Raw genomic sequence first — 118,920 nt, forward strand, 5'->3', positions numbered from 1 at the left:
GCTGCGCTCTCCTCCATTGTTTGGAAAATACAGTACACTTTGGGCTTTTTTTTTTTGCGCGCCAGAGCTGAGTGCACTTGGGCTCCTGGTGGAAGAGGAATCAGATGTTCCTGGTGCTCCAGGTCTGGCTTCCCTCGGACTCTTTGGATCTGTGTGGGCCGGAGAGGAAGAGTGGGCTGGGGGGGAGGGGGGGCAGAGTGCAGACCAGGTGAGAGCTCTGTCTGCTTGGGGGGGTAAAGGCTTCACGGTGGTGGCGGTTGTGTTTGATGGTTGTCCGTCGTGGGTCATGCCCTGGGACTTGCGTGCTTCTAGGCAGTTGGAGTTGGAGACCCTCTCCCTTTTTTGCCCCCCTTGTGGGGCAGCATTGATCCTGGTCCCGGGCACCAGTGGCTGCACCGTGAAGAGGGGGAACCATGAACCAGCTGGATGCACCACGGCCACTCAACTGGACCATCAGAAAACTGTGCCACGCAGCCTTCCTGCCATCTGTACGCCTGCTCAAGGTAAAGGAACACAGGGGAAGGGAGAGTGGGGGAAAAAAATGTTACCCATGGAGTTGTATCGTAAAATGTGTCAGGCAGCTCTCCCTCTATTCACTTTACAAAAAAATGAGTGGAACGAGGGGTGAGGATACAAAATGAATGCTGGAAAAGCTGCTGTGCAACATCCCTGGCTTCCTTTGGATTTAAGGCAGGCTCTAACAGGGGACAGAGGGAAGGATGTGCGGTGGTAAGTGTGGCAAAACTGCCTTAGCATAACACCAAGCTCTGGAAGTATGGGGATGCGCAAAGAGGGGGGGATGGAAATGGAGATGGGAAAAGCTGGAGCACGATGTTAGAGAGGAGCACAGAGCGTGAGACAGAAGCTGTGACAAAGAAAGTGTGTTGCAAGAGAACAAGGTTGGATTTATAAATGGTTGAGAGCATGGGGCGAAGGGTTGGGAAAGGGACAAGATATGGGAATAAAATCTGAGGGGGGACAGTGAATAAAAGGGGTCCAGGGTGGGAAATAGCAGGAGGGTTGCACATAGGGTGAAGGTGAAGAGACCAAGTAGAGGGGATGTGAGAGAGAAAAATGTAGATGGTGAATGGGAGAGGCAGAATATAAACCAAGAGAGGCTTTGTAGGGATGGGTGAGCAGGAATGTGGAATTGGAGCTGACAGACATGGACTGAGTAGATTTAGGAAGGAAGTGAATGTGCAAAATCAAATTCCAGCAGACAGGTGAATCCAACAATGCAGCTCACTGTGATGCTGTGTTGTTGTTCAGTATTCTGTTGGAATTTGACAGGTGTAAACCAGTCCTTATCACCTGAGCAGAGATGTGTTATATAAGGTGTGTGTGAGCCTGCATTTGTGTGTTGTATGTCCTGTTAGGTGCATCATTTATAGGGCTTGTTTAGAGACATGTGTAGCCTCATCTTTATTCAGTCACGTGATCTCAAAGCCAAATTACAGGGGCTGTTTAAGGAGTGCTATTGTGGGAGGTCTTAAATGCTTCTTCTCCACTCTCCTTCGATCTGATTTATTAAAGTGTCTCACAGAACTGATGCTGGGGTGTCAAAGCACACACAAGTGCCCGGGGCTCACGTGTGTGTAGCGTGATTAATGAAGGTAATCCTTGATTGAATGTGCATAGGCTCTGTTTCAGTGCGAGGGTCTTCTTTTTATGCCATTTTACACAATGATATAGTATAAGTGATGTCTCTAAACGTGTGTGTGTGTGTGGCACCAGTGGACATTTGTGAATACTAGGTGGTTTTATTCCCAGGAATACACATTTGTCTATTGCTGGCGCCACACAAGAGGATAATTGGGCGAATGTATTTCTTATTCAGGGCTGATCTGCTCACATTATCCTTCAGTATGAGGGGATAAAAGACATAATGTTAATGTTATCAACTGGATATTGAATACTGAGCAGGAACCTGGAAAAGCCTACCTTCATGACTCCAACTGGATGCTGTGTAGTTGTGTTAATTAGTCTCCTGAGCTCCGAAAACACAAATACACTTGAGTATTACAATATTTTTGCTACTGTCTCATTCAAAAACCCATATACTGCAACGTTGGATGCTACATAGTGAATAATTGATTAAAAATTCAATATATTGACGTGCTTACGGTGTTGCAATACATCACAATATATTTAATTGTCACACCTGTATCTTGATGAATGTTGTACTAGGTGACTGAGCAAATACACAGCGTTACGAGCCAAGTGGACACTGGAAAAGAAGAACCGAGGCTTGTTGAAATATTACAACAGTATGACTTTTTTGCATAGCACACAAGTCCAACCTTTTGTCGACAACATAATGTGGTTGTGCGTCTTGACTGAATCATCTAAGGGTGCTTTCTCACAAATGTGATATCAAAAATCTGTCTGTGGATTTGAAAGTCCTCTAGTGTGCGCCACGCCAATCACCCTCAAAACTTCAAATGAACTTAAACAAATGTTACTACAATGATTGATATATCCACCTCGTTAAGCAAGCCTCTCATAGAGCGTGTCATGGAGTAAGCCATTTTGAATTTAGTGTATTTTCACTGACTAAGGGGTTCCCTCTGCGGGACTACTCTAAAATAATTTGGATTTGGATTAAGGACTCCCTGCTGTAAAACAGAAAAGTTCCCATCCCAAATACTTAAAAAAAGTTTCCAGGGAGAGCTTATGAAGCAGCTCCAGAATACACACCATCATTACCAAAGTGTTGTCTTCGCAGTTTGGCTCGGGGAACGCTTGTTCAAGTGAAATACAAACAATGCCCTTTCATTAAGGGTGAACGAAGAAACCTGTAACCATTGTTGTGTCAGCACTCTGTGAAGCCTGAAACTGTGCTAACTATGTGTTTCCTCTCATGGAGACGCCAGGCTATCAGTGTGAAAATTAACAGACCTGTCATCATTGTGGGTAATTTCTGCACGACAAGCACTTTCCTCCCATGTCCCTTTAGCTTATCACCAGATCGCTGCCGCCGACTGCGCGCTTACGCTCGTGTGTGCCCCGGAGTTAGGCAACAATTTATAGGCGTTCAGTGATGTTTTGTGTCTTTGTTCGGCAGGAAAATATGTCAGACAGATTGTGTGTGTGTGTGTGTGTGTGTGTTTGTGCGTGGGTGTGTGCAAAAAATGGTTTTCTATGTTTGAGTATGGGCATTTATTATGCCGCGCTACAGGCACTGTTGCAGAAAATAGGTACCTTTCAAACGGCTTGAAGCTTGCAGACAAGAGAGGAGATAAAGTTGCAAAAAGTACATTCACTAAAAAGCTTTTATAATGCATTAAATTGACGTTGCAAAACACACCAAGAAATGTTACTGTACACATCAGCACTACCACCAATTGTGTCTCCTACCATGTTCTGCTTTCTAATCTCAAGCACACACAACGTAAACCAGTGTATCTCTGTTGAATCAATGCAGTTAATCAAAAACCTATCACCTTCACCATCTTCTTCACCCACCTCTATTATCTTTAAGATAACTACGTGGCGAGCAAACGTGTGCGCGTGTACGTGTGTGTGCGGGAGCACGACCTGAAGCATGCACAGAAATTGATCATTTGAAGATATAATTTTCACCGTGGCTAGGCACAGAAGTTAATAGCATCGATTTTAGAAACCACACTGACGTCTTATCCATTACTGCCGTTGGTAAAAACTGTGTGTGTGTGTGTGTGCGCGCGTGTGTGCGTGTGCGAATGTCCTTGAGCGGTGTACAGTAAGAATGCCTCGGTGAACGGACAAGTTACAAAGGCTAAAATCCCTCTCCCACACAATCCCCCAGAAAATAGAGACATCACTATGTAACACTTCTATCGGCTAGTGCTTCAACACATTGTACGTGATTGGCTGAGGGGCGGGACATCTCTTAGTGGTTGACCAATCACAGCAGAGCCGACCTAGCTAAAGACCTTTTTGAACATTAAAGCATGTAAACATGTCCCAGTACAGGCACTAACATGACCCTGAAAATGTGCATATGAGGGTCCCTTTAAGAAAGATAAAGTGGGAGTGGTGAGCAATAATGTTATTAGTGTATGCCCAAAAACACACAAGTGGACTTCTGTGGGAACCGACTTTAGTCCTAGTGGATTTACGAGTAAAGTTAAATATAAGGACAAATGACTTGTTTTTGTCTGCATGGGCGGTAGCGCTGTTAACTCAGTTTTTGAAATGACCCCCAAATGACAATGAATCCGATTTGTACTGATATAAATGTTCAACAAGTAATTGGATTCATTACAGCAGCTTCCTTTTGACCTTTTAAAATGGCAAGCGATTGTCCAAGTGCCACTCCAAAGAAGGCTGATGCACCTATTAGACAAGGGTCTCTGAACTGGGACACCTAGGAGAGGAAGGGAAAGCTCTCCCAGAGTGTCAATCTGATCCATGTGTTCCCATCCTGTGCGTCTGTCCACTCAGCCACAGAGTCATACCGTTTGTAGTTCTTGGTCCCTTTGTAATCTTGGGCCCTTTTATCGGGTCCTTTACCAAAGAGCTCTCGGCTGGAAATGGTTGACAGTGTGGATTTAATCAAAATGTTTCCAGTGTCAGGGCTTCTGCTGAAATAATTATATTTTTAGCCGAAGCATTGACAGCTGAGGATTTTGTGTAGAACTCAGCGGGATGAAGTGTGAACCAGGGAAATAAAATGGATCCCTCTTTGCGACCTTAAAACGTCTGTCATGTATAAGTATTTAAACGTACATCTCAGTCTTTTCTCCTGCCTTATGTGCCTACATTTAATTATCACACTGCTAAAAAGTTGTCTGAACTAGGTCTTCTCTTCCATTTTCCGGGGGATTTTTCTTACACAACTCCTCTCTGTTTTAGGAAGGTGTTAATGCCTCTGCAGTGCTGTGCAGGAACGTGTAAAGAAAATGCTGCATACAGTGAACACAGTAATAATCCTCTCTTCATGAAGTCGTCTAGTTTCTGCTTTCCTTCTGTCTGTCTTCCTGTCTTTCTTTCAGTAATCCTTTGCCTTTTAGCCTTTCTGTTATTGATACCCTGTCCTTTCCCCCATTGCTTTTGATAATCATAAGGCATAGATAACACTCCATCTTATTCAAAAACCATTGAGGAGACGGGATGTTGCTGCTAAGGAAATAATAACATATCTCCTTAATGCCAAAAATAAAAATCTGTTACATAAAATCACAAACTGTTGCAGTGTTGGCAAGTTAGGCTGCGAGGGGAGGATAAGCACGGGAGTTCATCTTACACAGCAATCAAGACATAATGATATAAAAACTGCCTGTTCTCTTAATGTGAATTATAACACCTATAATAACCAGGAGGAGCAAACTACAACCGGTCACCCATAGGTGGCACCACCCATATACCTTACTGTACAGAGTAGGCTCTACTAAACTAACAGAAAAAGCTTTGCCAGATAGAGTTTGATTTGAGTGGGTCCCTTGTTCCCGTACATGTCTATCTATAAGTGTATCTTTATCAAATCTGATCTGTTCTTTCTCTCTGTCTGATCTTTATGAGAGAGTGGGGGTTGGGTATTACAGATGTTGCATGATGCATGCAGCTCAGCCTATCTTGACTGACTTAAGAGTGTGAAACATTCCTATGCTTTCATCCCTGCGTTGATAACAAGTGATTGATATGCAGAAAATGTGCTACTGTTTTGAACTGATACTAGGATGTGATGTCATGTGTTGGAGCTGCTACAGTGTCGCTCAGAGTGCGCTTTGTATTACACTCCTATGTTGTGCATCATTTTTGAGAAATGATCAGCAGGGATTCTTGTAATTACCAAGTTCTCAGAAACCTTTGATTATCTGATTATGTTTGCCATATTGCACAACAATAACACTTATAATACGCATGTTTAATACTGTAAGGACCTTGTGTGCATTTAGATTTTGAGTTTATTTGAGCATGGAAAGAGCAAATCCCACAAACTACACATGATCGGTTACTTTTATTCTGTTGTGAGGATAATAAAAGGCACTATACTATATGTAGTCCGCGGACATTGACTTAAAAGCGTTGTTAAAATACATTCCACTAACATTACAAGAAACAAAGATCACATATAAGCCACAAATAAAACAATTAAGTACGTTATGACTTAGGCATGTGTACAGTTCAAGCACACATACAACTAGCTGCTTCTCCTTCTGGCTTTCACAGAGAACAGGCTGACCGTCCCATATCCCCCCAAATCCTCACACCCTCTCCGTCTCTTTCTTGCACATTTACCGACACATCCTAAGGTGTGGAAAACAAATGCTACTTGAGTGATAAATGAAACTGGACATGACACACACGACTAGGGGAGGGTCCTTTTTTCTTTCCTTAAATTCACAGGACGTTACAAGGCTTGCTGGTTTAGTCTCAATTAACCAGCAAATACCACGTTTATGACATCGAAATGCACACATTATCTCAGTAATGAGCCAAAACGAGAAAATAAGCTGCCAATTAACACCTCATTCCTTCCGTTCAGGCACACAAAGACTTTATATTTCTTATTTGTCATGCTGCCACTAAACACCATGGGAAGTGAGACATGCTGTTTTTCAAATGTGTCTTCTATGATTTCTAAAATATCTGGATGTTTAAACAAGCGACCAGGTCGCTGAAACAGTGTGTCATCATGCTGTTTGCGCCCTTTGTTTCCCATTGTTTTTGTCCTAAATTAATACAACAGATTGTACAGAATTGACTCTACCTACCTACCGGCACAGCTGCTGAATCATTTATGAGAAGCGAGGCTGAAAGGACCTGCAGTTTTAGAATAAATGTGAAGATCGGGGAACCACTTTTAGCTTTCACTGTGGACATTTCTCACATATAGTGGTATAAGATCAGTGACACACACACACACACACACACACACACACACACACACACACACACACACACACACACACACACACACACACATACAGAAATGGAAAATCTCAATCCACCCACATATTCCACCTTGTAGCAGCATACATGACATTTACAGTAGAGTTATGGACTCTCTGTGTTGACCTTTGACCTGAGAACTGTCAAAGAAAATGATATGCAGGTGATGGAGGGCAATTTAAACATGTCCAAGGACAGCCATGAATCCTCCCGAAGCGCTTTATGAGCATTATATAGCGGTGTAATAAGTGTGTCACGGGTATTGGGATCATTTATAGTGTGCATCTGTGTGTTTGTAGCTTGGGTTGTTTGTATGCGCAGGCAGTTTGTAGCTGTTGGATTATATTTCCATCTTTATGCCAATGCATGTGTCTTTAAACCCACATGATTCATTTGGGTTGAGTACTGCATTTTCCTTTTTCCTCAGCATTCAGATATAGTTTGTGAAAACATGAAGAATTTCAGACCCACATTAATGAAAACACGGCAATGTTTCTATCTGTGAGAATTTGTATTCAGTGAAGGTAAGTAGCACATCATGAGGAAACCATTAAAATAATAAAAAGCATAATTAAAAATAGACTTTTATTGCTTTCTTGCCAAGAGTTACATAACAGGATCAATCCTACTCAATTCTGTCAGTTCAATATCGAGCTGGAGTCTTGTGCAGGTTAGCTTAGCTTAGCTTAGCATAAAGACTGGAATTGATAGGAAACAGCTAGCCTGGCTTTGCACAAATGTACATAACGTACCCTGCAATGCATCGATTTTACACTTGGAAGATCCCATTAGGTTGAGTTACTCCTTAAAGCTCCATGTTTTAGTTTTAAGTGTTAGGATTTAGTCTTTAAATCAAAGTAATTACACAAATCAAAGTTCAGACTTGGTGTAGCTGCAGGACCAACGCAGTAAATAATTCAAATGATCAGCTAAGTGATTCTCTAGTGTTGGACTGTGTGTGTGTGTGTGTGTGTGTGTGTGTGTGTGTGTGTGTGTGTGTGTGTGTGTGTGTGTGTGTGTGTGTGTGTGTGTGTGTGTGTGTGTGTGTGTGTGTGTGTGTGTGTGTGTGTGTGTGTGTGTGTGTGTGTGTGTGTGTGTGTCTGTGGTTGTTTAATGTGCATTATGGCGTATTCATATATGCATTGATCCTGGAAAAGTAGCCTCAAACTAATCAATACTGTAGGCAGACAAATAATCAATAAATCCACCAAGCGATGCACTTCCATTTAATCCCCCTAACATTTCATTGGCTACGCTGGTAAGCTAATTAAATGGCATGCTGAGGTGTGAGTGGACAAATGGAGGATAGGACAAGTATTGAAATTGAATCCAAAAATGGGAGGCTCTCTAATAATCTGAAATCTACAGCCATATTGTCTGACGTGTAATCAATGTAGCTGCTCTTGATGTCGAACTGAAGCCAGGAAATCAGCGCTACTTCACTGTGTGAAGAAATGCAGCCAGATTAGGTGACTCAAAATCAGCACCACGGACAGCGACTGCCCAGCATCACGGACTCAAAGGGGATTCATTTAATCTTTTTTATTCACTACAATCAGTGGTATTTATGAGAGCTACAACCAGCAATTATCTCCGTTATCAATCAATCCACCAATCATTTTCCCCGTTTGATTGTTGTGTTTATAAAATGTTTGAAAAAGGATGAAATCGCACCGAACGGTCTCCTCAAACGTTTGGTCGAGACAGAGAAAAGATGCTATTCTCCTTTTTTTTACAACTAAATGTTTAAGTTTTACATAAAAAAGTTAATTTCGTTGGTCAATCAATTCATCAATTTACTAATGATGATAATGTTTAATTGATTATTGAAGTAACAAAAGTCATTATATGGCATAATTTAAAGCAGTGATTTATCATTATTATTATTGCTTTATTCCCAATGTGTAGGTTTATATTTAGTGGTTTGGTTCCATTTTTTCATTCCATTTGTTGTTCTTTAATTACTATTAATTAAATCACTTTTTTATGTATTTTTTTATGTTTGTTAATTTTTGGTGATTAAACCTCTACTCATTCAGTCAAATAAAATCATATATACATTAAAAAAAAGCTATAAAACAGTAACCTTAGTATAAAAATATAATGGCACACCCTTCCTAGAAGTGAGTTCTGACTTTGACTGTCAATAACAGAACGTGTGTGTGTGTGTTGAGGTGTGTGTGACAGTAAATTACAGACTGGACTCTGTACTGACGGACTCTCACCTGTTCAAACCTCAGAACGGCTCCTGGCACCCCAATTGATGCGTAGGCACGCCCGTCTGTCTGAGCATGTGGTAGTCTGTGAATAATTGATACGGCCTTGGTGTGTGTGTGTGTGTGTGTGTGTGTGTGTGTGTGTGTGTGTGTGTGTGTGTGTGTGTGTGTGTGTGTGTGTGTGTGTGTGTGTGTGTGTGTGTGTGTGTGTGTGTGTGTGTGTGTGTGTGTGTGTGTGTGTGTGTGTGTGTGTGTGTGTGTGTGTGTGTGTGTGTGTGTGTGTGTGTGTGTGTGTGTGTGTGTGTGTGTGTGTGTGTGTGTGTGTGTGTGTGTGTGTGTGTGTGTGTGTGTGTGTGTGTGTGTGTGTGTGTGTGTGCGTGTGTGTGTAAGCCTGAGGTATGATATAACTTCTCCAGATTCCAACGTTTTCTGAAAGCCATGCTAGCTTCCTGTTGACTGCGTGCGTCAGCCTGTTTGATGACCCAGTTCAACGCCCCAAAAACTTGTCAGGGAACTTTTTATTTGTCACGCCCGACCTGCCTGCTTCGTTAAATTGAGGTGCTGTTTATCTTGAAAGGAGAATATTGAAGAGTGTTTTTTACTCTTTGCATATTGCTGATTTAATATTTTCCTCCTCCCTGGAGGAGATCAGATGTGTGGAGCTGCACGCAGTGGAATCTGTTGTATAATCACTTACTGCACTCTGGCTCTTATCATTGTAAGAGATCAAATAAAAACAAAGTGTTTTTTATTCGTTTTTAATGCCTTCATTTTCGGGGTTGCCTGCAGATATGGATGTTTCTCTCTCACGGTTTTGTAGAGTATGCATTTATCATTGTTAAGGTTTTTATTGAATTCCTAAAATACAATGAAAAAGTTTCTTTGCAATAACATGCGAGTGAGTTCGTGTTTGGTGCTGATGTATTCTCCTTTAAAAGATCTCACACCTTTTCCTTTGTGTTGGAAGCCGATGCTGCATTGTCACAGCCAAACGAAGAGGAGTGAATTAAATATATTTTATAATAACTGAGTTGAAAGAGAAAAGGACTCTTTGTGACAGGAAGAGTCCTTTAACAAAACGCTTTGATCAGAGAGAGCGTTGAAACTGAGCGCTCTCTCTGTGCCGCGCCTGCCTTTAGTCTCATTTCATCATCTCTCCATCCGTACCTTTGTGCCTGTCCTTTCAATATTTCTCTCCCTGCTTTGGCACCTGTGACTATCAATAGCACTTACCCTTTTCAACTCTGACCTTTTTTCTCAGTATTGATCAGGAAAACGGCACTCTGCACACAACACCATCATAATAAAATATCATATTTATAGGAATAGTTTGACTTCTTAGAAAATACATTTGATAATGTCACTCAAATGTCTGTCCGTAAAGACATGAACAAAGCAAGAGCCAGATGTTTAGCTTAGCATCACAATTTGAGGTGTTTGCTAGTAATCTGAAGTAGATGACAGCGATTGTCCAATCCAGTTTCAGCACGAACATCCCCTGGAAATGAGCCGAGCGCCTAAGTACACTTTAGTGAATGAACTGGACTGCCTTTTTTATGTAGCGCTTTATCCAGTCTTTACGACTCCTCAAAGCGCTCTTGCATATTCAGTATAAGTCATCATTCACACCCATTTAAAAAGAGGCAGAGGCTACTAATGCAAGGTACCTGCCTCTTAGGGAAGGTAACATCCACACATGTTGTCCATGCCATCGGGAGCAACTTGGGTTTTTTCCCAAGGACACCTTGCATATCATTACATTACATGTCGCTTGTTAGACGCTTTTATCCAAAGCGACTTGCATACATTCGATACTGTGGGCAATCCCCACAGGGGCAATTTGGGGTGAAGTGTCTTGCACAGGGACCCATCGACATGGAGACCGCAGTGCTGATGGAACCAGTGCTCCCATGATCCGAAGATCAGCTCACTAATGCACTGGGCCACAGCCTTCCTATGTTGACGGCGATGGTTGCGCTACCATAGGGCCGTAGTCGCCTAACAGTGGTACTAGAACTTCTGTGTGCTCTGACACCATTGGGCCCCAAAACACGTTTTCTCTTTGACTTAAGTTGGGAAATAGATATCTGTAACTCAGTGGATGTTTTTATTAGATTTATAATAAAGCAACGTACCAAGACATAGACTTGAACAGGCCTTGATCCGCCCTTATACCTTATTTATTGGATGTTTGTTCTTGTCTAACACATTGAAAGCGGGCAAAGAGCAAAATCGACGTCACAATGTTCCTACAGATGGAGAGGTCAATGGTCTTGTGTTTATCTAACACACTCTCAAACAAACCCACACACTTTTTAAGCTCAATACCCTAATGATCCCCTCTTACACTACATTCACTGCTTCATTTAAGGCCATAGCAAGAATGGCCATCAATAAATAGAAATATGGAAACGTTTCAACCCTTCAAAACTTCTTTTAGGAATGAGAGCATGTTCACTCTGCTCTGTTCATCTTTATTATGCATGCTCAGGAATTTATGTTTCCACATTTTCAAGTTTTCCTCCATCCCTTCCGCCGTCTCTGTACAGAAATGGATCTCTCTACTCCCCTCAGTTGTTCGCTCTTTGTCAACATCTGTCTCTCACTCCGTTTCCAGCTCCCACTGTTGGCTGCGGCTCATACAGGGTATTGTTGCACTGTCACTGATCTCATTCAGGTCATTAACTGTGAGTGCTGCTATCCTGAATCATGCATGGGCAGCTTTAGCTCCCCCACTTGCCTCCTCTAAAATGCTTCCATGTCCTTTCACTCACAGCACAGAGACACAGAAGACCCCCAAAATAAATATCAAACATTCAGCCAAATACCAGGCACACATACATCACAGAGAGATATGTTTTTTTATACATTTTATATATATAGATGTGTGTGTGTGGGGGTGATAAGCCTGCTTCCTCTCTGGCTTGGAGTTGTAATGACACTTTTAATAGAAATGAATTCCCTTGCCTGCAAAATGGATAAGTAGTCAGTTCCCAGGAGGCATCTGAGTTTCTTCCTCAGCTGAAATGAAACCGGCATGTGAGCGCACTACTCTCTCACACACACACACACACACACACACACACACACACACACACACACACACACACACACACACACACACACACACACACACACACACACACACACACACACACACACACACACACACACACTTACATGCATGTGCTCTATGAAGAACATGAAGGGTCTTTGAAGATCAGCTGTTACATTAAGCTTCAATTTTTAAATCTGGCACAAAAAAAAGCGTGGACTCCTATGAGTCGCTCCTCACAGGAATTAGCATAATGAATGAAAATTCTCTTCCACTGCTGTTCCCTTTCCCATCTTTCCTCTCCTGCATTTCCAGGCTTCTGTCTCTTTTACTCCCTATAACTCCTCCCGGCTTCCCACCATCCATCCAATCTCCATCACACAGCTGTAGGACAGCACCCCGGGGAGCTGTTGCCTACCAGCTGAAGTCATTGTGTATGCATTATTCCACCTCTGTTTCAGCAGGAATGTAGTCACAATGCATGGGCAGGAACAATTTAAGCTCTGGAAATTCATGGTATAGAGGTTAAAAAAAGGAAATGAGTGAGTGTAGCCTTGTAACAATGTGTAAATGTGCATTGAATTGTGTGTTTGTACGAGTGTGTGTCTGTTTCAAGGGTTTAAAATGTTGAAGCGTTGAGTATTTGAGAGACTTTGTATTGAGATGGGTGCATATGTGTGTGTTAGTGTGTGTGTGGCTGTAAATTGGATATTGGGGCATGGCTAAAATGAAAGTGAACAGCATTGGCCACACAGGGCTATTTCTGTCCTTCAATCCATCTCTCAGTCTTTCTCACGCTCTCCTAGTTCCTCTCTCCCTCCGTCTTTCCTTTTCTCCACGTGTGTAATATATCTGATATAACACAAACCAGTCCCCACCTCCCAATATCCCATCTCTTATAGTCCAGTCACACTTCAATTTCACACTTGTGGGTGCATCCGTTTTACCCATAAGGGATAATATGTCATTTTACAGTTTAGAGGTTATTACAGCTTGCTGTACTTTGGCTCCCAACAGCCAGTCTAAAATTACACCTGCAATCCCCTCATAAATCATCTCCACACACAGCCTTTAAAATGCTTCATCCAATAGTCAGTCTTCGTCATAATATGTATTGCATAATATTGAGTTCTGTAGGCTTTTGTTTTTAGGAGTAAGATCTAGCCCTGTTGTTAAACCCCTGAAGACAAGTCACTCCCTGCAATGGTTATGCAAGATTTCCATCCACTGCTTTTCATCTTTTCCTCCCCCAGTTTTAAAGTAGAAAGCTCAACCACGGTACATTATTGTGTCTATAAAAATGTAATTTCTGCCTCGGCTACAGTACGAGATAATTCCCCTCGTAGGTGGAAATGAGTGTCGCTGGCTGACCAGAGTTTTATGGACATGGATCAAATAGTCAGAAGCTGGTGATTTGTAGAAGCTAACTGTATGAAGTGTGGTAACTAAAGGGCAAATGAGTGTTTCACAGAACAGCTTGTTGACATTTCAGCATGACTTTCTGTGAATCATTCCCACATGCACGCAGGAGGCAGAGACACTGTGATACAGATTACGGTTTGCCATTTCTACAAACACTTTTCGTGCAAACGCTTCAACGGCCCAGAACACTATCAGGAGAAACACGATGCACTTTCAATAACGGTGTGAATATGAAAACACAAATGTGCCACATGCAAATGAAGGGGAACATCTTTAACAACTTGACAAAACATGTGCAGGCTGCGTTAACGAAAAGCTACAAATACAAAAGGCTCAAATGCAACGGAAACAGGGACACAAAATGATGCACACAGCTGGGACCGGAGCGCTCGTTGACATTTGAGGATTATAAAGTTGGCCATTTGTCACTCTGGCAGCGTTTGTCTGTTTCATAATTGTACATTTTCTGTGTCAATATTTGAAATGACTAGGTCAGCCACGTCAGCTAGTTAGCTTACAGACGATCTGCAGTAACGTCCCATCCAAATGGACCATCATTTTTAAAACACGTTTTTTTTACTGTAAGTGTTTTTGACTGCTTTTGTGTCGGCCACCATACTCATCTGTGACCCAAACATCCATTTGTTAACCTTTACATTTATTTTTGAAGACACACACGCTGCTTCTGTGTGTTCTTCGACACTTTGCGCAGCTTATACTATACACTCAGTACATATGTTCTAACAGTGTGCCTCGGGCTGCAGCGTGCAGCAGAAGTGGCAGAAGATCAAGAGGATTATACACTCTGTGAGGACAACCCGAGACTTAGACAGCGCTGCTCTCTTTTTCCCGCTTTTCAGCCTGATCCCGAAAGGCAGGAGGAAAGTAGGGATGCATCAATTCCCCGAAGAGGGACAGAGAGAGAGATGGAGGAATGAAGGAAGAAAAGGGAAACGCATTTTAAGTGAGGAGAAATGAATTAATGAGCACAGGGAGAGAGGAAGAGAAAATAGGATGCAGAAAGTGTGTGTAATGATGAATGTTTGCCCGGTGCGCTGCGGGAGTTTTGGCAGGTTTTCTGCTACTGAGCATCAGCTCCAGGGCTGCCAGCAACCTTATGTAATGACGCTTTATCCCCCGTCACTCTGAGGGTGAGAGGTACAGCGGCACGTTGCCTTCCTCCTGTAAGAGGAACCGAGAGCAGAAAGGGGGCTTGATTACTCAGCTCCTTTTTTTTTATTACTCTTTGTAGATCACATCTTTAGCTGTGACTCAATCGATTGTGTTAAAATGAGTTTAATTAAAAGGAAAACCGAAATCGTGTTTAAATGTCACATTGGTCTTGTGCGTTGGACTTAAAAGGTCGCTTCAGTTTCACTTTCAAACGGGTCGGTTGCTGAATCATTAAAATGCTAATGAGTGGGAAAGCAGCGACTCCTGGGAGTTACAGCAGATTAGATATGGAATTACACTTTTCATATATTTTATCAAGTAATTGGGTGTCCTTGACTCCCACTTAGAGAGTCAAATGACCCTCCTCACAGCCTTTACAGCCACCAAGAGCACCCAAATAATTCATGTGAAATCTTCTATTTATTATTTGGAACTTTCCATTAAAAGCATTCAGTGTTAATAAGAGACAAAGATTCAAGCTGTTGTAAACGTAGTTGGTGAAGGATCTTGATCCAAGCTGACAAAATCCATTTACTGTACTAATTAACTATAAATCTAATAAGACCTCGACTTGTGTTCAGTGCAAAAAAAAGCACCAAGCAGTTCGAGATGACAGCGTTACGTACCCAGATTGTGTACAGCAACGACTGAATGGCGTATCATCTCCAAATTTCTGCATGCTCCGTCTTCGAAGCTGCTGTTATTTTTTCATCCTCTTTGTTTCTGTAGAAGCAGGATCACCACAAGGTCACAGGTTCAGGGTCAGAAGGACAGGGACACGCTGCATGCCTGAGTGAGGTTGAGTTGAAACAGAATACACAACCCTAGTGTGAGCAGTTGATCAGCAGAGGTTGAGTGTACCTCAGCAGTGTGTATCACATGTGTAAAGCCTGCTGGTGGTCTATTTGCCATCCCATAAGACATTTCTCTTACGCTTTTATCTTGGGCTATTCATTGCCCCATGAGACCATATCCATATTGCATGTTTTCATGAAATCGTCAAATGTACTAGCTGTGCTGCGGCACCAGTCCTTAAGTGTTTTAGATATGTGTGTGTTTGTGAGTGTGTGTCTGGTAAAGAGGGTCATGTTCTTCACAGTAGCTGCTGCCAAGGAAAGGCAGACAAAGAGAGCCCAGACCACAGAGAGGTTGTAAATGAGACAAGCTATTTGGGGAAGCCTCACTCTCCACAGCTCTGCGCCACAGGTGAGGAGAGAAACACGTATGAGTCATTTTCACGGGCCGACGGCAGCCTATGGGTACGCATCAGGATGCAAAGGATGCCTCCACCGGGACACGTGCTACATTAATACATGTAAGTGTGTGGTAGTGTACCAGAAAGTAAGAAATGTGTGCAATGGTGGACACACAATCCATCCCTTATTTGCATGTTTGTACGCTGGCATTTCCCCCTGTGGAATTGAATAGATTGATAGAACGGGGCAGGCTTGCGGTGGGGGAATAAGGGGAAGAAAAGCAATTAAATTGGTAGTCAAATGTAGCGGTGCAGCAGAGATTCGGATGGAGTCGGTCCCCGGCTTAATTACACTTAGCCCTCAGCGCGAGATGGGTCACTACGACACATCACAGGAGAGGGGACCATGTGGTTAGGGTCCATCGTGATGTACGATCGTCCATCTGAAATTGGAAGGATGACGATCAGGATTAAAAATAGTTGCTGTAATGAATAGAATGAGGCTTAAAAACACACTGAGATGCTGACTGACAGAAATGAGGAGGAACAGCTGGCTGAAAGAGGAGCATGCTCACTATGAATATGTTATTTCTCCTTAAAGGTCCCCTATTATGCAAAATGCACTTTTTAATGTCTAAATAAATAAATATGTGTCCCCGGTGTGTAAGGACACTTACAAAGCGTCAGAAAATAAAACCCTATCTCTTTTCCTCCTTACCCACATCTCTAAAAACAAGGTGTGATGTCCTGAGAGGACTGGGATCTTCAGCTGGAGGTGTGGGTGAGATGAACAAAAGACAGCAGGCAGCGATTTCCAACCTAATTCAGTGTGTTTTTGTGTTCTTACGGTCTTAACAAACTCAAATAGTCACTTGTAAACAAAACAGAAGGATTAAACTAACTAAATACTTTTGGTAACTACAATAGAAATTAAATAACACCACTTCTTCAAAGTCTGCAACTCAACCATGGACACTGTTTCCCTCCCCCCTTTGTGTTCTCTCCCAAGAGCAATCAGCGCAACCAACTTCAGTTAGACGGCAGCCATTTTGCCAATGCCCCACTGATTATGGGAATTGTAGTTCTTGCTGCATCCACCGAGAGGGAATGTATCTGCCCACTACGATGCACCCTCTCATGACATCACGGAGGGTACAAACGAGCTGATCCAGATTTGCTTCGGTTAGGACGAAATGTGGGCTGGCTTTGCAATATACCGTTTTGGAAGTAATATGGTCTGCGTTTTCATTAGCAAGCATCGCCAACACGCAGAGCTTACGCTGTACTGGAGAGAATATGTGTAAAGAAGCTGGATATAAAAGTTGCTGTCCTTGTGGTAAACCCCGCGAGAGAGAAACGCTCCCTGTTTCAGAAATAATGCTTGATGTGGTTTGGAACATAATATGGCGTTTAATCACGGCAGTGTTTCGTTTTCTGTCGGTGGAAAACTGTCACAGAGGAGAGAGAGCTGCATGATGCTCCAAAGGGGCGTGGCCAGCACTTCAGGAACAGGGCTGAAATAGAGGAGTATGAAGCATGCTGCAATGGGTGATCTGTTCGGTATTTTGAGCAAAACACTTCACAGACAGGTTTTGTAAAGATAAGGCCCTACAATATGTTGTTTAAATATAGCATGATAGGAAACCTTTAATTCAAGTCACTTCTTTTGCCCTTATCTCATCTTCACACGTGAGAAAGATGTTTGATCAGTGGAAACAGTGTGGAACCGCCTGGATGTGTAAATTGAATACATTCCCCAGACGATGGATATGAGATTTACTCACCTTTATCTGACCAATACCCTTTACAGCTCACTGTATACTGCAGAGAAATGTCAGGGAGAGAGACGCGCTACAGTAAGCAACATGCGCCATGCCGTTTCTCTCTTTTTTTTTCAGGAGAACCAAATGCAAAATCACATGCAGCGCTTATTGGAGCTCGTTGAGTTTTACAATTAATGGAAGCTATGAGGAGTCGCTCATGCATGTAATGTCAACCTAAGCATAGTTGACATACTCCTGTAATGATGATGAATGGCAACGGGGAAAAATAATAGACGGGTTAATAGTGGAAGTTAATGATTCCTTCAAACATGTCCCAGAGATATATACAGCCTTAGTTCATTCTCTCCATCCCGTTCAATTGCCACCACCCACGAGTCCTCCAGTTTCCTCCCATGTTCCTACTTCTTAGTGTTTGTGTTGCAGGAATATGTCTTTGGGCTGACAGCCTGAGAGCAACAGAGCCGGGGAAAAAGAGAGGGAAAGGGAAGCGTTGAGAGCTGGGATGTGATGAGGTGTTTCAACAGTGGAAAGAGAGGGGAATGAATCCTATTCTCAGGGAGAGAGAAAAACGGTGAGAGGTTGAAGACGGGAGTGAATTGCTGAGGGACAATAAGTCAGGAGAAAGGAAGAGCAATTGAAAAAGGTCCAATGTGAAGCAGAGAAAAACTGAAATAGAACAGAGTGTGATTAGAGCGGGAGAGGACACAGGATGTGAGAGGGAGACAGGTCAGGAATAGAGAGTGAGAACCTGATAATGAATGAGGGTGTGAAGAAGAGAGAGGGAAAGACAGAGTTTTTTTTACTCATCCTGATCCTTAGCCAGCTTTTCCCCCCCCTTATCAGGTTAGTCCAGACATGGGGGAAAAAAAACATTTACCCATAATGCCCTGTGGCTATTGCCCATCCTAACCCCGTCCTATCAGCTCAGAGGTCGCCTGCCAGCGCCAGTGGCTCTTCATTTCTGGATTTAGAGAACGGTTTGTGTGCAGCGCTCTGCAGAACACACAAACATGCAAAAACACATATGGCCCAGATTCCAGGTCACATCACACACTCTGTCTGAGTTGGCAAATTTGACAAGCGGCTGGAACAAACGAAGCAAATACATGCATCAACAAAACAACAACATGCAGGCCAGGCATACAGATGATGTCTGTGTCTGTGAGTCCTCACTGTTTCACTGTAATAATAACTCCCTTTAATAGATTTCACGCCAATGCGTCCACAGAGAAGGAATTGGTTGTTTTCATTACGTTTCTACCCAACTGACGCCAATGTGCAATAAATCAGAACAAACTCCAATTCGGGAGCCATTTATGCTTTTTCTGGAAAATATGTCTGAGGACTACATGTTACTTGTTAAACGCTTTTATCCAAAGCGACTTCCATACACTTAGTACTGCGGACAATCCCCACAGGAGCAATTTGGGGTGAAGTGTCTTAACCAAGGACACAACGAACGACTCAAAACTACTCTCCCCTGAACCGAAGATTGGCCTATACCACTGTGCCACAGCCTCCCTCAGATATATGTCCAAGTCACTGAACACAGAGGAAGAGTAACACAGTTTAAAACTTTTATATATTTTTATTTTTATGAAAAACCCCAAAATGGTATTTATTGTTTCTTAAAAATGGACTTTTTATGTATAATTTATTGCTGTTATCTTTGAATGAATGTATTAGTATTAACCCTACTTATATTAATTTAAGTGCTGTCTCGTAAGCTGATGTCCTTGGTAGTTAATTCTCTTATCTTAAGCAGTGATTTTTTTGTACGGTTTGTGTTTTCTTTATTATCTGTGGGTTTGTAGATGTAGAACAATTAAAGAAAGACAAAGTAAAATAGCACAAAATCAAGAATCAAGTACATTTTGTACATTGTGCTGGTTCATTGGTTTCAAATGAGCTAAACGCCTTTAAATACATGTTTATTGGGGGGTTAAAGTGCCATAGTGCAGGCAGAACAGGTGTGTTTTCTGACCTCCAGCAGTCCTAATATTAATGTGGAGCTCTATCCGCCATTTTGGATGTATTCATTGAGCCAAACTTGATTTTGGAAACCTTGTGACTGTTCTCGCCTGAATGGACACTTATGGAAATGGGTACATGTGTAGCAATCAGCCAACAACAGAACTCAGCTGCACTGAGCCACGACCTCCAGCAGTATTGAGTGGAGCTGATGAGCGCACTGCCTTGTGGCACACACAACTTAGTGCCACTACATTTATCACAAGGCTTGTTTGGTGACATGTACTCTACATTGAAATGTCCACACTTACCTTTGTGTGCATTAAGAGACAGGTCAGGCGTGCCGTTTGTGGTTCAGGTCACTTTTGATGGCTGTGTTAGTGTTTGTGTGAGCAGGTGTTTTTACTTCCCTTTGTGTAGATCGATGTAGGTCTTACTCAGTGTGACTCGCACTGATAGGCATCGATGAGGTGCCTGATGAGCTCGTGAAGCCTTCGTCCAATGACTGTGTGATGTCATTTCAACTTCACACAGGTGTGAGAAGTCAACATAACACCCTTTTGAATCCGTCTTCTTCGATGTGAAATTGTCTCAAAACTCCCCGTGGAAATAACGTTAAGATGAGATTCTCCATCTGCAAGTCGCAAAACAAGTTTCAGGCAAAAGTTCAAAATCTCGGCAGATAATAAGAGTTCTGCAGTTTCATTATCTATTGATTTATTCCTTTTTTTACATTTAAATGATGAACTTTAAGGACAGATCTCTGTAGGATACGACTGTTTGTTCTGGGTGACATTGTGTGCGCTTTCCGTGTCCTGTTGCTGTTGTCCATCTGTTGTAAATTAACCTTCCTGTGTCATTCAACCACACATGTTCCCAAGCAGCGAACAGCAGAGTGCATCCTAACATGACAAACAAAATAGTAAAGTTGTTGAGAAATAGAAAAAGATAATAATAATATTCATGCTTAAAGCTTTGCCTAATCCAACAAGACAACAGGGCAAAATGCCAATCGCTTTGGAATAGGGACAAATCACAGGCTTTGATGATTTGATTATTACATGTTTATGCATGGTATACATTAGCATTCATTTCTGAAACAAAGGAGGATTTGACATTTTATAAATTACTGCTTTTAACTTCAGAGGCAATCAGTCAGAAATGTAACAGGTATTACAGCAGTAAGAAATACAGTATAATCCTAATAACTCCTCTCCTATATGTTTAAATTGAACCAATCATGGCTTATCTTCCCTTAACTTTCAGAAATTAGAACAGAGAACGTTTTTTTTTGTTCACGTTGTATTACAGATTGTGTAGATCTTGATGTGAGAGACCTATGTCACGAGTGGGAGTGAAGGTATTATGATGAAAACAAGATGAAAAAGAGACACCTGCTCTCAGTAAAATACATATTTAGATGAGATACGTGATCGGCAGAAAGATTCTTTGTTGATGTATCTCGAATCACGGACGTCCTTACTTTGCACCCAATCATTGGTTTCCTGTTTCCTATGTGATGAGTGAATGCACCGATGTAGCTGGCATTGTGAGCCAGACTACAGAAAATGGGAAAAGTTGTGGATTCATCGGCACTCAGGACGTCCCACAGGCTGACACGCTTTATACCGAAACTAACAAGAGTTTTCTGTTGTCGCCCGGACTAGATAAGGAACGTTAGACTGGATGTAAGAGTGTGTTGAGGGTGAGTGGTGCTATGGAGCTCAGCTGATAAGCAGGTAAACTCTGCTGACATTAAGCTACCACTGCGTGTGTGAGCACTTCAATGAAACCGCTGACCTACAATACAGAGCAGAGATATTTCATGTGCAAACACACTGCCCTATGACACAGACTAGCTGAGGCTCACTGAAAAAAGCAAGAGGGCTCCTGTGATTGCTATGCTGTGTGTGTGTGTGTGTGTGTGTCTCTGTGTGTGTTTTGATTGTGGGCAGTGCTGATTGGGTGATTATGAAGGTAATGGTGCTGTCCTGCAGGCCCCTGCTGGTCTGACACTTCATTTCACAGGGCACATTGTTAACGTGACACCATTAATCTCAGCAAAACACTTTAATGTGACGTGAATGGATGCCTCTTTAGCCTCCTCTTCCTTTACAAATACTGAAACAACAGCCTGCTGCTGTCCATGTTAAAAAGGTGATGGGTGGACTGGTTTTTTAAAATCTGAATGTTAAATGATTTCTGTTTGCTCGTGCCTTCAGATTATTTAAGTGAGGCACCCATGTAATTACCCACTGATGAAATGGGGAGTAGTAGTAGTGGTTCTCTACCACAAATGTATAAAGTATCTCGTCTGAACTATCCATTAAAGAGGCCCTGTTATACTTTTTTGGGGTGGTCCCTTTCCTGTAGTGTGTTATGTTTTTGTGCATGTAAATGGTCTGCAAAGGCTAAAATCCCAAAGTTTCCCCCCCAGGATGTTACTCTCCCACAACCCCATCCCCGCCTGCCTAAAACGCCTGGTAATATCACATAGTGCACATACATAGTGACATCACAAGCCGTTTCTCATTTCTCCGGTAAAGAAAATCAAATGGAAAAAAACATTGTGAGACAAAAACTAAGATGATTAGGGCCACATGAATATGGAGTTAGAATGATGAGAAAATAGTGGGACATTTTTAAAAGTCGAAATTTAATAGAGTGAGAAATTTGAAAACAATGCAGATTTTTTAGGAAAAAAATGATAGTTTTGAAGAAATAGTCGGAAATTCAAAAAAGTCCAAATTTGGAAAAACGTTGGTTCTGCTCTTGTATATTTAATCACTAGAACTTGATCCAAGCGATGACAAAAGGGCAATCGTGGCTGTATAATCAACAACAAGTCTTGTAGGTACTAAAGTAATGACAGTTATTCCTGCTTAATTTGTAACTGCATGCCATCCTTCTTGTTAATGCTGCACCTCTGGAGAGCCAGAACCCTTCTCGGTATTATATAACTGATTACATAATGCAACCTTATAATGATCCATCATTACGCTGCTAACTCCCTGTTCAAAACTTCATCCACCTGACAGCGCTGATACTCATTTCAGTTCCCCGAGATCATTATGTTGCAGCTACAGATTGATCTGGGTGAGAGTGTGTGTGGATCAAAGTACTAATTATATTCAGCTGTCCTTGTCTTAACCATGTGTTATCTCTTCCTTTCTCTCTCTCCTCCTCTCTTCCTTCTTGTCCCACTAATTAAAAGGCGTTTGTATGTTTTCACTGCAGGAGATTTTGCTTGCCCAAGTAATGATGTGTAAATACAGGCCATTTACTGTACAATTCACTTCCTCTTTGTGCAATTAGAAGACATGACACAAATCCCTGCTGAGCAACGACAAACAGCATACACACTGGAAATGATCTGCAAAAGCAGGCAAGATGCTCCCGGCTCAGAAATCGTGATTGTTTGAAGGAAATGGAGATGGACGGCAGATGTGAAAACCATACCTCACCGCCTCTTCTTACCACACACATACAGATGTTATGAATAGCATTTCATGTATTTTATGCGTCCTTTATTTAGCCAGGAAGTTCTGGAATATCAACTTAATCAATATTCTGTCTGACGGTCCGTACATTCAAATCTGGAAAGCGATATATCAGACAAACACTAAATCTCGACTTGTAGACGCCAAACTGATTTCATTTTAGGAGTCAAGGTCACAGTGACCTTACATTTTACCTGTGTTTTGAACTTGATATCTCAGGAACGCGGGTAGGGGATCTCCTCGGTTCTGTCAGTGTGAGCGAAGCAGGTAGGACCCAGTTGCAGGACAGACGATAGTTTAACTGAAAATACCTTTAGGCCCCAAAGATAACAAGACATACAGATCACAACTCTTTCCCTCTTGAACGCAAGAATCTCACAACCAGAAAAAAACAGAACTTAAATACATGCAGAACTGTGCACCAGGTCAGAATCACACAGGAGGGAAACACAGAGACAGGAAGCAACCACAGACAAGACAGGGGTTTGAACACCTTTCAAAATAAAACAGGAACAACAGATCGTGACGCTCCAAAATAAAACTCCAGAAAGACAAGGACAGATCGTGACAGCTACAGCACAAACAACCCTTTTCAGTCAGCTGATGAGATACTGCTGGTCATAGTGACCTCACGGAACACATTTTGGTCCGTAATGCAAAAATGAATTCTCTCATTTTGACAATCTCCCACAGTGTCGTACGGGATAAAATGATGTACTGACGTAGACTTCGATTTGACTCGTTGGCAGAGGCATATTACCGCGAGGCAATATTTCCAGTTGCTTTTTATCTTTTGCAATGTCACGCTTGAGTAAGTAAATTAAAGAGTCAGAGATAAAGAGTGAGGGTGTGTAGGATGAGCATTTTCTTCCACACAGCAGATCCTTGTATGTCTCACTGTTTATCTTTATCTGGTTTTGACTCGAGCATGACATCTTATCATTGTTTGTGGGACGTCAGTTTAGGCTAATATTGAGTGGAGCATTTGCAGGAGTGTGCCGGTGTTTGTGGGTTTATTAAAGACTCTAAAATTAGAAATAATGAGGCTTGAGTGGTAAAAAAAAATAGGCACAAATGTATCTGTGTCTCATGACAAATTACAGTCTGTAAGCAATTTTGTGCCAGGGTTTTACTCCTCATTATTCTATCATGTCTGTGGTTAAACAAACCATTGCCCCTGCACATCCAATTAGATTCAGTTTACGACAGCACACCACAAATGACACGTGAACAGACACTCCATTAACAATATTAGAGTCGAGGGAGGGAGGAAGGAGGCGGGGAGAGACGTTAGTCCTTCCTCTAGGTTTTTACTCAAGCTCCTTTGAAGGCATCATTAGCTGACACAAAGTTTATCAAGTCGTGAACTCGCCCGCAGCCGACATCTGAAAAATCAGCACCAGGATTTGGCTTGCCCAGGGCTTAAGATAATATCTTCCTTGATTGGTTTTCATGTTTGCTTATGATAAATAGCCTTCCGGAGCTGCAGAGCAATAATACGAACACACAAACAAGCTCTCACTTTCACAGCCTCTCTTTAACACACACTAAAAAGCCAATAATGATTCCTACTGGAGGTAATTAATTCCATCTCGGAGCAATTATAATTCTGTCGTGTGATTAGATGCCACTGATACTGGAGATGTTGTGACACGTCTGATGGTTGGTGTCCGCTGCTGTCTGTTAACCTTTTCCGTCAATTGAGAATATTCCAATTAGCATTTCAAGCACACTGGCATTCATGGATAAACACATGGCATATGCTTTATAGGATTACCCATCAGTATGTAGATCGCGGGTCTGATGAGTCGGCTGCACAATTTAATAAAGCACGGTTTTTATTATAGGTTTAATATGTGATAAAATACCAATCTAAATACAATATTATGAAGCTGCAGGGATAACCGTGCTTACAAATGGTGTTTTGCAAGCTTTAAAAAACGCATTTGTTTGATATTTTTATTAGATGTTTTTTAGATAATGCAAAAGGATCGATCCATCCAGTATTGCCGATCATATCGCAATTGAAATATTTGCCGAAAATGTTTTTTATTTCCAAATTGTGCAGCCTTCTTTGGGTTTTGTTTGTATCGTGTGTGTGTGACACATCTTTTGCACATTTTGAGGACGTTCTTTTTGTTTTTCCGCAAAACAAATGAGGAGGGAGCTTCGCTTTGAGCTATTAATAGACTCTTTTAATAGGAGTGAGATCAATGCTGAGTGATTTATTTCCAGATGGGCTTTGATTGCTCATCCGAGTGACTGCTGTGCTGCGCTTCTGAATGTTTTTTTTGTCAAGATTCAAATGTCTTACTTCGCTGAAGGGATAACATTTTGGACGTCGCCACTCTTGACACGGCTAAAGGGGAGTGCACCATAACTTGGTTTCGCCCTTTGGTTTTTATTTAGAGTTGAGCTTTGACCTTAACTGCTGAAAGGATAACGTGCAGAACATCCAAACACTTCTGCCACGAAGGAGATCAAGTAAAATCATTCTAGATAACTTGTTTCTTTATGTAATTTCCGAACATATTGCATCCCAACATCCTTGCATGCTTTTGTGCTGAACGTGTAGGCAGGACAATCCTTTTAATGAGCCTTGCTGTTATCCTCCTCCCACCTGTATGCCTGTCTTTAAGGCCAGGGTTCATCTTGATTTAGCTGACAGGCTGTTGTCGTGAGTGTGTGTGGGAAAGGCTATGCACAATGTGATTGGTTCACTGATTCACACAGAAAGAGGAAATCCGCCCACAGATTGTACAGTGAACGCTGGACTGAGCGGGTGGACCTGCTAATAGAGTCTCCGACTGCTGACGCTTTTTAATACAACCTGTCACAGCGACGCAGAGAAGAAGGGATCTCAAATAACCCTGGAAAAACACACACACACACACACACACACACACACACACACACACACACACACACACACACACACACACACACACACACACACACACAAACCTTCCTGTGAAAAAGTTGTGTTGTAATTGTATTTATTATTCCAATACCTCCTTGCCTGGGTATTGAAGTTGTGTGTCTTCAGTCCATATTTATGTATCTCTTCAGCTTTTTTTCTGGACACTGAATTTGTGTATCCTTGTTTTTATCAAAGAAATATCGTCAATAGATACATTTCAATCTCGCTTATACCCCCCAAAAATGTGTAAATGAGACGATTACAACCCTTCCTATTGAAGAAATGTATCAAATCGATGGTGTGGTTGTCGCAAATTAGATCCAACTTGCTCACGTCAGAACTTTTCTTAATGAATACTACAGACAGTAGCCGTGTGCAGCCATTAAAGTCCACCATGTCTTTGTTTTAGAAAGCTATCAGAGGGTTAAGTATCACCTACAAAGCAAGCAACAGTCATTCATTATCTGCACTCTCTCTCTCTGTATGACAGCTGTGAGAAAAGACATTTCTACTTAGAGTCTGACAACATATCCAAAGATATATCCTAGAGACCCATATCTCTGAACTCAAGTATAACCCCATCAATCCAAACCTGGCCAAAGCTGCACTTATCCCCTGCAGCGGTGACAGGGGAGGAAGGTTGGCCTCAAAGTGGGCATCTCTAACGGCCCGTTCCCTGCAATCATGTCTTCCAGCTTGTGTTGTCCCAATATGAGACCATTTTTATGCAGCATTTGAACAGATTACATTAAAGTCATGGGTGTATAACAACATAGCAACTGGGCTATGACAAATCAGATGCTGGAGGGTCAGAACACAAATCCAATCTTTGTGCTTCACCAGTCGCAATTTACCAAATCTGTGTTTGAAGCACATTTTAAACAGATTTCCCTAATGTCACCAAAAACATTGAACACTGATCTTGTGTGTGTTTTCTTTGCATCTCCATTTTTATCCTCAGCATCTCTGGCCTCAGAAAGCCAAGGTCCTTGCCATCCACTCTTTTGAGAGAAAAAAATCAACCCCTTGCCCATCTCTTTCATCGACCTGCTGCCCTGTCTCTTTGAAGTTGAAGTTATACTCCTGTATTAAAGGCTTGAACTGCACCTTCAGTGGACATGTGTGTGTAGGCTTTCAACATGTGTAGCTGAGGTTTGAGGGTGTAGATGAGGTTTTCTGAGTCTGTTCATCTTTTCTTTTCCGTTACCCAGTCTTCAAACACGTACATAGCATGGACGTATAATAACTGGACGCAGCGTTGGAGGCGGGACCTTGTTCATTCCTATGCTCATTAGGGCATGAAGACAAAATGTCCTAAGATTCTCGAGAGCAAAACCTCACAAATTACCCATCATGCCTGGCTGTCGAGAGCATAGATAGAGCATGCGCAGTGGAGTTTTCCCTTAAGCCCCGCCCCCAATCTCCCGCTTCGGCTCAGCAGAATGAATGGAGAGAGAAAATACATCTGCATTCAGCTTTTAGTGCATTTAACAACTTTAAGAACCGTTTTTAATAAGGGCTATAAAAGGGTTCATACTGGCTGGTTTATTTGGTTTGGTATCCACCGATTTACAGACGTCTCTTTCCCAATGTAAGTCAATGGGAAAAAGTCTTTCTGGGCCGGGTGACGTCACGGACTGATATGGAAGTTGTAGTACCCGCTGTTTGACCACTAGGAATATTTTCTCAAAGTCCGGAGCACTTCCTGGGAGCTTGGTCCAGACCCCAAACTGTGTTAGTGTTTACTTCCTGTCTGTCTTCTTCTGTTGATGTTTCTGACGTCCAGTCTTCTCTCTTTGAACCACATTCCTTCTCATGTGCACTTTATCTTCTCTACTGAGGACCGTTAAGCCATCATGGATCCAACGTTTTGTGCATTCCACAAAAATATATTCCATGGTGTTTTCTGTGGTGAAAACACATTTTTGTTGTCCACAGCTGACGATAGATTTACTGTACTTCATATTTGCGCTTTGATATGACTGCACAGTCCGACCCTACTTAGCTATTAGCGAGAATTAACAACCTCTGAAACGTCCAAATGAACCAATCAGAAGACACACTGTCACTCGTATCATTGTTATACAGTGCAGATTTCCTTGGCAGCGTTCTGTTAACCTTTTGCACTCAGTTGGCCTCCAGCTGTAGACTGCCTCCCTTTTCCCCTTATTTTTCACTCCAAAATCCCTCCTTACTTGTCAGAGGTTTGGTGCTTTGTTTGTTTTAATGTGTGTGAGTGTCAGCCTCTGCCTCTGTATGTGTGTAAATGGGTCAATGATGACTTGTATATAAGTGCCTTTAGGGGCGTAAAGTGCTATATAAATGCAGCCCATTTATCATTTACCATAACTTCTCCCGCCCATGCTAGATATTCTTCCTCCCCTTCCTCTGCCCCTCAAACTTCCACATGTTCCTTTTGGCCCCCGAGGTGGTCTTACTTTTGCAAACTACTTAATCATTTGCTCCTGTGTCCTTCTCAGTGATATCTCTCCTTGTAATCCCTCAGTTGTTACCTCGCTATCCCTTTTCAGCTTGAGACCATCTGCTTTACAGTAAAACCCCCTCAGGGCCTCTCTTCCCTCTGCCTGCTATCAAGGCTGAGGAGAAAACTTCTAACGTCCAGAATTCCTCCAAAACAGTGCAAGTTGTCAGCGTTGGAAAGAATTGTCAGGAGCTGCAGCCAGATGTCCAGCTCCTGCCATGTACTGTAGCTCTCTACAGTATGACACACTTTTAACTTCAACTCTTTGCAAAAGACTGCCACAGTCAGAAACCAAAGAGCAGCAGTACAGCTGGAAAATCACATTTTAGGGCTGAGGAATATGTGAAACTCTGGTCACGGTAGGTAATGGTGAAACAGAACCCCTTACACCAAGACCAGAGATACCAATTCGCCCTGGGAAGCATAGCCACAGTTTTCACAACCTACCTGCTGGCAGAAGATCCAAACCAGCCTCCAATGTGGCCTTGCTGCAAGGCACACTACAGCTCAGAGTAGCTTCTCAAACCCTCCAACATAAAGGGTCATACTGTCCCGCCAAGTCAGACCCAGACCTGCTGATAAAGATGTAGGAGGACAGAGTGAAAAATATGGGTATTCAAGTACATTTTGGGCAGAAGTAACTTGAAAGCTGTTTTGCTGCTAGAATAGTATTCCTCTGTTTGGACTTTATGTCCTTCTGCCGAAAGAAAGGAGACATTCACTTAGAGAAGCGGATGAACAGAAACTCGTTGTGTTTGTTTGTTTTGTAATGTTTGCGTAACGCCCTTTTTTTGACTTCCTGAGCAAACTTATCAAAAGTTGTGTGAGGGCATAAAAGTTTACTAAGTTCTTTCCGTATGTTGTTCATTTTGTGCACGTTGTACCCGATTTCTTGCCATTGAATTGAACAAGGCTTTCTCTACTGAACGTTGGTTTAAGAGTTTATACGGTCCTGTACTGTTTCACTGCCTCAGAGTAGCATGAACTCTTTCAGATCTGTCTTTGTATCTCACCTCTTAGGGAAACCTTTGCTGCATACATATTTTGAAATGAAAACACAGTTAATATAAGTGCTGAATGGTTAATCCAATTCACATTGACATTGCTACAGTATGTGATATAATGAAACTTCAAATCCCAGAGGATGAGATTTAATACAAACAAATGAGCCTGAGGAGAACTAATGGTGATGGGTTTCTCATGCACACACACTGTCTTGTGCTTGATGTGGCTTAAAAGGCCACTCTTAAGCTTTGATGCGAGCAGTATCACCAGGGTTTTTCTAAAATATAGTATGAGGGCGCTAACGTCACTTCCGGCAAAAGTTAGGGCCCCGCCTACTTTCCAGTGAAAATAATAGTTTGTTCATGTGTCTTATAGCTACTGCGTCATATATTGCACCTCAAACATCCAGAGTTAAGTTTTGTTTACTTCCTCTACAGAAAAAAAGGAGAGTAAAAGAAACTATTCAGAAATCCCAGTTTCAGTGTCAAAAATAAAGATGTTATTCAAATCAATGTTAATGTATTCATAACATGTTGGCCTGGCCTCCATGAAGGATCAGTTTATATATTAGGTGTATCCAGTGTTGTGTTTGCCGTACGTAAGACTGATGTATTGCTTGTGTAAAGTGAATAACACAGAAGATAAGAAACACAACAAAAATCACAAACTCAGTATTGGTCTAAAGAAACTGTAATTGGATTATTTTCCCATATTCTTCAGCCCCAGTATACTGTATCTGCCTTCCTAACCAGAAACACTCCCATTCAGAAAACAAGAGGCAGGGTTAGACCAGGGCTAATGTACACTCAGGGAGACATTGAGAGAGATTGGGAGAGGGACAATCGGATTAAGGCGCAGGTCTCTGTAACAAGCTTTACTACCTTTAATACATTACTGAATCTCTGCAAACATTGACTAAGCAGATCTGATTGCAAAAAGTAAGTAAAAAGGTTGTTTGTAAATCATCCTTGTGTGTTTTAGGGACTCTCCTGAGCCGCTCAAGATGATATTCTGTTCCCAGCATGTGGACCGAACAAACAGAAACAACTGTGTTTAATCATTTGAAAGGTCTTAGTAAATATCATCTCCCGTGAGATCTGTGACGTCAAACACATTTCGTTATAAATTGTGCAAATTGAAATAGCATTTGTCACAGGCAGCTGATACAGCAAAGATACAGCCAGATCTACTGTGAACCGTTGGCTCGTGACAGACAGCTCAACCCACAGGCAGATAACAGATCTCCGTACTGTGCCACTTCTGTGGATAAACACATGTCCCAGAAATGTCAACATGACAAATTGTGAAGCAAATATAGGTTATCTTCACATTCATAAAACATATGTTGAGCTGCACTTTTAAGGTGGTGCTGTTGTCAAAACATGCTTCCCACCGGTGCGTAAATTCCTCTAAAGTTTGTACATTTAGGGAGAAGAATTTCAGGCCTGCAAAGTTTTTGAAACAACCATTTAAAATGTTTGTATGTTTAAGAAAATAAAGTCATTTTGATATTTTGAGTGTCAGTAATAGGCTACGTTTGGCTCCCAAATGTGTGTGTCTGCGGCCATTGACTCATCGTTTCACGCACCAGCTGCCTTGTGAAATGAAGTCGCTAATTAACCTTGATCCATGTATTCCGCTGTGCCTTGTTAGGTCCTTGCATCGGAGGGAATTGTGCCTGGAAAAAGTCCTTGAAATGTCCTTGAATTTTATAGAAATATGACGATGCTTGGTATAATTCAGTATTTTTTGTTTCGGAGGGATGTTCGATCATTGGGGTCGTTGGTTTCGGAGATATCAACTGTGGGATAAATGTTTTAACCTTTACTTTTAGCGCCGCTTGCTTTGATAGCAATCAGTCATTTTATAGATGCGGGATGTGTGATGGCCCCCGCCCCCCGCCAGGCCTTTCAAACATCACCTGACACACAGAGTCACGTTTGATTGATGGAGGAACAGATAAATAGCAACCACGCGATCCATTGTCCTCATTTCCTTTCATTAATATTCACGCTTTCCCGATGTGTTTCCTCCTCTGTGAGGGAGATATTGTTAGCCAAATGTGTGTGTGTGTGTGTGTGTGTGTGTGTGTGTGTGTGTGTGTGTGTGTGTGGGTGTGGGTGCCTGTGTGTGGGTGCTGGTCTGTGTGGGTGTGGGTGTGTGTGTGACACGCACAGGGGCATGCTCCAGAGATCACCACTCCAGTTCGTAGGTTTGCCTGAGGGGCTACGGGAGGGGGGCTTAGTAAGCAAGGAGGGGAGGGGGGGTTCCTCCTCGTTTTTAGTATCCATGGTAACACCATCCTGCCCTGCCAGGATCTGTGTCAGTGGAGCTGCAGAGTGGCAGCAGGGGGAAAAAAAGTGGGAGAATTTACAGAAAATAATGGACGATGAGGAGGCCTGAAAAATTCTGTGTGAAAATGAGGGCTGGAAATAATAATAATTAATACATGTATTTTGTAAGCGCTTTTACAGATGCTCAAAGTCACTTTCCAGAGGTAGTAATAAAAACACAATAATAGATAAAGTAAAACTCTGATTAAAATCAAGCAATAAAGCAACAATAGCACATTAAAAGCCAGTCTGAAGAGGTGAGTTAACACACGAAATGAATCCATTAAAGGGATACATTAAACCAAATGAATGCAAATTAGTCATATTACCAAGTTCGCCTTCCGTAATTCCAGAGTGGATGTTTACCATTAATTGCATGGCAGAGAAAAGGCAAAGAAAGCAGAGAAGTTACCACATGTATTGCCCTGACTGGAGACCACTGTAACTACCTTGCACCTAATCCATGACAAATGGAAACTGCATTTGTTCCCTTTAGGCAAGGAAAAGGCATTTTGCTGAAGTATGTGCTATCCAGTTTCTTGAAGTTGCACAGCAGTGGGAGTAGATAAGGTCACCACTGTAGGAACCGATACTAGTCGAAGTATGAATACTACCCTACTAGCATGTGCCCTCTGTTGCGCACATTATACAGAGGGTGACCCCCGCTGCTTACCAAGACAGCGGCTAGGTCAATCCTTTAACTAAGTGACGGATAAATAATCGGACTCACTGCAAATAACCTAGAAATCATCAAACTAATCTGAGATGATAGATGTACTTTATCGATTGTGACATTTCTGTAGTGAAGCAGCATAAAGACAAGGCTTTGTACATTAGGGAACATCTCAATAGAAATAGAAATATAAAGCAGGATATTATACATACATTAAGTGTGTAAGGAATGGAATATTAAATAGAATATAAATGTAAATTGTACAGTGTGTGTGAGTTTGAGTCCAGTTATCCAAGAGAAGCCATGGAGAAGAGATTTAGATGTTAGAAAAAAGTGAAAACATGCTCTAATTTCTCTCATCAGTTTGTCATTAATGTCTTTGTTACAACACTATGCATGTATTTGTGTTAACTCCCCCCTAAAATGAAGAAAAAACTCTTATATTAAATGATCAATCACATGATTAATAACTACAGATTATTATTGGGATTAGTGCAATTCCATTTTTGTACTGAGTGACAGCACTAGTACAAGAAGGAAGAGGTTATGTGACTGATACATTAACAAATAACTGGAGAGAGGTGGGAGCAAGGTTCAGCGGCTTTTGGTTTTTACCCACCATCTTATTTCACATGATGTAATGCCTCCTACATCCTGGCATCTTTCACCCGCGTGCTTCCCTATCTGTGGCAGACGGGCCAACTGTGGCACGTTGCATTTTGGCTGGAGCGAGAGGAGATGAGCTGTGACTTCCTTCCTCTCCCCACCTCTCTTCCTGTCTACCTATGAGTGGAGCCAGGCCCTCTGTCTCTCCTCATTTGTGGGAGCAAGATGGAGTTTACCGAGCTGCCAAACCGCTTATGGATCGAGGACAGGGACGTAGTTGAAGGAGCAGATCTACAATTCAATACAGGTGTCATAATCTGGTTCTAACTGGTGTTAGGGTAAGGGGTTTTCTTTCTGTGTAGGTCGTGTGTGTGTGTGTGTGATGTGAAATGATACTGATGGTGTGCCAGAGAAGGGAAGCAGGAGTCAGCTGTTCCCGCTGTGATGGGAACAACAGAGAGAGAGAGAAATAGAGACAGATAATGTGTGTGTGTGTGTGTGTGTGTGTGTGTGTGTGTGTGTGTGGGTCTTGTATATGTGTGTGACCGCACTGAGAGAACGCCTCTCTGTGATTTTGATAAATGGATTTAGCTGCTCATTTCTGCTTCAGCTCAGTAACCATAAATAAAAGCTCTGTTATGTTCGGATTCATATTGCACTTCTGTCGCCAAAACGAAATGGAGAAAATAATGTGTCACTTTGTTCTGGGATGGTTGGACACAGACACACTCTGCTGCTCTTTAAAAGAAGTCATTTCGACTAAAACATTTTCAGAACAGAACATTTTTTCCTCCTCTCTTGTGCATAATTTGTTCTCATTAAGGCAAGTTAAAATCCTTCATCAGATCTATTGATCACAACCGTTAGATCTTAACAACTTACACACCCTGATACTTTTCACATGACAAAGAACAAATGACAACACATAGAAGAGATGCAAAAACTGAAAATAAATCAATTAAAGTGGCCAACTGATTAGAGGTCAAAATACTACAGTCTTACGGTCCACCAGATATTGCAAAAGAGGGGAAATGTTTTACTTTATCTTTAATATTTTAGACATGGTGTCAAAATAGCCCTGCAGAAAAATGGATTAACTTTGGGCATGTGAAGAACGTGTGACATGGAGATGTATGACATCTGACACACTTGTCCTCAACCCCTGGAAACATTTCAGACAGGCGGGTTTTAGAAAAATGAACTGTGCTTCACATTTTTAAGAGATTTCAAAAATCCATTTGACATATCTGGCTATTGGAACTCCATCTAAATCTGTGTGACCACTGTGACATGAATTATTGACTTGCACTTGACCTGAGAAACGCATCCATCATACAGGGATGAAAGAGAGAGGATGTGGAAGAGTCGAAGCCAGTCGATTTGAGCCTTTATGACACTGATCATCTTTTTTTGCAGCTTTGCAAAATGTCCTTTGTCTTTTCTCTCATTTTCTCTTCCTATCATCTCAACATAAACGCACACATTCAAACTCTCCATCAGCCAGAGTGTGGTGGTTGCATGAGAAGCAATTTCACAGCCCTTGGCCCGAAACACCTCAGCACCTGCAACTCCATTACAGGAAGACTGGCACTGGTCTGCTGCACACACATACTCACACAACTCAGCTCCAGTTGTGGCCGGGGGTAACATCATATTTTAGGGATCAACAGCAGCAGACAGCTGGAGATACAGGTAGAAGCTAATATAGAATAACCCAAAATATACCTGCTCTTCTTGTGACAATATGATAGGTTAGACAGCCTGGCTCCAGCTGTCTGAATTGTCACACACATCTGTATTTCTTCAGCAATTTATTTGGCACATTGGCTTGTTTCCACTGGTTGGAAAAGTGGTCCTCGAATCATATGTTAGGCAGGTTTAATAATGCTAGCTCCAAGAAAGACGTGACATAAATGACCTCAACATGAAGGTAACATTTTCCAAGGTATCCCATTTCACACATCTCCTGTAATATTGCAGGGTTTTTTCTCTGAAAATATAGTATGAGGGCGCTAACGTAACTTCCAGTCAAATTTACGGCCATCCATCCCCTATTTATTCCGATCTGCGTAAAGACAAAGCTCTCTCTGCCGTCTGATGCTCTTTTTGACACAAATTACATATTTTTTGAGTTTTTAAAGAACAGAATTATTGTTTTCTGGCATCACTTTAACATTTTACCGGGAAGATTGGCATTTTGGTATGAGTCACATGCCGAAAGTAAGATGGTGCCTGTGATTGTATTGTATTTTTAACAGTTTGTAATTAAAATTAAGTGAATTGGATTGTTGTATCTTAGCTATTATAACACAGCTTAGTTGAATACTCAGTTCTGATTGGTCCAATTGGACATTCCAGATGTGGTTAGTTCTCGCTAACAGAACGTTGCTGAGGAAAAAACTGTCAGTTGCTATGGTAGGATCAAGGGACTACGATATTAGCAGTCAAATCAATCCACAGAAAGAAGTCCGGTTAATATAACGTCAGCTGTGGACGACAAACATTACGCTTCTCCATCAGGAAACACCATGGAGTACATTTTAGAAACTTTGGAGTAAAGAAATAGATCGCAAGAGAAAGAACGAGGTTAAAAGGAGCACTTGAAGTCAATCTGAATTGATCCTAAGGTAAACTACAGTGCGTTTGTCTGGTTGTTGATGACACACAATGCACACACGGACATTCAACACAACAAAACAACAAGTCACGCTCCATCACAAATCAATAAGACACAACAGAAAACACACACGATGCAAAATGACACGCCAACATAACAACTAAGCTCAGGTCAGTGTCAACACACCCAACAACACTTCCACTACAAACACTAGTCTCTTTTTCTCCATTTTTCCTTCCCATCTGTTTCAAAGTCCACCTTCACTACCTGCAGAACAGGACAGGTGTCAATCCAGCCGTGTTAAACTCCAGCGCCCTGTGATCATTAGACTCTTCAGCGGCTGGTCGCTCCTCCTGTCAGTCACTCCTCTCTTCACGGCTGCCTTCTGATTCCCTCTGATGTAAGGGTTCTCAGCTATATGCCCTCATCTTGACACAGACAAAATGGGTACTCCTTATCTCATCTCACTGTCAGTTTATCTTTCTCTCTCAATGCTTCCTCTTTTCCTGCTTCTTAATCCTTTTGGACCCGCTCCCTGATTTACAACAGATAGCTTCTTCAGTTGAGTCCACTTCATTTTGACTTGAGATTCGGCTTCTATTCTCCGTCTTTTCCCCCTGATACTCTTTGACAATGCACACCTTCATGCTTTCTGTCTCGTATGGCATTTTGACCTCATTTTCTCCCATAAATCCGCTGATAAAACACACATTTTCCCTCTCTAATCTTTGTCCCTCAAGGTCTTTGCTCACCCAGCATCACCTCTGCTTCACCTGTTTTTCTCTCCCACAACCTACCTCTGCCTCTTTCTTCTCCCCTTTCTACCTTACCTCCACATTTCCATTCACTAGCCCCTCAAAGTGAGAACCCCCCCCCCCCCTCCCTCTGTCACAGACAGAATGGCCATGCCAGTCTTGATTAGAGCCTGCATGGTCAGACGCTCAGCTAGGCTTAGCGGAGGCCTGTGGGAAAGAGAGCTGCTTATTCTAGCCTCAGGAGATGGATTGAAAACGACGGGAGCTAAAACAAGCAAGCATTCTCTCATTACACTCACACATTGAACACAGCCGCACATGCGCACCAGGACACAAATAGGCGCGGAAAACACACAGCAGTCTACTCAAGAAGAAAACAGATGCATGCACAAGCACACTTGGGGAAAAAGCACTTAAGTTATTCCTGTCCTCATGCATTTTGCATCTGATGTGGTGCGCTGAATTACTGTATAAGGGAACCAATGTTGCTGATAGATTTTTGTCCAACAATACCATTTACATGCATGAATTTACATGCCCACTTTAATGCAATGAAATTCAATATCCTTTAGAGCTGCATAATTCATCAGAATGTAATTTAAATCGCATTGTGTAATAATATAGCGCAGTATTCAAATAGCAGGAAGCTAAATATGTGTTAAAGTATCATTTTGAATGACATACTGTGGAGCTGCAGATACTGTATTTCCAAGCTTACAAACAGTATTCCACAGACATATTAATAAAAGAAATACATGTTTGGTAGCGATCCTCTTAGGAAATCAGTGCCAAAATATGTGTTATTTAAAAGGAGGATTTGGATTAAAATATGATAATTCCCTCCAATATTGGGAAGCAAATCACAATCGCAATATCAGTGAAAATAGAGAGTGCCATTTTTTGCAGATCTAACAGAAAATGAACAAAGAAATAAATGTTTTTGCTATTTCTCCACTTCAGTTTAGTAGTATTCCACCTTAATGTCTAACAATAAATACATGTCATGGATCATATTTGTTAAAATGTAGCTTAATAAATCCCTATCCACAGCTCATACAAGCATATACAGAGCAACAGAGATCAGTGTGTTGTTTTTTATTTCCTTAATGCATTTCTATCCCCCATTCTCTCGTGACTCCAACACAGGTTTTCTGCCAGTCTCTATTTATCCTTTTTATATTGCGCTCTGATTTACAATTTCTTCCCTCTGACGTGACTCACAGTGACAAAAAGCACTTCGGTGTATTTCATAGAAAAGCCATCAATATATGACAAGTTGAAGAGGAGGCTTCATTTAAGGGGGGTATATAGTATTATTATAAATCATACATACATAGCTGGGTTGAGTAGAAGTGCTGCTCCAGGGATTTGACTCTACACTTTGTCAAAGGACATTTAATGGCTGCAGTGGAAATCATAAATCATATATAGGAAAGTCCATAAACCTGCAACCTACCGCAGAGGACCGCAGGAATCCCATTCCAGATCATCTCAGTGAAGGTCGGCTCAAGGTCGTTGAGTCAAAGGGTCAGACACAGTTCACCATGGGTCTGCTTATTGATGCTGTCCATGATTCGAATCATCAAGTGTGTTATGTTAACCAACATGAAAGTAAGTCTATCCAGCAGCCTTACAAAGCCTACTTAAGATCTAGAAGCAGATCAAAGCGTCTGGTGTTTCCCAGTTTTTATCAAAAATTGTTGTAAAGCTATTCAAATGTATGTAAATTGTGCCCCTTCGTTGGGAGTAGCCGCTACGGATCCAATGTTGTCAGTATAAAGCCTTTTGTTTGGGTTTTTTGGCAGGTGGATGACAGGAAAAGTGATGTTAAATGCTGGAAACACACATTGCTTGATATTCAGTTTGCATACGGGTTAAACGTTGTGTTTTTGTGTGAGGTTAAAACATGAAGTCTCATGGCAATTAGCAAATTACATGATCTGAATAAATGTTTTCCTGAGTATCTTTGAGCGTATTAATGTTTGGAATTGAGATGTGTTTAATGGCGTAGTTGTTACATGGTTTTAATTGGACGGCATAGGGAGCATGATGAAATTGTAGGCAATTGCCTCAGGAGTCCTCCCACTAAATCTTTTCATGAGTTGACTTCGTGCAGGCATTTTCCGTTGTAACCCACCAGAGGAAACCCCCATTCTACACTTTGCTGTCTTGTGTATTTGCCATTTTTGTGCAACAGAGTGATGAAAATGATTCATTTGGACTGAGGAAGTCTACCAGCTGCCCGATTTGCTAGTTTCCTCCAGTCTATCAGACCGGAGAAAAGCTGCTGAGTCAAGGTGGGAAGTGTTTGTTTAACAGGGGCTTATTTTGGGTCCATGGTTTTTACCTTTCCTGTAGTGTTGTGTAGGTTTTGGTGCCTCTAAATGGTCTTCCACTCTCCCCCCTCTGCCTTAAACGCCTCCACTGGACTCCTTTGTTCACTTCCGAAACATACTAACATCATTATGTAACACTTGCGCTTCTATTGGCTAGCGCTACAACACATTGTACGTGATGAGCTAAGGGGAAAGCCTTCTCTAAGTGGTTGACCAGTCACAACTGAGCCGGCCAGCTGACCAATCAGAGCAGCCTGGGCTCTGGTTTCAGGCAGAGGGGGAAAAGAGTTGCTGCAGTGCAGGCAGTATGAGAAACATAAAGAGCTTCTTAAACATTAAGGCATGGAGACATGTCACAGTAGAGACACAAAATACAAATATGAACCTGGACTAACCTCTGAAAACTGCTGACTGATGGGGTCAAAATAAGAACAAGTAAATCACAAAAAACGTTCAGCTCTGTTACGCCATTTTTTGGTTTATACTATAATCCCTCTTGTGTGTGTGTGTGTGTGTGTGTGTTTGTGTGTGTGTGTGTGTGTGGGCCATAATCATGCATGCCAGTTGCCCCTCCGGGAAGATAGACCCAGTGTTTGCGTGTGCTCAGTTCGGCGAATGCTATTTCACTTCCTCTCCTTGACAAGATTGCATTGCATGTCCTCATGCTTAACGCAGGCGGCAGCTGCATGGCGCTGGCATTGGCCTCTGCAGGTCTGGATCAAGCAGTGAGTCACGATCGAGTGTTGTTTACCGATGCACTGACTCAAGGTGGCTATCTCCTGAAGGTCATTGTGTATAACATCGGCCATCTACAGTATGAGGCTACTCATGTTGTGAGGGTACAAAGGGACATGATCGGGGAGAGTAGAAAAAAAGAGAAAGGACAGACAGAGGTAGACGGAGGCACTCAGAGGGACATTAGGAGAAGATGAGTGTGATGGAGATGGAAGGTGAAATGGCTGAGCTGAATGTATTCTACCTTTGCAATTCAGTTCAAGTCTGCTCTGGCCAACCTGGATCTAAGAGCAAGACCCAAACAAAAGCTACTTCTTTTTTTAACTAATGGTAGAAATACAATGGCTGCTGGGTTGAACACTGGTCAGTAAGATAAGATGACCTCTACTGGGAAGCTCACATTATCCATTCAAGGTACATTTCCTTGTATCAAGGCACAGAGGGCATTTACCACATGTCAGCAAATAGAGCTCAGAACCCAAGGATCTTTTCTTTGCCAAAAATATTCATACTGTTACCAAAATGCACCTACTCTGCAAACTGTTCCTCAATATACTTTGATTTTCTGCGCTTATAGCTCATATGTTTTCATATTCAACCCATCTGTAAACACTACTAGATGTTTCAGTCTCAATAAGACATTTAGACTAACTGTAAAGCAGTGAAGAATATTCTACACAACATCTCTATAACATTGAACTCTATTTAAGAGCGTGTTTTCCGCTTGCACACGCAGAAATGTCTTTTCTACCAGTGATTGTACATATACAGTTGATTGCACGGGACTTCCCTGATCTGCTTTAGCTATTAAAATACTGTCAAAAATGTCTGATCTGTTATTAGGAGGACTTATCGAGGTATGCAGCAGACGCATTCAAAATATGTTACTGTTAAAAAAACAAACATAAAGCCTCGACATGCTTATGTTCTTGCATGGTTTCAATGTTCCTTGACAGTTAAAATAGTAGACCATGATAGAATAAATATATGAAACAAAAAAGTCTTCTCCAAGTGAGGGCATTGGTATGTTTGTGTGTAAAAGTTAGGCCTGAAGCTACAGTTTGTAGGCATGTAACGTGCGTGTGTGTCCTTTCTTAGCAACATTGGAATAAAAAATTAGACATTTCTTGCACACACACACACACACACACACACACACACACACACACACACACACACACACACACACACACACACACACACACACACACACACACACACACACACAAACTCACGCAGATATATCTGGCTTTGGTGCCTGGTAGTAGCTGGACGGTCTGGGCTCAGGTGCAGAATACATTACGTTTTCGTCTTCACCACATTTGGGGCATTTCTGCCTCAGATTTCGCTCTCATTCACATTTTTGTTGCTGGTGCGTTTGTGTTTAACATCAGGAAGGATTACAGTTTCTGAAAAGTGCTTTCTCTTTCCTTTATGTGTTTTTGCTGCTATTGTTAGACTTGATTTAGTTAAGATTACCATCTTATTTTCCTCAGTTCCCCCCCACTGCTCCTGCTAATTAAACCTGGGCGGTGTTTTGTACAGGTCCGTTAATCCGTTGATGAAAACAGGTAGGGAACTACTACTGTGATAAAAAAACAGCAGGAAAACTGCAGATTCAACGGCAAAAACTCACGTACACAAGTGTGTGTGCGTGTGTGTGTGCTGGTGTTTGCATGTGTGTGTGCTGGTGTTTGCATGTGTGTGTAATTGAGGACAACATGAGGATTGTTAGCAGGCGATGTCATGTTGGTCCACCTAATATGCTCTCCGTTGGCATTTAAAACTCCACCTTTGGGATGATCTCTGACTGCAAAAGGTCTGAGGGGATAAAGTGCTCTCTTTGTCTTTTTTCAAGACACACACACACACACACACACACACACACACACACACACACACACACACACACACACACACACACACACACACACACACACACACACACACACACACACACACACACACACACACACACACAGCCTGACAGTCCAGATTTAATTTGAATCTAAATCAGGTGAGGTGCTTGTAAGAGAAGGGGGACAGCAGGTAGTTTTCGGAGCACACTGTATCTGGAAAATGCTCCTGAGTTTTAAAATATTTGGGGTCAAACATCATTGTCAGATAAGCTTTAGATAGTTAAATCGTCTGTGCAGAACTTCTTCTTTTTTTAACTTCTTGGCTGGGAGGAGACTGTGACATGGGTAGCGATTATTTTAGAGGTGTTTCAGGGCTTTACCCTCAGCATCATGAACACACACACACACACACACACACACACACACACATACACACACACACACACACACACACACACACACACACACACGTTAACTAACACCCACACATACCAGCAGAGCTAATAGCCCCAGAGCAGTCCAGTCCCCAGTGAACTGAGAGGCGGTCTGATCAGTAGTGTTCAGGGATCTCAGGTTGAAGGTAGGATCATGCCTCTGCCTCTTTTCAAGGGAAAGCCAGAACCGTGCAGACCGTCAGATAATAACACAGGTGAGTCCTGAAAACAAGACGCGTTTCTCACAGTTTTGCTTTGATAAACATTTTTAACAGCCTCTGATCATTTATAGCAAAGCCGATTGCTTAAAGGACGTTTAGTCGGATAAAGTATCACTACTTTTTCTCTAAATTCTACTCAATATCTCTTCTGTTTGTGAATCAATTTCTTTATTTGCTTTTTCTTTCCCGCTACTGTTGCCAATAGTATCTGTGGTACTTTATTCAGAGTCTCATGAGGGATGAGGTTGTTAGTGCTTAGATGATGTCTATTTTCTCAGATATCAAACTCAGGCCTTTGTGTTTGAAAGACGGGTGAGAAATTGCACGACTTCTTGGAACAGACAGAAAATATCACAATTTGGAGTATGTCTGTCAACTTTACCATCTTTTTCCTGAAGGTGCATTTAATGTAGTAAAAATACTGTATCTTTAATTACATTCCCCAAAAGATGGTCTCATAATTGAATCTTCTGTCTGCTAAACATTATTCGATGAATATCGTTCTTTATGCATGGTTCAATTAAACCAAAAGAAGGGGGAAAAGGAAGCAGTAATGTCTCCTTTTTTTGCTTTTATCTCTGTCCCGTAAAACCAAATGCAATTTAAGAGACGGATGGATAAAGACTTAATGGCACAATAGAAAAATAAACCAGTTTGGCTTTAACGACTTTTTGGAATAGATGTACTGCACTACTTTGTGTATCTTGTATGTTAATAGCTTCTGTTACATGTCAAGGAAAGTAATGTTGAATTGTAAAACATGCTTTTTAGTAAAAGTGCTGCAGGCTACCTGTATGCCCACCTTTATACCCATATAAAAAGCTGAGTCATTCAAGTTTGTGAAGAGGAAAAGAGACAAGATAGGATAGGAAAAGCCAGAGAGCAAAGGGATTAAGCTGTTGATTGGATATGGTTCCCAATTCAGCTCCCTGCCAGTGCCAATAAGAAAGAGGAGACACAATAGTAAAGGAGGGGGGAGAGAGATGGGGGGGGAGGGGGCAGAGTTTGATTATAATAGAGTCAAGACCCCTAACAAGCTGCTCACTCGCTGCACAGTCACTCCTGCCACACAGGCTGGTGTGTGTGTGTGTGTGTGTGTGTGTGTGTGTGTGTGTGTGTGTGTGTGTGTGTGTGTGTGTGTGTGTGTGTGTGTGTGTGTGTGTGTGTGTGTGTGTGTGTGTGTGTGTGTGTGTGTGTGTGTGTGTGTGTGTGTGTGTGTGTGTGTGTGTGTGTGTGCGCGTGCCCAGGTGATAAATCTTAATTACACAATGGAGTGCAGGCCATGTGCCATCTCATCATAGCATGTCAAATCTCATAAGCAGCGCCAGAGAGCGTGAGAGGAAGAGCGAGCGAGAAAATGTGCGCGACGTAGATACAGAAAAGAAGGAAAGGCAGAATTGGAACGGACGGGGGAAAGATGGGGGTGCAACACAGAATTCAATCTTAGACCGGGTTCCTCTGAGGTGAGACTACTGTGGTCTCTTTTTTAAGGGTTCACTGAGAGAACATAAAAGGCTTTTTGTGGTGTGTGATTCTGCCTTGAACCCCGGCTGATCAAATTGAAAATAAAAATCTGCTGTTGCTACCGTCGAGTGGATCTAGTTTTGTCCCAGGATGAGCGGGCGGATGAATACACAGTTCTAGCGTGTCAGGGAAAGAATGGGGCTGGGGGCGTTGTTGTGGCCTGCTGAGTCATCGTGGCCAGGGTGAGCTCTAAAAGAGCCCCCCCAGCCCCCCAGAGTAATGGTTAATCGTGGAAAGTCTGGTGTTAGGGTAAGTGTGCCTGTGTGTAGGCCCAGCCTGTTTGTGGCCGGTTGCGTTGGGTTTTGGCGTGCCGTGGTGTGACGGGGCCAGTCAGGCGGATGGGGCGTGTGTTATTGTAGCCGTGGCGATGGGGAAAGCCCTGAACAAGCAGCTCTCAGCTCTGCTGGCTGGGAGAAGAGCCGGGGCAGCTCTCCCAGAATATACAAAGAAAGAAGCTCCGTCCTTTTTGTTTTCACGGCTGTTGTGTTCCCTCTGCTGTGGGTTTGGGAGTCTGGTCTGTGTGTCCTCCTCGTTGTCTTTTACTGTTCACTGTTCGCTCCTATTCGTGAGCTCTTGTGTTGTGCTCCGTCGCTACAAAACCTGCCGCAGACATAGTCCACTTCCTGGTGGTGGGGTCTACACAGGAAGTGCTCCCTTTGAACCACAAAGCGCTGAGCAGAAAGTCACACATGGCAGAGGGTAACATTCTCAGAATCACAGAAAAAGGACTTTACAGTATGCAATACACATGAGATGAACTGGATTTCATTTCCACAATCGGCATTCAATAACAACTCAAATAATTTATAACACAGATGCACAAGGCCAATGTAATCTGAGCCTGTAAGAGAGATGAAGTGCTGCAGCTCCAACCCATATTTTGTCCAAATGTAGATCTATTTCCCCTTTCAAACACTGATTGCAGCATTAATGACCAAAGCATATCCCCCTTTAGATAAACCTTTCTATATTAGCAGATTAATACATGAAAATGTGTCCTCCAGGATTTGGGTCGTTGCCAGTAACCAGTGTGTTGTCTCTTGATTCACTCAGTCTTTTAGTTCTGCAAATGCTCTTTTCTGGCTTCCAATAAACAGACTAATCTATGTATGTAGTTGGAAACATTGACATTTTTAAGTATAGCAGCACAAGTGCATTTGTGATCTGCAAACGTTACGATCAAAGCAGTTTAAAGTAATCTCTCATGTGGAACCTCAAGGAACGACGCCATAGGCGACATTAATTGTCTTTGTGCAGCACTGTAATTACAACCTGTGCATTTTCCCGCCCTTAAGGGTACTCACTTTTTTAACAGCATAGTAAAAGAGAAAATTTAGCATGCTGCTGATACTTATAAAACATATCCAACAAGCCAAAAAAAGAAAAGCACTTCAGCTGCCAGGTGCGCTGCCAGTTGGGGCTATCTTAAAGCTCTGGATACAGTTTCCATTCGCTCTAAGAAGGGTTTACATACATGAAGCCGCCTCTTATCGTACAGTAATCCTTGTTGATTTGCATGGAAACACATTTACAGATGTGTAATATTTTAAAATCCTATCCATGTTGCATTTCAGGCTACATTAGCTCAGTGGCGCTAAGTGTCTTTCTCCCTGTGTGTGTCGCTGGATAATTGGCAGTCTCTCTGTCACTCAGACGCTCGGCAGCTGTGGCCTGCAGTGTCACAAACACACCATTACCCCCGCTGCATTACGCTGAGGAAGCCTTTCTGTACTGTATATAATATAGGAACCAAGAAAGGCACACACATACACACACATTCCCTCATTTAAAACACACACACACACACACACACACACACACACACACACACACACACACACACTCACACACACACACACACACACACACACACACACACACACACACACACACACACACACACACACACACACACACACACACACACACACACACACACACACACACACACACACTGCTGCACAGGAGAGGATCTAAGAACTGGAACTCTGACATAGTTTACTGCCTCACTGCGTCTCACATCCGCTCTCTCTTTCCCAGCTCTTCATCTCATCCAGTTTTGGCAAGAGTCACTGAGTAGCATAAAATATTTCTGTCAGAGTGTCTTCAGTGTTTGAATTATGCGTGAGGGGCTGGGCTTCAACCGAGTGTGTGTATGCATGCCTTTCCAAAAGTGTTTATGTCCCTGAACTAGGTTTGGAAGTGTATTTGTAGATTTGTCCTACATTTTTAATAACCACCCTTTAAAAAGAATGTTTTGATGGTATGCAATTTCTCTATAACTGCACTGTTGCTTGCAAAGAAATAGTCAGTGAGCGATAACTGTGACATTTAACGCAACCATCAGAAGCCTTCCTGTTTCTGAAAGGACAGGTAAACACTTTGTTTTACAGGTGAACCCGTCAGTCAAACACAGAAATGCTCATGATTTCTCCCGTCTGTCTGCTGTCCGTCCTGCCGGCTCGAATCACAGCTCAAACGCTGACCGAGTTCTTCTGTCTTCCTTTCTGCAGGCACAGAAATCGTGGATAGAAAGAGCGTTCAGCAAGAGAGAATGTGTTCATATCATAGTGAGCGCCAAAGACCCCCATAGGTGAGTAAATATGTGTGTAGAAGTGTGTGTACATTACATTATTCCTAATTCCAGCTTTTAATTTTGGTTTTGAATTGTGGAAGAAACAAGGCAAAGAGAAAGTGTATTTATTCTCTGAAAACTTTATATTTAGGATTCAGTTTCTTTGTTAGTGCTTTAGAAGCTGCACTACCTTTAAGGGTAACTTTGCTTTTTTTCAAACTGGATCCAGTTTTCCAATGTGACTGAAGGGGACAAGTATTTTTTAAATTGGTCCATCAGTGAGCGAGAGCTGAAATGCAATCCTTTGGGCAGATTCGCACCGCTACTGTACATCCAGTAAAGTAGCTGTCTTTGTCCCTGACAGGCTCAGGTTGTTATGCAAATCTCTATAGAAAAAACCCTGTGGAGAAAAATGGTGTTTTGTCTTATTTTGCACATTTGTTTTTGTGCAAATCTTGCTCAAGGAGAAGTCTGGAAGGTATCATCCTCTTTGTTCAAATCAGTTATTCATAATCTTTTAGATAAGACTATGCAACCCATTCTTGACTCTTTCCAACACTTCTCCTAGCAACTCGTTCAGCAATGACTCAACTTGCGCAAGACTTGTCCTTGAGACATACTTTATTCAAAACCTGAGAAAATACAGACCGGTTTGCAAAATCGCCACGTTAGCCTTCACTGTGGGGTCACGTAATGCGAAACCCCACCCTCCATTAAAGCCCTGTTTCACCGCTGACCTTTAGAAACATGCCTTCGAGTGATATCACGCTGGCCTCTATTTGCATGAAAGCTGCATGCTCCATATAAATGAGCTTAAAATAGTGTAATTATACTTAAAAACCTCAAAAGGGAAACTCAGGGCCGGGCAGGTTCATGAAAGGCGAAATTATTTTATAAGATTGGGCCCACAGGCGCTTCAGGATATGAAGGTGTGACTGTGAAGTAGTAAGGGCCTTGTGTTATAATAATAATACTATAATATGATTGAAATGATAAGAGCACTTCAACAAAATGATATGTAGTTTTGAGAGGGACGTTTTACACTCGTTATCTCAACAACCCTCTTCTACCGCTCTGTTAAGTCAGTGATGTTATCGTTAAAAAAAAGTCGGATAAGCAACTTTATTTCCTGCACTACTGGGCTTTATACACACACACGCCCAAACACAGGAAGTGGCTGTGTTTGTTAGGTAAACAGAATTAGCACTACTTGAGGAAAGTGGGTAGAAGCCAGGAGGCAGGAGTAACGGAAAGAGATGTTCCTCAAAATCGAATCAACTTTTCTCTTTTCAGTCAAAAACATTTGTGTTGATGCGTAAGGCAAAAGCAGGCAAAGTACCTTCGGTAAGAGATGACGGAAACATGAAGTGATAATCAAAGCTTCCTGACTTCCTTCTCCTCCCAGGGCTCCCACTCCATCCTGCTAGGTTAAAACAGCGAATATGAAAGCTGCATTCAGCACATCTGAATGAGCACGCACTTGTGTAGGAATACTACAATTCAGCTGTCATGCTGCTCACTCTGTAGTTACTGAGAGGGAGAGGATGAGGAGAGCATAAGGGAGCAGAAAACAAAAAGAGAGGGAGCCAATAAAAGATTGCAGGGGCCTTCAGATCCTTCTCCTCCTCTCCTCCCAATCAGGAGATGAAAGTCAGATGACAAGCTGTCACTTCAGCCGTGCCCACTTCCTACTGCTCGGCACACAACTATGGCAGCTTTCACATATTCTCCCCAATCTCAGCCACACACAATGTATTATTTTCCATGGGATGGTACAGTGGCTTCTCCAGGGGTTCTACCTGTAGGTGTAATATAATAATCTTACATTCACTCTCACTGTCTCCTCTCACCCAGGTGCTGTTGTGGTCGTCTGATAGGTCAGCACGTTGGCTTGCCCCCGGGCATCTCTAGTCAGAATGATAAGGCAGAGCGTTTGGGCAAGAATGACAGCCTGTCAGAGAAGTGGTCCATCAGCAAACACACACAGCTCAGCCCCACCGATGCCTTCGGCACCATCGAGTTCCAGGGAGGAGGACACTCCAACAAAGCCATGGTGAATCTACTGTGTTGCACTTTGTCAAATCTTGCTTCTCGAGATAGCGTAGACAGAGAAGAACTAGCTTTCGGTATACCAGGTCCTTAAATACAGCAGTACAGTACATTGGATGTGATACCTTCTGTCCAAAAGTGTGATTTGGGGAAAAAGGTAGGATTTAAAGGTGAGACGCATCAGCTTTTATGGATAGCTAAACAATATGTGTTCTTGCTGTAAGTCTCACAGGTTATTAATATAATAATAATAATGATGATCAATCTTTTTTATATAGCGCTTTTTTTTACACAAAGTCGCTTTACAATATAAGAGAAAGTCGGGGTGGAGGGTGTACAAACAAACAAAGACCATTGATGGTGGGGGGGGGGGCTATGGGTAGGCAGAGGAGATGTGTCTTGAGGTGGGACTGGAAGAGTGTGAGGGACTCAGAGTCATGGAGATCTTGGGGGAGGGAATTCCAGAGCCTGGGAGCTGCCACAGAAAAGGCTCTCTGCCCCTGAAGCTGCGGAGACTGGACTTAGAGATGGATAGGAAACCGGCTGAGGTTGTCCGTTGGGGTTGGTAGGGAGTGAGGAGGTTAGTGTGGTAGGGAGGAAAATGTAGTTACGGTAGAAGTAAATCCTGAAAGTGCATACTATACAAATGCAGTAAATGGATGCAGTTTGACAGCAAACAGGAATATTTTAGATGGTTGACTGACTGAAATGATTCGCACAGTAATACCAGCTGTGTGCAGCATTTTTTATTTGTCCAAAAAGTGAGTCAAATGTTTACGTTAATGCCATGTAAAGAAGATTCCTTTTCCAGTGACACTCGCTGGATAATCACAGTTAAAAGCATCATACATATGCAACAACATCTATCCTGCCATGATGGTGTGAAATCAATCCAATGAGAGTAATTATTACATACTTACATCTAATTATACATTTAGAAAAAATGTGTCTAGAGACTGCAGCCCATAACATTTCACCTGATTAATCGAGCCATCCTAAAAGCATTGGTAATGATACTCTCACAATCACTTTTCTATGATAGTGACAGATCACACATGTGTTAGCATTCAGGGAGTTCAGAAGATTAAGGCTGAGTGCTGTTTGATTTATTCCCAGTGTTAAATAATTCATCCAGACACATGTCAGGTTGAGAGTCTGAGGGTGAAAGAAAAACAGATGCTCTATAATGCATACGGTTCTTCAATCATACCAAACATCTGTTCAATACTGCTGAAAATGTAACGCCATACACTCGGGCAGGACTGCTTCACTGATCTATGCGATGTATATCCATTTCATCATTTTTCCTCCACAGATTTGTTTCATGTTGACTGGTTTTACTTAATGTATGTGAATTCCCATTTGAGGTTACGTGCCTTATGCTGATGACACCCCACTGTACGCCACTGACTCACGCCTCACTGTTTCCAGTACGTGCGAGTGTCTTATGACACTAAGCCTGACCTGCTGCTCCACCTGATGACCAAGGAGTGGCAGCTGGATCTGCCCAAGCTGCTCATCTCAGTCCACGGGGGCCTGCAGAATTTTGAACTCCAGCCCAAACTCAAACAGGTCTTTGGCAAAGGGCTCATCAAGGCTGCCATGACGACAGGAGCCTGGATCTTCACTGGCGGGGTCAACACAGGTACAGTACACCAAATGCAGGCAGCTTAGTTTGAAAAATAATGTCAAACTATCTTTGCTATCCTGGAAACATGAAATGATGTGCTATGTTTGATGAATATTTTGTATTTTTCGGGCTAGAGTGTAGCTTTATTTTCGATTGAAAGGGGGAGGTCATTGCCTATTACATCCACGGTTCGGAGTTGAACTGCAGTGGAGACCACACATGGCCCAGCAGCTCTAACCACTGAGATATCCAGTGACCCATTCAACCTTCTTTTTTTGTCTTTATAGATAATGGTACAGGAATGAGTCCTAAAACCCGGGTTAGCATTATCCACTTCCAGTTCCGTTGTCTCGGAAGTCAACTGCTTTTAGACCGTCTTTTTTGTTAGTAGCCTGAAATAATAAGATAAATAAGATAAGATTCAACTTTATTGTCATTGCATAGAGTACAAGTACTAGGACAACGAAATGCGGTCTCTGCATTTGACCCATCCTAGTGTTAGGAGCAGTGGGCTGCCATTATGTACGGCGCCCGGGGAGCAGTGTAGGTAACCAGTGTCTTGCTCAGGGACACCACGGTGGCACTTGGTCTTTCGGGGACCTTCCAGTTCCCAGGCCAAGCCCCTATGGACTTTGCCACCACCGCCCTACTAAATAATGTCTGTGGATAACAAAAGCTTTAGGGATGTTCCTCTTTTGTTCTATGACATGAAGCAGGTCAGTAGATACCCCACCCACAAATGTTTGTAGCTTCTGTGTCATAAAAACGGCCTTTGCCAATATGTGACTAAATGAGCCGTCATCACACCATACCGAAGTCTGTCTTTAGCTTAGCGTTGGTGGCATAAAATCATGCAACCGTGCTGTAGTTCGTTAGCTTTTTAGTTCTGGCAATTCCATTTATGCTTTAAAAAAACATTAATATGTGGAGAGGATCCTGCTGAATAAAACGTGTAAGTATCATAAAGGTGTGTTTGCCGCAGAGCTTATCTTTTGCAATATCCAATATACTTTTTGTCGAGGGACTCCTTGTGATGTGATGCACACACTGCACCACTTTAGCTAAAGATAGTTAGCAATGAGGGTGAGAGAGGCAGGATGAAATGCAGCAAAGGGCCAGTAAAGACTCACGGTGCACCGGCTCTACCATGTGAGCTTTGGGGGTGCCCCACATTTGCTTTAATCATGGTGCAAATACTTCTGAGTAGTGTAAAACATCTATCATTAGGATGCTTTATCAGCAATAGGCGGGCGGCCTCCCTTTTTACACTAAATGAATGGCCATGCACTTGTGCTAGGAGTTATGGTGAGGGTGTTCAAATGTTCTCAATGTGTTATTAGCTATTTAATAAGTATTCATCAAGTCCTTAAGGGCTGTTAAGATGTTGAACCACTGGATCATTGCAAATAGATTCTTTTTATGAGCCCTCCACTATACTTACAGACACTCAGAGTTAGACCAGACAAGTGAAGGGCAATTCTCTGGGATTTTCTCCGGAGTCTAGACTGCTTATATTGTATTGCCCTCAATAAAAAAGGTAACATTTAGAAAAAGTTATGTACCGTATGAAAAATGATCGTTATGATTATCTTATTTGAAAGACATTTCTCTGTGGAAATGAGTGTCTATCATCTTTCACTGTCGGACGTATGGGTGTCTCTCTGTTAGAGTCTCTACGAAACATGGAGAAGATGGGATTAAGACTTTGATGACTAAGGGGATTTCTTTTCAGAGATACTGAGCAGCTGGATGAAATTGGCCCGGAGCAGGATTTACGAGGAGCTCTGTGGATTGGATATTGAGCATAGGATGGGTGGGAAGTGTTAAAGCTGTCCAGAGAAAAACAGTGTTAAATCTGACAGAAACAAGGGTAGCAGCGTTTGTGTTTCCATACATGAATGTACGATAAGGACAGCTGACAGATTGACAGATCATGGGCCATGCAAGAATATAGCGTTATCATGCACATTTCAAGTAAAGCCTGCAAGGTAAATTAATCTCTGCCATGTTTATATTCTTACTAAGCTAGGGATAGTGACGTAAAGCCTTGAAATGGGTGAGATTGAATTATTTGCTGCACTTATTACCATGCATTAACAATACTATCCATAATGCTCACGCACCGGTCATCGTTGCTTCGTTGTTCACTGTTTGTATTGCATTTTTGGCTACTCATAATCCATTTTGCAGGCTTTAAATAAGAACAAAGAAGGTGTTCTCTGAGAGATAAGAACATTTGGAAAGAAATCGTACAGCGCTGGAGGATGTAGCGGGCTTACACTGGGAAATAATACAACACTTGAAGAGACAATAGGTGCAAAGGCAAGACAGAGGAAGAGAGAGAGGCCTGAAAAGTGGATGGAGGGATGGCTTGGAGGGATAGTTCAGGATGGAAGTAGAAAAAAAGGATGAGTGTCAGCAAGAGAGATGGGAAAAGATGGCCTCAAAGTCTGACTGCTGCTCCCTTGAGGACAACTATTAGAGGCCTGGAGCTGTGTGTGTGTGTGTGTGAGTGTGTGTGTGTGTGTTTGTGTGTGCGCGTGCGTGCGTGTGTGTGCGCGCACTCACATTCGCTGCCCTCTCCCTGCACCTCCATAAAAGTTGTTTATCTTCCACAGCAGAGAGGGTGTAATTATCCAAGTTTACACGGTGTATTGATTGTGACAAAACTCATTTCGCTATGTCTTTCTCTGCCCTTCTGTCAACTTCTTATGCAAACACCCCCACCTACCAACACACAGGAGTGATCCGCCACGTGGGTGATGCATTGAAAGACCACGCCTCCAAGTCAAGAGGGAAGATCTGCACCATTGGCATCGCGCCTTGGGGCATTGTGGAAAACCAAGAGGATCTTGTTGGCAAAGATGTAAGTCTCTTGGAACAATATGGAGCGGTTTCAGAGTGGGTGCTCGCATGCTCTGCCCTCATTTGCATATACGATTTGCATATCTATATGTTGAAGACGTTGCATGCGATCCGTAGTCGCCAAAGCCTGTAAATAGCAGACCACAGTTTATTACCAGAAATGCTGAGTTAGGTAATCCGATCCGGGAGTCCTCTAATTGATTCGGACAGTTGGCGGAACCACATGAGACGGCGGAGCAGATGCTGACTCGGTGAAATATCTGGAATCAATGTTATGTTATAGTTAAATTTTGATATGCAGCTCCGTCCTACAGAACCAGTCGAGCAGAGCAGATTAATGTTGGTAGCTGAAATGAGATAATTAAGAAGTGGAGCTCTTTTTCCATGCTTGGTTTGTCTCAACAGTACGCCTAATGGCCAGTTAAGTAAACCTCAGATTGTCTTGCGCTTCTCCACGAGACCAAATCCAATCTTCTGGGAAACTGTCATTAATGTTCGATAAAGAGTAATCCAGTTTGAGGTGTCATTTAACTTTAATAGCAGTACAATAAACTGAGTGTGTGTGAGTGAACACACAGATGTTTGTAATTTTGTGGACCAAAGAAACATCTTTCATTACCCTGACCCTGGTTCCGTACCTTCCTAAAGTTTGAGGATTCACAACAGACAGATTTTAAAAGCAGTTTTCAAAATCAGTACTTTTTGTCCTGCTTGTGCCCCAAATGATGGCTACTACATCTCCCATGATGCGACAAGTGCTTTCTCTTTGTTATGTTCTCTCTGATTAGTAAATGCTTATGCCTTTTGTCGGGTTTTTACAACCTACAAGGAGCAGCAGCCAAAAATAATTTGGGTAGTTAAGTTAAGTTAAGTTAAGTTAAGTTAAGATATGATCAGTCTACAAAGGAACTCGGCCGAGGTCCTCTCCTGTTTCATTGATCAACAGTCCACCTTCCACTAGTTATGTTTCACAGAGATAAGATGCCCCGATTTCTCGTTTAGAAAACATTTTGATGTCTCTCTAGATTGAGTAAAGTCTTCTCCCATTGGTTGGCGGCGACGGGGGCGGGTCCTCTGCGCATTTTGCTTTGTCGCGACGGTCGCCCTCTAGTGACGTAGCCAAATAACATTCCTTTCATGATTTTTTGTGACACAATTCTACTGATGTTTGTTTGGAAAATGATATTGTAGTGTCGATGAGTGGGAGTTAGAGACGGTGTGTTTAGTATGGAATTCCATGCGTCATTATCCAGATACTCTCAAACACGACAACCTATTAGCTACTGTGAAGCTAAAAACAACCAGAAACCGGATGGTGGGCGGAGGTGTTGCCCACCATCCGGTCCATGAGGCAACACTACATCAGTGAATTGTGTCCCTTTAAAGTTCCGGCACAATATATTGATTTATTCTCACACTTTACAACTCTGTGCCTCACTTTTCAACAAAAAATTGCCATTAAAAAGGTTTAGTGGCAAGCCAAGTATGTTTAGCCCACAAGCAAAAGCAAATTGTAATGTTTGCCAAGTACAACTGTACCAAGTCAGCCAAGGGCTTCTCAGATGTTTGTGTAACTGTTGTCCTCTCTCGTGGACAGGTGGTGCGTCCATACCAGACCATGTCCAACCCCATGAGCAAGCTGACGGTCCTGAACAGTCTCCACTCCCACTTCATCCTGGCTGACAACGGCACCACGGGAAAGTACGGTGCTGAGGTCAAACTGCGGCGCCAGCTAGAGAAACACATCTCCCTGCAGAAAATCAACACCCGTGAGTGGAATGCACTGATCTACTTAAATACCCTAAAAATGACACAGGGAATGATAAGGAAACTATTATCTACCACACCACTGAGGGTTAATTGGGTTCAAACTCTATTTTATAGCTTCAACCGGGCTAAAATTATCATTACTTGCTTTATACAGGACACATGCTGCCAGACGGCGTATTTTTAGCGCTCTGTGATCCAACTCGATGAGCCTTTGAAACTGTGCCTCCCTCAAGGAGGGGGTTTATTTTTTCTTTCAAAGCTTCCTGACTGTTAAGATGAACTCTTTCCCTCAAATAAACCCTCTTGATAATCCTTGTCTCCCCTGCAAAACAAGATAACAAGCTCATAGTGACCAGCACAAGATCTCTGTGCATACGTATATACAGTATTCTAGTGCAGAGAATATCATTCAAACACGTGAAAGGTGTGTCTTGTTTCTTTATTTGGAACTGGTTGAATGTACTACTTAGGCGTTTTTTTGTGCATTTTTTGACAGAAATAACAGGGTATTGTCAAACACTGCTAATAAACTCAACACAATATTGCATAATTCTGTTTAAGCTGTACATAAGCTCAGCTCTACATAGCTTGTGGCGCATCAAAGGTATATTAAGCTCATAAGGGGGCAGCGAGAGCACATTTGAATTCTTACTTTCCGTGAGACGCAGGTGTTAATAACCAACGTGTGCATGCATCTCCACGTGCACGTAATATGCCTTTGATGGATTGTTCATCCACCGCTGAGCCCCTTGTCACATTGCATTTCTCCGTTTTCAATTTCCACACAATACCTCAGCTACAAACCAAATGGATTTGCATGAATATAAAATACACTTCTGTCTTTTTTCTCTCTCATTCTCTTATTCTCTCTCTCTCACACGCGGTCACACACAAACCTCCCTGATACCCTTTAAATAGAGCTCACAATAGCCCCGGAAAGCATTGTGCAGAACATGTCAGGGCCGGATATAAATCTGAGTCGGAGGAATTCTGTTAGCACCCGTGATTCATTTGTTATAACCTTATTTCTGGTGTCAGCGTAAAGCCGTTTTATAATAATTTCCTCAGGGTTAGGGTGACATGAATACTCACATTAATTCCCTTTTTTAAAAGCAGAGGGTCTAAGGAGATAGATGTAACCAAATGAAAACATGGTTACAGTGTCAATAGCAGCATCTTTGCCTCGGTTTGTCTATATCACCATTTTTATTCACATCCAGACTTTTTAACCAAAGTTCCCTTCACAAGGTTTGAATAATGACACTTTTTCCTCTCATACCCCTTCCTAATGACTCCGAGTAAATGTCTTCTTGGTTATCGTCGAGTCATGTGACCTATGGACTTCCCTTTGTCATCCTATGCCTGGACTCATACAAAAGGGGCTGGGAAGGCAAAGGGACGCCCAGTCGTCATACAAGCATCTGACCATCATGAGAATATTCACTGCCATGCCTTTATATTCATCATAAAACCAGCTTCAACATATACCTGGATCTGGCGCTAATGCTGCCTAGGAACTACTTACACACAATGAGATTGGTGGCCGTGTGTGAGGTTTATCTCCTGTTCATAACACAGAGCTTAACACAGTCGTTGTGGGACTCTCTCTCCCCGGGATTTCTTCCACTTTTTCTCCCATAAAAATGTTACTTTAGGACTTTTTCCTTGTACTATGCGAGGGGCCTAAGGACAGATGGTGTCGTATGCTGTACAAACTGTAAAGCCTCCTGTGATATTAGGCTATAAAAATGAAATTTGATTGATTCATTTGAGAGCTATAACTCTGACACTAGCCTTACCTCAGCCGTGTCTGAAGGAACACCCATAACTAGATTCTATTTTATGACCCGCCTCTCAGGCTGACAACAGTTTCCTCTCGAGGTGAAGTGCAGTATCAGCCCTAATTAAAAGTGTTGTAATCATATTTTGTATGACATGCTGTGGTATTGCACTCATCTGAAGTGCAGTGTTTGCAAAGCAAGGTCATGTTGTTATTGAGAACATGTGATAAATCAAGCATGAGTTGTTGGGAGTTTTAGAATATTGTAGGCGGTAGATTTACAAAATGATCACAAGGCTAATTTGGTTATAACCAAGTGCAGAGTTTAGCCAAGGCAGAACATTGAGGAGTGTTGCAGGATATGTGATGTGCATCTGTATAATGTGCTTTACCTTGTTATCCGTGTGTATCCTTCACTTCCTCATTCAACCTGTGAATGGTTGCCACACAAGGACCAATCCTTGATTTGATTACCGGTCCACGGTCAACCGAGGACCGCAAGCATTTTCCTCACAGCCCCCCCACCCCCCCCCCCCGTTGGATCCAAGTGTAGCCTGAGGTCCTGTTAAAGAATAAAGAAAATAGTTGACTTTGAATGTCCCCACACATGGGTTTGCTTACCACACGTCACCACACGCTCTTTTTTCTCTTCACACACACTGCACACAAGATGAAAGAAGTGCGGTGGATAGATATGCGTAATCTCCCCCTGTGGTGTTTTTCTGATGTCTGGGCAATCCTGTAGCTAATCCTACTGTGCCACCATGCGAGTGTTGGAAATGCTGTAGCAATCAAATTGGCTCCACGATATTATAACACAGTTTATATATATATGACAAATGTGGGTTTTTTTCTTCTACGCTCTGGATATAGCTTTGATATTCCTGACAATGCTTTTACAAATCTTCTAGGTCGTGATGAAACCTTTTCGGTTTCCTATTGCCAAAATGCATTTGTGTTCATTTTGCACATCGCACACTTCCATTGCAAGTTATGGCAGCTCCGATGGCACCTGTCAGGACTCATCATTGGAACACAGTTGGGCACTTCCTGAACCGCTAACGCCCCCCATGGTGACAAAACATGTGTAGTCCCTCTGCATGCTTCCTCAAGTGTCTACTGTATAATTGATGATGTGGAAGGTGTCGGCCTCATGTGGTTTCGTGCCCTCTTCAGTGGACAAGTGTATCTAACGGACAGCTCTGGCTCAGGGTAAACAGAGTAAATGAATTAAGACAGGACACTTGGGTTGGGAGGCTGTAAATATGGTGGATGGACTGCAGCCAGGGCATTCACACGGTAGAATAAATGCTCAGTGGCTGTGCCCTGCTTTACAGCACTTGCACGGCTCAATCGTGCCGCGTTCGGCCAGGCGTGGTCTAACTTGATGGAACATGGCAACAGATGCAGATGCAAATGAGCCTGCAAATCTGTGACAAGGATTCAGCTTAGGCAGAACAGGTTGCTTCATAAACAAAGGAGATTTAAAACGTGTGATCACGAACATTACACATTATTGATTCAGCATTTATTGTCTTTGAGGGACACACCGGGATCTCTTTGCTGTATAATTTCTACTTACCAGCTCCTGAAGCTAGCAGACGTTGTCAAACTGAGAGATGAAGAGAATCAATGAAATGATTGGCACCCTTCAGCACAGATCACTCAGCCTCTGCACAGATCTTTTGACATGTCTCTGTGTCGCTATAATGCCTTTTTAATCACACGCCTTTCTCAGAGAGAGATGGTAAGTAGAAGAGGGAGAAAAAAGAGTGAGAAAATGAGGACAGAGAAAAAAAGGGATTGAGGGAAGAGAATTATATAAAACACCAAGAAAGTGTGATGCAGCTGTGGAGGATGCAGGCAGTCAGACGAGACATTACCTTGAGGTGTTTGTGCTGAAAAAGCATGATGAAATAATGGAGAGGCAACAAGAGAGAGGACAGACATGCAGTAAGCTCCATTCATGTTTCTCTCTTAACATGAAAAAATGGCATCTCATTGTTCTTGCACATGTGGAAACCTTAAATTAGATGCCAAAAATGAATACAAGTACTTAATTTGTTGAGATAAGGTCTGCGAGAATGAATAAGGCACCTTGAATGTGCCCTCTTTCATTTTACCTAAATTACTCGGCTTATTAAATTGGGTGCACTTGTGCTTTGTACATTGAAAGTGCGTTTAGATGTGGGCATTTCAACACTGTCCACTGTGTAACCTTCACTGACCCTCTTCCAGCAGTGCTTTCATTAATCACAGCATAGGTAAAAGATGAAGTACCTGTGGTAATTGAATCCAGGAGCCATAAGGCCTTGTGTTGCAGATTAGCCGTGACATGGTGACCTCCACTGTGGAGCAGCCCATACAGAGGAGATTATTGCTAAGCTATGGTACATGGGAAGTCAAGAGGGGGGATAATACTCTTCTGTCAAGCACTACGAGTGCCCGAAAAACTCCTGATTTTTCTTGAAAATAGATTTCAAATACCCTTTTTTCGACAACGCTGCCCAACTGTGTGACTAAAGGAATTACTTGGTGGATCTTTTTTCTTTGACACATTTCTCACAGCTGCATGCTCACTGTGTGAAACCGGCTTAGAAATGTCACCCTCTACTGATTGAACGCAATTAAAGATAAATAGCAAGGACATTTTATTTAGCAAAGCCTGTTAATCGTGTGCAAGAATGTATATTCAAAGGTAATGTTTACAAGTTCTCTTTGACGTATACATTTATTCATGAGCCCCATTGTCGGAGTGGATCAGTAAATAACATATTTCCGAGCACGTGAGAATAACTGCAACGACACGAGGGGACAGTGGAAGTCCTCAGGTGTAAGGTGTGCACGAATGGATACAGAAAAACATGTCGAAAAGATAACCGTGAACCGCCAGAGTGTTCAACCCTGTGGTGGAGAGATAACAGAGCCACTAGTGAGCATGGTTTCATACAAGACTTGCTGCAGGTATGGCTCCAGGTGGAGGATGTGCGTGGATGACAACATGTTTCCTGGTGTGGAAAGCATTTGAGTGCATGATCAGTAGTGTGAACTGCGGGTTAATGTCCTTTGGAAAAGTGGGAGGGGTGGAGATGCTCTGGTAGATGACCTGTAGCGATGTTATAGAGGACATATTCTGCTCATTCTCAGGTTCATTTGTATTTTATTCCTCTCCTGGGACATGTCTCTATGATTTAACGGTCAGAAAGCTCTTTATTGTTCTCATACTGCCTGTGCCGCAGCACCTCTTTTCACCCTCTGTCTGAAACCAGAGCCCAGTCTTCTCCAATTGGTGAGCTGGCCGGCTCTGTTTTGATTGGTCAACCGCTTAGAGATGTCCCGCCCCTTAGCCTATCACTACAATGTGTTGGAGCACTAACCAAGAGAAGTGGGGATGTTACAAAGTGATGTTGTGGAAGTAAACAAAGGAGTCCAATGAAGGCCAATACAAAAACAAAATGGCAAATTTAGTAGGGAGGGGGGGCTGTAGATTCTTTGATGTACTGACATTTTTAACGGTCGCTTTAATAGATCATTTAAAGTCAGTGCAGACTAGCGGTATCCCCTTAGTTGATGATGGTTAAATGAGTCGAATACACAGTGTTTTGGCAAGGACAAGTCAAAGTAAGACACGGTTTTATTAAAGAATTCCTCATTCAAAGCGTCTCGTATCAGAATGAAATCCAGACGACCTTTGACACACTTTCATTTACAATTTATTTGACTTTGTGGGATCTCACATTGATGGAGAGTGCTCGCCAACACACAAATCAGCGGAGTTAAAAATCCTTTAACCTCAATTTCCAAGTTGTAAATGTATTTTTCCCGATCAATAACGCCCTTTATGATTGATTCTCTGTGGCGGCCGGCCTTGGTAACACTTCAACTCGACTAGAATTACTGAGTAAAAGATGGCACATACTGTATATCGGATTCAATTTCCTTTGCAGTAAAAAAGGACAGGATGGGTTGATGTAACAACACACATGTCCAATTTACCCCTGCTCTCTGACCTTTTGTTCTGTTGCTTGTTGATTCATGTTACCCTCACATATCTGCTGTTTCCCGTCTCCTTTAATTGCTGCTAGAGTTTTTTTTATGGTGTGGTGGAATAGTGAAGACAACGACCCACATACAGTAGCACACCTCCTCCAGTCATGCTGATACTAATTTGACACATGCAAGGACAAATTCGCAGCCACTCGCACACACCCACGCACACACAGACACACACACACACACACACGCAGAGGATGAGTCATAGCTGGTTCCTTAATTAGGACCATTTAAGCATGTTATGTATGCCCTGCTTACACGCAAACCTTTTCCCTCCCTAAATCCCTCTCCTCCTCGTTACTTCCTCGTCTTCCAGGCTGGATAAATTTAGAAAAATTGTGGCCGCGGAGTCTCCTCCAACACCTCTCTCCATTTCTTCTTCAATCTGCTTTTTTTCACACAGCTTCACAGTAGTTTTACCTCCGGAGAGAGAAGTTGTGGGCACTGGGTTAAAACTATGTATAAGATAAAGAGAGACTGGGGAGAGAGTAGGGGGTTTCTGATTGGGTTAACTGATGCGTTGGAGTGTGTGAATGTATCACAGATACAGTAAATTATAAGAATAGGAGCTGGAAAAACTGAATATGTCGAGAGAGACAGTATAGAGTAAGGAAATAGTTTTTAGAGTGTGTATTTAAGGAATCAGCAGAATAAACTGCATTGTCACTGTTATTTCCCAACTCCAACTTTGGGACTCAATTGTTTTTTGACTATTGAAAACAGTTAAAGATCCTATTATATCTTTATATACTGCCTGGCCAAGCCTGTGGGGGCAGTGCTATGATCTGGGGTTGCTGCAGTTGATCTGGTCTAGGTTCAGCAACGTTATGCGCCCAAAGAAAGAGGTCAGCTGACTCCCTGAATATACTGAAGGACCAGGTTATTCCATCAATGGATTCTTTCTTCCCTGATGGCACGGTTATGTTCCAAGATGACAATGCCAGGATCCATCGGGCTCAAATTGTGAAAGAGTGGTTCAGGGAGCATGAGACATCATTTTCACACATGGATCGGCCCCCACAGAGTCCAGACCTGAACCCGATTGAGAATCTTTGGGATGTGCTGTAAGACTTTGCGCAGTGGTCCGAATCTCCCGTCATCAATACAAGATCTTGGCGAAAAATTAACGCAAGACAGAAATAAGTGTAGTGACGTTGCAGAAGCTTGTGGAAACGATGCCACAGCGAATGCGTGCCGTACTCAAAGCTAAAGGCGGTCCAACGAAATATTAGAGTGTGTGACCTTTTTTTTGGCCAGGCAGTGTATCTAATAAACAGCAATTTGATAGCAACCCAAGTGATAGCATATTGACAGAAGTAAAACCATTTTCTACTAAAATATAACTGGCTTTGCATCTACGGCCTGCTTGTGCCTCTCTTTCTGCCAAAATATGGAGAAGGTCAGGAAACAGAAAAGGAACCTGCAAAATGATGTGAGATTGCAGTATTATTTTCAATTTGTTTCTATTTATATTATATAGCTGCGGAAAAAATTAAGAGACCACTCCAATATTTTTTTAATTCTTTATCACTACATGTATGGCAGCCATTCCAGTGTGTGTTGAATTCCAAAACAGAGTCAAATTGCCAGTAGTTTATAGAATACAATAAAAAATTAAAATCATGTAACTCAAAAGACGTAACTATAAAAAATAAAACTAGAGAAACCGATAAGTGGTCTCTTGATTTTTTCCGGGGGTGTATATTAACAGCAAAGAGGAATATAATAGACATAATAAATAGGAGTACAAATAAATGTATCTGAAACGTTCAGTAAGTATCACTGCTACGGTGTACTCAGCACTGGGTTACACCTCTACTTTTTTAGATAGAAAAACAGTGTTTCCACTTTAATGAAGTGCATGTGCATTACAGATGTTCCTCCTTTATATATGGAGTCCCACCTCAATGTTTGGACATACAGTAGAAGTATTGTGAGAAATAAGCAGGAGTAAAACACAGAAATGTTTGAATAGCAACTTCAATCAGTTCTCCAACAGATTATCTCTCCAGCTGTGAGTTTACATTTCCTCTATTTGTAGAACAAAAGATTCTGTTCTGAAAGTGCCGTCTTGTGTAACCACTCAGTGTTTTATTCAATATAAAGAGAGAATTCACACCACAGAATCCGCCTCCACAAATGAAATAACTCAAAGGGCTCTCAGATGTTGAACAATCACCGGATTACATTTGAAAGAATAATAAATTGTAGGTTCGGTAGCAGCAGTAGTTGGCCGATCGGTAGCACTGCCAATTCTAGGACTTTAAATCGAGTCTTTGGTCACAGCAGCAGACTGAGGGCAGTTTTTAGTGGTCATATCCTGGGATTAAGAAAACTTCCAATAAAAACATTATTCTACAACTAAAAAAAGAGCCTTTCCTCAGCCTCAAACACTGAGATTACTTATTGATGTTTTTACACAGATAATGATTTGATCCACTTAAATGTTCTGCAAGGACAATTATGTAAAACAGCAGGAAATAAAGACTTAGATTTTTATATGTTTGCCTTTTAATGTTAGTGCTATAATGGTTCATGTTTTATGTTTTTTAAATCTCTTTCCGTTTTGTTTTTACAACTTATTTTAGTTGTGTTTTTCTCTCGTTGTCATTGTTTTTATGTGTCCTATCTTGCTCTGAAAAGCACTCATCTTGCATGACAGGTGCTATAAAAATAAAGTTACAATTAGTAATATTTTAACATTTTTGGGGCCATTGACTGTAAGTCTGTTGACGGAGGAAACAGTAAAAACCTTTTGGGCGTCTGCGCTTTTATCCGAATGAATGGTCCGCCCTGTTTCCAGACATCAAAGTCAACTGTCTCTCATCGTGAGTGTGAAGCAGAGGTCAAAAAGCCATCCTAATATGTCTCCACGGTATTTCTGGCAACAGAGAACTTTTCTCTCGTTTGTGGTGTGTGTGTGTGTGTGTGTGTGTGTGTGTATCATTATTTGTGTGTGTTTGGGTATGCTACCAATTAGCCACGACACAGCTGTGCTTTCCCCTCCTCAACTGCCTCTTGTGGGTCTCATTTGTGCGTTAATCTGCATTAGATGCTGCCACTCTGCATCCAAAGCTCCCCAGTCATCAATATATCGAGGCTTGATCAGACTAAAACTGCACAGATGCAGATAAAGCAAAAAATAGACATCCGAAGGCAAATTAAATATCAGAAAGCAAATGTTATTAATCTGCTTCCCTCTCACTTCCTGCTCTGTTGATCTCCGGTTGTGTGATGTGTTGTGGCACAGAGACGTTGTACCTCTCCGAAGTAGTCAAAGCCCCGAAAATATTCCACTTATGTAACTGTCCCTGTTACAAGGCCGCATGAGGCTGTGCGAGGGAAAGCGTAATGGTGGTGCGCTTGTGAAATTGTGAAAGTTCTTGTGTTTGTGTGTGCGTACGTACAAGCGATACAGTATGTAGGCACGCATCTGTATGTGCTCGTCTGCCTGCGTGTTTGAGAGACAGGCTTTCTCTTCTGTGAATTATGCAGACCAGGATGAGGTGCCTACAGAGCAAACAGGTCCACGGATGATGCCATCTCCCTCACCCTCCACACTGCCCTCTCCCACCTGGACCAGAGGAACACTTATGTGAGAATGCTGTTCATTGACTACAGTTCAGCATTCAACACCATTGTGCCCTCCAAGCTCATCATTAAGCTCAGGGACCTTGGGCTCAACAGCGCCCTCTGTGACTGGATCATGAGCTTCCTGACGGGCAGATCCCAGGCAGTGCGGATGGGGAACATCACATCCTCCACCTTGACCCTCAACACCGGAGCCCCTCAGGGTTGTGTGCTCAGCCCTCTCCTCTACTCCCTGTTCACGCACGACTGCGTGGCCACACACAGCTCCAACGCCATCATCAAGTTTGCTGACGACACGACCGTCATCGGCCTGATCACAGACGGCGACGAGACAGCGTACAGAGAGGAGGTCAGAGCCCTGACATCTTGGTGCCAGGACAACAACCTCCATCTCAACGTCAGCAAAACAAAGGAGCTGATTGTGGACTACAGGAAGAGGCAGAGAGAGGCACACACACCCATCACCATCGACGGGAATCCTGTGGAGAGAGTCAGCAGCTTCAGGTTCCTCGGGGTAAACATCAGTGAGGACCTGACATGGACACATCACACCAGGGTCATATCCAAGACGGCTCGACAGCGGCTCTTCTTCCTCCGCAGGCTGCGGAAGTTCAACATGGACTCCAGGATACTCTGCAACTTCTACAGGTGCACCATCGAGAGTATCCTGACTGGCTGCATCACCGCCTGGTATGGCAGTTGCACCGCCCTCAACCGTAAGACTCTACAGAGGGTGGTGAAAACTGCTCAGCACATCACCAGGACGGAGCTGCCATCCATGGAGGACCTCTACACCCAGCGGTGTAGGAAGAAGGCCGGTAGGATATTAAAGGACCCCCATCACCCCAGCAACAATCTGTTCTGTCTGCTGCCGTCTGGCAGACGGTACCGCAGCATCCGGACCAAGACCACCAGACTCAGAGACAGTTTTATACCACAGGCTATAAGACTACTGAACTCCTGAGCTGTGTGAATGTCTACTCACATCTGTTTATAGTACACACATACATATATATATATATTATACACATCTGCCATACATATCTGTTTATAGTACACATATCTATATATTATACATATCATATACATCTGCTATACATAATATATGCATCTGTCCATACCTCCTCATTCAACAGTGTAAAGTGTTTAAATACTTTCAATGTATTCCACATATGTATATATTTCACATCCTCAAATCTTTATTGTTGTTATTGTAAATATTCTTCTCTCTTTTTGCACTATTTTATTTATGTTATTTGCACCATGTATGTTGAGTTGTTGGAGGAGCACGCGACATAAGATTTTCATTGCCAACATATACGCTGTATCTGCTGTGCATATGACAAATAAAACCTTGAAACCTTGAAACCTTGAAACCTTGAATGGCGGGGAACATGCAGCACTTACACAGCTTTTGAATTAGATGACTCAAAACAGCAGGTAGAAGACACAACCTAATGAAACAGAAGGGAAGGCAGAGTAAAGTGAGGAAGTATTAGGAAATGGATTGGACTGAGACCACAATAAAGGGGGCTAAGAAAGAATGAGACTCTGGGGTCAACAGGGTGTGCGCTTTCTTAAAGAGTCCCTCTTGTGCTTTAGGGGCTTTAACCTTTTCCTGTAGTGTGTTATATAGGTTTTTGGGCATTTCAATGTTCTGCAAAGGCTTACATCCCAAAGTTCTCACCAGAGGGAATTTCTCTCCCCGCCTGAAACCCTCCATTGGACTCCTTTGTTTACTTCTGTAACATAGTGACATCACTATGTAACACTTGTGCTTCTTTTGGCTAGCGCTCCGACACATTGTACGTGATAGGCTAAAGGGGCGGGACATCTCTGAGCTATTGACCAATTACAACAGAGCCAGTCAGCTAACCAATCAGAGCAATCTGGGCTCTGGTTTCAGACAGAGGGTGAAAAGAGGTGCTGCAGCACATGGAAATATATCATACAGGCACAGAATACAAATATGAACCTGGAAATGAGCATGATAGATGTTCAGTGTAAGAACTATTGAAATAAAGCGAGAAGCAGCAGATTCCTCCGAGAGTTTTGCAATTACTTTCTTACCTTCAGTTTAGTTCACTAGTGCAGAGTCAGTCACACCATGAAAAGAAACAATCAGCTAATTATTTATAATTACCCTAAATAGCATGTGATTATCAGGCAAGGCGCCATTTTGTGTTATCGTCATTGAAACTTACTCTCCCACACACATACACACACACACACACACACACACACACACACACACACACACACACACACACACACACACACACACACACACACACACACACACACACACACACACACACACACACACACACACACACACACCCATGCCACAGGAACAAAGCAGGGTGGGTATTTTTGGTACAGGTGCTTTTAAAAAAAAACCTCTCTGCTATAATTAGAAAGTGTTTTGACAGTTCTGTCATGAGACATCACAGGTGTTATATTTGGCCCTCGTTATCACTTTTAGATTTAGCTTTTTGTATTTATAGATCAGTGACCGCTGATGAAATGAAGCCTTTTAATTGACTATCCCCCTTCTGTTTTTTCTCCTATCCTTAAATGCCTTCTTTCTTCCTCACATTTAAATCTCTTCCTCTGTGTTTTTTAACCCTTGTTTTGTTTTCATGTGCAGGTATCGGTCAGGGTGTGCCGGTGGTGGCTCTTATCGTGGAAGGAGGCCCTAATGTGATCTCCATAGTGCTGGAGTACCTCAGGGACACACCTCCCGTCCCCGTGGTGGTGTGTGATGGCAGCGGCAGGGCCTCGGACATCTTGGCCTTCGGACACAAATATTCTGAAGAGGGGGGGTATGCATTCACCCATGACATGATGCTGTAATCAGATGAAAGATGCTTATTGATACACTTGTTAGCCAATAAGTGAAGAGTGTTTGTATCAGAATTTCAAAGATGTTGGTTGTTTTAGAGTATTTTCACCAACAAAATAGCCTTAGATCAGGTTTAACATACAGTATACGGCTCATAACTTAGAGATTGGCCCCTGTTGTAAAAGGAGTTTGTTACCTTAAAGCAGGTGAGAACTTGCAAAATGTCTTCTGAAACGTGTGAGGAGCAAACATTTGGGACACACTATAAGTAAATGATAGTTTTTACAGCTTCAAATATCTAGTTACAGATGAAGGTAAACCTGCACAATCACATTTCAAGGAATCAGTCAACCTTGGTTTCCCTTACTGCCAAGCAAATCTAATTTTCCTGCTTCCCCCTCACTGTTTTATTCACCTTCCCACGATCTGACCCCCCACCTGACACACCCTTTTTCCTCCACACCTCTGCAGCATAATTAACGAGTCTCTGAGAGACCAGTTACTGGTGACCATCCAGAAGACTTTCACCTACAGCCGCACACAGGCGCAGCATCTGTTCATCATTCTCATGGAGTGCATGAAGAAGAAGGAACTGGTGAGTGTCACGTTCACACACACACACACACACACACACACACACACACACACACACACACACACACACACACACACACACACACACACACACACACACACACACACACACACACACACACACACACACACACACACACACACACATGCCAGTGGAAACATGTGCATATTTGCATGAGTATATTTGCAGAAGCAGAAAAGCCCAACATACACGCAGTATGTTCATAAGATGTTGATATTCTGACAGATTCACAGACCGTCGTGCGCCACTAATAACACTGGATAAACATTTATTCAATCTTTGACGTGTCGGCTGTTTAAAGAAGAAGCATTAAATGTATGAAAGAGGAACAGATGGATTAGTCAAATGAAGCTTGCTCATCTTAACATTTTATTGTACCAATTATTGAAGCATCTTTTATTCATGACATGTAATGTTAAGTGGATGTAAATGAATTCAGAGGACGTCGGGGACCAAAGGGCCTCCACCTTGAGATGCTGCACCCTTTCGGCACGGTGTGTGTGTGTGTGTGTGTGTGTGTGTGTGTGTGTGTGTGTGTGTGTGTGTGTGTGTGTGTGTGTGTGTGTGTGTGTGTGTGTGTGTGTGTGTGTGTGTGTGTGTGTGTGTGTGTGTGTGTGTGTGTGTGTGTGTGTGTGTGTTAGCAAACATTTGTCATGGTACATTTATGAGAATTCCAGTGTGTTATGGCCTAAACGGCCCCTCATATACATTTGATATACAGTAGCAGGGGGCATGACGCTTGCTGCCACAGTCATAGTGTGATATGTCACCCACATTGTGATTGAAATTCAGTGGCAGTGCATGCAAGCACACACACACACACACACACACACACACACACACACACACACACACACACACACACACACACACACACACACACACACACACACACACACACACACACACACACACACACACACAAACTTATAAGTGCAACACTCACTCTATGACGCAGACAAACAGCTAGCAGCTTTTACTGTATCTTAGTTTTGCAGCAACTATTTGCTACTTGGTTGCTCCTGCCTCAACTCATTTTGAACAAAGTGTACACTGTATTTTCTATGGATCAGTGACTGTTTATAGTCCCGGCTGCGAGCAGCATTGTTCTTATGAATTTATAATAACACTTTATAGTATCACTTTAAGTAAAAATGCTGGGCTACAATACAGTTCAGCATCTTGAAACGGGGAAGTTTAAAATGACTCAACCAGGTATTTATGATGCTACAGCCTTCCAGTATCAGTTATTATGACTAGGCCGGTTCATTTAAAATGATATAACTATAAATACAGATGTTTAAGTTGTGATGTGATATTTGGGGGTAATATCATTTCCTCTCTGGCCCAAAAAATATTTTGAAATGATGGTGGTGTGAATCTTTCTTTGATCCAGGAGTGATTTCTCATGATTTACGCTGAATTGTGCAGCCGTTATTCTAACAATAGTAGCACACTTAGCATGTGCACAAATGAAACAACCACACACACATTAGCAAAGATACTGTAGTATTTTGTAGGCAATACAGCATTGGTCATGGTTGAGCAGCGTGAAAGTGGATTGATTGTGTTGTCAGTGGGGTTCCAGCGGCTGACTGATGCTCCGGCTGATGTTTCTCCTGAATACAATACACCCGAGCAGAACATTGTGTGAATCATTCAGCGGGAGCAGCTGTACAGGACAGATAATCTGATGCTGCCCCTCTGCTTTTTTTTAACACTGCCATACTAAAACGGAGCATTGAAAGTGTTTCACAGCCCCCCTGTTTCCCATTTGTAGTGATATTCCTGTGTTTTAGTGCCAAATAGGTATATTTCTGTTTCCTCAAAAGGAAGAAAATGGTCTTAAACATGCAAATGTGGGGCTATACCACTCTTCATGCAGGAAAAGTAAGGAGATAGAGCTCTAGTAGTGTGTATATATGTCCATTTAATAAGCCTTCATGATAAATGAAAGAGTCAGTAGGTGCTATTTAGGGTGCTGAAGTTCATGTATGTTTGAAAATAATACCAAATAGTTGTCTATGGCAACAATCTTTTACAGTGACATACATCCTTGATAGTATATTCCATGATGATGTATTCATTAGAAGCAGTCCTCCTCTCTGAATGTCTTCCAAAAAATATCTGGCTTTTCCTACTGAACACATACAGCAATCATGTGAACCTGACTCCATGCACAGAGTCTCCAAAAGCCCAGCGTTGATTATGATTGGAGAAAGAGAGAAAGATGTGTCACTGAGGTAACTTCACATGCCCCCTATTGATCAGGTTGATGAAAATCATAGGGGTTTCATTCCTGATCACACTCACAAAACCACAGATTGGTACGTGTGTGTGTGTGTGTTTGTGTGTGTTTGTGTGTGTGATTGGAGAATGTAAAGCGTGAAATGTCCCATGCAAGGCAGGAAACACTCGTATCAAGACCTTAAAAAACAAGTGGTTAAACGTGTTTCCCTGCATGGTCGACTGATTATATTAGAGGAACAAGACCATGTATGATATCCTTCCTTTAGCTCTTGAGGAGCTCCTTCTTCTTCTGCTAGTTTACCATCCTGTTAAGTCACTCACTTGACCTCGGATCAGGCCACGATGAACCACTTTTCAAATCTCAATAATTAAAATCCTGCAACTTGATAAAAGTAGTGCATCTCTTTTGGCATGAGGCTAAAACAAATCTCCCAGTGGACGGGAACATCATGTTTTACTGCACTTTCCCACTGCTGTTCACCATATGGGGCCTGCAGGACTTTTTGTTTTTTACACTTGTTTGTTATTCTGATCTACACATTAGGCTAAGGTCACAATGTGGTTCTGCTTGGGGAACAAACTGTTCACCTGTAAAGTAATTACTATGTGCATGGTCCACTGTGTAGCACTGTGACAGGTAATTATAAACCCTTGTAATGGTTAAGTTATGCCGTAGTAGTTTTTCTAAGGAAACTGCAAACCTAACAACAAACTAAACTATCATAACGATCACACAAAGCGTCACGAAGAGGTCACAGGTTTAATACATGCAACCCACTAAAACACAACTGTTGAGCATCTGTCAGATCTATACACAGAAGAAACAGTATAGTCACTGCATCACCTATTGGCAAGTTTGGCATTTTGGCCACAGAGCTGTTCAGGAATGAGTCCTAAAACCTGGATGTGAGTTAGCATTTTAGCACTTTCTGTTCCCTTGTCTCAAAGCCAGCATTTTTTTTGAAAGTTATGTGGTTAGATGCCTGAAATAAGGTCTGTGGTTAACACAAGATGAAGATATGTTCTCCATTATGTTCTAATAAACGCCGCCATGCTGATGTACATTATATTACTCACTGTGACCATAGAGCAGTTTAGGAATGAGTCGTAAAACCTGGATATGAGTTAGCATTTTCTGTTCCCTTGTCTCAAAGCCAGTATTTTTTTGAAAGTTGTTGTGGTTAGATGACTAAATAAGGTCTGTGGTTAAAACTAGATTATAATAAACTACACCACGCTAAACTGTATGTTAGCTTAGCATTAGGACAAAACCAGTTAGTATCACAGAGCAAACAAATCTAAATAATTCTGTTGATGGAGACTTTGCGTGGCTGACTTCAGGGTCGGCTTCCAAAAATCCATCATTACTAAACCCCTCTATTGTCATGTATTGCTTTTTTATAAACCAGTAGTGACACGAGAAGGTGGATATCAGTCACATTATTTTCCAACCAGTCTATAGTCGCTTCCTGCTGACCATTCGAATGAATACAGTTATCAGGCCTTGAGGATGGCACCCGATTCTAAAGCACCTCTACTACAATCCAATAGCAATTATCGACACCTGTGTTTACACTTGTCTGCCAAAGCCAAATAGTGCCAAACCTGTGTTTATCACCCCGGGAAAGAGCAGAGTCACAAACCTGTTAAGTCCACTGATTCACACTGGCAGCAAACGTGGGTTTATCCTGGGTAAGTGCAGCGCTCAGAAAGTGTAGCGTTTGTGAGAGGGAGAAAGTGTGTGTTTGTTTGTGTGCCAGCTCGCCTGTGCTCTTATTTTCCTGGCTCCGCTGAAGAACATCCTAAGAGTAGAGGACTAAAGGTGACTGGCTGGAGATAATGTGTGACAGAGAGGGAGAGTGTGTGTCTGTTTGAGAGGAGAAGTAGAATAAAGAAAGGACGTGCCCCACTATTTTCCCTTCTTTTGAGCATGTTGATTTAGTTATGTTGACACCTTATGCTTCAGGTATTTCCCTGTAGCCTCAGCTTTGTTTATCATACTCAGGGCTGTTTGTGCTTTCAACCTAGGGGCAATACATTGGTTTGTACGGTGGCCGACCTGCACTGCAGCTATGCAAAACACTTGCTGTACATTAGGAGAAACGTGCTGCCCTTTCAAACACGATGCAAATATAAAGTGCCAAGACACATGCACATGAATAAACATCACCTAGTCTGTATAAGTGTAAGTGGTTTGTCTAAATATATGAAATGACTAGCTTAGCTTCTTTAGCTTGATAGCTTACAGCAGATCTGCAATAACATCTGAAGGAATCATGTGATCACATCGTCAAAATAAGACGTACATTTTAGGTTAGTTTCCAGGGACAGTTGAGCAACTTTATAATCCCCAGATGTCAACAGGCAACCCGGTCCCAGCTGTGTGCATCAGTTTTTAGTGTCCCCATTTCCATTGTGTTTTGCAGCATTTATGTATTTGCAGCCTTTCGTTTATGCAGCGATTTTATTAAGCGCTCCTCATGTTTCCTCAAGTTGGTGAAGATGTTTCTTCATTTGCATGTCTTTTGGCACATTTGTGCAGTGCCGGCGCTAAGGGGGGGCATTCGAGGGCCGTGCCCCCCCTAGCGGTCATTGATGCCCCTCCTACCAGCTGTGAAGCATATTCTCGATCTGTCACAATCGACTATAATTGACGCTGAGTTCGAAGTTGCTAAAGAGTTTTTAATGTCACAAAAGCAAGCAAGCCCCCCCCCCCCCCCCCCCCCCCCGCCAATGACCCAATGCCCCTCCAGTAGATCTCTCTGCATTTGTGTCTTTTTATTTGCATAATTATTTTAAACTGCAGCGCGTTTCTCCTAATGGCCTCGCTAGCCACCGTAGATACAGTATGTGTACAAACTGAAAGGTATGCGTTTGTGTTTACCTCTGTATTTTAAGTTTGTATCCTTACCTAAACTTTAAGGCAGGTTGGATTCCCTTCAAATTGCCACATGATGATTTTGTCGCATTCATTTGTTGCTGTGAATTCAACAGTTATAGAACAGAGAAGTGCTCTCTGCAGCCTGAAACAATAGTCCCACTTATCTCCTTTGCTTTTTTATTTGGTTTAATTTAGGAGTGTGCTGGATCCTCTCCCAGTGAGTCATTTTGGGTCCAAAGTCATATGGGGAGGGAGGGGGGAAATCATACTAAAGCTAATCAATGCACAATATGCTTGCTTTCGAGTTTTAAATGGGAGAGCAGATGTAAAGCGTAGATGGCGTGTGATACGTGTGCAATGAAAGAGAATACTAAAAAGAAAGCCGAGGATACATTAGTGATAATTTGTCTTGATGAAGAAGGTAATTATCTTTTCCGTATGCATCTCATGTCTTTTATCCTTTCAACATAAAGGTGGAACCATTTCATACAAATGTAAAACATGCACGCTACACTCTGCATGTGAACCAGGGACTTAGAATTAAACATATCTTTGCAAGAATCCAAATCTCGGTCTTATTAAAAGTGCCTCTCTTTACCTCCTCATGATCCAACTCTATTTATCTGTGATGACTGTCCTGGTATCTCCCAGCTCGGTATAAATAATTGAGAAGAATAGGCCTTATATGTTTAATTCGGATTAAATATTCAGGAGGAACCACCAACCCGCAGTGTTCCCCCGCCTCCCTGATAATGGAAACGATGAAGGAGTAGGAGGAAGATGAGTGACTTAAATGGACCATGACAGAGGGATATGGTGGGAGGAAATGAGACAAGAAGTGAGAGAAGGAAAACAAAAGTGGTCTGAATGGAGAGCAAATGTGAAAATGAGGCACAGGGAAAAATTTGAGCTAAACACGGAGAGAGGAATTCCTTTAGTGATCACCGACAGGGCAGTTTATCAGTTTAAAGTTTAATGAAAAGCTGAACTTATTTCCCTCTTTTTAATCTGCTGTCGCTGTCACGCTAAATGTGGGGCGTATGGTTTATCCCGGCAAGTAATAATAACAGGTCTAAATATTTATTGCTCCGATTCCCACAGAGAAAAGCCTTAGTAGAGCTTTGTCAGATCTGAAATGCGACCATTGTTATTGTCTGTAAGGACCGCAGAAGATGCTCTGGAAACGGGACAGTGATGGACGTCAAAGTGGTCATTTGTGTAGGTCCACTTTTTTTTTTTAGAGGGTTGAGATTTTTGGGACAAATTAGAGTGGTAACGAATAAAAATCTAAACATTTTCTGGGAACATTTTGCAAACCAAATGTGATGTAAAAAGACTAGGGATTAAGGAATTGAGTCAAAAATGATTTGAAACTTTCATCACAAACATAAAAATGGACTAAGATAGTTATAAAAAGTGGTCCTAATAAAAAATCACAGTTATTTTACAGTGATTTGCGAGTTTTCAATATATCGCCCAATGTTGTTCAATATGCATGTTGTCATTCAGATGCAATCGACACTACAGAGCTACCACCTACAGACCAAACAATGCTGGACAAATTGTAAAATCTGGTATCATAACAAACCGAAAACGGCATCTTACGGCCGTAACATGATCTGTCTGTGTCTGTGTACCCCGGAAATTAGGACCTAAGGACACATACAAAATTGCAAACAACAAGGACATTTAGTCCCTTCTATACTTATTATAACAGAATACATGGTAGGGGGTTTTGCCTACCCTATGAGCCTGTAAAATCCCATGCCACATACAAGCTTCAATGCTCGCAGTAAACCCACTGTGTGAAAATGACTGGTTAAAGTGCAAACCCACATGTTTAAATATTGCAAGTCTGGGTTGACATGCAAACCCACATGTTAAAATGTTGCATCATTGGTTCGTGAATAGCATAAAGTGTGATGGTGGATTGGCTCAGATTAGCTGCTGGTGATCGGAGCAGAAAATAAATTAACAGTTCAATATTGTTGTGGTTTAACACATTTTGACCCCCGAGCTTCTCAAATAAACTGTCTGATCATCAGGGAAACATAGGGTGCTTCCCCGATAAAGACTTTACCTTTGGATTGTAAGGCTTTAGAGACCCAGTACGCTCACAGAGCCTCATCACCGTTGTGTGTGGGGGGTCGGCCATGTGTCTCGTACAGTATGAACATGTCGCAGCATCAGCAGAATGTTTGCCTGTTAAATGAAGATGAATGTTTTCCAATCAGCTTGGCTCACTGCAGCGTGAAGAGCAGTTTACTGATCCTCTGTTAAGCTCGTAGCTCAGCGTCTCTGAAGATGTGGGAATCCTCCAACAGATTCCAGCAACACTGAGGAAGATTTCACTGCCTCTTTCGAATCTCGGATCAGTCTTGAATTTGTAAACACTAAATCTCCCTCCTTCTGTTTCCTTTACGCTACACATGCTTCCCTTTTCCTCCTGTCTCACGTTTATCCTACAGATCCTTTCCTTAACATTGCCAATCTTGGGATGACAGACAAAAACCCCCAAGATGGTGTTGGTCAAAATACAATCAGCATTTTCAGATATTTAAGATACAGCATGAACCGAGCACATTGGAAAAGTAATGTAGAACAGATGGTGAGTCTACACCATGAAAAAATATACAAAGCTGTCAACACTTTTGATAAATGTATTCCAGTCAAGTCTTCGCTGTACAACAGGATAAAAACAGATGGGGGAGAAGCTTTGTTTTTTTATTTTTGCTTGCACTTCTTGATGAGTCCATGTTATTGTTGCGATTAAACCCTGCATTGTCCTAAAGCTTAGCCTCCGTATTTTAGAGCCTTTATGAAAACAGGTAGCGCATATCCACAGGGTCACCTTGAGGAATAGGGAGGAAGAATCAGGCATGCAGTGGTGATGCAGGGGGGGGGGGGGGGGGTGTAGCATGCTAGTGGGAGGTTGCTGTTAGATTAGTGATTGCAAGTGGGAAGAAGATATAGTATGTGGAGGTAAGGGTGAGAGAATGGAGGAGAACAGAAACAATAGCAAACGTGTGTGTGTGTGTGTGTGTGTGTGTGTGTGTGTGTGTGTGTGTGTGTGTGTGTGTGTGTGTGTGTGTGTGTGTGTGTGTGTGTGTGTGTGTGTGTGTGTGTGTGTGTGTGTGTGTGTGTGTGTGTGTGTGTGTGTGTGTGTGTGTGTGTGTGTGTGTGTGTGTACACATTTGTAAGGGCACTCTCCATGTTGCTGTAATGATATAAATATGGTGGCGATAATGAACAAGTGGCCAGAACAGGATTTTGTCCCGATTAGCTTAATAATAATAATACATTTTATTTATAGAGCACTTTTCTAAAAACTCAAAGACACTTCATATTAAAAATTCATAAATACAACAGACTTCAAATAGAGTTATTTTAGAGTCACTTCCAGAGACGTATTAAAAAGGATGGGTGGGTTTTCTGCAGCCTTCCCCCTTTAACTCTCTTGCTGCAATTTCTTTAGTCCATTCAGAGGTGAATGTCATGTAACTTAGCTCTAATATACAAACGTTGATATCTCCTCTCTCTGTGACCAGTGGCAGCACTAGGCTGGTGTCGGCCAAATTTAGCACAACTGTGTCAAAGTGCCCTAGCTAACATATTTGTGTGATGCTAAATATGGCTGTTAGCTGTGTAAATATGTAATGTTAGCAAAACTTAATCTAAATACTGTAGGCCAAGCAGGAAGAGTATACCATTTCATACTATCGGCATAACGTTTGTTACATAATTATGTGTTATAGAGCCTTTTTGTCACTGTTAGATCACACACAAGTCAAATCCATCTCTTAAACACACATACAAATACATCAATACACTCCGTTAGATCACTATATTGCATTTGTGTTCAGCAGATCACACAATACACACTGCACTGTCCTTGTGTCCTCGTTCATGAAGTCCAAAATCAATACCCTCACAGCCAGTGCACTCCTATACCTCCTGGAGAAAGACCTTTTAATTACACAGGCTGACACTGACCACCGCAGCTCACATACACACGGTTATACCTCACTGCATTGCTCCTATCGACTTCGCTCAACTCCAACTTGATACCAGAATGTTTTTTATTTTATTTTATACCGTGGATAGTACCCTCTCAGTAGGTATGGAGCTGATCGAGTTGGTAACTTGGCTACTTACTTATTTAAAAATGGGGGTTTTAGAGAATATCCTATGTCACCATGGGTGTCTGAAGAGAACTGGACACAGCTTTGGAGGCGGGCCTTGTTTATTCCTATGAAAGGGACTCCTGGATCATTGGATCGGGGTCTTGAGCTCACAGAGCATGCACAATGGACTTCTCCTTATGTCCTTTCTCAAATCCGTTCATTGACATCTGGTCTTGGCACAGTCAAATGAATCAATTAAAATAACTCTGGATTAGGCTTTTAGCGTATTTTGCAACTTGTAGGACTTATGGTTTGTACTGGGATGTCTTGTTAGCTCAACTCTGCTGATTTACAGACGTTTCTTAAATGGGAACAAATATTTTTGGGCCTAAATGACATCTGGGACACTGATGTTGTAGTATCGCAGTTTGGCCACTACGAAAATGCTCACTTCCAGAGGAAGCATTTTTTTGTGTGTTGTGCTTGTGACAAACAAAATCAAAAAAACTAAGAGCATAATGTACCATAGAGTGCAAAGTCTGCATTTGATTATCCCCTTGACAGTAATTGCATTTGCATTAGATGACCCAGGTCTAAGGCGTTTCATGATGTCACACTCCTCATTACTCTCTCTGGGAGGAGCCGTCATGTCATCAGCATGTGGTGTGCAATTGATGAATGAGCCAAATAATACAAACTCTATATCATCGAAGTGAATTAGATTAGTCTTTTTGGATTTAGATTGCAACGGAGTAGATGTAGAGAGAGGAGGGATAGCCTAGAACATTGCAGCACAGCCTGAGGGAAAGCAGCAGCGGCAGCAAAGACCGCAGATTCCTGGAGCTCCATGAAATGAAGCTATTTAGCGGGGGGAGATGGAAAGGGAGATGGGCTGCAGGGAGGAGAGGGAGGAGATGGATGGGTGGATGGAAGGATTAGAGGAATGGCTCGTCAGGAATTCAGAACACGCATGCTCCCCGTACACGACTCCCCACAAGGTGCCCTTCACGCATGCACGTGGTTGAGCATGTCAGCCCACACACACGGGTCATGTGTACACGCGTTGCTATATTTGAGAGAGGAGAAATAATCCAGAAAAACTGTCCCATTTCTCAGACTTCCCTCTCAGCGGACTTTGGCTTTCATCCATTAGTTTATCTAGCACAGGTCATAAAAAATGCAGCTGAAAGGCGTGTTAGACGACACAGACGAATCCAGAGATCGTACAACATGGAGAGAAACAAAGCTAAATAAAAGACCTTTGGTAAATAGACAGACTTCTTGGTGAATCCGGTCATTCCCCTTCCTACAAGTTGTACAGTATTTGAGAATTGTGTCATGTTCTCTGAGGAAGAGAAACAGTGCATTGCATCAGAGCCTCCCCCTCCTCTCCTCTCCTCCCGCACCTCAGCGTTTTCAGTGAAGCTGTTTGATCCAGCTTCGTCTCAAAATGTGACCAAGTTCTTAATCCTTCATTCAATACATCCAAAAACACAACAAATAATCCAGTTAACTTCCAAACTGATTGGAAAATGATTGCTTCTTTCTCTCACTCCGTCCCTCTCTCTCAGATAACGGTTTTCCGGATGGGATCAGAGGGCCATCAGGACATTGACCTTGCCATCCTCACTGCATTACTCAAAGGTGGGTGTGTGTGTGCATCTATGTGTGTGTGCTGGAGCATGAATAAGTGGATCCACTTCTACAGTCGCACTCAAAGGTTGTTTGGAAGCTTCTGTACATTAAAGGAGGATATCACTCCAGAAAGCAATCCTCTCACTGTCCCAGTTTAAGTTTATCTCAAAGCATACAAGTGTGTTTTCACTACGGCGGTTCATAGCGCCGGAATACAAATGTAACATCTGTGCTTATTTTGTTCTCTTTTAAAGCTTCATCAAGCAATTAGTGATCACCTTGGGGCAGGAACACTCCACAGCTTACTTGCATTAGGATTTGATGATATAATATCGTGTGCTTTCTTAGAGTTTTAGTTGAAAAATGGTCAGGAGATTGGATCTTCTTCTCACTGCCTGTCCAAGTGTAAGTGCAGTATTAACTGGCTTGGTCCACTAACTCCTGGCTCTTGTTGCCACGTAAATACTCTGGCACATAACCACCCGTCCACTTCAAATGTTGGTGCTTTTTGGCAGATTTTTGCCCACATAATTAGTGCACAGCCATCCTCTCACCCAGTGTGTACTATTTTGTGTATTTCACAAAATATCGAACCGTTACTTCAAACGTGAGGACGTTTTCGTAGCCTAACAGCTATTCAAGCCATTCAAGCCTTCAGTGAGTTCAGTTTCCTACTTTATATGCTAATGAATCCCTGATATCCCGACAACACCTGATAATCAATTAGAATGAACACAGCTGCTCATTAACCTTGTGGCCAGAGAGGTAATTACAGAAAGACTCTTACAGTCACCAATGAAGCTAATTTAAAGTTGGTGTTTCAATTGAATATCTCAAATTAATTCCCCTTGAGGTCAATAATCACTTTTGATAGGCACACATGACATTACTGTACACTCAGCTATTGTTCCTCTAATGCTTACAGATGGTCAGCATCCCAATGAGTATGCTTAGTATTTCTACACACAGTACGCAGGTTATGTCATACAACCGTCAGGGGGCATTTCAATAGTTGCAGAAAAGCACGCAGAGATTTAAAGGCCCAGATTGATATTGGTTTTTCCCCTCTCGTAATTCTCACGTCACTACATATAATAATGAATCTGTCAGTGCAAAAAACAGCGCATACTAAAAGCATGACGCAGGCATCAATATAAAGAGAAATATACAGCTGGAAGAAACTGTAATAAAAATAATATGCATTTACCAATAGGCGAGGGATTGGACCGTATTGAGGGCCAACATAGCAAATAAACACACTTCTACACACACAAGCGCACACACAGAACCAATATTCAATTATTCCGATTGGTTTGTCAATAGTTGGTATGGATTCAAGGAATATGACGCAAACAACGCCCACTTGCTCTGCCTCAAACCTTTACATGTGAACACTTGAGGTACACACTAGAGCACACACAAATGATTGACTACGTCAGAAATCATTCGTAAGAGGAACATGTTGCTCCATAGATACTAAACAAGCGGGTTTTGGACAGAGAAACCTGTTCTACATCGTTTATGTGTCGCAGTCAAGATGAAGGATTCCTGTGGACGATCCATCGCCTCCTGATGTTTGTCTCGGACGCTTGCTCTCTTGCACTATAACTTTCCCCATGCATCACTCATGTGTTCTGTCAACTCTGATGCTACATTTTTCATTTCTGCGCACCTTTTTAAACACTTTTCCATTCAACGCATTGCACATTTTGATAGGAATGGCATGTAGATGATTGTGGGGTTTGAAATGAAAGAAAGACTGGACAAATAATGAAAAAGGAAATCATAGAAGTGAAAGGATGACAGGCGAACACTTCGAAAACGGTGCAAGATGATTGCTTTATGGTAAACAGTCTGAGGGTCATTTTACATTCAGGTCTCATTCTGCGGCTGAGTGAATGAGAAGGCTTTTAGTGTAAAATAAAAATCAGTCACATCCTGCCCGAGAGCTTTTTTAAAACAATGGATTAGATCCTGCGCTGAAGAACTAAGCTTCTGCCTGAAGCTCAACAAGCACAGTCGAGGGGAGAACAGAGCAAGAACCAGAATAAAAAAGTCTGTGAGCCTGTGTGAGAAACAGAGATTTAGAGAAGACCCATAGAGGAATCTGCTGCTAAAGACACATGGTGTAACAGAGGGGAGTTTAGAGTAATTGATGGTCTGCCTCTGAAGTAGTCAATATCCTGAAGATTTGCTCCATAAAGTCAGTTTGCGGCAGCTCCCTGCAGGCAGACTGAGTGAAACCACGGGGCCTTTGATAAAGCAAGGCCAGCCTGCCCTTTAATATACACGCATCTCCACTAAAGCTCTTATTAGGAGGCTCTGTGTGCCATTAGCCGGGCTCCGTCTGAACTCACACCATTAAGCTCCTGTAATGCTGCACAGGCCTTTAAGACAGAGTGATGATACTTCTGTGCTTATTACAAATAACCCAGACTTGTCTACACATATAATAATAAAAATAGTACTTCATGTTAAAGTGGATTTCTCAAAAAGCTAGGCTGTAACTCCTCTGTGTGCAGATCAATCATTAATGGGAACAGGAGACTGTGTAGTGATAGATCTCCCCGGGTCAGATGAGTCAAACAAGTACTACTAATACTTTATTGTAGCATATCCAAGCAAAGCTATTTTGTATTGGATTAGATCAGTTTTGAATGATATGTTTACCTTTCTGCCTTTTTGGGTGCCTTTGGCTAACAATAATCGTCTTCTACCTGCAGGATATGCAAACATAATCACAGGAAAACAAGTACACATCTTTTAAAGGAGGAAAACAAAGTGCATTATGAGTGCCTATCTGTCCTTTCCCAAACAGCAATGACATGAAGCAAAGCTGTCACAGTGACGAGAGAAGGAGGCTTTTTTCAGCTCTGCCGTCCGACACTCTTTCTTTCTTTGTTTCCTTATTTGTCAGCGTGCCCTTGGATCTTTTTTGTGCTTGCCTCTACATCATCCAGTGTTACATTAGGCAAATGACAGCCGTCCAGAATTGTCTTTGGCTGTGTGTGTGTGTGTGTGTGTGTGTGTGTGTGTGTGTGTGTGTGTGTGTGTGTGTGTGTGTGTGTGTGTGTGTGTGTGTGTGTGTGTGTGTGTGTGTGTGTGTGTGTGTGTGTGTGTGTGTGTGTGTGTGTGTGTGTGTGTGTGTGTGTGTGTGTGTGTGTGCTGTAGCTCCTCTTCTTCATGACGTCGTGTTGAGGTTACAGGAGGACACTGTAAATACACGATCACAGGGAGTCCAAGGAACACAGTTGTATTCCAGATTCGGTGCAGAGCGTCATAATTAGTGATACATCAAACCCCTAGCTGTCGTTCTCCGATGGGACGACGTCTTCTTTTCTGCAGTCAAACAGACTAATATTAATGTGAGTGTATGGAAGAGTCCACACCACAACTATAACGCTAATGACAGTGGTGAACAATATCTTTGGGATCACTGTCAGACTGATTTGAATGACAGAAATGAGTGACAGCCGATCAAAATCTGACTACAAAGATGGATTTGTTCCACATGAGGGGCAGACTCAGTAAAATGGTCTTTGAACTTATTTTCTGTCAAAAATAAAGTATATTTTTTTCTAAAATGACCCTCATCCCTCTCCTGTTGCTGAAAGACACACACCATGAAAGCAGTGTGGCACGGTGGCAGCTATTTTTGAACAGTTTCCTTACTATTTATATCCTGATCTTAAGTGATTTCTTTCTGCAAACAGACAGGTCATAAATCACCGTTCTTGGGGCACAGCTGGAGCACCACTGTTTAGAGATCAGAGCGTTGTTGTTCCTCCGTGTCGAAGAAGCTCACATCTTTACATTTATATTTATGGTTATCATGCCTGGTGTGGATGGCCCTCAGGGTGTGTGTGCAATGGTATACATCACAGCTGGTTTGTGGTGCTGATGGTTTCTCCATGGGAAAGCTTGTTTGATGAGCTGCTGCTGGTTTATGTCCTACGGTGGTAACTGTACGAGCGTAATCCTGTTCATGTTTTGTATTGTGTATTATTCCATCTTGAACACAGACACATTATACTACTGTTTAACATGTGCTATCCATTGCTTTCTCTCAGTTAATATAAACTTGTATCCCTTCCTATGTATTATATAACAAAAGTATAAGCATCCAGGAGGAGAAATGCGAAATAAAACACAGAAAGATAATAGAAAAATAAGGAGTAAGCACAAAGCTTAATCAACAGTCAAAGAAAACAACTATCAGAGATGGAGGGAGTAGAAATATGTGGGTCTTAAAATACATTACAAGTAAAGTGCGTTCACACTTTAGTAGAAATACGGAGTGTATTATCAGCACAATGTACTCAAAGTTTTAAAGGTAAAAGTACCCACTGTGCATAATGGCTCTTCTGAAAGTTTTATATTATTATGGAATATCATATTTCTGTGTGTTTAGCATATACAAATACATGTAGGATCTTTGAAATGATGTAGTTTGATTATGTTAAGCCAATTTCAACATTTCCTTTAGGAGTACAATATGTCATCCTATATCAAATATAATGTATTTTATATTAAAAAGTAAAAATTATGACATTATTTCATTATTTCCATCTAAAAAGTAGTGGAGTACAAGTGCAAAGTAGCAAAAAACTGAAATACTCAAGGAATGTAATGAACAACACACTTCTGATTGGTTTTTGTATCTGGATCTTGGATTTAGGAAACCTCAAATATTGTGTATCCTCTCTCAGGTGCCAACGCCTCGGCCCCTGACCAGCTGAGTTTGGCTCTGGCTTGGAACAGAGTGGACATCGCCCGCAGTCAGATCTTCATCTACGGACAGCAGTGGCCTGTAAGAAAGAAACTGTGCAATCCAAAATATGCACACTGCAGCAGAAATGTTGTTTATGCTAACAGGGCACAGACGCTGATAATGAAAGTCCATATGAATTGCTTCACACAGAAATACCTTCAAAAATGAAAAGAAGGATACCTTAAACCAGATTAAAGGGTTCCTTCATCTTGTGCTGTAAAGGCAATTTGGATGCAGAAGGCTGCTGGAATCAGTGGTGGGTGAAAAGTCATTGACTTACAAATGGTTGCAAATAAAAATCCAATAGTGGTGCGGTTCTCTGCGTACGTAATTGACAAGTATGCATTCATTGCAGTTTTCCGTGTATACAGATAAACTGCTAATTGCCACCCAGGAGACAAATACAGTGTTGTGAACTGGATGCAATTTAAGTTCTGAGCAAATTAAACTTTACTTTGGATGTTTGGCCTTTGGAATACACACATGAGTATTACAATTATCCAAATGTAGTGTCTTGTTAGTAACCTTGTTGTAGCTGGTGGTGCTCAATCCTTGTTCATATCATATTTTGGTGGTTTGTATGGAGTGGTTTCTTTATGGTGTTGTCAGTAAATGTTTTCTCCGCCCCGTCTGCATTAGATCGGTTCCCTGGAGCAGGCGATGCTGGATGCCTTAGTTCTGGACAGAGTGGACTTTGTCAAGCTGCTGATTGAAAATGGAGTCAGTATGCATCGCTTCCTCACGCTTTCCCGTCTGGAGGAGCTCTACAACACGGTAACAACAAATGCAAAATAAGTGATGTTATTTTTTTGCAACACGGCAGGAAACAGCCCTGGTGCTCGAAGTGAATATTATAGAAGGCAGGGTCAGTTTCGTCCTAGGGAACTGCAGATTCTGTCAGTGATTGTAATAATATCTTTATGTGTTTGTTTGTTTTCCACAGAGACACGGGCCGTCCAACACGCTGTACCACCTGGTCAGAGATGTCAAAAAGGTAAGACCATCTCCGCCGTCCCTTCAGCTCTGTGGCTGCCCAGGCTCACTGTCCGGGAATGTTGGCTTGAATGTGTAATACCAAAGGAGACACATTTGACCACATAGAGCTTTAGTTGCTTGTTTTTTTTGTGTTGTGTGTATTGGCATTGATTAGTGTGTGTACATATTGGTAGCCCTAGATGCTGGTACTGCACATAGAGGCTGGCTTCCCTCTTTCAGCTGGAGCTGCGGGCTGCAGTGGCTGTGTAGAGCTGTGCACGACTCTCATGCCTCTCATGACCGTTCAGTAATTTACTCTGTGCTTTCTCTGAGGGACACACCGCCATGGTAACAAACATTTGGTGTATTAATCGCTGCTTTACCTACAGACGTTGAGTTTGAGGCCACAGTGGAACTGCTGTGAGGCTGAGAGGGAAGACAAACACTCACAATTTATTGATTACATTTTTATTTGTACTGTCAACAACGCCTTAAGGTGTGTTCTCTCCAATATGCCGTATTTACTGATTCAATAACAAGGGACATTGCTCATTCCCCTACATCAGGAGTGTCCAAACTACGGCCCGGGGGCCAAATGCGGCCTGTGATCCATTTTGAATGGAGCTAATTCTAAAAGTGTATATCACATGGCCCACCTGAAACTTGTGTTTGTCTTATATTGTGAACATATATTACACGGTATTCATGTGTTAATAAACACACTTCAAATCTTAGTTGATAAAAAAGCCCAACAACTTATTTCCATAACAAGCTTTAAATACATCCTTCCTGTTTCCCTTTATTACAGGCAATCCGAGGCTTCTGTTTAGGAGCTGTCGGCTAAATAAATGAAACCCTACAGAACAGCTGTGATGTAGGCTGTTTATTTTCTAAAACCATATTTAAGTAACAAGAATAATTTACCAACATTAGATTGATTTTGATAACTTATAACTTAACTTATGAGGCAATTTACCTCACCTCTAGTGGGGGGCCCAGCCCTTTGTGTGTTTTTCTGTATGTTGCCCTCAGTGAAAACGTTTGGACACCCCTGCCCTACATAAAAAAGACTTGTGCAACATGTGGTATTTACGGTACATGTTTAAGATGATGAAATAGTCCTCTCTCTAAAGATTCTGAATTTACGGAAACACTATAAGCTTTTTTTCTTGCACATCTCCTCCAGCATCTCAATGATAACCGCAATAAAAGACAGCATCCTATAATTTAACATTCAGCACGTGTCTGCACCCCAATTAGGAGTGATCTCACTGTCGAGAGATGATTGAGAGGTCAGCGATACCGTCATTAGCCCTGATAGGTGTTCATTAATGTAACCGTTATTGATTGCCACATGCGTCCCGTGAGGTTGCTAAAGAGTCTGAGTGTTGTAATCACTCCTCCTTCACCTCCTCCGTCTCTAAACACGAGTCTGATCTCTGATTTTATTCCAAAATACCTCACCTCACACACATGCAAAACACACACCGTAGTGCATGTTACAACATCCCCCATCTTATTGGACAGCTGAGTGTAATTGCCATAGTGTGGCTGAGTGTTTGTGTATTGTTGTTGTCTCATAGTAGGATGCTAATTAGATCTAACTGCGTTAAGTCACCATGTCATCGCTGCTCTCTTTCTTTCTCATTCCTCTCTGTGGATTGTGTGGTCACACACTGTTGGCAGGTTTTACTTTGATTCAGCTGCAGATGTTGAGCCAGCAACAGCTGTAAGGGCCGGTGGGACGCTCTCAGGTTTAATCTAGTTCATTCATTAGATGGTGTGAAAGCTGAGTCAGAAAGCAGAGAGTCACGGAGATTGGCTTGTGTGGACTACAGCTGCCAAAAGCAGAAATTGGTTTTCCTACAGAGTAAATGAACAATGCTGCTGTGTGGCAAAAGGTCAGAAGCAATACACCTCAGACATCAGGAACGGTTAGAGGTAGATCCAAACAGGAGGGAATTACTTCCTAGATTTCTGTGCTAATTGAAAGTAGAGATGAGTCTGAATTATTGTTGATTTGTGTTGTAGGTTAACTGCTTACTATTCAGACTGCAGGTCACAGGAACACCGACTTAATGTGTATTACTGTCACGGTTCAGTTAAGAGAATCCAAAGGCAGGAGGCAAGGCAGGCAGGTTGAATGAGCAAAAAGGCAAGCTTAATTAAAACAAAGCTGCTACCAAAACAGGCTGCCAACGAAAATAAAGGGAGCAGGCAAATACACAAACAAAGATAAAATACTAAAACTAAGACAAATACAGACAGGGACACGAGCCACAAGCACAGACGACCTTACAAATAAATGAAGGCAAGCACAAGGAGTAAATACCCCGAGGACTTGTTATCAAATGAAGCAGAGATGAGATAAAAACACAGACAGTAAAGAGACACAGGCAGGATGAGGTAGGTTTATTTATATTGCACATGTCAAACACAAATGCAATTCAAAGTGCATTACCACACAGAACAAAGGATATATAAGACATAACATTTCATAAACATCACCTGAGGCGAGTGGCTGTCAAAATAAAATAGGAAATAAACTACTTAGAATTCTTCTTCTTCTTCTTCTTCTTCTTCTTCTCCTTCTCCTTCTCCTTCTTCTTCTCCTTCTCCTTCTCCTTCTCCTTCTCCTTCTCCTTCTCCTTCTTCTTCTTCTTCTCCTTCTCCTTCTCCTTCTCCTTCTCCTTCTCCTTCTCCTTCTTCTTCTTCTCCTTCTCCTTCTCCTTCTTCTTCTTCTTCTTCTTCTACTTCTCCTTCTCCTTCTTCTCCTTCTTCTTTTTCTTCTTCTTAATAAAATAAATAAAGCTTCAGCACCCTTGGCTGTCAGAGGGGATTCACACAAGGTGTAAACAAACACTTTTTAACCTCACTACCTCAGGGACCTGAGAGGGAGCTCGGCTGACCGTACACTGGTGCTTTTGATCTATATAAATCAGCAGGAGGAGGAGGTGAAGCTTTGTGGTATCACTTTGAACAGACAAACAGTATCTGCGGCTCCCTTTACTTCAAAGTGCATCAGATGGCCTACAGGGGTTAGGGAGGCTTTACCGCCACTGAAATTGGGTCTTTGGGTACAAGGACAGGATAGGGATAAGAAGGACAGGGAGGATTTCTAGGATCTGATCGTGAAGGTGTGCAGATGATATTAAGGAAGGTGTGCAAAGTAATTGTTTTACCTCAAAGGCCCGGGTCACATTGGGGGACAGGATAATTAGTGCAGGATGTGGGGTTGATGTTGAGGGCAGGAGGAGGAGGAGCAGCGAGAGTTTACAGAGACATCGTCCTCACGAGGGACGCACTTTCTGTTTCAATAACGAATGTAGCCTCTAGCGCTAATAGCTGTCTGTCTATCTATCCATGCTACTTCCCCTCTCTTCTAGGCTAATGAGATATTTCCACTTTCTCTTTCTTTTACTTTTCTTCAAGACTGCATCGAACCTCGCTGAGAAGATCTCGTTATTTCCATAAGTGCAAATAATGACAAATGGTTAAAAAACGATTCGATCTTTCTAATTGTCCTCAGACATTTTGTCCTCTTTATGAACATCATTGCACCAGAGTTTTAATTTAATTCTAATTATTAGTTACCTATTCTGGCTTTCACCTGAAACAGTAAACTTCTTTTAGTTTCAACCAATTACGAGATCAGAGGAATGGCTTCAATTTTTTTAAACTTAAACCGAGAACCACAAAGTTTCTAGGAATTCAAAATATAAAAACATAGAATCAAAGCAAGAGATGATGGAAGAAAGAGATCTTGCCCGAGAGTTTCTGTGTCTTATTTCCCCTGCTCTTGCTCACTGACATTGTGTGTTCTTTCCAAGCGAGAATATCCAGGGTTCAGTTGGATCTACTTCAAGGTGAATCAGATAATCATGTTTTTATTTCATAGCCAAAAAACACTTAGATATGGATTTTGTGAAGTGAGTGTGTATGCTGTGTACTCCTTTATCAATCAGGTGCCGCGGGTTGTTGCCTGTTAACACCGTCTGGTTTTTCTAGGGAAACCTGCCCCCGGACTACCGCATCAGCCTCATCGACATCGGACTGGTGATTGAATACCTCATGGGCGGAGCTTATCGCTGTAACTACACCAGGAAGAGATTCAGAACTCTGTACCACAACCTCTTTGGACCCAAGCGGGTGAGTCACCAACATTAAATGTATTTCAACACTAATGTTTGGGAATTTTTCATGTAATTAAATAATAATATGGATCAAATTATATAATCGATTACAATTTGTCACAAAGTGTATAAAAAGGGGTTCTATTATGCTCATTTTAAGGTTCATATTTCATGAAATAATGATCAAAAACGTTTTCTATTTCTGATACTACTCCTATTTTCACCCTCTGTCTGAAACCAGAGCCTAGTCTGCTCTGATTGGTTATCTCTGTTGTGATTGGTCATCGCTTAGATGTCCCGCCCCTTACGCTAATTACTTGCAATCAGTTGGAGCGCAAGCCAATAGAAGTGGGAGTGTTACGTAGTGACGTCACTATATAAACAAAGGAGTTCAATGAAGGCGTTTCAGGCAGGAGGGGAGTGTGTCGGATAGAAACTCCCTCTGTTGGGAACGTTGGGATTTTAGCCTTTTGCAGACCATTTACATGCACTAAAACCTATAAAACACACTACAGGAAAAAATGAGGAAGAACCCAAAAAGCGTAACAGGGCCCCTTTAAGGACACTCTTTGAATTGCTGTTCTAAGAAGTAAATTATCATGTTCATGTAAGTTGTGAAATTAATGAATGAGCAGGAAAATTATTTATTTTCAGCCTTTGGAAGTGTGATCCTTGATCTTTAAATAAGTATTGACAGAAACGTGTGGACTACAGCTTCATTTGTGTTGTTTTTATACTGCAAGTTGATCCTTTCTTTCACTAGAAGAGAAACCTTCATACATATCGGGAACATGTTTTACTGAAAGAGCAAATCATCTTTATATCTCAGGCCAGTAGACAACATCCATAAAAATGGTGATGTTAGGGGATTTATAGCCAATAAATCCCCACAAATCAGCAGAGGTCAAACGTAAGAGTCCTCCTCCTGTTATTCTACATTTCCTCATCAAGTAAACACAGGCTCTTATTAGCTTGATGCAACAAATCATCCATGTATAGCAGCGGCTTTTCATCATGTGCCGCCGTATCCCCAATGATATACACGCTTCATTCCAACTACAGAAACTCGTCCCACTGATGAGCACACCCCATGTGCTGTAGTGTTTGACAGTTGTGTGTTTTACACCACACACACACACACTGCACATCATATGGTCTATGTTCATAGCCCTCTCATTCTGCCTCAATTCCTCACACGCTGCCACAGGTGTGATGAAAATAGAAGCACACACAGCTGAGTCTGAAGCCCCATATTTCGGCTCGTCGGTGCACCTTTGTTTTTGTATGTATGAGTATGTGTGTGTGAGTCTTCATGTGCCTGTTTATCTCAGTGTGTGTCTGCCATGGCAGCCACAAAGCAGCTGGAAAGACAGAGATAAAGCCAAAGCAGGGAATCGGGACAGAGACTGAGCAAAGAGGCAAAATGAGAGAGAGAGTGAGAGTGAGAGAAGGAGAGATGAAGAGTCAGTTCCAATTTAACTGTCTAGATGAAATGAACGTGCAATCACATGGCCACGTGCGCACACACACACACACACACACACACACACACACACACACACACACACACACACACACACACACACACACACACACACACACACACACACACACACACACACGTTAAGGAAGAACAAAGCCTTGAAATAGATGCAGATATCGAAAATCCCCACAGGAGACCCAAGCTATTTTTACCAACTCAGATGATGGCTCATGAATGCATAATTCATACATGCCCTGCTTAAATACAGATACACAGTACTGTACCGAATGCACAAAGGCACTCTGCTTTACAACATGCGTACACGCAACCAAACGAGATGGTTGCTGTGTGTTTAGTTTACTTTAAATCGCAACATTTTTGTTCAGTTTTAGAGAAAAACCATTGAAGCGAAAGTGACTGACTTACCATATCAAAGAATATTTCTGGTCTCATGTGAGCGACTCTGTCTGTCAGCCTGTGTTATGTTGTGCTTATAGAGTAAAAATACTCTATAAAATACATTCGACAAGGTCTTGTTCTGCTTGCTTATATTGTTGTTGCTTTTCTAGCCCAAAGCCCTGAAACTGCTGGGGATGGAGGTGAGTGTTGCTCTCATCGTGATTTTGTTTTTTCAGTCATTCCCTTCAGTGTTCCTCTCCCTCGTTCACTTTTCTCTCTTATGACGTCCTGAGTGTAAAGTACGAATATTTCTAGTGTTTGCTGTGTACCTTGCAGTCTCTGAAAGGAAGACCTTGAGGCGTATTTAATACATTTTCTGGCAATCTGTATACACATTTGAGCCAGCTTTTCGTTTCATAACATATTCATACTTTCCCTTACCTTACATTTATTTCTATTAATGGGAAACAATGCTCAACATTATCAGCAGACAGTATAGATATATATATATATTCAGCCCAGTTACATTATACTGAATAGGTAATGACTGACCTAACTGGATTACATAATATATGGTTTGTGTACTCGCATGTATCCATGGTGTACACACCAGGAAGAGTCAACATCATAAAGCTTTTATCACAGCATGTGTCTCCAGTTTTCTCCGAGGTATTCATATCTAATGTGCATGGCTGTCCATCCCTTTGTACGCCTGCCTGTTTGAAATCGTTCTCCCTGTAATGGTGTGTGTTCTCTCTTTGCTTTGTGTCCGACAAAGTCTTAACCTCAGTGCCTTTCTCTCTTCTGCTAATCCAGTCTATCTATCGTTTAATCACAACCTGGTCCCAGTGACCATACCTTTATGGTGCTCTAAATCATTTCTGCTTTTTCATAAATGTTGTGTCGCTTTCTATTATTACTGTGTAATTTACTGCCGTGCTATTATCATATCCAGATAATCTGTTTTAAAGCAGGCAGCAATAATAGAAGCACTGAAGACTATTTCTCAGGTCTCTGTGATGGATTAACTGTCAGTAGTCCTCAACGGTAAAAATGTGAAATTATTGGGGATCAATGCCGCCCTGCTGACATCCATTCAGACACTAACTGGCAGTGTCAGTTCCTCCAGAGACAGGGAGTCAGCCTGGAGACACAGAGGACCTCACCCCTGGGCGAGTTATTTTTTATATTCAAAAGGAAGGATTAAAAAAGAGACAAACCCAATGAGAAGATATCATTGAATAGACGGCGCCTGTTATGTGTATTTCATGATAAGCCCTTTGTCCTTCCACCTGTGTCCTCCAAAGTCTGCTTGTGCTTTCAACTAACTTTCATCATGTGAAGGGTTAGCCAAATTGGAAATACAGTGGGGAAATGTTAGCTTTTAGACATTGCTACAATCCAGATCCATAGATTTGTAATTCAGAACACAAGCTTTCAACCTCTTACATCGTCCTGGGAATAATTACAATCCATAACAAGTCGCACAAAAAAGTCCTACACCTCCATAGCTGTCTCCTTTTCCTCCCCCCCTACTCACTTGCCATGGATATCCCTCAGGATGACATGCCTATCCGCAGAGGTCGCCAGAAGACGACGCGTAAGCGCGAGGAGGAAGTTGACATTGATTTGGACGACCCCGAAATCAACCACTTCCCTTTTCCTTTCCATGAGCTCATGGTCTGGGCCGTGCTTATGAAACGTCAGAAGATGGCGCTGTTCTTTTGGCAGCATGGGGAAGAGGCCATGGCCAAGGCCTTGGTAGCCTGTAAGCTTTGTAAGGCCATGGCACACGAAGCCTCCGAGAACGACATGGTGGACGACATTTCTCAGGAACTAAACCACAACTCCAGGTGGGTGACACAACGCAGACATCCATCCCTCGTGATATTTCCACACATTGATTGATTGATGGGACATTGAGTGGTGGGACTAGACGGTCCAAATCCACACTCTGGGCAGATACACACAAACACACTAAGATGCCGTCCTCCCTGCAAACTGACCTGTTTCAGACTGCTCCAGGCTCCCATAGGATGTTAGTGACATAGATACAGAAATCTGATGACTTGCATCTTTGTTAGTTAAGGATTTGCATTTGAGATTATGGTAATTACAGATCAAATCGCAGAACTATAGGAATGTTAATTAGGAGGACATCTTGCACATGCTGCAAATTAAGCACTCCAACCAGAACCTCCACACAAATAAGTTACTTTGAAATGTTCCATCGGAGGAACCAAATGCAGGATTTTGAGAATGGAATGGATAAGAAAAGCTTTATTGAATCGGTTCCAGGTGGTGAAGCTGAATGTGTGGCATGTCTGAGAGAGACAGAGGGGAAGATGGGAGCTGGTGGCGGGTGAAGTGTGGCAGAGCATGGGAGATGGCTGGATGTGATGTGGCTGAGCAACAGGCGGGAGAGCTGGGTTTAGAGATTAACCAAAAGATAGAACTAGGGTTACAGATTGTAACCCTAGTTCTATCAGAACAAGCAGAACCCTTTACTGGACTCAGGACGAGCTTATCAGAATATGAGCGGACCACACAGTATATACGGAGCCAAGCCGCTGACCGTTATCCTATACCTTTTCAGCGGGCAAAATAACTTTATTAGAAAATAACACTCATACAGGGGCAACAGGGCATACATTTGAACGCCCTGTCTCATCAAAAAATCGACCCGCAAGGTTCTGAAGCGCCGACTCCATCATTGGAGAAGGCTGTTCAGTTGGCAAGTCCCCAATCACTGAAGAATAATAGGATTACACACAGTGACATAGGAGCCATATATCATGTGTGGTCCGCATATATTCATGCTGGCTTGTCATGATTGCAGGCTACGTCCATGCAAATTTTAATTGGCAACATGTGGCGTGATTGGTAAAGAGTATAACCCATAGAGTCCATTATAGATGAGATTTACTTGAGTACAAAATTCAAGAGGCCTGAGACGGGAACTACGACGTGGGCTGAAACAACAATCAGGCAATGAATGGATGAAGCACCATGGCTAATAAACTGCAGAGTAGATGAGTAGAGGGTTTGCTCGAGTGCGTCCTGGAGATGGTGTGTAGGCTGGACAGCAATCAAGCAAGAGAGATTAGAGACGCCCACATCACGACTGGGGCTGTGTTTGGAATCGCATACTAACCAACCAGAAGAGCTGCATGTACAGGACACACTTAGCATACTTAAATGCCGACCAATACATTGCTTCCTAGATTGCACAATGTCAAACATTTGAAGCCAGGCTTAATCCTCTTAATATGTCAATTTATTAAGTATGTTTTGGGCAGGAAATTAACCATTTAGTTTATCCAATTTAAGGCATTTAGATCTCTGCTGCCTTGTTTTGGTGAGTGCATCATGATTACTGCTTCAGTATGAACCATCTGCTGGTAATGGTACACTTAATCGTTCATTTAGGAGTCAGTATGCATTACATACTGTATGTAGGAGGCGTTACTATGCGATTTCATACACACACACACACACACACACACACACACACACACGCAGACCGAGGGAAGCATGGGAGACACAAGGGAAAGGGAAAACAGGAAATAACTAGAAGCAGGGCTTTGACACACTTACACACAGCTTCAACCTTAAAGCTGGCACACTTTGAGTTTACGTTCCACTTTCCACAGAGAATTAGGCTGGCTTCGTTCGAAGAGCTCATTTAAATACGTGCATTTTTGAATGATCATGCATGAATTTCCATTCTGAGTTTATGTAGAAGCTCAAGGGATATTTGCGTGAACCTGGGAAAAGTTTGATGTTTGGAAATACCCACGGTACATGTAGTTAAACCAGATATGATTGTAATATTCCCCTTTTTATGTTTCATGATATATCTTATATGACACTTGAAAAGCCCTTAATTAAAACAGAAAGGTATCGTTCTTTCATTTTCACGGCCTTGTTTTAAACATTCAGTGATACAGGACTGTTTGCTCTCCAGTGGGGGGGGGGGGGGGGCGGGGTGTCTGTGTCTCTGTAGGAGAACGTTCTATTCGAAGGCTAAGATAGGTTGAAAGTTGATATTGGACATGTGTTGGCTATTGTACAGTTGAATACATACAATTCTAATATATTTTGGTCTCATTTCTTGAAGAACAATTGTATTTAGTCATGGTATTTTAACTTTGAAATCTGCACGGCATTTCTCATTAGCATTCAACACACATACACCCCTTTAACTTGGATGAAAAGATGCTGACATAATTAACAGTTAGAATGTGTGCTCTCTTTGCTCTAACCATGGGTCTGCATCTACTGAAGAAAAGAGTCATGCTTTTCATGTCAGGCCTTGAACATGCCCTCTGTATATTACAGACGTATCTGTGTGTGAGTGTGTGAACAAGTGTTTGAATGCAAATCTCATGTCCTCCAGAGTACAGCCAGATAGTCAGTGATCCCTTAACAAGTTCAATTACATTTTAAATGTTTGAACAAAGCGTGTCACTGTCTGTGTTCATGTCTCACTGTACCTGTGTATGTGCTGCCTATCATTTCCCAGAGAGTTTGGCCAGCTGGCGGTGGAACTCCTAGACCAGTCGTACAAACAGGACGAGCAGATGGCTATGAAGCTCCTGACGTACGAGCTGAAGAACTGGAGCAACGCCACCTGCCTGCAGCTGGCGGTAGCGGCCAAACACCGAGATTTCATCGCTCACACCTGCAGTCAGATGCTGCTGACCGACATGTGGATGGGACGCCTGCGCATGCGCAAAAACTCAGGCCTGAAGGTAACAGAAATGGGCCAGATGTTTGGGATAACCTGTGGGTAAAGACATGTTTATGTACATCACATAAATTGTCTGTACACTTCCCAGAGAGTATAGACTTTGGTGTGAGAGAGTTGTATTGGAATGCTTAAATCCCCTGTGGTTGAAAAGTTTGTAATGAGAAACCCTCTCATCTCCTTGAGAATAATGATGGGGTGGCCCAAATCAATCCTATGAATCTGCTGAGTAGCTTACAGAGAAGTGGAGAGCGGTTGTGCATGATGACTACTAGGTGTGATGTGTGGAAATATAGGGGATCAGTTACTTGCTGATTACCTTCCTGTAGAAAATGTATCAAAATTGTAAGTTGCTTAGGAAATAATATGCCTTTATTAGAAGCAGTATTATCTTGACTTTAAATATATAAGTGCGTATCATAGACTCTACACAACTAGTGGACTTTATCACCGTGCTGTCCACATTTGGTTTGTGGAATAAGGTTTTGAAGCCTCAGTTTTGGAATTTTGACTAACCATCTTGCTTATTTTGAACCAGAAGTGACATGATAAATGTCACTTCTGGCTCAAAGTACAAACAAATGCTTAAAAATATTTGTTCAAGCTGTGATAGGGTTAAGTTTCTAACACACAAAAATTAAACGTGGCACCAACCTGTCAATTTAAATGTAGGCACCCACTAAAATATTTATCGTCTAAATAACTAAACATGTATATCAAACTGTTTTGAGTAAAACTTAAAACTATCAATTGAGACCAGAAACATATCCGGATTTTTTTTACCAACGTATTAAATCAAGTGTTAAGCCGGCTCATTTTCTTATAGACCTCTATACAATCCGACATCTTTTTTCAACCAGAGGAGTCGCCCCCTGCTGGCCATTAGTAGGAATGCAGGTTTGATGCTCTTCAGTATTGTCTTCATTTTAGCAGATGTTGCCAATTGGTACACTGTACAGTAGAAGCATGTTTGAAGATAAGGAAAGATAAACTGTTTTATGAAATGCAGTTTATAAACAAGGCTCCCATTTTTTGACCATCAACGGTACCTGATCATTTTATTTTTCAACTGTGTTTTCTCTTTATATTTAGTGAATACATCCGATGCAAACCTTACAGGTAAAATAAACTAATTTTATGCAAAGTTATAGTAATGAGGAATTAACAAGCTATAGCTAACGCTGGGAGCATAATGGTCTAGCTGGTTATAATTGTGGTTTGACCATGATGACTCTTTCTACTATGTGGACTTAGTGCACTGGACTGTGAAAAGTAACTCACTCAGTGTGTTTACAATTACATACATGAAAGTGTTTTCAGTCAATTGAGTATTATGTTGTGTTTCAACCTAGGAAAATAACAAACAGATGTTACGAAGGGCTTTACAAGACGGTAAAATCTGATGCAAATGAAGCAAAAACCTATTAAACAGAACATCACAAAACACACCATCAAAATATAGTAGTAAAATACTTACGTGGGAAACAAAGTGATAAAAAACTGAATATACAAACCAGCTTGCATACATTACAGACATTACATTCATAAGGCATGTGGTTTATGTAGGGAACAGTATGAAAGACTGGCTACTTGCTGAGGATGGAAGGGAGGAAGAGTAGAGTCTGCCAGAGGAAAGTGAAACATTAGGAGTGTGAGAAGAGTCAAGCGAAATGCCCTTTCTGGCTAAACTTCCACCACAACTTAATTTCCAAGCCTTCAAAGCAGTCTCTTAAGCCGGAGGGTACAGAAGACCTGACCTTAATTCCCCCGAAAATAAATTGTGTCCCTCATATTTTATAGGGAGGTTTGTGTGGTAATCGTCCCTTTGAGTCGAGGGTAGAGGTTTCAGTTAAAAATGGTGGTTCAGTTTTGAGAAACTTTAGCTCATGTGAGTTTCCCTAGACGTCTGGCGGTAAGGCGATAGGAGGCAGTTGCTGAAATCATAGAGGTTAGAGCTATTTATAATGAAAAGTTGCCATGGGAGTTGCTAAAGAGACGACTGGGTTCACACTCATTCATACTTAGCGAGATAGGGTGATGGGTCTCTGGCTTCCTGAGCTTGGGCAGACTGCAAGAGCTTGAAGTATGGTTTGGCCTTTGCAGGAGGGAGGGAGGGAGAGAGTGCCACGGCTAAAGCAAGCTCATTGAAGCAGAAACAAAGAAAGGAAGTGGAACAAACAAGATTCGATGCCCCCGGGAGTTCATGATATTCAGCAAATAACATTGTCAAAGTGTAGTCAAGATAATATGTGTGCACACTTTTGAGCTGCTGCAGTTGTGAGGGCAGTGATCCAACCTATACATGCTTACTCGCATGAAAACATGTTACTGGAGGCTGCAAACAGGCTATGTGTCGAAAGGCGGAGTGCATTGATTTCTTCACAACACTTCAACAAGTATGACAAACTACTGACATGTTTGCTTTCCACCCTTCGACAGGACTGTTGACAGGAGAAGCTGATACATCACTTTCTGTGCTGTGCTTATAGTTTGATTTCTCACTGGTTTCCAACTTCTTCGATTTTCCTGATTTATTTTTTTTGCATATTCAATCATTTTGTCAGTAGTCTCAATTTTCAAAGCTTAACTTACCATTTATAGTAGCCTAAGCTGCTAAAAGGTTATCTATAAAGAATTCAGAGCACATATATGATTGACGGATTGTCTCCTGACAGCTCTTTACATGTCATCATGGATGCTAATGCTAACAGCGGGTACACTATGAACAACGGAAACAGTTCAGAAAGGGCTACAAGCGTTTGGTGTTTTGGTGTTGGTCTAAACACAAGTTTAGCTAGCCAATCAGCCACACACACACACTCACACACACATATCCACACACAGCCATATTTATGCTAATGGGAACAGCATGAACAACGGCAACAGTGAAAGAGCACACAGTGTATAGCTAGCCAGTGGTGTACACACACACACACACACACACACACACACACACACACACACACACACACACACACACACACACACACACACACACACACACACACACACACACACACACATCACACACACACACAAACTAGTATGCATACACAGTTATATTTATGCTAATGCTAACAGCTGGAAAAGCATGAAAAATGGCAACAGTGAAAGAGCTAACAGTGTTAACAGAAGGGGGAACTTCGGGGTTTCTGTTATGCATCTATCATATGTTAATCGAGGTAAACGAGGTAGGATAGCTAGCCAGTGGAGCTCACAAAAACAGACTCACACATTAACGTTTAGAAAAAAACACAAGGAAGCTGGGATTTTAACACACTTCATTCTCTGCTGAGGTTTAGATTACTACACTGTACCTTTACAAAGCAGATTCTGTTCAGATTCATTAATGCTTTGAATGCTGTAAAATAAACATTAAATTCCTGAGTCAATAACCATGGAAACAGTCAAATGTCAGTACTAAATAAAAGACAGCTGCTTCCGAGATTAGACAACACTCAATTACTCGGCTCTCCATATTCTGTCCCTTGTTTTCCACCTTCTCACCGTGTTGAAACCCTCGCTCTTGTCTTCCTTGTTTGAGTGCTATGTGTCTGGAGTTTTTACAGCCTGCCTGCCTCTGTTATCAGTGTGTGTGTGTGTGTGTGTGTGTGTGTGTGTGTGTGTGTGTGTGTGTGTGTGTGTGTGTGTGTGTGTGTGTGTGTGTGTGTGTGTGTGTGTGTGTGTGTGTGTGTGTGTGTGTGTGTGTGTGTGTGTGTGTGTGTGTGTGTGTGTGTGTGTGTGTGTGTCTCTCTCTTATCCATCGTGGCCATGCACAACCTTGCAGCCTGTCTGGACTAATGCTTTTGTAATTGACTTCCACTATTAAAACCTTTGCTTGGCTGTTAAACACCAAAGTTCTGTCATTCAGCCATGTGCAGGACAGGGCATTAAGGAAGGTGTTCACAAGGGTACATTTATTATGCGTGTTTCACGTGCGTGTTGCCGTCTGATAATGAAAATTGTTTTGTCCAAGGCTCTTTGTGTCATTTATCTCTTCCACCTCCACTTCCTGTCCTCCTCATCACCCAGGTAATCTTAGGGCTGCTTCTGCCGCCGTCCATCCTGAGTCTGGAGTTCAAGAACAAGGACGAGATGTCCTACATGCCTCAGGATCAGGAGGCCTACCTGCAGGAGAAGGAGGAGGAGGAGCCTGAGAAGCCGGTCAAGGAGAAGGAGGATGAAGACATGGAGTTCACAGTAAGATCTTACTGTGAGGCGCAGTACAACTCCGTGGTGAGAGAACCCACCTCAGCCCCGCATCTCAGAATCTGTACACATATTCAGTCAGATTATAAAACTGATTTTTGAGCACATAGCCCCGATTATGTCTCCTTTGTAAATATCTCTTGTGGACAAGTTTTATGTTGTTTCTGTCCACGATGAGATGCGCACAGTTCTCCACACACACATACTTGTTTCTCTATTCTGGCCACCTGGACCTTACCAGCCAAATCAGCCCTTCCTGTTTCTCGTCGTCCCAGCTAAGACATGGTCGTGGAGTTGTAGCGTCTCAGTCTGTCGCCGCTTGTGGGTTCTCTCCTGTGTGTTTCCTCTTCCACCTACCTCCTTCTCTACATCTCTCTGCCTGTGCTATCGTCCCTCTTGTTCTTCTCCCACCTCTCCCTCCGCTCCTCTTGTTTCTTTTGCTTTGAGCTCCCCCTCTTTTTCTCTGTAGCTCTTTCTCTCTCTCTCCCTCTCTCCAAGCTCAGTTCTGATTGAGGTACAGTACCATATGCTAGCCGATTGCTGCCCCCCACTCTCTCCCATGATGATGATGATGGCTTGCTGCAGCATACCACTCAGCATGTCGGCTGCTGAGCATGGGAGGCCCAGGCTTTTGCATTATATAACCATGTCCGCCTGCTGCTGCAGAGCTTAAATCATGCAGAGTCTGAGCACCTTCTCCCTGCTCACAGTGCAAGAGTTGGTCCATCTGCATAGAATGGATGTACAGCAGGACTCGTTCTATTTCAATCCAATCATTTCTGGCGAACATACCTAAATCCAGTTTGTGTGTTTAAAGTAAGACTTATTATTTTAAAGGCAATTTTAAAACGTGAACTGGATTGAGCTTGTCCCATTAAATGATTGAGCTGAAGTTGAACGCCTCTCCGCACCTCTGTACATACTCTCCATCTGCATTGAACACAGCCAGCAAGCCAGCGCAAATGGGCCATTTCACACATGCAGTCCTTGAGGCATTGTGGTGTTAAACAAAGAAGCCTGCTGCCAGAGGATGCATTTGCAATGAGCCCCTTCATATTGCCCTTGCTTCTGACTGTACAAATGCACCTTCAGATTCCTATGAATCACACAGAGATTCATACAGATACACACAGACTGCTACACCACAGAGGGAGATTGTATTGTTTAATCCTCAGTTGCTTTAGATGATTCACTCTGTGAGGAATGGAATCGCTTGTGCCCACTTACTGATGGATAATGTGCATGTTTCGGTACAGTAGTGACTTACTCACTGGCATCTGGATATGTTCACCTTGAAGGCCCTGTCTGTGTTTGCCTTGGACAAAACCTGTAGCTGTAAATGTTTCACATGTTTGTAGAAAATAATGGTTTGATCACTAGTATAGCCATTCAGTGGAACTTAAACCAGCTCCCCATCGTGCGTCATAGATATTTGGACCGACTTTCAGACATTTTATCTATGCCAAGATCTGCCCCATAGTGCCCTACAAAGGCAGAATGAAATAAATAAACAGTGAAGTTAAGAAAGGGTTTAAATTTTCCAAATATGCAGCAAAATGCGAAACAAATGATCTTTTTAGATTGTTTTTTCACCCAAAACCCATTGCCGTAGACTTGAAAAACTCCTAAATCAATACAGAAGAGTGTGTTTAACAACATTAAATCTCTTGTAGAGAGCACTACAGTCCCAAAGCTCACAGATTACAAAGCCAGAGTTACTACAGTAAACAGGGAAGATACTTTTTCTTTGTTTTTCAGGTCCCTTTTGCGTAGCTATAGTATATATTCTGTGGCATAATATGTTCGTATAGAAAGTGATACAAGATACAGACTTTATCAAATATAGAGCCACTCCATTCTGCCTTTGTTGGGCATTATACTCTTGACATACAGTACAAACACATGACTGATCTCCCTCAGAGGTCTGCTGCTGCTTTGACATTTTGACCATGACCCATAACAACAGCGGGCTCCGAACCCCCTCTCATGGATTAGGAAATGTGTCACAGATTGAAATGAGATATCTATGTCTTCTCCTTTTTTCTGTCCTCTTTCTGTCCTTATATTGTCTCTCTTCTGTCTCGTAAATGTTGTCTGAGACACAATCCATGAGTGTCCGTGTCCGCGTCATCCTGTGTTTACCGGCCTTCACCCAACACTCCACCTCAAACACACATCTCACATTTTGGAATGATGACATTGCTTGTGCTTGCTTCTTTGATTATATTGTTAAAACTGTGCGGTAGCCATAATGTAACGCTGTCCCTCTCCCCCTTCTCCTTTCTTTTTTCTTTCTTTGTTATTCAACTTCCTACCTTCTCCCTTCCACACACTTGTCCTGATCTCCATCCTGTCTCTGTATCTCCTCCTCCTCCTCCTCCTCCTCCTCTTCCTCCTTTCCAAAATCCGACACACTTCCCTCTTCCCACTCTCTGACTGCCTTTATCCCTCACACCTTTCGCTCCCTCCTCCCTCGCTCCTTGTTGGTTTGCATCCGCCCAGGCGATGCTGGGTAACGTAGCCACGGAGACATCCAGGAAGAAGGATGTCGAGGAGGTTCAGAAACGCCACCGCCTCATCCCCTTGGGACGCAAGATCTACGAGTTCTACAACGCTCCCATCGTCAAGTTCTGGTTCCATACGGTCAGTGTCGGCTTCAGAAACACCGCCTACGTGCTCCGCTTCCTGTTGGCAGTGTCAGTGCCCACTTTGTTTCTGCAGAGGCATCAATTACTGGCTCCCTGCCGTTAGCTTTTACAGCTACAGTGCCTCTTTTGTCATTAACCTCCTGTTCCACCCGTGCATTACCCAGCTTGACTCGGGTGTGAAAGTTTAGTGGGAGAGAGATGAGAAGCCTGATGGAAGCAACATAGTGAGGAAAGTACAGGCTGACTGTATAGGGAGGGAAAAGGGGTTGGAAGAACATAAAAAAAGGGGTTGTTTTAAATAACAGAGCAAAGGCACACCTAATGACTTGGCATGACATATTGCCAGCAGTGAAAGTGCATTAAAAACCCATTAAATCCATCTCCATCTTAACGGCAAAATTAAAATAGTTTTCCATTAATGGATCATTAATTATAATTCAGTGATATAATACATATTATTCAACAAATGTACACCCATTCTACATAATTAAGATTTGTAGTTTTGGTACTTTAAGTATATTTTGATGCTAAAACTTTTGTACTTTTCTTGACTAACATTTTAAATTTAGGACTTTGCCGTGTAAGTATTTCAAGACTGTGGTATTATTACTTTAACTTAAAGATATGGGTACTTGTGCCAGCTAATCACAATAAGAACATCTTATTTATAATAGATATTAACCTACTTAAGACTGTAATGATGATGTGTAAGGGTTTGGTTTATTAATAATAATAATACATTTTATTTTAGGAGCCTTTCATTACACCCAAGGACACCGTACAATTTGTTAAAAATGCTAAGAGGCAACAGAACCGGATAAAAACACAAACAGGAAATCATGGAGGGGACAATCAAAGTGAGCACAAATCACGGGGACAGGTTATCCAGCAGAAACAGATGATGGGGAGCACTAGAGTGAGTAAGCTGATTTGAAGAGGTGGGTTTTTAGTTGGGATTTGAATATGGCGATTGTGTCAGACTGTCGGATGTGTGGGGGGAGGGAGTTCCAGAGTCTGGGAGCAGAGCAGCTAAATGCCCGGGCACCCATGGTGGCGAGGCGTGGGGTGGGGACAGTTAGCAGACCAGCAGAGGATGAGCGGAGGGAACAAAAGAGATTGTACTCCTGAAGAAGGTCAGCCAGATGGGTGGGGGGGGGGGGGCAGGTTATGAAGGGCTTTGTAGGTGAGCAGTAGGTTTTTGAAGTTGAAACGGGATTGGACGGGGAGCCAATGCAGTTGGATGAGGATGGGGTTGATGCATTCAGAGGATAAGATACTGTAGCTACCACCAATGTTTACCTGTTTAGGGTAAACGATTACAGAATACCCTACGACTAAATAAAGCAACTTACAACTAAACATCAGCTGTATACAAGTGTACTGTGCTCTATATCACATAACTGACCCCAGACAAGGGATATGAATTAAAGAAAAATATCTTGTTTTGGCATTGTCCAAATTATATTCACTCTATGAGTTGAAAGAAAGTAAAAAGCCGAATAAAAATACAAATTGTAAACTTAAACCCCACGTGATTTATTCGGTAATATCTTTAATTATAATCCTTTATCTATTATCTCACCCAGGCTACATTTAGTGTTTACCTATTTGTGTTTCTTTGCAGCACTGTTCATCTACATTCTGTAGGAGTCTGTGAAGTGTGTGTATGGCCTGTGTTTGGTACAGTATGTGCGTGTGAGCGAGATGTTTTATATAAGCTGAACTCTGCCTCCCATACCCCAGCTCGGGCTCCTTCAGTGAAAACATCTCTAACAGCACCAGCAGGGACTTCACTGTTTATTTATGCTGAGAAAATATTTTGACCGCATTTTGTTTCATCCCATTTTTCTCTTCTCTGGTTATTTACTCCCCCCCTGTCTCCCTCCTCCCGTCACTTCTCCTCCCCTGCCCTCCAGGTTAAACAATACTATTCTACTGTGAATTTCATTACAGCACTCGTAGGACACATGCAGGGTTTTTCTCAGGATGGAAAATGTGCTCTTTGCCAGCTTTGTATTCAAAACTGATATAGATGGTAGAGGGCTATCACACATCAATCTGTGCACGTGGGACGGACTGACAGCCACATTATTCAAATCTCTTTACAGCGTACTTGATTTAAATATTTGATTAAAGCTGTAGGAGACACCATCCCCAGTTTGGTAGTAGATGCTTTGTTCTATAATTTACACATTTCAAAGCTTTTTTGTCTTGTGTCAGTTTTGCATCGGTATCCAAAATATAAATGATTCATGCAGTTTAGAAGTTCTCAGTGGGTGCTACTACCAATCGCTGAATACAAAATGTTATACATCTGATTGAAAGCCAGTATTTTCTGAACTTCTCAATGAAAACATATATATATGGCTTTGATCATGATGACCCAAAGTGTACAAGTACTGTAAGTGCAGGAAAAGTGGACAGCTGACATGGATTTAAATAGAGAGCCACAGGAGACACTTAATGGACATTTCCAGGCCAAGTGATATATCCGGTGTCCTGATACCACATGTCCAAAAAAACTGCATTAAAGGAAGTTGTAATGAGGCTCAATCATTCACTAAATAACTATACTTTAGTGCATTTTACGGTACTTACATGAATACAATTCATAAGGAAATACTGTATGTACTTTTTCATCACTACAATTACTTGACATTACACAATTAGATCATTTGCAGGTTCATGTTTTGAATACAAAATCAAATCAACTTGTGATGTACAGTTATGGATTAGGATACTTAAGGAGACACATAAACATCACAAGAGACACATAATGGACATTTCCGGCCAATACATATATCCAGTCTCCTGATGTCAAACCACATCTTCTAAAAAACTACATTAAAGAATGTTGTAATGAGGCTCAATCGTTCACTATATAATCTTTTGAGTCAGTGTGTTTGTCTGAACTGTATCAAGGTACAGTGTGCTGTTGTGGGGGAAAGCAGAAATGTGTCCCCGCTGATCTCCCTCTGCTGTGGGTTTTTTTCCGTAGATGGCATATGTGGGCTACCTGATGTTGTTCAACTACATTGTGCTAGTGAAGATGGACCTGTGGCCCTCTACTCAGGAGTGGATCGTCATCGCTTACATCTTCACCAACGGCATTGAGAAGATGAGAGAGGTAAACAGATTCTAACACAAGTATTTTTCCCATACAATTATCCACCGATACCATCTGAACTAAAGACACAATCCACTCCTGTGGTGAAGGGCAGAGGCTAAGCATTTTTCTCCATATTATAAAAGCAGCTCTAGATTGTTGTGCAACCTTTGAAAGGGAAGCAAACAAATAGTCAAGGGCAGAGAGAAATGAACTCAGGTGGAATTAAAGGCAGGAGACGGAGGGAAAACAAATAAAGAATAGAAAGGGTAAATAGAAAATACCAACAGGCAGCCATATGAGACAGTTCAGCCTCTCTCTGAAGCCGTGTTTGTACTGTAAGTGTATGAAATGCATTAATCATTGTGGCACATCATTCTCAGCTGAACAACATTGCCTCTCAATCTGCCCGGATTGTCAAAGTCATACTGCCCTCTTATGGTAGTCATTATATATTGCATCACCACTCTACATTTCTTCTGTTCTGCCCTTACAATTTTGCATTTACAACCACATCTTCCTTTGTTTTCTGTGCTAATTCCCCCTCTGACCCTCTCCCAGATCCTGATGTCAGAGCCGGGGAAGCTGCTCCAGAAGGTGAAGGTGTGGCTTCAGGAGTACTGGAACATCACGGACCTCATGGCCATCCTCATATTCTCCGTGGGCATGGTTCTGCGTCTCCAGGAGCCGCCGCTCATGAGCTACGGGCGGGTCATCTACTGCGTCAACATCATCTACTGGTACATCCGGCTGCTGGACATCTTCGGGGTCAATAAGTACCTGGGACCCTACGTTATGATGATTGGCAAGATGGTGAGGGACGGTGTTTGTTTTATCTAGATGTCTGCCATACTTCCTCTCCCCATTATGTCTGATTTCTTCTCCACACGATCCATACTGATTTGAGAGTCCCATAATTACTTTTGTTTATATGTGCTGTGCAGGGTGAGTCCTATTAGAGTGTCTGTGCCTGTAAACGCGATTGTTCATCTCAAAGAGCGCAAGATCAGAGCCTCTGATACATACATGTAGACAAAACAAGAAAGGTGATCAAAGGCTCGGCTTTGTACCCGTCTGATGTTTTTTACACGGGCTGTGCACCACTGGTCGTAAATACTCTTTGATATGAAAATCAGCAATTTAAATGAGAGAAGGGTTAGGGAGGGGTGGATGCAACGACTTAGTCCGATAATTGGCATCGAAAATGTTGCAGCAGCATCAGCATATTTGAAGTCCGAGCCGTTCAGAGAAGTGATGAATACAGGCATTTTGAATAACAGTAGAAATGTTCAGCTTACTTTCAGGCCTTATCCACTCATATTCATCACAACAAAACAAGATCTAATGAGTGCTTTTGTTTCACTAAATGAGTGTGTTTCAGCTCCCTGGAAAAGACAATGCATGACACGTGTAATCTAAAACAACACACAGAAGATAATGTAATGTAAATAAAGGTCGGATCAGGGGGGAAATGAGTGCCACCAATTACAGGATTAGTGCTTCAATCCTCAGTCCCTGCAGTGTCAAAGTGTCCTTGTGAAAGATAGCACACCTGTTGGCATGTCTACGGTATTGAATTGTGTATTATGGCCTTGGATTAAAGCGTCAGCGTCTGAACATTAGAAGCAAATTCATCATCTGGGATTAATCTAAATTAAGCACATTTGGATTTTGAGTCAAATGAGCAAACTAGAATTGAAGTTTGATTGACCAACCAAGACTCTTGAGAGGGTTAGTAATCACAAAATGCTAATCCACACCATCAATCGTCATAGTTTTCTTAATGCTTCTCCAGTTTTAATAGAGCAGCACGCTCACTCCTTGCTTTCTTGTTTTGCCTCATTACTACTTCACATTCAAATGGATTTTTTTCCTATAAACATTCTCCTCTTCTCCCATTCCCTCCTCTCTCTGACGCTCCTCCTCCCTCCCCCCTCCCTCTGTTAGATGATCGACATGATGTATTTCGTCATCATCATGTTGGTGGTGCTGATGAGTTTCGGTGTGGCGCGTCAGGCCATCCTCAACCCCAATGAAGACCCGTCCTGGATGCTAGCTAGGAACATCTTCTTCATGCCTTACTGGATGATTTATGGAGAGGTGTTTGCCGACCAGATTGACCGTAAGTTCAGGGCGAGAGTTTCAGCGCTCTTGAATAAACTTATTTTTGGTTAATTAGGGGGAGAACATTTCCTGACTGATGAAAGCAATGTGGCCGAAAACGCGCCTTAAATGTTCACTGATTCCTCAACAGGTCCACATAAAACACATATTAAAACACAGCTTCATATTGATTATAGGGAAACTCTTGATAAATGTTGCTTCCACATCACCATGACAAGAGAATCCTTTTTAAGTTATTCAGCTTCTTACATTGGGACATTAGTGTTACTGTCCGTTTGTCTCTAATGTTTTTTGTGTCTCTACATTATGTTGTATCATGTAGACTCAATAAGTGACTCAATAAATTGTCCGGGAGACAATGTCCTGAGAGAGTGGGATGTGTGCTTCTCTGTTTTTCTGTATGGGTGTAAATATGATGGTGTGTACATAATGTGAGGAGTGGCCCAAAGAGAAGAGATCTGAAATAATGTTTTCATTCTTTGTTTCAGATATGCATAGTAGGAAGTTAAAGCAAAGGCTGAATGAAAAACCCTGGCTGTCTTCAAATTACTTGCGAACTTACGGAACCTGGCGTAGTAGTGGTCCATCCAACTTTCCCCAGTGCAGTCAAACCCCCAGTAATTCAAAAGATATAGACTTCAATTTTAATCACATCTACCTATCCACCTCTCCTTCATCGTCCCCACATTACCACCATGTCATGCCCACTCCCACCACTAGAGGCCACTTGAGACAAAAGTGTGCATGCGGCTCCGCGCTCTGAGGTTAAAGTTGCCCTCATGTGATTGGTTTCTTGGGTCAGCTACTGTATCTATTTCTTTTCTTTAAGAGCGTTCAAATGTAATAAAATCCTTACTAAATGAGGCTGCCTTTCCAAATTGACCTAGCAGGAGCTTGACCTAAGGCTATATCTCGTAAGGAACTTTACCCTGACTAATTTTGGCACTGGCTGACAAATGGCACTGTTACATGGCAGAAGCGTTCTTCAAATGTGTCCTGATATTGATATGCTCTTCGTCGTCACATCAAGAGGAACTATCAAAGTTTCACATTTTGATATTCCCTTGATGTTTCTTCTACTCATTTTGTTTATTGACTTCTAGTTAGTTTCATTTGAGGAAGTGACCCTGCCATGATAACACCGTCTGTCACACAAATCATGTCACCCTCCCTCTTTACGCCGGCTCAGCTTCTCACAGGAGCCATCGCAACATTGCCAAAATATTTCTAACAATACAGCCAACATTTAATATTAGTGAGCATTCGATTGACAGAATAAAAACACATACATACACACACCAGAATATTTTAACCAGCCACCCTCCATCATCTGTAATCTGTTTTTTCACGTGGTTCAGTTGTCAGAGTTTTCAATCCAAATTTTTCCAAGGTGAACATTTAAAAAAAAAAGTAGAAAAATTACTTCAGTTCTCTGTCTTTGGGCTGCATTGTGTGAAACAATTGAACATCAAGCAATGATGAGTGTGACTAGAATGGATATAAAAAGGCAAACCAACCAAGAACCAAACGCTGAATGTTCCCCAGATAAGCCGCAGCAACTGAACCATCACAGTTGGAAAAAACATACTATGTATCCTAAATACATTTCAATCAATTCAAAGCAGTCAACCATTGCTGAATGAAGCTATGGCACGCATATGTGGCAATATATTTGAAACATCCGCTACATGTTTAATATATTGGTAAACACAACTTGTGATGAGACATGATGAATGTATTTTTGTGTATTTTCTTTCAGATGCACATTTCTGAACATGAGCCCTTTCATTATAGTGTCCACTCTTCCCTGTCCTTTTTTTTAAGAAGCATAAAGACTCAATATGCTTCTTGTTTGTTTGCAAACGATATAATTCTGCATTTTGTTTGGTATTTTCAGGTCTGCTTGTCCCTTTGTGTGTCTTGTAAGCCGGTGTACAGAATGTGCTTTAATGGGTTATGTTAATGTATTTTAATTTGCTTTTATTATCACTTCCTTTAACAATATTCTTTGTCTTCTGTTTGTGTCATACTGTGTTTCTGCATGTCTTTCTAATTTGTTGTGCATCTACACAACTCCTACCAAAATATAACTCATGACGGATTCAAGTCTACAGATGAAGTAAACCTTGTATTAACTTGTATGTGTGTGTTTGTTTTGTTGCGCCGGGCAGCCCCCTGTGGGCAGAACATCACTACAGAGGATGGGGGGGTGGTGGCCCTGCCTCCCTGTAAGACGGGGGCCTGGATCGTCCCAGCCATCATGGCCTGCTACCTGCTGGTGGCCAACATACTGCTGGTCAACCTCCTCATAGCCGTGTTCAAGTACGTACACCCTCTCTTCATTTTACTTCTACACATTTACACACCTGAGGTGGAATAAGTACTCTGGCCTTTTAATTAAGTGACAGTAGCAATACTACAGTGTTTGATAACTCATTGTTGTGGCTTCAGGCAGTCCAAAAAAGCTGTGACAAAGACAGAAAGCAAGAAAACACTTAAAAATATAAAAATCTGCTCCGGTGATCAATGTGGAAACTGTGATAGAAGTTGCGTTTTAAAGAATAGTTTGCATCTCTGTCCTACAAAACCCTCTGTGGGCAAGGTAATTGCACGCCGGCCAACAATAATAACAGCTATATACCTCATGATTAATAAAACCACAGAGAATATACATATAGCTCCTACACTCTGTTAAACTCATGCAATTAAAGCCATGCTCAAAGTACAAAAGCTTTACCATCAAAATATAATTAAACTACCACAAGTTAAAGTATGAATCATGCAGTCTGACCCATTTCAGAATCACATATTAGATTATGGAAATGTTATTGGTGCACTTGGTGGGGATCATTTGGATAATTTGAATTGTGTTATATACTACTGGGCAGCTTAACCTAAAATAAGATATCAAACCTTTATTAACTGATTTATATTTTGTATGAATAATCTAATTCTGCAAAGTAATTAGTAACTAAAGCTGTAAAATCAATGTAGTGGAGTAAAAAGTAAAACATTTGCCTCCAAAGTGCAGAAAAATATAAGTACAAAGCAGCATAAACTGAACATATTTAACTGAAGTACAAGTACCTGTACTCGGGTATCACTAAGACATCGATGTTACTCATGGCAGTATCCATTTATGGGGCGAAGCCTGCGAGCTAGTTCAGGCAGTCAACTCGAGCACCGATGATACATTCGCCTATAACGCCCCTCGCTTCCCGCCACTACCTGCCACTGCCTCGCTAATGCTGCTGCTGCTATTGTTGCTTCCATGCTGCTGCTGCTGCGGCGGCGGCGGCTGCTGCTTCTGCTGCTGCTGCTGCTGCGGCGGCGGCTGCTGCTGCTGCTGCGGCGGCAGCTGCTGCTGCGGCGGCGGCTGCTGCGGTGGCGGCTGCTGCTGCTGCTGCGGCGGCGGCTGCTGCTTCTGCTTCTGCTGCTGCTGCTGCTGCTGCGTTCACGTTGGAGATGCTCGCCTGCCCAACCACCACCCCAGCTTCCCCCTGTAGCCTCGGGGGTTAGTTATCTAATCATCACTCAATGTTCTGTGTAAACATGTGGAGTGATGAGGCCCGAGCCTAGACGCCAAACTCAAACGGAATACTGCTTCTAATAAACTTATTAATGAAACACATGAGTTTTCTGACTGAAAGTAGTGTTAGAAATAAAGACTTTGACATAGGAGCCAGACGTAAGGTCGTACTTCTCCCTCATACTGCTGGTGGGATTTAATTGGAGCTGAAGCCGTGATATTAGGTTTTATATCTGACTGCTTTTACCTGTTCATCGTTTTCGGCATTAACAGAGAAAAAGGGTGAGTCTGGGAATAATAGTTACGTTGAGCGCACTCACAGTCGCACTCATTTACAGAGATATAACTGGGTGAGCCGATTATATTTTTGCGTGTTTCAGGGAGGAATATTAGGTCGAACCGTTACAAAGTGGTGTTATTTTTCCGCTTCACAGTGTTTAATCAACATGGCTTCTTTTCTTTTAGACTTTTAGATGACAGCAGTTTGTTTCTGGGAATCTGTAAAGCCACACTCATTAGAGGCTGTTAACTATTTTTATTAAAACAACGAGACGGAGATTCTTTCGCAGAGACATTACCGTGCTAATGATCTGTTAATGTGCCTCTGAATAATCCATGCAGCAGGAACGATCATCCTCTTCTGCACGTTTGTCAGGGTAGTTAACAAAAACAGCCCAATGGAAGACGGTTCAATCGAAGGTTTAATATCATAACACATTACAGAAATCATTTAGCATGTTGGATCTTTCTCTATATACTCCGTGTTCAATGTGGTTGTCACTGATTCAGTTTATTTTAGCTTTCAGTCGATGTAATATGTCTTCCCTCTGTCTTTGTCTGTCATCATAGCAATACATTTTTCGAGGTGAAGTCCATCTCCAACCAGGTGTGGAAGTTCAGCGCTACCAGCTCATCATGACCTTCCACGAGCGCCCGGTCCTTCCTCCCCCCCTCATCATCTTCAGTCACATCACCATGGTCCTAAAGCATCTGTGTTGCCGCTGGCGCAAGCACGACGACGACGAGAGGGACTATGGACTGAGTGAGTGGCAGATAAACAATCAGAGTTATTCATTCACATCACTCTGAATCATTTTCAGTGCGTTTGTTCTGTTTTTAGCGCAGTGCTATTTAAAGGTTAAGATCTTTTGCTATTATACTCTTATTCAGGACACTAGCATAATTACGTCCTCAAACCCTTTCATCCACAGAACTTTTCATCACTGAGGATGAGCTGAAGAAGGTCCACGACTTTGAGGAGCAGTGCATAGAGGAGTATTTCAGAGAGAAGGATGACCGCTTCCACTCCTCCAACGATGAGAGGATCAGAGTGACTTCTGAAAGGTCGGAAACAGTAAACCTCTGTCTGCGTTCTACCTTTCAGTCTGTGGGAAATTGGTGTATGACTGAGTCCAGTACTCTGTTTATCGGGTAGACAGGAGATGTTTTAGTCCATATTTCAACTGCAGAAATATAATCGAAAAAACAAATCTGGGACAAATTCTCCCAAATTCTTCCCTGCTCTTCTCCCCTCTCCAGTGCTCTTAATGTTTTTTAATTCCTTTCTTCTCTGCTCCACCAGGGTGGAGAATATGGCTATGCGTCTGGAAGAAGTCAATGAGAGAGAACACTTCATGAAGGCCTCGCTGCAGACCGTTGATATCCGTCTGGCCCAAATGGAGGAACTCATTGGTAGAATCGCCGTAGCGCTGGAACGGGTGACAGGTGTGGAGCGCGGGGAGGTGGTCACCAAAGTACGATCCCGGACTTCCTCTGACTGCACGGACTCTGCATATGTACTACGCCAGGGTGAGTGCCCGGAAACAGCATACATCCTGCGTCAAAGCAGCTTCAACAGCACAGAGGGGAACAGCTACCGCCTGCAGGAGGCACTGGAGGGAACAGCGGAGGGCTCCATGTCCCCTCCCTCTCCCACTGCCATGGCCGCACGGACACGCAGCCACTCGTTTTATGTCGGCCGTGGTGGTGAGCGTGGAAGTAGAGCCGAGCGCGCTGAGAGCTTCTTCAAAGAGCGCTCGCTCAGTCTCCATCGAGCCAACAGCTCACAATCAGTGTCCTCAGGTACTGCCGCCAAGGAGTCTAAGCCCCTCCCCCTGGCCACGCTGTCGGTCTCCCAGCAGCACCGTCCATCATCATGCATCGATATCTATGTCTCAACTTCTGAGGAGGTGGGGCCTGCAGAAGTCTTTCTGGATCCTCTCCGAATGATCCCGACGCTCCAGAGAGACTGCTCGCTGCAGTCGGATACCATGGAGACGATGCTGCCGGGAGGCCGGGACTTTGGCAGCGCCGCTACCAGCGGTATGGGCGACAGGCACTCGGAGGGTGGAGTAGGCACCAGCGGAATGACTGGAGCCATGTTTGACGACAGTGCAGCTGCTGATTTGTCCTTGTGCTCAGCCCACCTCTTACCAGACCACACATCCTCCTGGGACATGGATCCATCCCCCCCTCCCTCAGCAGGGCTGCTGGAGCGCTCTAAGAGCAGCCGCTACCTCTCAGCAGCAGGAACATCCTTCCTTGACGAGCCCCCTCTGGTCAAGTCACACAGCCTCATGTTCACATCCCGAGGCTGCTACGGCGGCCTTGGGGCGGGGGTCCAGGTGAAGGCGACGGAGTACACCAGCATCACTGACTGCATCGACACGCGCTGTGTCTCCTCTCCATACACTCCTGTAGAACGCTCTCACTCCCCAGGAGGATCCACCTCCTTCCCCTTTGATAAGCCGTCAGAAATTGCTTCCGCTCACCCAGAGAGAGAGGCAGAGCTTAGCCACACAGAGTCAGATCCAGAGGACCCTGAGGACCTGCTTCCGACCCCTGATACCCCTCGTCTAGGGGGCCTTGATGGGCCCAGTGGGGCCCCTCTCTGCTCCCCCTACTCGAGGCTTGAGCGAGCAAACAGCTGCTCCTCAGACGACTCCCATCCTTCCCTCACGCTGGCCCCTCCTCACCGGAAGAGCCTGTCGGTGAGTGAGAGGATGGAGAGGGGACCGGTTCTGGGGGCAGACAGGGGGCCTGGGCCGGGGGGCCGGGGTCTGGCAGGAACCAGAAACCCCTTCCTCAGGAGCAAGTCTGGAGCACGACCTGAAGCAGCCAAGACTGACACACTCTCCATGAGGAAGCTGGCCACGCCCTCAGCATTCCGCAGCTTCGATAGACAAAACTACACGTGACAAGAACCCTGGTCAGCACACTCACACACTGACAGGACCGGGGGGGGGGACTGAAAGCAGAGTGGAGTTGCCCACAGATGCTGATCTACAGATTTTTCACTTATGTTTTAGGTTAGAAAAGATGATAAAAGTTTATTCAAATTCAGTGCTGAAGGGCAACTCTACTCTGGATCAGGTGCCAGGGGGGACAGAGGGGAGATGTAGGGGTCCTGCTGTACACCAGTCAAAAACCAAGAGCTATGAATCTAGAGTAGTTTTTACCTCCTCTTGTAGCTAAGTAACTCTCTATGGGGTGTTTTTGCAATGGAAGGTGTATTTGTACTGTATGTCTTCCACCCACCAACCTTACATCCAGTAGTCATGTCACTGTTTTGCATCACACATCAGTCCCGTGCATCACGGACAGTAAACTTACTGCTAGCTGCAAACACCTCGTTCTGTTGTCTCAGCATAGTCATCACCGTCGCAGAACTTTCGCTTTAAATACATTAACCTCTCTTCATATAATCCTCACTCCACTCTATACGACCCCAGCACTAAAGGAAAGTGTTTTGGAAACATCTGGAACTATTTTCTCTCTTGGTTGCACTGGAAATAATTGCAGTAACTTGGCAACAACTTACCTCTAGATACACAAATACACCTTTCAAACCTTTTTTCTGAAGGTATATCAAGTTTTCCTTTAGTTGTCTTACGTTTCGTACCACCACTTATCCACCAAATAGTTTGAATATAGTTCATTGAGAAGGTTATATCTGTCTCCTGTCATGGTCAGGTGTCAGCAGGATGGATGCGCAGTAGCCACTTACATCTGATGTCCAGGCATGAATCCAGGAAAGTAAACGAAAGGATCTAGAAGATTTGAGTCACGCACATGCAGACATATGCATGTCTACATGTCTACACACACACACGCACACACACACACACACACACACACACACACACACACACACACACACACACACACACACACACACACACACACACACACACACACACACACACACAGTTAAATCTAACCTAATATGTCTAGTTCAGACCTGATCGATGAGAGCTTTAACAAGTGCAATTGCAAACGATGAGGACGAGAGGGCGCTGTTAGCCTATTTCAGAAGCAATGCTAGCTAGGTTTTGCACATCACACCAAAAATGTAAACAGTGGCATTATGTTGCACCGGTTCCACATCCACTAGCTTATGTATCCGTCCTTCATGTCCTCCATTGCCGTCTTTCACTTGTTTTTCTCCTCTTTTTTTTTCCAATGCATTCAAAGCCAGACAAGGAGTTTTTAATAGAAAGCAATTGCCCGATGACTTAGCCCATTATAAATCATATACAGGTCACGAGAAAAATCCTAAAGAAAGAGCTAATTTATGAATAAAAAAAAGAGATCTAAGTATATGCATTTTATCTGATATAGGAAGACATGCATGTGCAGTGACGGGGAGGAGGAAGGTGCGGGTGTGATTATTAAAAAGCCAGATCAGTGTTTTAAAACGTTTTTTTATCCTATCGTAACATTTCTTGGAGGAGGACGCCCCTTCTCCGATGGCTTTGTAAAGATATATAACATTAATAGACTTCTTACAGATTTTTTATGTTGTTTTATATTTCCTCACTATTCCGTTTAATCATTTATTTTGAGATTGATCTATTTATTGACATTTTTTTCTTGCTCATTATCGACAATTACAGTAAATGCCTGTTTGAATTACGAAATCAATATTTATATCTTCTCAGTGATATTTTTGTCGAATTATAAGTATTTTCTAATTAAGCTTTTAAATTGAATAAAAAAGATGACCATCGACATGCACTAAATGCTGATGTATTATATTATTTATTAAATATAAAACTGTCCGATATACTGTACATTTCAATCATATTTAAAGTATTTAAAGTAGTTTTTATTGTATGTTTTATGGAGCAGCTTATGACATTTTTCTAATGTTAAGTTTAAAAGGCAATACAGAGTTGCCAGTATACCAAACTTTGGGTGCCTTTTGGGGCATGGATGGAGTATGTGGGGACTGAAGTGATCCAGAAATATCCCCTTTATTTTCCCTACTCATGGAGCCTCTGTGATTATTTTAAACATGTGGCTTTTGCATACACTCATAGACCTTTGTGTCCCCTTTAAACACGTCGGATGTACAGAGTGAGGGGAATGTTGTTATTGGTAGACTCTCATTTAAATCCACCGAACACATTATAGGAAGATCTCATTGAGGATAATAGTTTCAAAGTGGAGGATTAGCATCTATTTGCACATAAAACTGAGCCATAAGTTCGAGGATATAGCATGAATTTGATTAATATGACAATTTGTTTGATGATCCAAACTGTTCATATGCATACAAACCCAAACCCTGAATCTTAAAAGGGAACTCCAGTCTTTTAGTACTGACTCTCTAAGTTAAAAACATCCCAAATATCCCACGTTGTATCTCAGTGGCATCTTCTGATAGACCTTCCCTGACTGTTATATCATATCATCTTTCAGACTCCTAGACCACAGTTTACAACGCAGGTTGTCTGTGAAATATGTCACGTCTCAAACCTAAATGAACATCAGAAACTTCAGGACGCTCCCTCCAGAGCTACAAAGGTCAACTGTGTTCATAGGATGAATCCATTACCAGTTAATGGACCTCTATTTGCAAAATTGGCAGAGTTCCTCTGCATTATCCTTGAATTACAACATCAACACACACTTCTATGTGGGATCATTATCAGTATGAATCATTAGGGTGGACAGACAGGGAGGAGCTTAAAATACTTATAAGATGAGACATGACCCACCGTGGGATCAGATTTGCAATTTCCTCCACAAATATGTAGTTTGCAGTATGTTTGAGACAGAAACGGTTGACCCCAAGTCAATGCTCAGGGACAAATTACCCCAGTGATGCAAGGCAGTAAGGTTATCATAGTGGAGAGAAGAGGGAAGTAAGAAGAGATGGAGAGATTTGGATTAGTCTGCAGTAGAAGGCAATATAATCACTGTGCTTTACGAGACTTCGGGGATCGTAGGGACATCTATATTTGTTTGTGTATGTTATGTCTTCAGACAGAAATGGCAATAGATTATGAATGAATGTCTTCATCATTGATCGACACAGGAGGTTAAGTTTATCCAAACAAAAGGAGTCGTTAGAGAGGGCTTCCTTCGCTCGCACGCTGAACCAAACCAAACTTTGCCAAACCAAATGGAAACGAGCTGAACGGCGCTCTGCTGACCTCTTGTCTCCACAGCTGTGGCAGGCAGGGGTTAACATCGTAAAGATCGTACAGCACAACTCAGTTATGCATGGCTGACTAGGAAAACAGATGTCCAACTGACAGTTTAGGCCCTCCTATTTGATCCACTGTGAGAAGAAATTATAAATACTCTTTTTTAAATGATTTATCCGTACAGTAAGAAATAAGAGCTGACACGTGTCCGTGTGTCCATGATTCTATAAATGGTTTAGTGGTATGTTGACTGGATGGTATTGATAGGAGGTGTGTGTGTACATTAACTGCGTGTGAACCCGGACATATAGATTACACCATTTATGGAGGGGGGGGGGGGGGGCATGCCAACACAACCCAACAGAATCTCAGTGTACAGCATTTTAAAAATATTTTCCTATCTCATGAGCATACGATGATAATCAACAGATCTGCTTCCCTCCTATATCGACCTGTGACACACGTTTTTCCTGCAATACTTTCTGATGTGCTTCTTTAACTGAAAGGGATTTATCCCCCTGCTGGTCACACTTTATTTTATGTCCTTCAAATGCATGCAGTTCTTCCACTCAAGAGTGTACAGAGGCGACCTGTAAAGATGAGCGCGAGAGAGATAGAGAGAGATTATAATATGAAATCAAAGTAGTGAGTATTTGGATGCAAATGCAAATCTGTATTCTTCAATGTGAATAGGATCATGTCTGGCATGCATTGTTAAATAAAAAATTAAATAGATTGGTACCCCGTGTCTCGCCTGATTTTATTTCCCCAAGGATTTTAACCAATCAGATGACAGATGTGAGAGATGGATATAAAGTCATTTGCACCTTTTTAGATATAGCAAAATGGCAAAGTATGTATATTAAGAGCACTTTTCTATAGAAGATTATTAGGGTCACATTAGAAACATTTTGGGGGATATTTTTTTCATTCTGACCTTAAAGTCAGACCAAAAAGTCAGAATTATGAGATTAAAATCTGAATAAAGAAATGTATAGTTTTGTCCTATCCCCAAAAATATCTTCTCATGGCCCTATTCCTCTTCTGAAAATCCACAAAGGGATTCTCAAAAATGCTCAAAATAATCTGAATAAATATAAAAGTGTGCAAACATTTTTTTTAAAAGTAAAACATTAAAAATTGTGATTAAACAAACTAAACTCAAAAAAAGGCTCTCCGATAAGTTTAAGAAAAAAAAACCTTGAGATGATCATCGATTAATAGCGCTAGCATTTTAATAACCAATACATTACTCTGAACTTTACTGCTTTTGTTGCACTCATCGTAAGATACTAACTGCAATGACAATAAAGCTGAGTTTAACAGACCACCGTTAACCTGATGTAAAACGGGAAGTGTTTCTCGTGCTGCTTGTAGTGTATTGAACTGTACATCAGGAACATCTGCATTTATTCAACTCCCTTTACGTAAGCCAGTTCCAAGAGCTGCCAACCTTCACGATCGTGGAACTCGTAAAACATCTAAAGCACATGCTGTGAGGACCGGTGAGGAACATCAACAGGAGCTGTTCTGCAGTGGAGGCGTTACTTCGGCCTCCTGCTGCTGCTGGGACGAGTGTGACAGGTGCTGCTCGGTGCTCTGTCATTTTTAAAGCTTGTCTAAATTCCAAAAGGCACAAACAGCTTTGAATCTGAGCCAGGAGAGAACATGTGATGTGCTCTAAAATGTGAAATATGTGTAGTATATATTATTTCTCTTTATAATGTTTTAATTGATACGTCTTTGGAAAGGTGTTACAAAACATTTGGCACCGTATCCCTCCAAACATCATGTAATAGGGCAGCACCATATTCGGTCACAAGTTACATTAGAAATAAAATTCACATCTTTCTGAGAATTGGCTCATCCAACCTGAGAAGCTTCATATTTGCAGTGTTTTACTGACTGCTTTTGTCACTGTTTGCAACTGTCCCTAGCCTCCCTACATAGAAAGTCACATAGGGAGAAAAAGTTACATTTAAATAGTCAAATGTAATATAGTT

The 118,920-nt window shown here is 42.3% G+C and overlaps 1 protein-coding gene across 1 annotated transcript; it reads left to right on the forward strand.

Annotated features, from left to right (window-relative positions):
- Positions 1–276: 276 nt before the first annotated feature.
- Positions 277–113,717, forward strand: trpm3 (transient receptor potential cation channel, subfamily M, member 3). Its single transcript, XM_063897667.1, is given in 26 exon segments — positions 277–503; positions 46,206–46,285; positions 48,122–48,320; positions 49,748–49,961; positions 52,688–52,812; positions 54,409–54,580; positions 66,656–66,830; positions 67,322–67,445; positions 78,293–78,365; positions 83,066–83,166; positions 83,767–83,901; positions 84,071–84,121; positions 88,111–88,251; positions 90,288–90,317; positions 91,678–91,970; positions 94,643–94,871; positions 98,900–99,103; positions 101,579–101,719; positions 104,723–104,851; positions 105,392–105,643; positions 106,778–106,952; positions 109,126–109,276; positions 111,333–111,379; positions 111,382–111,525; positions 111,695–111,827; positions 112,066–113,717. Coding segments are annotated over 26 exon segments (5,223 nt in total). The 5' UTR covers positions 277–413; the 3' UTR covers positions 113,681–113,717.
- Positions 113,718–118,920: the final 5,203 nt, after the last annotated feature.

Source organism: Eleginops maclovinus, chromosome 12 (genome assembly GCF_036324505.1).
Source record: "Eleginops maclovinus isolate JMC-PN-2008 ecotype Puerto Natales chromosome 12, JC_Emac_rtc_rv5, whole genome shotgun sequence".
Classification (NCBI taxonomy): domain Eukaryota; kingdom Metazoa; phylum Chordata; class Actinopteri; order Perciformes; family Eleginopidae; genus Eleginops; species Eleginops maclovinus.